A 144,179-nucleotide genomic window follows, 5' to 3' on the forward strand; every position below is an offset into this window, starting at 1 on the left:
TGACTCACAGCTATATCTCACATATGTACACGGCCTTCTGACCCTACTTCGAGGTTGGCATTGCACCCAATGACAGCCATGTTCACAAATGATGTTCCTGTATATATATTGAATAAATATCTTTTGATGCTACCATTTCCTAATCGTTGCATTCATATAGATTAAAATTAGATATAGCATGCAAAGTATTGAAGGACTTCTTCGCTACACGCTATATAAATTTACAAATTATTATTCCTTCCCTACATAATACAATTATTGACAAATTGTGTACCTATACTATTTTTTCAAATAAATCTAATCATATGAGTTCCTTATATTACTTTGATTATATTAAATTTAGCTCAAACATATTCTTCCATCCTTTCTTTCAGCTTTCAAAGAGAAATAATATATTATATATTTTATTTCATTATAAATGCATGTGGTATTATTTGCTTAGTTTTAGGTTAACTTGAACCATTAAAAACCCATTAAGCATTTCAATAAATCTTCATTTCTTGATAAAAAATGACTTTATACTCCCTGGAAATGCATTAAGTGACATCAACACCATCATCATTTTCTTGTCTTAGTTTGGGTAATAAGGAGTGTTCTCATTGCACCACACAACTTTTTCTACATAAAGAGAAAGAAAAACAATTCAAAAGTAATTCGTAGTTATACAATTATGTAGTTTTCTCTAACTGTTGCTCTAATGGGTGGGGGTTTTGGTGATTTTTCAGAATTGTTGAACCCTAAAAATCAAATTTTATTTGATTAGTAATCCTTTTTTAATCAGATTTACCAAAATGTTAAACTAATGTCTTGAATTCGGTTGTTTACAAATAAAGGGACTTAAACCTTTATTATCAATCAAAATTTTATATCTCTAACGTCTACTATATTATATATCAAACTCTAATTCGATTAGATATTAAAACTACGTTATTACTTTAATATACATTCTTACTTACATACTTTAGCCAATAGATTAACTCTCATATTTGCAAGGAAAAGTTATTTTTCTTTAATTATCCTACTTTTGTCGTCCCTAATCAATTTAAAACAAAGTTAATTTTAAAATCTAACAATTTTCAATGCTTTTCTATAGCATCAAGGAGTATTTAAATAAGGTGCCACGTTTTTTTTTCATTTTAAAAGTCATTTTATGAAGTACCAACAAGGTTTTAAAAAAATTAAAATTTATTTCATAAACTTATCAACATTAGGGACCCAATGGCTAGTGCTAGCGGTGTGAAGCTACCCAAGGAAGTTCAAAATAGTAGCCTTTATAGCAAAGATTCAATTATTCAAGTTTATTCATATTAATAGATCAACAAGATTTAATTTCCATTCAATATGTTCACGTTCTAAACCATGGGCGCAGATAGAGTTTTAAAAAGTAATTTTTTGGTTTTCATTACAACTGAGGTGGAGACTTATTCGCCTTATTCCTTTTCCATGCTCAGAACATGAATAAGAAGCTGAAGCAGACAAATTAACAGGTGAAAAAAAAGAAGGTAAGAGTTGTGTCAGGATACTTTAATGTGTGGCATATTAAATTTGTCATTTTCCGAGAATATGTATATGTAATTTTTTATATATTCATCCATCTTTAAATAAAAAATTTGTAAAACCAATCAAAATTTTGATCGGTTTGTTTTACATTATTTTTTACAGATATTGAAGTAATTATCTGAAAAATAAGAGGAGTCTACTTTAATCTACTTTTAAAGGGTTTCTTAGCATGTATAATGATAATAATTTGAACAAATCAATAATACTTAGTAGTCTAGCTATATACCACTAATAATGGAGCCTTAACTATTCATACAGATCTTTAATAAATTATAATGTACTAAAACCCCATAGATTAAAATTTTAAAAACATACATAAATTCATTGGAATTAAGTTTATGACGGGATATATGTGGTATTACTCAGTCCTTGTGCATCCCTCAGATCATTTATCTTTTTATAGGATTAGATCTCGAGAGAGTTTATTTATTCAGTCATTTACATTAGGCTTTCTATTCCCATAAATTATATATTTTTGTATATATATTGTATTGCATTATTTATAAATTAAAGTATTTCTTGTATCGGGCACAATGGTGTGTGTACTGGATAAACTGATTTTTAATTCCACAGGGTTGTATTCTTAGTAAATCACTTTTTTGAAAAAAAAAAAACTTTCAAAAATCTATAGTTATACAAAAAAAAAAAAATTGAAAAAAAAAAAAATTCATAGACTAAATTTTAAAAAAAAAATATTGGAGAAATTCACTCTCACGACCTTTTTCACCGCCCTATCCTTTCTCATAAACATGAATTCTGTGAAGAGTACATATATTTAAGAAGAACAAATAATACGAGGAAATTTGCTGCATTTGATGCAAACTGACCCATTTCTACTGAATGTTATATATATCTCAAAGAAAAGTTAATTTTTTTGATTTTTTCCCACAGTAGTTCACATTATTTAATACAAGTTATGTGAAGTAAATTTTGTGTCTATATTTAGCGGTTTGGATGTTAGAAAAAAAATGATATATTTATAATGTTTTTAATCATATTTATAGAACAACTTCATATACAAAGAGACATAATTATATAATAATTTGATTGTACATGCTGCAACTTGTACAATATACGTATAAAAATATATCCTAATTAAGACATGTGTCTTAGGATGAATAAATATCCTTTTGAAGAATAAAAAAAAAATAGTATAAGCTTCAAATTATATTAACCCAACCCTTTATAAGGATTCATTTGAAAGATAATTATCTGATTTTTTCTTAATAATTATATTATTAATGCTTGTAAGTAATAGAACAGGTATCTGGTTAGCTCCATTATTATTAGTAACTAACAACAGGAAGAAGCAATTTGTCGATGAAAATTTATTAACACAAATCTTTGGACAATGGATTTGATAGTATCCCATGTAGTGAGTGCGTCCCTCGTAAATAATTATATTTATAAATCATTTATATTTCATTCAAAGACACAACAAATGATATTTTTTCACTTTCATTATTTCCCTTTTGAAGGAACGCGTGGTTGAATATCGTAGATACATATGTATTCATTTGAAGGATGATGATAATAATAGCACGGCCTTTAAAAATTATACACATATATGTGTAGAAATGTATGTTCTTGTACATATTGTAAAAAGTTTCTAAAAAAATATACATTATAGTATGCAAGAATACAAATATATATATCAATTAGGGTAATAAATTTTAAACAACAATTTCTTTTTGAACACATTGACAACTCATTCGCTTTGAACATTTTTTTCTTAAGCTGTGTAGCGCGAAGCATCATTTTCTAAAACAATTTACATCATAGGCTGTCTCGTTTTTGGCTAATATTTTTTCCCTTGCAGAAATGACTTTTTTCCGGGCGAAGTAAAATTACTCACTTTGGCAAAGTTTGACGCTTCTCAGTCCATTTTTTAGCGTAGTATATATAGGTAATTTTTATTTATTTAAAAAATATGTGATTTTTTTGTTCAAAATTTACCCATTTCATGGCCTCTTGTACCGTCGCAAATATCATAATTCAAAAACTTAAAGAATGTTAACATTAAATCGGCACATTTTTCAAAAATCTTTCAATTGTCACTGAAGCCACATTTTTCGCCAATTAGAATTAGAATTAGCTTGAATTGTACATAGGGATATTCAAAAAGAGTTAATATGATTTATACGCCTTTAAAATAAATCACGTCTGGGATCCGAGCCTGGAAGGAGGGGCGGGTGTTGACAACGTAGTTCCTTGGCTAGTTGGTCATTATCTCCTTGATGGAGGTAATAAGTGAGTCCTTGATAGCATAATAAGTTCGATTTGTTTTAGATTCAACGTAGTCCTAGACAAAATAATCAATCGAATTAAGATCCCAATGAAGTCATAGCAGTGGACACCCAGCCACTTCAACGACCTGTCTGAGACATAATAAGCTTTACAAATCTTTTACACTGTCTCGATTAAAACCCTGGCACATTTGAGACTTCGTAATTTAACCTATCCATGTTTCTATGGACAAAGATCATCCATCCTCGGGGTGCAAAACCATTCCTCCTCTGTAAATTCAATATTACTTATACCAGCAAAAAAAAAATCAGACAGCTTTATCATAACAAAATCGCCAGCGCCGATTTGATCATAACGTCCTGTACTTTTTAATATTTGGTTTATATGTGAAAAACATTGCAAACTTTGAATAGTCTAAGATGAACTTTTTGATTTACAGGCTTATCAAATAAAAAGTATAATTTTTTACTTTTTCCAAGTTAAAATAGACTGACTGTGCTTCGCCAAAAACTGTCTGAGAAGCCAGAAAATTTGCTAAAGTATGTTATTTTATTGTCTCCAGTAGAAAAAGTGTTTGTGCAGAGAGCAAACATATTAACAACGAGACTTATGTATACTAAAATACATTTGCCCAACATCTCTTGCTATCTCGGGAATCAATTAATTACTTATATTAATGGTTCGTGAAGGAAGTTGTGTTATATTCTATTGATAACACAAGTCAACAAAACTTAGCTTTTTTCAAAAAATGTAAGTTTCATAGCTATGCAATTATAGTATTACTTGCCGTGCTAATCTAGAGTGATTTCTGCAAGAAAAAGAAAAACAAATCCATAATGTTGCTGAATTAGACCTCTTTAGGTTACAAAAAATTGTAAATTATGGAGCTGTTAAAAATTTTTCTAATGTAGTTTTGATATCTAGATATAAATATGAAATAAGAAACCTTGATAACAGAATGTAAACTCTTATCATAAGAACCCCAACTTAGTTGATAAAATCTTTATTGGATTAACTCAAAGATTTTTATTTACAAATAATAATGCGTTAGAGCAATTATGGGTCGTATCAGTTTTTGATATTAGACTTAAAATCGGTTCCGTCCCTGTCCTTAAAATACTTCCAACTTTTTAAAACACCCCCCAGAAGGTATAATTTTAACTAATACCAAGTGCGATAAAAAAACTTCATTTTTTTACTGCGTCGTAATCAGGCGGTAGAAGTAGTAGAGGGGGGGGGGTTAATTTTAGAGGCAATATTATAAAAGCAAGGTTATGCCCTAATCAATTTAGAGTTTTTAGCAGTTGAAGCGGTTCCAGTTCTTGAACCACTAGAACCGACAAAGTCGAACCGAGACCGCAATATATTGCGTATAGGTATCGGTTCTCGTGGTTTTGTTCCTATATAGATATATAAAAAGATACAAAATATATTATAAAAATAGATGAGCTTTAATCAATAACTCAATTTTCTGAGTATGTTTTCTGTAATTCCAGTGTTTTTAATGATTTTTTTTTACGTTGCCAGGGTGATACAGTTGTATCTGAGTTCCAAATAGCATAAGGAAACTTGTGGATCTCGAAAAGTGGTTTTAGGCAACAGAAAATGTAAGTAAAAAAGGGAAGGTGCGGGATAGACTATGGATCCATGTCCTCTACTAAGTTGTCAGGGCTCTATAACTGTAATGTTTCTTATATCAGGGTTTCCCAAACTTCATAATGCCAAGACCCCTCTACACTAATCAATTTATACAAACATGTGTAATATGTATGTGTAGACTGAAAGCAATTCTCAAATCTCCATATTTCTGCATGCCTCCCCCTCTCTAGCCTCGCCTCACCGCCCCCTTTAAAAACCATTGTCTTAAGCAACTTTAGTTTTCGAAACCATTGCTGGAACTTTGGACACTGTGCACTCTGCGTATGAGGTAGCTCCGACCCTATTTGTATCTGATATCATTTCCTGGGTCCGAATTTTCTTGCGAAGAACCCCGTCTTAAGTGCCTGTTACCAAACTGAGCCTGTAAATAAAAGATCTGAGACCAAACCCTTTGAAATAAAATAACCGAGACCAGGAATGATTAAACCTGAACTGGACACAACTTTGTCTAAAAGTAATAAAAGTAGTAGGAAACCTAAAGAAGTAAGAAGTCTAAAAAAAATACAGCCAAAAAAATGGTTTGACAGAACATTTTATCAAAAAAAAAATTTGCACTTCAGCACCCCAGTGTTTATTTGCGCTAGTTATAAAAAATAAGTTAGTAGCTTCAATAACTACTCGAATGACTGACACCACCAAATGTGGTATCATGCAAGGATTCTAAATTCCTGGATTTGTTGCAATTGGATAATTGAACTCAGATTTATTCCTGAAAAACAAACACTTTATGACCTTTTCGAAATCGCCAATTAATAATTACCTAATTTACTAATTATCTACATTTATGAAATAAAAGGTTACATCTTTTTGTAGTAAATAACTATCCCTCTAAAACAGTGGTCGGAGAACAGGGGTAAATTACCCCAAATAGAGTTTGCAGGAGGTGGGCTGGAGAGGCTGGAATGTTTGATTTCACAAAAGCTCATTATAGCAAATTATAAAAAACAAAACTTTCGATGTGTAAAATCATTATGGAAGAAAAAAAGGATCCATACTTTTTTTTTTGTGAAGGGAGTTTTGTTATACGACCCTATATGATAGTATAATACCTATCTTCTATATATAATGATTAACATTATGTTTAATTTTTTAGCTAGACTAAGGAGTACGTTATTTATAAATAGAGTTCTCCTTGGCTAGACCTACTAACGTATTTAAGAGCAATATAATATTTTTCATGCGATATAGGTAAATTAATTAATATAGTGTATCATTTTTTATTAAGCATGTTCATAATATATAACGCAATAACATATATGTACTTCGATTCCTATATTGCTATCCCAGTAAATTTACTGTTGTAGGATTTGGAATTTATAAAATCATTAATAAACAAATACGGAAGAGAAAAATTCCATAAATTGCGAAAATTGGATCATGATTGAAATTGTAGTTCACTATAGTCTCAGGAGTAAATAAGACATTATAGTTTGATAACTAAAAATGATCAAAACCTAGAGAAAAATATCAATCTTAAGATTCAAAAAGAAAAAATAGTATGTGCAACCTTTTTTATCCTTATTCTTTAATAAATCGTCGTGGTGTTCATATATCTCTCGGAAAGAAGAATTATCGCTTACCTTTATTATATTTTAATATATATATTTATTTAGATATAATTATAGTACATTCCCTACTCTAATGCTAATTCAAATGTGAAAGGTTTGAGTCAGTAGTTTATTTTCTACTCCCTACCAATCATACATATAACAAGCAGCTGACGCTAAGAAGGTTGTTAATTGAGATGTATCAGATGTCTCTCTCCTCGTGCTCTCCGAATTGCCAACAATTTGTGATAACCAATTTCAAATACGTGTTTTTGATTAATGAAGTTATTATTTTAATGAATCAAACCATTACTCCTCATTTCATGACTTTAACATTCTACATTAAAAAAAAGATTATGAAATTTTTTCCCAAAAAAAATAATTTTCAGAATTTTTCATAAAAACTCCAAAAACAAGCCCCCCTCAAATATATATATATATATATATATCTGGCAGACGCCCCTGTAAATAAAGAGTAAACTCTGCCCATGGACTGTAGGCTAATCAAAAATTTACTTAACCTTGTATTATGTTAACTTAATAGTATAGGATGTATGTATTTAAGAGGCAACTAACACAAAAGGGAATATGTGTAAAGGATCCTTACATCCTATTTATTTGTGGTTTGATTCAGCACTTATTCAACATTCTTGATGAGTTTACAGATCCTTTTCGTGACACAAAATAGTATCCCTAATTAAAAAGATCAAAATTATGTGCATATGTAGGTATGTACAACACAAAACAAAAAACAATGATTAGAATCATAGCAGCGAATGGATCGCAAAGGAAGTGAGAGCACACCTGCCACTCTTAATTGAAAAATGACACCTATATGTATAAATAAATATAACCTACCAACATATGATATTTTTTGGGATCTGCAGGGGGCTCTCACCTCCTGAAGAATTCATCACTATTTATGTGTTTATATCTAAATATATTACATATACATACATATGCATGTAACACTCGTGACTCGACTTGGATTCAAAAGCTACTTTATACTAAACTCAACAAAAGCCATCATACTATGATCAGAGGCGGTTCTATAAAACTACTAAAAAGAATTTAGCTCAGGCCATTCAAAAATTTAAATTTTTAAAAATAAAATATATTTTAAAAGAGGTGGGAAGAAAAAGCTTTCAACATATATTTTATTGTCCAGTCCTTGCTCACAATAAAAAAAACACTTTTTAGATTGTCAACTATACATTTATTATACACATTTTATTTCATATTTTCTACAACTCTAACTATTGTCATCATAGTCCTAAATATGTAAAGGACTTTCATGTTATGAAAGGATTTAATATTTCTTCGAATCTTACATCATTCAATAAATAAAAAGAGAAGTACTAGATCTGAATGTTATGACATGTATTGATTGCATTCAATTTTATTATATTGTTTCCTAATTCAAATTGGGAAATGTATTTGATATTATACATACATTCATATGAAAAATATTACTCAAATTTTTATAATTAAACTTACTTTACCAATTTTAATAAGGAATTAGTATTGGAAAAAAAGTATTTCTTATATATTAGTTTTAGTAAAAATAAAAATCTGAACGTTATTCAGGAAAACGTTGCCAGGGAAATTAAATAAATAAATATGGCAACATACATAATATATATTTTGTAAGTCATATAGCTATAAAGTCATTGATATACAATAAACATATTTACAATAAGAACATAAAAGCTTTAGGGAACATATGTATATTTGAATAATAAAAAATGGTCTTTTGATAATTTTTGTGTTGACACAGTTCAGAATAAGGTATATTAAAAATCTTCCATAAACAAATTCAAAATTAGTTGTCTAAAGGGCGTCATAATCAGAAGACCCTTCATTGGAAATATGTCTAAAATTTATTTTCTCAAAAGCATAATACAATATTCAAAATTCCCGAATCAAAGAGATTAACATTTTTTTTTAAATAAAATTTTTTTAATGATCTTTAGCGTTGGGGCACTAAAACTTATACCTGACCTCTAATGGGAAAGTTGTACCACTCTGAGACTGCCCCCAACTCGGAAATGGGATGTATATGTCTGGATATAGGGAAGCAACTATGACTACTTAGAAAAGTCAGTAGATTGTTTAAATTATAGACGGAAAATCCCAGTGTGAGAAAACAGGGGAACCCCTCCTGTTGCTCTTTTCCAGCCTTGACCTCAACTCCATGAAATTAGCAGTTTCAGCTGTCTTGAAGAAAAATGTCTACTGGACATCTCATCCAAATTTGGACTCGCTATGAGATGCCATCATGCCTGCATGGTATTCCATTAACACGTCCTTCCTCGTCAACAACTGTCAATTTGTTTCCCGGCGTGTCAAGGAGGTTATTGCTTGTGAAGGAGGATATATTGGATAAAAAATAAAACAGCTAAATATAGTATTTAAATGGTGCTCGGTGATTTCATTCCTATTTTCGGTAAGTGCATTCCCTGCAAACTTCATCCCGCATATTTCATTCCCACTTTGAAGAGGGATATTTAGTCGTCATACGGTTTCTAAACTATTTAGTAGTTTTTATGTAGGCCTGCAGAGGGAGGGCTCACCAGTCGGTACTGGAGATGAGTGGTGAGTCATTGATGACTATTGATGGATGGGAGATGGATATGCATAATTTATAGTGTTTATACCATGGGAAATAGAAGAATGCCGGGATTTATTTGTATTTGCCAAGGTATAAATATTATCCACAGATTGGGATTCCATTCGTAGTTACTATTAAGATTGATCATGACGTCATTTCTAATCCATAAACACCATATCACTAGTCACCACTAATCTCCAGTGACGAATGACCAGGCATCCCTCTACACCTCGACACAAAAACTAATAAGTAGTTTAAAAACAAAAACCGTATGACTTCCCTAAATATCCCTCTTCAAAGTGGAAATAAAATTTCCGGGGATGAATTTTATAGGGAATGAAATTACCGGTCACGATTTAAACATATGAAAATTTGGTTTTGAGTTGTCTTTTCTTGATTAAATAATAATCATATTTTTTTTTATAATTTAGTCATGCTACTGCAAGTAATGGACATTATTTTGTTCTTTTTATACAAATAAAGTAAGGGCGTAGACCCTTGAGCACTGGGCCCACAATACCATCCTTAGAGCCTTTTTTATACTATAAACTATTATTATTTCTCCAATTTAAATAAAATTTGGTAAGTTTTTGGCAAGAAAAATAAAGTCTGATGAAATTACTCATATATTTATGTATATGAAAACATATTAAAACCTTATTTGGGAGTCATACATGTAGTAAACTATTTCGGTTCTGCCAACTTCATGGAACATTAATATGGAAATCCACAAAAAAATTTACCAACTTATATTTACTTTACTTATGCATGTATTTCTGATAATCTAGTAATGATCTACTATTGAAATTGAAAAGAAGAAGATACAGTTTATCAAAATCTTGTCAATAGTTTCTACTCTAAATAATCATATACAAATGCATATTAGGTAGAATTTAACTAACCCCTCTTAGATTTAAGGTGAACGACACCCTTCATTGAGCTCTGATCAAATTAAATTAAATTACTCATTACATTGTTAATTAATAATAACAAAATATAATAATATGTTGATACAATTAAAATTTAAAAAAATAATTTGAGTACTTACTTTTATAAAAAGAGGCAATTAATCTTAACGAGTGTCAGAGGCCTTATGTTGTAGTTTTAATTCATGCATATATATATGTTCACGATAATATTGTACTCGATTGGTTATATTTATGATTGAATAGGAAGAGAAGTTCCGTTAGAGAAAAGCAAGAGATAACATGTATGAGGGATAACTCTTAATTGGTCAACAACATTAATAATGCCTTACGTGTCGGTACTCTTTTGTCACTTATATCTAGATCAGAGCCTTCTAAGGCTTCCATCAAGTCTATCCTCCATTCATTCCTTATCGAGTGTAAGAACAAGAAGGTAGATTTGCTTTTCAAATCTCTCGCTGGAAAGAGCATTGAACAAATAATCTAAGAAGGTAAGAAGAAGGTTGCTTCTGTAGCCGTTGGTGGTGCTGCTCCTTCTGGCACACATGCCGCAGCTAAGGAAGATACCAATAAAGAAGAACCAAAAGTGTAATCTGATGACGACATAAGATTTGGACTTTTTTATTAAATATTCTTTATTTTGTTCCTTTCTTATATATTTACATATATAAAATCAAATACACTTTAATTATTGTATATTTTTCCCATGAACTTATAATTTGAAAAACAAATAATGCAGCTTGTTCCAAAAATAATAAAAATAAAATAGTCAAATTTTAAGGGTCATTAAAAAAAAATGTAAAACTGACCACCATGGCCAAAATATTTCACCTTCAAAAAATTACTTTTATCCCTCAAAATAAGTTTTCATACGCAGATATTGTACAATTATTATGCAAATTGTGAATACATAGGCTGTTCTTGAAAAATATTCATTTAAGGGAATAACTAAGTTATAACTTTTAAAAGATTGTTTATCCATAATTGATTTAAAAATTGCTCGCTTTGATTTATATTTCTAGGTAAGACAGCTATTTTTTCAAAAAAAAAAAAAAATTGCAAAGTTGAAACTTTAAGAATTAAGAAACTTCAAAGGCTATGCACATTTTTCACAATATTTAAAAAATGAAATAATATTGCTCAAACTTTATATTTCTTCATTTTTTTATCAAAAGGAACATTTTGAACAATGTCCTCTTTTAACATTTTGATATAACAACACAGAAGAAAGTTAAAAGGATTTTCCTCAAAATTGAGTCTGAGATATTACATTTGTATTCTTCAAGGACGAATTATTGTCCATTTCTATCAAGAAATAATTATTTGTAGTGGCGATCAAAATCTTGTGTAAAATAAGGGATTTTTTTTGGTGGGGGGGAAGGGGGTAAAGGGTGGGCATAAAAACATTATTCTACCCTAAAAAATATATTAATTAAGTTTTTCTACAACTACTATTCTGTAGAGCAAAAATTGAGAATAACGTCAGAAAATATTGATCTTTCAGAAAAAAAAAATCATATTACACGATCTATAAAATATTAAGGCCCACACTTGTACAATTTACATTGATAAATATTCAGCAATAGATTCAATTTTTCTTTTCTTCACACTTTGAGATTTCAAGTTATTACTCATTTAATTAAATATATGGTTTTATGCGATCTAGAAACTTATTTAAAGTACATTCCTTTCACCTAATGCAGAATGTTTAATATGTGAAAAAAGTTTTCATAATGAATTGTCGTTTTCAAACTCCACAATGTTTTATCTCTTCAGGAATACATGCATAGATAGTTTATTAACTACACAGGACTCTCACTAAAAATCCATACGCTCAAAATCAACTTAAATTATGCCATGTTTGTTTATTGATGACTTAAATAATAAATTTTATAGAATATATATTTCAAATTATATAAATCCATTGAAATAAGGGATAGTGTAGATCCATATATCCTAATGTTTTATTGAAAAGATGCATCAAATCATCGATAAACTACAAAACCATTTAATCAAAACCGTTCACTAGCATAGTCATTAGGTATTTTACTATACGAGGTTTCGTGGTGATTCACATTCTTAGTTGCTGAGATATTATTGGTTAAAAAAATTTCCTTATAGAAAAATAATAGAGATAAAAAATCCCTCTATTTGTATTTGCGTATATTTTCCTTCAATTATATAATTTATTTCTAGAACAGATTTAATTCCCTACGAGAGGTAACACTGGACTCTTTTACCTCCTAAGTAAGTCTTACAACATTTTTAAAAGTGGAAATAACCGTTCCAATATATAATATTTAAAATATCAATCCAAACTCCCCGTCTCCCTGATTGAAAATCTCAGGTTGATCTTATTTACTATCTATCGAACCCTTTCTTAAATAACTAAATCTGATTAAGATTCTAAAGTATTAACTAGCCTTTTTAATTAGAAAGAAAGGAATGATAGGGGTCCCTCCTACATGTCAAATGAGTGACATTACACGTTCTGATTAAATAAATTAATCGTAGAAAAAGAATTCTAACCAAAGACACAATATACATACCTATAAAACTCAGAAGAAGGGAAAGGTTTAGTTGGCTGATTTTAGTTATCTAAGTACTTAGTAAGGGTAGACAAGGTAAATCCAGAATAACTTTAACGACGAATTTTGGGACTTGTAGAGGTTATGGATACAAATTATAACAGCCTGCGATAATCTAAGTGAGTTAGCTGTCGAATTTCCCCCCGTTTTTATAGTATCCTGTCGTTCAAGCATGGAAAATGACAAACGAACTTAGACCATCGAAGCTTGCCGTACGGGACACTCTACACAGGAGATAATTTATTTCTTCAAATACCCAAAATAAACAGTTTATGACGCGATTAAGGCCTTTGATGAGGAGGAAAAGACTGAGAGATCAGCTTATTTATCAAGATTTAATACAATTCTGACAATAAGATTCATAGCTGGCTAGAAACGATCAATTGACACTCATCCAGACACGCCAATTGTCGAGCTGGCCAAGGCCGCCATGTGAACAAAGGGAACATAAAAATGGCATCAGGATTTATTTGGGTTACTTGTCTAGGTTCAGAGCCTCAAAGCATCTGCAAAAAGACCAGAATATAGCAGACATAATGAAGAGAGCCAAGTTTATTATTAACCAAATGAAGAGCAAAGTTGGTTACGTGTTTGTTTCTGAGACGAGAAAATCTTTACGATTGACGCCAAGCATAACCGTAGAAACGATAAACGGATCTGTTTGGACCCTGATGAGGTCCAATCAGTCATGAAAACAAATAATCCGACTTGAGTTATGGTCGTGGTAGTCATCAGCTAAAGGGACATGTTATGCCCCCCCACTTCTTCCAAAAGAACCAGAAGGTAAAAAAAGAGAAAATATCCGTGCTCATGACAATTATGAATAAGGTCATTGATGGGAAGCCATATATATCCCAGCAAGACTCAGCACCTGCTTGTAGGTCCAAAATTGTTCAAGAGTTCTTAGAACAAAATCTGCCAGATTTTCGGGCCCCATTCTATTGGCCAACCGACAACCTGTACCTCAATCTCTCTGATTTTTACCTGTAGGGTAATGTGGAGAAAATCGCCTGCAAGAAATCATGGATCCTCACAGGCATACAGGCACCGTGTCGAGATCGTGATCGAATAGTAAGGCTTTCATTATAAATAATTATTTTAAATTTAATATGGCTTTCAAATGAATAAAAAAATAAGCTTCCTATATATTATATAAGTCTCAGCCGTTAAAGTAATTCCAGATTTACCTTGTCCACTCTGTACATATACCACAGCTTTACCTCAATAGCAGATAAGTTTAGTTGTTGTTTTTACCACCTATAAATTTTCTACTCCTCCTCCCCAAATTAGTATTCTTAATGTTGATTTGTTGAAAAATTATTAGTTTATCAGCCTCCAACAATATCATCTATTAAACGAGGAATAGTCATGCCCATAACTACAAGAGAAAAGGCAGTTCATCATAATTAAAAATTTTATCTCAAAGGATTATAATTAGGGTATAAGGCAGAGGTTGTGGTCAAAAACGGAATTATGTTGTCAAACTGTTTAAAATGGAACGACAGATAGAATTTTCCCCCGAAATTTAAGTACATAAAGTCAATTAGTATTGTTCTTTTTTTTTTCTACCAAAATTATTAAAAAAAAGAAAATATATTGTAGAAAGGTTCCCAGTTACAATACAAATAAGATTATGATACATAAGTATGCATGTACAATGTACATACAATCATTTATTGGTTTGTATGAAATTTTATTCACTAATTCGGCTTGTGGTTGCAGGAAATGATAATTTCATAACCACAACATTAATTGAATCTTCATTATCAATACCTACATATTATTACTGGATGGTATTTATATCATCAATTTATGTTTAATATTTTCAAAAGGGAAATAAAATGAAGGAGCAAGTAGACTTGAATTTTTACACATTAAGTTCACCAAATTCGTAATATTCTCTAATACTCATACAAAATTGTTACATATAATTAATCATTTGATAAATATGTACATACAAGCTGGTAAATGAATATAGGAGGGAGTGGGGCTAACTGGTACACGGTGTAAGTAGGTGTTCTTTTACTTATAGCAAGTTTATAAGATAAAAAGAAATTTCCAGAAATTTCGTAGAATAAACACACCTTAGCTTTGTATGAGAATTCTAATTGGTAGCTAATTTTCTGACCTTACGACCTTGGAGTAATGTTTTTCTCATTCATTAACTTCCTTCACAAAGTCAAAAAGTAGCTTATACTCTTAACCCTTTTAATTTAAAAAATATATAAATTATTTGTATTAACTTTAAAAGTTAAATAGTTATGTATTGAGTGATTTATAATTTTTGGAAATCAAAGAATAGCTGAGGGACAAGATGGCTCACCCTAATTGAAAGCACAAAGAAAATGAAGAATACATATGGTGTTGCGGATGTCCATGCTCAACAATTTAATACCCTTTATTGCTAGAATTTGATTCCCAAAATATTAAGCACACAATTCTTATTTGTCATTAACTGTAGCAATACGCATATTTTTACTGAATTAATAGCAAGGTAGACCCTTCGAAAGTGGTGTTAATACAGCACTACAAATAATATTAATGTAATTAATAATAAATATAATCATTAAAAGTTGATGAAAAAAAAAACAAATTCAGGAAATAATTATTGATGACCTTAAGGCAGATGATAAATTGTTTAATTAAAGTAAAATTTGGCTAATAAAGTTGAAAATTGGCCAATTTTACAACAATGTGTTATTGTAATACATTTTAACTTCTTATGAAATAATATTTTGCTAACCATTAATAAATACTTATTATACTGATATGTATCTACATATTCAAAACACATTTAAAAAAAATATTAACACTATTTTATTATATTATTATATATTTAAACAATTTATGATTAAAATGTACGTACATTTAAATTACTAACACACTCTATCTATGGAACTAGGCAATGTTACAATTACTTAACAATAATTTATATAAATTTCTAGATCATAAATAAATATGAAAATGAAATATAATTTCGTAAGTTTTACTTTTTAAAATACATGAACCCGCATATTATCCGAAAAAATGGATATCCTACGAGTAGTGTTGGATAAGTCGAAGGACTGATTGTCTAATGAGTCTCAACTCCACCTCCCTTAATAAGAGTCTTTTTTTTTTATCAGTCCAAACTTTTTTACCATTCAAAGATCCTCAAGACCTCTACATCGTTCCTTTGATCCGAGCTATCTTTTTATTTCCTTATTAAAAAATATAATGATAGTTAGAACGTATAATAATAATTTCTAGCCACACACTTCCTACTTTAAACTTCGGGCGTCTTGTCTCTTTAAAAGAAGTTATGTTGAACAGCTGAAATGACTTAGTAGCTACGTCATTTCAGCTGTTGTAGAAACATAAAAGACTAATAAGGACTGATCCTAGGACTGACAAATTTATTAGGACTAGACTGATAGGATTTCAGTCCTTATAGTTTTTTGACCGATCCAACACTACCTGCGAGTAATTACTTGTCATTATTTATTTATTTACGTTTTTACCTGGGCATTAATCATATATCTATCATTATTTATAGTTAATTTCGAGCCTTTCTTTTTTGCACGAGTACGTATCTACTTATCTAATGTAATGACTATGCAAAAAAAAAGTAGCTTTTTGTAACGACATCATCTGTCCTAAAAAAAATGGCAAGAAATGCTTACAACTACGTCACATAGAATAATATTTGTTTGGTTTCCCGCGTATTAGCATTACTTAATGTTAATGTATTAGTGCATTATGATATAATTAGGTAGGGTTTTTTTTTTCCTTTCTATAAATGAATTATGTGTGTAAATATATCCGGATAAATACTCGATTCCAGTGGAGTCTGAAGTTAATTAAGCCATTTAAGTACACTGAAGCTGGAAAAAATTATTCTTGAAAGCTATGTATAACAGGCTGCAGCTTTTTTTCAACTTATATATCAATTTCAGCGGGGGGGGTAGGCACATTGCATTTCATTTCCTGAATCTAAAATTTCTTTAAATTTACCCCCCAAAATGGATTTATTTAATTTAAAAAATATATTTATCCTTTACTGTAGGCCTTACCCCCATCTATAGAATGTAATTTTAATTCTGAGTCCCTTTTCACTTAAAAAAGACTAAAATTTAGAGAAAAAAAACTGGGTCCCCAAATTTTAATTAAAATTTAGAGAAAAAATACTTGGTCTCCAAATTTTAATTAAAATTTAGAGAAAAAATACTTGGTCCCCAAATTTTAATTAAATTTTCTTGAAATAAGGTCAAAAATGAATGAATAAATATATAGTTAATTAGATATTATATTGGTGTTATATTTCTTGATCATGAGTCTGTAGTACAAATGAATGACTGAAGCTCATTTTTAGGAAACATTAATTATATTTATCATCCTGGTTCTTTTATTGGAAAATAAGTGTAAAATGTTTCTAATTAATAACTGACAAGTATCATGTTGCTTAGGAATATTTTCGAGAAAAAATGTGGTAAAAAATCTCACATTTGGAATAAGTAGATGGAAATACAGTCGTACTTCTGGCTAAGAGTTATTTTTTCTGAATACAGGAACTATTAAGCTATAATTAAGTTATTCTTATCAAATCTGTTTTTTAAGAATTTCCGATTTTATTTTTTTTTTGAATATTTTTACGGGTTTGGAACAACTTTTAATAATAAAAAAAATCAGTAATCCAAATAAAATTAATTCCATTCTCTACAAAAATGTATGTAAATTTTAAATATGGGTTTGTTTTTGTTAGGTTTCCAATCCTTGGATGTTATTATATTTACAGATATATAATCGGTCGAAGGTAATAAACTCCATTTATTTTTTAAATACAATATAACTTTTTTAAAGTTACAGTTTTGCGTTGATTTGTGTAAATTTCAAAAACGAAAAAACTATTTTGGGTCCCTCTAAAATATCCTTGTTACGGTTTTACTCTTAGGATTAAAATGATTTATTTCCAATATCTCATAATAAACTTTGCTCGTTATCTGGAGTTTAACTGTGAGTATAAATAATATACATAGATTTTTGGTTGAAACTTGAAAAAAATGAATGTCCTTGAATATATGGGATGAAATGTCACGGATTTATGACGAGGAGAGGGGGGAACTAAAAAAAGTTTTACAAAAAAAGAAAAATAATCACACTAATAACCCCTAAGGCATAATAGTCTTCAAAAAATGTGTAAAAAGTGTCAATGCATATTTAAGAGAAATTCATAGACCGTCTATATATATATGTTTAAAAAATCTTCTTCAGTCACTTATTTCATTCTTAAAAATCTTTTTTTTTTTTTTTTTTTTTTTCAAGAATAAAAATAAAACAAATCTGTGTTAAAGGGGTCAAAACAGCGTATTATAATATAAAATAATTTTCAAACCAGCAATATAATTATGATTTAACTAATTTATTATTAAATTGTATCATTTAGACTAAATACATGAATTCCGACAAAAATGTAATTTATAATAGTTGAGTACAGTCAAACTAGGCCCAGAAAAGAAATATATTGTAAAAAGTCATATTTTTTCTAAGAGTTTTGTTCGAGAATGAAAAAAATTTAAGTTTTCATATAATTTTCAAATTTAGAAATAATACCTATATCGATCTTTGTCACTTAAAATAGAAATGAAATCAATACTGCTACTAAACTTGATCCTCTAGAACAGTTTTTCCCAAACTTTATTCGACTCATAAACATTTTTGACACATTCCCGAAGGAGTTCCACAAGATACTGTACTTGGACCCACGGTCTTCGACATTTACATTAATGACTTAGTAGATATTTTCTCAGAAAATATATCCTTATAAGCGGATGATACGAAAATCATATGTTCTGATTTAAACTCTGTCGACGATGTCAATAACAAATTTATTAACTGGAGTGTAACTTGGAGGATTCCTATAGATATTAATAAATGTGTCCTGCTTCCTTTCTCTAAAAAAAGAGTTCATCCACATAAGTCTTAAAGTGGACTTAGGAATCTACATATCTCGTGATTTGAAATTTAAGAGGCATTTACAATATAGTATACTGAAAGCCAATCGAAACTTGGGAATGATTAAAATAAGCTTCAAAACTCGTTACCCATTGTTTATGGTAAAACTATATAAACTTTATGTCCTCCAAATTTTAATGCGCGGATCTGAGCACTAGAGTCCTTCAAGAACTACCTATTTTGCTAGAATGCAAATAAAAGATATGATTACACTACACCAAATTTTAAACAAAAAGACTAACCTATTTCCACCCAACCTAGATACTAAATAAAGGCTATCTGGTCCACAATACAAGACTCTCCACTCAAAACATCATCTACCTACCAAAACCAAAGATTAGCATTTTTGAGCATAGTTTCTATAACAGATCTATTATTCTTTGGAATGCAAAACCTATTTGCTTTGGCCAGGGAAGTGAGGCTGACCTCAAGCAAATATTTTTTTGTAAATTTTTCGGCTAGCATCCAATTTGGCCAACTCTAATTATTCATGGAGGTCCCCCTCCCCTGCCACACACATACACGCAAATTATAAGCCAAGATTATAGTAATATTAACGTTTATCAAATAGACTTCGTTATGAAATTTTTTTTGCGAAGTTTCTTCATATGTCTATTAATGAACAGAACCTAATTGAGTTTTATTAAAAAAAAAAAATAATCCTTTGAAAATGAACGATCAAATTAGTATATGTATAAATGGGATATTTCTTTCTGTTTATTAGAAAGCAAGGCATTGATTAATTCTATAATAAAAAAAGAGGAATTTACGATCTTAACAATGCTTTTTACCCATTTCAAAAGATCTCAACTCAACTTATATTGAATATAAACCTATTTTTATTATAATTATTAAATTTTCTATGAAATAAGTCAATTTTCATGCGTTTTTCTGATTTTTGTTTCCCTCTTACCTTTTCTCAAAGATGAAGTGAATATAAAATATTCAACAAAACTATAATTATAATCGAAATTGCTTAAAAACTAATATGAGGGGGGAAATTGTAGGATTTGCAATCAGAGAGACAAGTAGTATGAGAAATTTTTGAAAAGGGTAACATTTTGAGGATTTGAGTAATTACTTCCTAGTTATAATTAAACCGTTCTTCGAAAATACGATATTTACACCTTAATTCATTTAAAGAACATTTAGTTTTGTCGATATATTTTGGTACCGGTTTCAGTTGTTTTTTTTTATTTGAAAAATAAACAAAGTAATAAGTTTTAATATACTGCTTCTTAAGCTTCTTCGCCAAGTCCGTCATCGCCATCCTCGGATTTTTCAAAAAAGCTTTTTTGCCATTTCAGGCTTTCATTTGATCAGCCTTCTGCTTGTATGACGATCATGGATGTCTTCACCATTGTTGACCTTACCCTTCAAACAGCGGTTCTGGAAACAATAAGGGTCTTTACACTATCAGAATTGCTAAATCCAGCACGGACTAACGAGCCACTTTTTGCTTTTTTGCTCCATTTTCGTTAATATTTATATTAGAAACTTAATAAAAACGGTGTGTTAAAAGTAAACACTCAGCTGTTATTTTTTGTTGACGCAACTTTTGCGTAAAATTAACCCAAATCTCACAAAATGCAATTAAATTCATGTTCCAAAACTTTTTGACAGTGCGGTATAGGTATATATTGGTGATCTTATTATTTTTATGAATACATTTTTGCTATCATATAGAAATACATATGCTATACTAAGTAATATTATAATACAGTGTCGAATAAAAGGACTTAAGAGAGATAAATAACAGTTAGTATGATCTTTTAAAGGAAAGATTGAGTGATAAAATAAAGGTAACGACGTGATATATTGCTAAAAGTTATGACTTTTTCACAAAAGGCCGGCGAACACGTCGTCAGTTCTTGACGATGAACAACGTGTCCATGGTGTACCAGATTGTCATGATGGCAGCTCGGAGTGAATCTAAATTTAGACGCAATGTGCAGTAGAAATTCTTCCCGAAGACATTTCAAACTGAAAAATTGGGGGGATTGAGGTCAGGACTGGAGGATGGCTACAAGGAGGCAGGCTAGAAGGAAGCTAATTTTTTAGTTATTCTTGGCTATATGGGGCTTAAATTGACTTTTTGTTGTTGTAGGCAGTCCGGATGGACATGTCAACGGCCTTCTTGGCACTAACACCAGAGCAAAGGAGATTCCACACGCATTGCCTTTTTTGTTTTGGTACTCGTACATTTTTACACTTGGAGATATGTAATCATTTTTAGAGTGGCTGTACCGAATAAAACAGCAACATTGTATTATACATAAGTTGTGTTATATTCAAATGTTAATTGACTTAACTCCGGGATTTCACTTCCATATTTTAACACATAAAGATTTATTTCTTCTGATTTTTATTTATTATTCATTTATTTCATGGCTTGTTGTTTATAGATAGTTAAACCTACATATTATGTACATACATTTGTATTAAACAAGTATACACATGCATACATACATACATTATATGTATTCATATTGCCTCAAGGCCTCATAGAAAGTTAAGTTCCTTATTCTCTAACGATTTCTGCTTTTATAAAGAGAGAAATAAGAGGGCTAGAATCACGCATGCACTTCAAGTAGTGGTATTTGCGTACGTGGTTAAGGGGATAAATGTGCGGAAAATATACCAGGTTAATAAATATGCTATGACATTTAATCATTCAAAATACCGACATGTAAAAGTGTACAAGATGTATGGAGCAACGTAGCTCAATGGACCAGCGGAAAAAACTATTCTCTTAAACTCAATGTGCGTAGGTTCGATACTCGGTACTTCTTTTGAGAAGACATTAGACAGATGGAGTAATTTTAATACTGTAACGCTTACTTATACTAAATCAGTGCAACTCCATCTGATTAATTAAAGGAACCCAAAAAAACTGTACAAGTGGCGTTTTCTTACAAGTTGTAATTTGTATATGCAGATTGTGCAAGTAACAATTTTTACACGTTTCATTAAACGAGTATTTATAAATAATATAACTTTGAACATTACAATGTGCCATAGGCAGTGGCGTAGGAAATATAAGGGCTTATTAGACTAGGTCAAATAGTTAATTATAAAGTTATATGACTATTATTTCACCAGGATATAAATTGCCCCTACTACTTGCAAAATATATTGCGTTTCCGCAAGCCAGGGCAATGACTATTATTTTTTATTGAAATGGGAGGGGATTTTTTTTTTTTTACAAATATGTCAAAATTTAGACTAAATATTTTTCGTTATATGGGAAATATGACAATTAAAGTTTTAGAAAGTGAAAATGACAAAAAACTTGATTTTCACGAAAAATAAGTTTGACAAAAAAACTATTTTGAAAAAATTTTACATACAACTTTTTTGTAGGAAATGCTATGCATTTTTAAAGAAAGATAAAATTTTGTATGCCGAATATTATAAACTGTCAACAACAAAAAAGGTATGCCTAACAAAAACCTTTTCTTTTTGACAAAATTTGACAACAAGTTTTATGAGAGTGGGGTACACCCCCAAAACCACAGAATACTTATGAATGAGCAATTTTTATCATCATATGTATCTACAGTAAATTCTTATTTAATCTATTATTAATCTAATTTTTGGGTTGCAATTAATGCAATTTGCTTATATAACTTGTACAGTGCACAATAAATATATATTTTTCGATTTTGCAAATATTGTGTACAAGTTGTAATTTTTGATAGTCAATTATACAAGTAACAGCTTGAACACAACATATTTTTTTCGATTCAGTTATATTTGTTATATACAAGTTACAACTTGTAATAGCCTATTGTAAAAATGAAAACTAAAAAAAATGTGAAAAATTGATGGTTCCAGACACCTCTGGATCTGAATCGAAATATGGAGGCAATATTATTAGATGTTACCCCTCGATATCTGCAAATGTTTAAACTCTTTAATGTGGATTGTAAGATTTTACATAGCTTTTAAAAATAAATTGTTTTACTATGGGGACTGTTTGTACTATTAATGGTGTATTGCTTCTTATATTAAAAAACCTGACTATTCAAAAAAAAAAAAAAGCATTTATCTAATAAAATTATGATATATATTTCGCATATTAGAACAATGGGTACATTATATAAGTCACGTATATTTTATCTTTATATCTCTAAAGCGATAACGCATAGTTGAAATTCAATTATCGCAACCTATTCATAAAAATAAATAATTTGAGAGCGAAAAATATATTATTGTATTAGGAAGTCGAGGGCTCTCGACTTTTTTTAAATATTCAGACAATTATCCCTTTACAGGATCATGAAAATAAATAGGAGGTCTCATTATGTGGGGAACATTGTGAGTTTGTTATCACTTACTAAGTATTAGGGGGAGATTTGGAGTCGATGAGATCACATTTAATTAAGTAAAGCTCTACAACTTTTTCTTGTATCTACCATGAACCATTAATGAATAATTTCAGGATATACGTTATAGGTATCATAGAAAGGAACTTCTATCTCATTTAATCCGTTAACTCATGATGAAACAGAAAATTAATACAAAAATACCTAGATAGAAAATACAGTAAAAACAACAATGATTGTCGAATCTTACAAGGAAAGTTATTCGAGAAATTGTAATGAGTTGAGTAGAGATCCCTTTTCTCTTATTCTTTGTTTTGCTTAACTGAGCCAAATTATTTTTTTGTTATTAAAAGGTTGTGATAATTGAATTTCAACTATTGATTTCTCCAATTTCAAGATAAAAAGAGAAAGTATGATGTATGGGCAAACTTATATACTCTACCCCGAACCTTTTGTATTTAAAGTAGATAAAATTACAATAATGAGGTAAATGCTCAAATTGCAAAATACACAAATTATGACTACTGAACCTATTCAGAAATATGTTATGAATATTTATTGGCGCGGTAGAGGAGGAAGTATAATGAGCCCTGGGCCTGAAAAGATTTTTAAGGCCCTACTAAGAGATAAATTGTAGAAAAAAGAAATTTGCAGCTCATCCATGGGTCCTAGAACTTAGTATACCCCAGGATAAACCCTATGAAGGCGGCCATGGTCTCCAAAATATTTTTCCAAAATAGTAAACATTGAAAAGGATTACATCACCATCGTCGACATGATATAAAATTACTATTTAACATAGAAACGTGCCTCCCTCCCCCTCCCTTAATCTAAAAATGCTTTCCCTGCAGTTTAAATGTAGCTTAACAATAGAAAAATGTATTTGTGGTTTTTTGTTGAATATTTTAAATAAAATGTATAAAATATGTTTATGCTTCGTAGATTTTTGCCCAATCATTCTTTATTGAAAGATAGAGCTCAATTTCACCTTAAACAAATAACTTTAACAGAAGTGCACTACAAATTATAGTGAGTATGAAATAGATTGGAAGGAGGGACCGGGGACAGTTGCTTTCTTGAACATACAAAAAGTGATACCCACAAAATTTACATTATAATTGTATAATATGTTTAAAATTATTGTTAACAAAACTTTATAATATTTGACCACTTTCCAATTGCTTTATTGGATAGAAACTCATTTTGATAAAAAAATACATTAATGTTTGATTATAACAGTATATGATACACTGACAGTAGAATTAGAATGATATTTGAAATGCCATACTTTAATGCTTTAGGGTTTTTTAATTATTTTAATTTTTTTGTTTGTGAATAATTTATCAATTTATAAAATTTTTTGCATTTTTGATATTTTAATGTTCAAACTAATGTTGATATTTGAGTGCCAGAATAAATTAATATTGATTAAAATGTCTTAATAGAAAGATGAAGAGCTAAGATATGTGAACAATACTACTCTGAATAATGTAAAATAGGTAGAAGGATATTTACAAGTAAATATAAAAATATGCTCAACAAATGTATCCAAAAATGTAAATATAATTTAGGAACTCTATTGACATTGACTTTTAGACAAAAATAATTTATATTTCTTTTTCAATTTAACCCATTCAAAAATAAAATCCCTCCGGGCGACTTTTTAGAGTAGAATGGTTATAAATGAATGAGGCAATTGAATGTAATGATCGTGTAATCAGTGTCTGAAGGAGTTATAAATTTTTTGGGTTGATCAATTTATTTTACGGTATAAAAATATTAATTATAAAATAAAATGACATTAATTATTTAAGAATTTCATTATATGAGTGCTTTCATTCAATTTTCTCTTTTATTTTTAAATATTCCACTAATGGGAAAAAAATGAAGAAAAAATCTCCATAACTTGCTCAAATAAAGAAGATATATTTTATTCTTCTTTTTTACTAGCGGGAGTACCCGGGATTTGTCAAAGTTATTATCCGTCGACAAACATACAACTGACATATAAACTTTGCTTTAATATCCTCTTTAATGTCCTCTTTTATAGTGTGACACGTTGAACTTTTGCATACAACGCTCATTTCTACATTATTATTCTGTTATCCAATAGTCATGCAGTTCTAAGATATTAAGCACACACAAAAAAGAAGCGTCGACAGACAGAAAAACAAACTTTTCTTTATTTTATATAGGAAATATATCTATGTCTCATTAGAGTACTTGTCTGAATTAGGAATCATTATTGATATGATCTCAATATTGAATAAAGAATATTAGTATTGATACGGAAGAGGCAATATTGATAGTGAAGTGAGCAGCTGAAGATATTTGTACAAATTATAAATTTACTTTTATTATTAGCAGTTGAGCCTTTTTAGCACCAAATAACCTTTTGTAAAAAAAAAATCAATTCTTTAAACTTCAAATGAACATTTTTGGCATATAAAAAGCTACAAACTTGAGATGTTTTGTTTTTGAAAGAAAAAAAATTGTGGATTTTTAACCTTCTGTAAAATTTGGTTGACTTGGGTAATTTATATATTTTTAATAACATAATTACATACTTGAATAAATTAATCAAATATAAAATAGTTGATAAATTTATTTTATCAAATTAAATACACATTTCTATGTATAATTTTAGTTGATAGATCTGTTTTTGCCAAACACCAAAAAGAGGTCAATTGTTCGATCCACGAGTCGGTAGAGGTCCAGGGTGATCTTGCATCTGTTTAAGCAGGCAACATATATCTTTAGCTGCACTTTACTTTTGATATAATCTAGCCACTCTGCCATTAGGATGGGTCATACTTTTCACTTCTTTTTTTTTGTTTTTGTTTTTTGGAAAATTAAAAACAAGGGATGATTTTTTAATGTATTTTTGCATGGGTGACTCAAAAATTTAGTTTTTAGAACAACATTTTGTGGGATATTTTGAATTACAGACTACTTAGAGGAAATTTACATAGTAAAACAATAAATTTGATAAGATGATCAGAAGTTCTGGAGGCTACAAATCAGCAGTTTACCGTGTCACACAAAGTATATAGAACCTACATAGTTTAAAAAAAAATTAAGCTCTTTATTAACGGGTTCTTTCTTAAATTTATATTATTTCGAGTGAACCAGAATAAAAAAAGGAGAATGTTAAGATAAGGGACATATCTACTTTCCATTTGGGTATGTTTGTCGGCAATGTCTGAGAGCTGCTGGGGCCTGAAAGGCAGCCAAGCAGGATGGTTTTTGGTATATGTATATGAGAATGATCAGGAAGTGGATAAAAGTGGTGTTGAAGATATGTTTGATCCCGAAACTGACCCTGAACCTGTTAAGATACGTAAAAAACTATGAAAAGATTCAAAACATTGCTCTTGCTAGTGTAAGATATGACAAAGACTTGAGGCAAATCGTGTCCATAGGAACTGCAGCCCTAATTGATGAAGGAATCATCACTTAAGACGAGACAAGAAAAGATATTGACAATAACTAGGTCAGAAGGGCACTGGGTAAGTACATGAGAGAGCTGGGAAAAGTGTTTGAGAATAAGTGTAGACAGGAAGGTTGGATCTCAGGAATCCTCTTTGATGGGAGACATTACTCGACCAATGTAATGGGGGAGGCTGAAGGTACTGTCAAGTTTTTACGTGAAAATATCAAGGAAGAACATTATAGTGTCATTGGTGAATCATGCAGCAATTATCTATTCAACTTACCCTAGAAAAATTAAGTAAAGAGGAATCACATCCAAAAAAGGATTGCAAAAGTTATATTTTGTTGATTGAATAGCGGGGTTTCAATAAGAATTTGAGTGTAATTGGATTACACTTAACAAATGTCGGAACTGGAGTGAAAAATGGAGTTATGTGCAAACTAGAACTACTCTTTGGATTAAAGTTGGTGTAGATGGTCTTCAACTTAAACACTAATGAACTTCCTCTACGCCGTCTTATTATATTCCTTGAAGCATGTACTATGTCATACAATAAATGATATTGGACGATAGGAAAACTTCTTGATTTTTGTAGAGAATTGGATAACAATCTATAGTTTTCCCAGCTATCTGTTGACCCACCTTTAATGAAGTTGTCAGGCAAGATCATTCAAGATCTCTCAACTGATCAATACCATGGTTATCATTTTTTTTTTCTTCTTCAGGATATGTAAACCACAGGTGTTTGCTCATGACAGACAAAATATCTCTTATCCGTTGGGTGTCATACACGGACTAAAAAAATGAACTGGGATGCTTACAGTTCAGTGACTTGAACTACCGGTAAGAGAATGTATCAGAACTACCCTTGATTTGTATTCTAAGCACCTCAGAGGTGAGAAAGTTTAAAGATATGTAGGTACTCAACTGACCTTGCCACACACAGAACGTTGAAAGGGTAATGGAAATGCTAACTGAAGCCTTTCCCAACTACTTCTCGCACAAAAAGAGGGATGGAGAGGTTAGGACTCAAGAAACCTACAGGAAGCTAATGTTAAAAATGAATTAAAGTAGGAAAGTGGGATATTGGTAGAGAAAAAAATACATTTTATAGATTAAAAAAGAAAAATGGTTGCTGAATGTGTTCTTTATATTTTTTTGTTTATTTGGACAAAAATAGACCTCGGGGTTTCGACATCTATGTTGAAAGTACAAATTTCTGCTTAGCTTTGGTTTGTTTTTAAAAAAATGCTTTATAATATAATATATATACAGTGTGGGACCTAAAACTTGTAATAGCATGACTAAGTTACTAAAAACGTAATTGTTCTGGAATCAAGAAAAGACCAATCAAAAGCAATGGTTATATGTTTCGATAATATACTTTCATATTTCATATGTCCCCCTTCACAAGCAATAGCAGCCTTGATACGCCGGCGAACAGATTGGCAGCTCTGGAAGATAAAGTTCATGTCTATGGTATATCACGTTGTCATGATGGGAGGACAGAAGTCAGGCATTCAGTTGCTGCAGAAGTTTTTGTTCTTCTCGGTTGTATGGGGATGTAATTGACTACTTCAGATTGTATCAAATCAAATGGCCTTCTTGGCACTGACACGGGCGCAGAGGAGATTGCACACAGGTTGGGTTTTTTGTTATTGCTCCAACATTTTTATACTTACCGACATGGGATAAAAACAAGGGTAGTTTTTATTTTCTTTCAGCTGACGCTTGGTGCGTAATAAAACATCATAATTAAATATAACGATGACCCACTCTGTACAGGGTGAGGACTCAAAAATTAGAAAATTTTAAAAACCGTTTTCACTTCTATATGTATATTTTTATTTTGCCATTTTTAAGGCAAACTTTTGAAGCAAAAGTCAGTAATTCAACGATTTTCTAGACTTTTTTTCTCAATATGTCCCTCCATTCTGAATGATGGCTTCAATATGGGGACGAACATAAGCACAGCTGCCCTTGACGAAGGCTGAGGACAAGCTGCTCTACTCCTTTGTGATCACAGCTTTCATCTTTTGGGTAAGAAGTCTTATTCCTTTTGCCCTCTGAGGCACGCCAAACAGCGAAATCTAGAGGGTTCACGTCGTGTGAGGACAGAGGACAGAATTCTGCCGCCCAAAAGTCAGCCTTGTTCTCCCTGCCGAAATGTTGGACCTTCTTCTTAGTTAAACACATAATTGTCCCTGGAGACCGTCTCTTCAACCATGACAAGACATGGTACCTGAGGACCTCGTAGTAGACGTCCGTGTTGAATTTCTCGTTGGCCTTGAAGAAGTAGGGAGGCATCTTGCTCCCGTCAGACGCAAAAACACGTAGGATCATGGCCTGAGCTGGAAGTTTGGTCCAGCTCGGTTCTCTTCTACTGAGCTCTTGATTCAGTTAAGAAGTTGTCATTTCTCCTGTTCAGAACATCGTCCACAGTGAAAATCTTATGGTCAAAGATCGACTAGTGGGCTGACGATATCACTCACCCTCTTCCGTTTTGCTTGTTGCTTGGACATTTTTGATCCCACAAAAACAACAAAAATATCAAATTATAGCTTGTTATCAGTTCTTTCGAATGACACCTAAAAGTTGTCATACTTTTAGAACTGAGACTAGACGCCTACGTAGATTATTCAAATTTTTGAGTCCTATAATTATATTTAAATATGATTGTAATATTTTCCATACACAAATTTTATTATGTATAAATGTAGAAGATTAAAAGGCATCTCCTTCACAATCATATCACAGGCAACGAATAAGTAAGGATCTTATTTCAGTAATACAATAAGTCTTTCTCTCCCAAAATCCCATTCCTATTTCATCACAACTATTAATCCATTCAAGCCAACAGGCCCGTTTTGCAACTTTATTTTAAAGCTTTAGCCAGATCATTGAGTCAAAAATAAAATGCGTTGCAGCTGTACCCTGTCCAACCTACATGGCATTTACTTATTTTTTGGGGGTATTTTGCATACATCAAATACTTCAAAATAAACACACGGATCAAACAATGTCTCTGATATCATATTTATATAATATGTAGAATGCACATACCTATGTTCACACTAAAATCGTGATAGGTAATGAATAATGTTCAAACATTAGTTGTTGTTTTTTATTGTTTTAATTATCAAAAATATATAAATTGTCACATTTTACACTTTATTTTTTCACGATTGTTAAAAACTTGATCATTATAAATGACCCATGTAGAAAAATAGCTTTAAACACGCACTCTTTTTCCCCTTCTTTTTATAGATCAATTAAAGGTTATTTATTCAATTTTTTAATTAGTAGAATAGTAATAAAATAAAATATATTTTGACTTCCAAAAACTATGTAATGATTGTCTTAAATATTTTAAAGTACTTTACATACTTATTAATTACTCTTTGATAACAAACAAAATATATATTAATCAACGCATAATAATATCATCAATTCCTTAATTATATTCATTAAAATATTTTTTAAATTTCATTCCTTCTTTCATTTAATAACTAGTTTCAAAGAGTTACCTGCCGTTGCTTGGGACTAGTGGGGGGGGGGAATCAATATTTTTGATAAAAATATTGAATACTCCCCAAAGAGGGAATAGGAAAAAAAGAGTGTGAGCTCCAAGTATAGAGTATTCCTTGGATATGGTTAACAGTGATGTCATAGTCTTTTAAATTAATTTTTATGGACATCGTTGAGGATTGAAAACGGTAAAATGAAATTCATCTGTCTTGATGACCTCTTAAAAGAATGAAAGAAGGGAAAGTAACTAGATTTATGGTCTCATTATCTTGGTTAGAGGGCTCTGGAGTTATTCAATTGCCGTGAAACTCATATATCTCACTCTACTCATTGAATATCAAAAGCATATAAATTATGTGCCTGTTAATAATTTATTATCTAAACTATTCAGTGTCATTTAATCAAAAAAAAGGTAATTTACGACAAAATTATCAGGCATTCTCAAGAGGCTACTAACTTGTACCAACAATAACAACTTTAAATTAAAGTAGATATTCTTTTTGATATTTGTATTATAAAAATATCAACTTGGACATCTGCTTTGCGGAAAAATAAAATATATGGATTTCAGAGATATACTTACGTCACAAATTATTTTTGATTTACAAATCTCACGGATAACCAAATTCAATAGCTTATGAATTTTCCTCCTATGTAATATCAGAAAAATTCGGTGACGATTCGTGGAGTGAAGATGAACCCACAGAAGTGTCACCACTCATTCAATTGTAGGTAGTATTAGGAATATAATTTTTGTAGAGCTAATATCCTTGTTAATATCATCTAATGATTGTAGGTAAGAAAGTGAATTACTACTATAAAGAGAAGAGCTTTGTTTAAGATATCATTGAGTGAAGGGAATATAGTATTAAACACTAAAATAAATGTAGAAAAGGGTCGTGATGAGATGCTATTACGTCGTGGCAGTGGTCTTGTAACTTTTTAAGTTGTTGCTCCTATTCTGTCACCTTCTTCATCACCACTGCAGGTCAAGCAGAGCCTCTTTATTGTTCTCTTTGAGTAGATGTTTGATCGTCCTGAACAGGAAACGGTCATTCAAGTTTATATCGAGACTGTAGGTTTTTTTTTAATCCTATGGATTCCCCTATTAGTTAGGAAATCTTGTGTATTACGTTGTCTGGCTTGTTCTTCCCCAAAAATTTGTTGGGTATCCAGATACTTCAGAGCTATGTATATCCTAAATCATCTGTGAATGATTATTTGCGGTTCTAAATCGCTTCTTGCAACTTGTGGAGTGCTCATCCGAGAGTTTGAGTTAATCATGTTACGAAGACGGGTGATGTTGTCGAGCCTATGTGGCTCCCGAGGACGTCCTGGACCACCCTTCTTATCAAGAGTGAAAAATTCATGCTCCATGGCTTTAGTTTTGTTGAGAACAATCTGCCGAGTACGGAAGTGTTCCCTCTTGGTATTGAATAGTTCGGTGTTGATCTCCGTGATGGATTTTTCCATCTTAGAGTGGAGATAGACAAAGCTGTGAAAACAAAGATTATCCATCGTGTAACGGTGAAGTGACTATCTAATAAATATGAAGCACGTGTTCAATTGTAGGTATTATTAGGAATATAATTTTTGTAGAGCTAATATCCTTGTTAATATGATCTAATGATTGTATGATTGTAGGTAAGAAAGTGAATTACTACTATCAAGAGGAGAGCTTTGTTTAAGATATGATTGAGTGAAGGGAATATAGTATTAAACATAAAATGGAATAAAAATCTTATCATACACTTGATAGCGTGAGAAAAACGATGATGAAATAATTTTTTATATAGAGTTAAAGGAAAAAAAGTTATGGTACTTGCAAATTATTTATGACTCAAGCTATTATTAATATTCTTTAAATTTAAATATACATAAAATTATCATAAATTGGTACAAATTAACAAACTAATGAAAACATTGATGACTTGATCTTATTATATCCCGATTGGAATTACCTTTACTCAAAATAAATAGTTATATATTAAAAGATTTATTAATTCAATAAAATTAATAGTCGTAAATAACTAATAACAACAATCCATGTTGGTATATAAGTACAGAGTCTTGATATATAGTTCAAGGAAAACATTGAATATTTTGATTAGATTTTGGAAATTATGCCTCGTGGAATTGATAAAACTATAGTTTGGTAATCTATATTGTATTAATTTATTCACTTAAACACGATAATGAACTGAAATAAAATTAATTTTGATCACATGGAAAAGGGATATAGTAAACAAAAGTACTTTGAAAAGAAATTAAAATGAAACACTGCTTCAAAAAGAGCCATCCTAAAAAGCACCATTCGAAAATGATTACCGAAAATGAAAGACACGGTATAGCTTTCTTTGACAATGTATATTTTTAATTAATTTTTTCCTTTTATACATGTACATATTCTTAATTTTGACAACTAAATTTTCCAATAATGGCTGTGCTCCCCTCTCCCTCCTTAGTTTATGAATATGTTTTGTTAATAGATTATAATTAATTGATTATGGTGATTAAATAACTCCAACTCAGGATCCAATTTTATTTTGTAACATAGAATACAAAATCCATACTAATAATGAGATTACTTTAACCATAGATTACTTGAAGGCGATGTTAACGTATGTTTTAATGACAGCGGTTGCAGAGAGAGCTTTATAGTGTATATAGAGATGGGATAAATGTAGTTCAAAATTACAGCTTTGAGATTAGAAAAGGAAAAAGTTACGCGCTAGCGTTCCTTTTGTTCTTTGTTGAATAGAACTCCCGCCTACTTTTGATGTTATTTTAAAAAAATATCTTGTAAAATACTAATATATGTATATTTTAAAATATATTTGTACAATATTTTCCCTCTACTATTTTATATTTTAAACGATGGATCTATAACAGTAATAGATTTACTCTCTCCAAAATCATATAACAGGCAGCTGATGTTATCAAATGTCTTAATTCAGAAGTATCATAAGTTTTGTTCTTTCCTTTTCCTCGCCTTCTTCGAAATGCCCATCCATAGACATTTATAGATAAATTTGAAAAAGTATAAAAAATTAACTAAGCCCTTTCAGCAACCTCTGATATAGAATCATGTTAGAATAGACCCCTCTAGTAAAACTTTGGGACTCTTTATAATATATGTATATGACTTCAACCATTATTTCAAATCTACGTTGGGATTTCAACACCGATATACATATGATTGATTTGACATTTGAATTAAGCCTGTACCTATGTAATATGTATACTAGACAGTGCAACGAAGTTCTCATTATTCATAAACATGTTTTGTAATTTTATGGTATGAAAATGTTAACATCTCACTTTTATGAAAAGGATTCATAACATTTAGATTTTTCATAATAACATTTCAAATTGGTTCCTAATTTCCTTAAAGCACAAATATAAATATCTTACTATTTAGATTAAAATTTATTTTTTCATAAAAAAAAATGTTTGGTTTATCTCTTAATGAGGCTTGAATTAATACATGATTAATTAACTATCTATATATATATAAGGAGAAAATGGATCATACTCGCAAGGAATTATATAAACATACACATAACTTTAAATTATTTATAGTTGAGTAAAAAGAAATACATTATTTTCAATTATATTTAAAAAAACATCTTATCCATTAAGGTTCACCTTCTTGATAATCAAAACTTGACGGTTGGACTCGATGATTTCTATTATTTTATCCATATTTTCAACAATTGGGCATCCAGAGCTTGTTGTATCTTAGTCAATAAAAATTACCAGACAAGAATCGACAAAACCACGTGATTGGTTGGTACAGTATCTGAACTAACAGCATTATTCAGATTTTTACCGACTTGGCTTACGTTTTCCCCTTTTTCAAAGAAAATATGTAAAATATGACGTATTTTTTCTTCATTTGTGTCCATTTTTGACGTAATGAGTCAAACAATCAAAAAACTGTTAAATATTTTTTTTAGTTGAAAACTTTATCTTTCCAGTACCATCTAGTGTAAATCTATTGCACTTATATAAGGCGAAATACACATTATTAAATCATCTATTTGCAGAATAATTAATTTCTTTTTATGCAGAGAAAATGAAGAACCTAAAAAAATTTCCTTAGTTATGGAATGCCGCAAGACTTTGCAATTTTTTCTTCATCACTCTAGGGAATCCTCTTAAAGTACATTCACAGAAAAGTATTATAACCCCTAATAATTTTAAATGACAAAATAAGTCCTTAGTTTCATTCTCTAATCCATTATTGTAATTTGTAAGTATACATCGTAAATTTGAAACTTCAATTTTCTTTGATATACAGGGGTGGTCCATTGAAATCTGCAACCTTACTAATTAAATAATTAATGCAGGTTGAGTGCTTGAAATTAATTAATATTTCGAAATATAAAAGAAAAAATAATTTGTTATAAAAAAAAATGCACCTGATCTCTCTATCTTACGTACAAGTCGAGAAAATGACACTTGAAGGTTATCAAAGAATTTCCTTTGCGCACTCCAAGGAATTGGGCGTCTCCAGGACCACTGTCTACTTCGTCAGCAAGTCCAAACATTGGAGAGAAAGAAGTGTTGTGTCAAAAATGCCAAACTGGACTCGGAAAAGTTAAAGAAAGCAGCCCAGGCCAATTTTATGAAGTCCATGAGGACCTATACAAGAGATCTCAGGATTTCACACCTTATATATAAAGAGACCTATCAAAAAAGTGGGTCGAAAGAGCTCTGTGTGGGCGGAGAGGTCACTTCTGACACCAGCAATGACAAAAACCCATCTCCTCCGTTGCAAGAATCTTTGGAGTTGTTTGGAACTCTTTTTTGACACTTTTTACAGCCTTCAGCCCTAATACCAACCCCTTGGACTACACAAGATTTTTCCTTTATCCGTCAAGCTGTTCTAACGGTTCAATCTGTTCCGGTTCTTGAACCACTACAACCGGACACAAGACTGCAATATATTACTTATCATTCTCAGTTCTTGTGCTTATTTTTGTTTGTTGTATTTTTTAGTATATTGATAACCCTTAAATATTCCATCTGCATAATTAAAATAAATGAAACATATCGTTATCTTTATTGAATCACGCAACCTTTCGCCCAATAAGAAAATGAAAAAAGGCCCAAAATAAGCTACACCCCCCCCCCCAGCCTCCAATCATGTCCCCACTTTGAAAACCGTTGTATTAAGAAACCTTCGTTTTTGGGGGCCCTGCTGGAGCTTGGGGCATTACACACTCTGGGTACAATGTAGCTGCAGCCCTCTTTGTATCTTATATCACTTCCTGGGTCTGAATTTTCTAGGGACGCCTCTTGTTTCAAGTGCCTGTTACCAAACTGAGCCGGTAAAAAAAAACACCGAGACGGAAGATCGGAACCGAGACTGATAAATCTGAAATGATAACAAAACTGTCGAAATGAAAGAAGCGGGACCGATAGAGCCCCTCAATCTGAAGCGGGCACAACCCTGGGACGATACTTTTTGGTTGCATGTCGAGGGGAGGCCTGTAGTGTCTGTCATCCAAATACAGAGGCCCTCAAAGCCACTGTCTACCAGCACTGGGCGCTATGACAGAGGACTACATCTGCAGAGGGTACCAGGCCTTCCACCACCACCTGGAAGCCATCATTGCAGGTACCTCAATTATTAATAAAGCTTAGACAAAAATCTATTTATATTATTATTATTTTTTCAAATTATATTGTTCATTAATAAATTATACCTTGTTAATTTTAAAATTCAAAGTGTTCAGATTTTACTGTACCACTTTTTATTGGACTTTACATCATCAAAATTTTTATTTATAAAGGATTTCACATCTGGGGAATTGATCATCTGATTGAAAACCAAAAAAAAGTTATACTTTTATTTTACAAATAAAAATTTATATGTATACTACTAAATTTCAATTTTGAGTTGTTACGGTAAAATCCTTTGATGTAGAATGTATTTAAATGAATAAAAACGTATCATGAATGAAACCTTCGAGAAGATTATTTGTAAAAATAAACTTAATTAATTAAATATATATTATTATTTTTTTAAATGAGATAAAAAATGGGGGTGTTTTTAAGATATGGATCGATTAAAAGGGTGATGCCCAAGAAAAATGGATTGTAATATATATGGAGCATTTCCCGTAGATTCTGCAAGTTTTTTATGTCTCTTTCAAAATGCTGCTACAAATTTTACATCTAAAATTTATCTTCCGACGTAAAATATATGACCCCTAAGAACGGAAAAAGAGACAGAACAATATCCAAGCAATACCAATTAGAATCAGTCCAAATGGCTTCCTTATTTTCATTAGATCTCAAATATATATATGAATGACTTTATCCTATATAGTTTTTCCCTACCAAAAATAGAACGTTTACAACTAACTCAAGTCTATAATTGTGAGGTCATCAAATAGAAAGATTAAAACTGTATGTATATTTTATTAGAATGTACCTTTGCATATAATATATTTGTACTAGTATCAATAGAAGTGTCTATCAATAGAAACTTCGTGAGTTGATAACTCACGATGGCACAACCAACAATTGAATTCCAACAAATAAAATTAGGTGAATGTAACTCGCCAAGTTACTGCATTTAAGAACTACATATTTGGAGGGATGGAGTCCTTAACAACAGAGGAAAAAAAATGAGAAAGTTCAATTCATCATGTCCAAAGTCAAGGATACCTTACAAAAAATGGAGACAATATTCAACTCTGAGTTAGAATGAGAAGAAGAAGAGGTCAAGACTGAGGAGATTATTTTCGAAATTGAGGTAACAATCCTAAAACTTCCCACAAATTTCTAAAACCTAAAAGAAAGTAAGCTCCCTCCCGTCCAATAAGTCAAAACTACAAAAATAAATAACGGATTGAAGCTTGAGAAACTCACAAAAGACTCGACATTGTCGGAGTTCAAATCATGGTGGACAAGTTGCAAGCTCTACTATTCTATAAACAGGATGGCACAAATGAGCAGCGGAGCAACAGGGATATTTAGAAAGTTGTCTAGTTTTAAAATTACAAATTAATTCCTAACAACTCCACACTCTCCAATAATGGGCATGGAAGATATTTAGATGAAATACACAAAAAAATTCTTCAGATAATTACACTCCTAACGTGACGGTATGGCTTCTTTAAATGTCATCATAAGCAAGGAGAAAAATTCTCAAACTGGCATCTCCGTCTTAGACTACAAGGACAAGAAGCAAAGCTCAGCATTATAGATGAAGAGTATTTGTACACCCTATGCTTGATCACAGGTACAAGTAATATATGTCTGAGCAAGGAGTTTCTCCTTCAAAGTGAGCCAAACCATGAAAAGCTTATCCAATTAGTCATTGCCTGGGAGTTGGCTTCATCTATGGAAGAAAAAATAAAAGAAGAAAAACAAGCAAATGTTGCAGCTCTGTCTACTTACAAAGATCGACAACGACGACAACAAACAAGAAGCTTCATCATCCAACGGAACTTATACGTAAATGTATAGATTTGAAGAGTCAAGTACATCTTATCGACCTTTTAAATATTCGAATAAATATGAGACGTCTAAAAATGCAAAAAGAAGGGCCATTTAGAGAAAATATACTTACATGAAGCAAACTCTCCAGTGCAGAGCAAGGCCAAGACAATCAAAACATCAAAGGATCCGAGTGAAAACATTATCCATTGATCACGTCACTCCAGATCTCGAGGCTGAAGTTTATCCAAGGTCAGCCCAAGCTTTTACCATGAAAGCTCTGCCTGATACAAGAGCTACTGATTCACTTATTTCACATGTCTTGTGGCATGGTCTAAAAAAACTAAGAATTATACTGAATCTTTTCCTCAAGTAATTAAAGGCTCTCCAAATGAATCTATCATCCGTAAGATAGTAACGACGACAGGGGATGATACATCTTTCCAAAATATAAAGGGGAAGTACCTGTAATGTCAAATTAAATTAAACAGTTGATATCAAGCTGTAATTAATACCAAGAGCTAGGTCCTTCATTACCTTTTGAATCAATCCAACAATCTTCAGTGTCAAGACCAGTTGAATCCGTTTCTTCCGACCTTGTGGTGGTCAATGGGAAAACATATCTCGTCGTCGTGTACTGCTATTCAGGGAACACTATCATAAGTAATCTACGAAAGACTTCAACTAAGTCTGTCACTAATATAATGTTGTCGTGGTTTGAAGATCGGGGGTTTCCAATCCATATTCGAACAGACGGTGGACCACAATTCCAGACAGACCTCGGGGACTTCTGCAAATATTTAGATATTAAACATGAGCTCACCCAATCCAACGGGTATACAGAGGCTCCTTTCAAATCCATGAAGATGATCCTCAAAAAACTTAGTAACTGGGCTTCATTTCGTTCATCCCTCCTGGAATGGAGAAATACACCCAAATCTGACAAACTCAGTCCAGCCAGGTATTTGCCTACTCACAAAGAACTCGGATCTCAGCATTACCCATTGTCTGTCGCCCTCCGATTTTGAGAGGGCAGGAGATAAGAAGTAAGAAAAATACCTCTTATCCAAAAATAACTATGATTGCACCCCTACAAATTGAAACCATTTGATTCTTGGAGATCACGTTAGGATTCAAAATACAAAAAAAAAAAAAAAAGATGTGGGACACATGTAAAGTATTTATAAATACTCGGGAAGATGGAAGATCCTACTTTCCTGATGTAGAAGGAAAGAAAATCATACTCAATAGACTCTTCCTAAAAACGTATTAACAGTGCTGTATATTAATGTTTTGTGAAGTGTATTAATATTATTTTTTAATAATGTTAATATATTAGGGTATTTGTTGTCTTGGGCGAGATGTGAAAGACTAAACCTTCATGTATATAATGAACCTTTGTATAGAACGGTGGTTCTTAACCTGGGTTCGATCGAATCCCAGGGATTCAGTGAGACACTCTCAGGGGTTCGGCAACCCCTCTCCATCTACTGACGTCACTGTCAACCGGCAAACCACCTTTCGGTGCGAGTGTGTTGCAACAGCGTTTCATCACTCAGTGTGGGGGATACCAACATAAAAAACAACGGCGGTTCCCTGCTGTGAGATTATAAAAAATATCTTCTCCATGACAGATTACAAATATTTAGTTACTCAGTAAAAATATGTTACACAAAATAAATATAGCTCATTCCCGTTATTTTTTACCTTACGCACCGCTTGTGAATCATTGGCTGGAGGTGATCTAGCCACATTACTAAGCTTTGATATCTGTGGTGCAGGGAACTTGGTGAGCTCATTATTCAACGGCAAACTGAAGGAACACTTCCTAAAGCTGTAGGGAGATGGGAAATGGGGAAATACAACACAAACAATTGCTGAATTCAAGGTGAAGAGAACTCAATTTGATGAAAAGGCTACTCTCCCTGTTCTCGGCTTTGTACCCATCGACAAACCAATCCTCACAGTATACTGGAATTCTTCTTTAGGTTTTTGAAAATTTATCATTGAAAAAAAAAAACTTTTTTTAAATTACTAGAACATTACAAATTTTGGGGATTATTAGAGTTCGAGTGGTTAAATAAACGGACTTGAACGTGACTCCCTCTAAGACAAGGTACTTAGAAATAAAAGTCATTATTAATATAGTATGGTATATATAAGTTGTTGATTATTAATTGGAGCTATAATGTTGCGTATATAAAGATAATAATCAGTCATCATGATTATTGTTTTACTGTTCTACACATACATAGAGTGGTCGGTAGGATTTTGTAGATCGAGTAGGCGAAAGATTCAAAAACGCCTAGGAAGGGTAAATAGAAAAAAGAAAATCGAATTTTGATGAAGAAAGTCAAGATGTTAGAAGGAAATCAACCATTGGTTGACGAAAGTCGGAAGGATAATCTGACTTAAAACATATAAAAAAATCGGAAGATAAAAGAAACTCGAAGATGTTTTTATTGTAGATGAGAATATCATAGAAATGAAGAAAAATGTCCTGCATATAGGGAAAAATGCAATAAATTTCAAAAAAGAGGTCCCTTAATGTTAATGTGTAAATCAATATGAGTATTTTTCAAATGCATTAAAATAAAATTAAGTGGTGTAAAGAAAAATGTCGAGGAAAAAATGGGTGCTAAGACACTTTGCCTATAACCTTTTTGTAGAAAGCCACTTTGCAATTAGAACTCAATGCCAAATGGACACTTTGCCGAACAGATAATTTGTCGAAATAATAATATATATATATATATTATCTGATTATTCAAGCTGCATTAAAATGGCATTTGTCACTTTGGCTTTGTAGAAAAAGTACGGACGAATAAAAATTAAAAGGAATTTTATAAGCTCTCTTCACTATAAACTCAATGTAAAATGGACAACAATTATTATTTAATATTATGTACTGAGATGTAGCTATATACACTAATTGCTAAGATGTTATTTCTCAGATCAATTAGTCACATAGTTCTAAGATAATAGGTGTAGTAAAAATAAATCCATTATTTTTGTAATAGATGGCTTTATTATTGGGTATCCCATGTTGTATAAATGCAAGCGATTTAAATTAGATGGCGCTAGAAAGATAAAATTTCGATTTAAAAAACTTTTGGGAAGGTTTTGAGATTGTTTTGAGTCCATATTTTCTTGGACGGTCGTCAAAAATGGAGACTAAGAAAGAGAGAATACGCAATATTTTACAGTTTTTTTCGATAAAGGCGAAAACTCGAGACAACAGCTGAAAATGTTAATGGTGTTATTAGTACTGATACTGTAACAGCCAATCAAGCGCAATTTTGTTTTTGTCCATTCTGTTCTGGTAATTTAGATGTCAAATATGCATCACGCTCTAGAAGCCCAATTGTCGGAAATGTGAATGAAATCCATGGACGTGTGTTTATCCTTAATAAAAAGCGTTGTCATCTCCACATTGATTTATTATAATGTATGTACGTACATAATTAATTTACAACGACCAATCTCCAAAAGATTGTTTGTATACTCATACACCTATATAAATGTTATTTTATGTATATATACTCTATAGGCGTGTTTATAAATAAAAAATGCACAATTTTTATGACCCCGGAGATGGATGTTGTTTTACAATCAGTCAAGTCACAGATCAGTTATTATTTATGACTATGAGAAAATAATTGTTACGATAGAGATATGTGTATTTGTCTCAAATATGCAATTTTTGAATAAAGTTGGTTTTTCAATACATCATACACATAAATCATGATTTAACTCCTTAAAACAGCTCATTTTTAGAGAATAAATGTATTAGACTCTCCTGATTTCAGTAAAAAAAAAAATTACCCCTAAAAAAATATCTTTCATGCTAGAAACAATAAAAAAAATGACATATGCAAAATTTGAGGCTTCTAAGGCTGTTTTTGACGTGATACAGGCTATTTTAGTTAGGAAAGAAAAATGGTATTATGGGTCAAAATTGTATATACTGTGTTTTATTCAGTATTACATTGCACAGTATTTGTATATGTCAAATACTGTGGAACTCTCAGTCCTCATTAAGGAGCTTGGTAGCACCAAGATATTGGATAGGCGTCTACTAATTGAAAACTTCTTCAACGTTAAGGTGTTTATTCAGCAAATGCCGGACACGAGAGCAGGCCCATTGAGGAGTCCAAAAAGTTTTTAATAATGCATCTCTTGCCCAAAACCTCGCCTTAATAAAGTCATACTATAAGGTCCTATAGGAGACCATCACTCATCTCGAGGAAAGATTGTCTCTTATCAAATTGTGTTCATCATTAAGAAGGTACGTGAGAGCCTGGCCATACCCAAGTTTTGCCCTCAAGCTGAAAGATATTTTCAAGAAGAACCCATCATTTGAGAATATGATTAATATTGGCTCAGTCGTCTCTTCTGAAGGTAGAATACTCAAAAGCTAAGATTTGATACTCGAATGGATTTAAGGTCATCTCGTACAACACATTTTTTCAAAAACGTTTCAATTTATTCAATAAGGTATATATACTCTACTCTACAATCTTAATGGAACCCTAAACATTGTAAATAATCATAATATATTTACAGCAGGAAAATTTCTTAGTCAATTGAATTTTTTCATTGAATATAACTTAAAAATTTGAGCTTGAATAAATGAAATTATTCATGGACTTGAGACTCAGCTTGGAATTGTGAGCAAAGATTTAGGGTTATATCTCCAAGAGTACGAGCTTCCTATGGAATTATGTGAGCAGAGTAGTGTTTATAGGTTATTTCTGAATTTATGTATACTCTCTAGTGAGTTGAATGAAATGAATAAATTTAGTATATAAGAGCGTATTTGTGTTTGACGGAATGTATGACAAGTGGGTAAGAAGCTACAAAACTCAACTTGGACTTTAATCATGATAGGGTTTTTTCTCATTTCAGGTATTTTTTTTAAACACTAAAAGGGTCATTGAAACATAGATGTTCCATTTCAAACAAATGTGGATATAAGCAGAAATAACATTTTGAACGAAAATTTTACAAGGGAAGTAGTAACGTACTATTCCTTATTTTATCCATCACTGAATTATTTATAAGAAAACTGGCCTATATAGCGTCTTGCACCATTGTTGACATTGCAAGGAATGGCGGTAGACCTCAGGTGCATCTACCGCCATAAATTGGTCTATTTACTCTACCTCTAAGTAAGCTATGGACAAGAAAAAAAATAATATGTCATAGCATTTAACTTTTTTAGGCTGATCTTTTAATTAGTAAGTATATATATGTGCCAATTGGAAGGAATTATTTCATCGTCTATTCACATATTGGTACTCATATGTTCCATTTCAATAAAAAGTGAATTAATTTGGTTTTCTTTTTATTTTCTCCCAGTTATAAATTAAATAATGCATATTAATGCTAAACACAGTTACTCAAACAAGACTAATAGAAAATTAATTTGACTTTTTTAAAGGTAAATAGCCATTTATAAATTATTTCAGTTCTTTTTCTTTTTACCCTGGAATTGTCGTTGCAAATAATTATGTCAAAACCAAAGGCCTACTCTATTAAATCATGATTTGAAACCTTTTTTCTAATTAATTCACCAATTGAAGGGGGAAACCCAATTAATTCAAATATCAAATCCTTAAAAATGAGCCTAAATGTTGTTAGAATTTATTTTAACTTATACGTCGTTCTCTTAAAAGATGACGGACATAAGTATGTTAGTATCAAAGGTAATCTTCACAACAGGTTCCTTTTTTATAGAAAATGTTTGTAGAATTTGGCAACGAAGTATTGAATTACACTAGTCAATGATACTATCAAGGTCAAAAATAGTTATAATGTTTGATTTTATGGCAAAATACTGCTAACTTTACTCAATCCGATTAACTTACTGAAATATTAGACTGATTTATTAATAAATAGCTTACAAAATATTTTGAACTGGTATAAAGAACAGTGTAATGAACTAAGGAAGCTACTCATATATGAATGATCTTTTGGGGGACTTTTATTTGAGAAACATAAATATAAGAACTTAGTAGCTGGAAAAACTCCTTCGAAAGGTTCTGGTTATGTGCCAAGACATGTAGTAAGACTTGGTTCAAAGGCACTGGCAGTTCATTTTCTTCTGGACTGAGTAGATTATGAATGCGTTTTACATGACGATGATCAGGCGAAATTATTTTAGCAAATGTTTCTTTATTTTTTCTCTCTTCATAAAGAATACAGAAGAAAGAAGAAATGTAACACAGCAAAACTCAACTGCCCTGCACAGCCCGAAGGCTTGGACTATTTTTTATGTATTAGATGGATTCCTTGGATGTATTGGTGGTGGTTTTTAGTAAAAATAATATTAGACGAATTTATAATGTGTTATTATTTATCATAAGTTTGAACAAAATATGAGCAACTTTCTTCAGGGCAATCCTCCACGTGCAATTTTCCCTAAGGGGAGTTTTCCTAGTACCGTCACAATGTTACATAATAACACTATTTACTCATGCAACTGGTGCAATACCGGGTTGTCCATGAAACTACAAACACTTACTAATTTAATAGTTACGGAAGGTTGAGGGATTGAAAGGAATTCATATTTTATATGTTAAAGTATAAGTAATTAATTACAAAACAAAACTAACTTGAGCTCTCTAGCTTACGTACACATCGAAAAAATGACTCTTGAATGTGATTGACGAAATTTCATTAGCTCACTCCCAGATCACTGTCTAACCAGTCAGCAAGTTCGAAACTTTGGAGAGGAAGAAAGGCTCTATCAAAAAGGCTAAACTGGACCCGGAGGAGTAAAAGAAAACAGACGAGGACAATCATCTCAAGTCCATGAGGTTCCATGGAAGAGATATGGGCGTTTTACCCCAGACTGTTCACACAATAAAAGAAACCCATCTTCTCTGTTGCAAGACTCTTTTGAATGAGTCTTTTGAACCCTTTTTTGACACCTTTGGGTCCCTACAGCCAAGCCCTTTTTGGTGCATGTGATAGTGACTGTTAAATACGATACATAGGTATATTGTTTTTTTACTTGCCAACATATTATGTAGATAGTTAGATTCCCTATCAATTAAGTTCGTCACGAAAAATCAAGTATATTATTATATTATTTTGCAGCCTGTAAACGACGACATAAATTGTTGGTATACAAATAACATTGGATTTTTAAAAAATGATATAAATAGTGAAATAATTTGCAGGCTAATTAAGTACAAATTTTTTGTTGGAATGAATGAACGCCCTTAGGAAGAAGTAACTATCACAAATATGTTATCCACTCAAATATTCTTATATGTATTTTAAGAGCATACTCCTTTTTGAATATAAATATATATATAATTAATAAAAACATAATTATCTTCCCCTTTAAAATCATAAAATAATGAAGCGACGACCATCTGTGCTCTTTTATACTATTAATTAATATACATTTATTTATGTTAAGCATTAGCATACAACTGTTAAATTCTATTAAAATCATTCATTTAAGCAAGATTAACAACAAATTTTTTTATTAAAACGTTTCTATTTCATATTCTTCAAATTTTTTTAGGCTCATCATATTATTTTAAATCATCTAAAAAATTGAATATTGTCCAATTTTTATGCATTGTCCAAAAATAACCAAATAATTTCAAATCTTTTTATTTTTTTAGAAAAAAAAACGGGCCTATTTTTTAGCTCACGTTTTTTTTTAACAAAACAATTAAGTACATCATTTTTATTTTATTAATTTAGGATATTTAAATCATTGCAAAAAATTCTAATTAATTATTTTTTAAAAAAAAAACACACATTTTTTTCCAATATCAAATTTCATCGCGGCAAATCAATTAAGAAAGGCAACTCTTTCAATATTCTTTATTTGATTCCCATTTCTAATCATATCAAGTTACGCACTTCAACTATTTCCAAATTTTTTTGAATCGGCTTAAATTCAGTCCTTCAGGATCGAACTGAGTCGATAAACTTGAAAAGGAAAAAAGAAAGAGAAAAACTGAAGTAGCTAATCACGTTCACTGAATATAGAATATATATAAGTTTTATATGAGGGCACTGTTGTGATAAAGGTAACGCCATCTGGTGTTGAAAGATTTATGCTATATTTTCAATTTTTCTCATTTGCCTTTCAATATATGTACTAGTGGTAGTAAATGGCATTGCTTGGATTTATTAGCGGTTGACAAACAGCCAAATTTTGCTTCAATATTATGGATTTGATTTATTAACATAGAAGATAATTCGCACAGAAATCCTCAGTGTTGCTCTCTGTATTTCATGAGGGGACACAATCGTAGTAGATACACTTTATACTTAAATGTCTTAATATCAAAATAATACTGAAAATAGATTACAGCTTTAAAAAATAGAAAAGGTTGCCAACAACCTTTGTTGTCATATTAAAAAAAAGACTGAGTATAGAATTATATATAAAGGCTTTGTAAAACTGAATAAAATCTTGTAAGCGTTAAGGAGTACTTCAGTCTCTAGTACCGCTTTGCTCATCACATCAAAAATGTTAAAAAGATTTATCAAGCTGTTATTATTATTATTTTATTCTTGAGTAGAGAACATCTAAGTATTGAGTATCGAAGTATCAGTAAAACGGAAAATGACCCTCAGGATTTCTTAGGAAGTGATCTTCTATATTATTTTTCGTCGACGCCTAATAACTACGGAAATATCGAGTACTATTGTAAAGTATAAATGAAAAACGGGTTATTCCAAAAATATTCCTTTCATAAAAAAAGTACTTCAAAATGTTTTTAAGAATCAATCAAAAATGTTTCAAGGATTTAAAAGTTTTCTCAAAGAGTAAGATTGATTTTCGGTTAATTTATTTTTTAATATTTATTACGAAATTTTCATAAAATAAGCTAGTTAGGTTGTGTTAAATATAGATTACAATAATATTCCGGGGGGGGTTGAATTTTTTATTAGTTTTAACTAATAATATATACTAATATGATGAACAATTTACATGTGAGGGAATTAAAACAAGTTTATAGCTGCTTTATATCCAAAAAAATTGATAGATATGAACGCATAAGCGATTCAATTTTTTCCCATTATATTTTTGTAATCTATAGTCAACCCAACCTAACCAGCCAAATGTATGAAAATTCCTTAATAAATGTTATAAAACTAAATTGACCACAAATCAAATCAAAATTAACCTTTTTAAAAGGAAATTTTTCAATAATTCAAATGTAAGGTCTATCCCATAACTAGACGGGGTCAACTGTAAAGTTGTACATGTACATCATTCAAAGGCTTTGAATCTAAGTAATTCAGAAATAATCGGAACTTTAACATTTAATCAATATCACCTATTTAAAACTGTATTTTTAGATGGTCTCATTACTTTGTTTCACCACCTATACTTATTACGAAAAAAAAATTAGCGTGCTTTCAATGAAATTTGTATGAACACAGTATCTCTGATCTTGTCACTATGAATCTTGATTTAAATATAATTAATAAAGGTCTTGTTTACATCTCTATCTATCAGTATACAGGGTATACATTTATTATTTATGGATACTGATTCACACACACCCCTTTTTCTTTTCCTTCTTCCGCTATCCAGGATGTTGTGATCTTTAAATATGTATCTATGTGTACATTTATTGATCAAGGGCGGTTCTGCTTCCGTTCATTAATAAATGAACATATTTGTGTCTGTAAAATATATTTTAGCAATGTTTTAATATACGAGAGTGGTCTGAAAAGTTTCCGACGTCTATGTGAAGATAGTAACACTAGTAGATAAAAGTGAATCACATCTGTAGACAGTTACTCAGCGAAGTTTCTTCATTTTGTAGAGGTAGTTGTTATGTAACTGTCATTTAAGTGAGATGATATTTTTTTAAATTTATTGTGACATTGAACAAAATCGAGTATTGAGCGGTCATTAAATAATCTTTTTCGAACACGTAACCTTAAAATAGATTCAAACTATAACAGACATATAAAGGCTGATTTTCTTAAAATTTGGCGCGTCTAAGTCAATCCACCTCAGAGTAACTTATTAAGCAAAAAAAAAAAAGTGCCTGATGAACAATTGACTTGCAGAGAAAAACGCTGAGTACTATTTTGACGGGTTACAGAGAAGAGCGTAGAGTTACAAGGAGACATTGTTGAAAATCAAATAAGAAAAAATGTCCTTTATTTTTGTAAGGTGGGAAACTTTTCAGACCACCCCTATACATACAATCATTATGATTAAATGTACCATCCCAAACAAATAATTATTTATTTATATAAAATTAATTCAACTAATTAATATTAGAGAGAGAGGGGGGTTAATTCATGAAAATGAGCAAATTAACTCTACGTGGATGCCAAATGATCTTCTAAGGACTCTGGAAAACAAATCCAGCCAAACCCACCCCCTTACCCCTTAAATTACTTTTTCAACCACGAATGCGTATTTTTTAATCTATTTTCAAAGTAACAAGAATAAACTGGGAAATGTCATGATCATTCAAGCCTTTTTATGGTTGAAGCAATAGTTATATAATATTTTCAGTTGATAAAGTACAATTTTAAGGTCATATAAAAGGTCAAAGGTTACAAAAAGATCAAATTATTCTAAATTTTTATTTTTGCGTGTGTACTAGGGTGTCTAATTTTTAGGATGATATGTTTATTTGGTTTTCTGTTGTATTTTAATGAAAAATTAATATTTTGTAAAGTTTCAGTCTTCAAATAGCCTTTTTTGACCTCTATAGCGCTTTGAGAATGACTTTATTTAACTACATTCTATATTTGTAAAGGGATTCAGGAGTTTCAATTTATGTTGCTGAATATCAGAAGTTTGAATTTTAAAGTTATGTTGTCGAATTTCAAAAGCTTCATAAAAGTTCATTTTCTCATGTGGTACATAAGAATATAATCCTCATTTTTCATTTTGATAAAAACAAACAAATAGTAGCCCAACAAAATACTTTGGATACTTTATCGACCTTCAAATCGAATCAAATAAGTATCAGAGCTCAAAAATAGAAAATAAAAATTACTCTTAAGTCGAGTGCCAAAAACATGTGTATACATAGTTGATAACAGATAATAGGAGAAACTGTTTATGAAGTAAGAGAAGAAATAAAAAATGAATGTCGTAGAAAAATAATTCAAAATTGCTGAAGTATGTCAAACTTCCATGCAAATACCATAACGAGTATTTTTAATATTCTTAATGTATATTTTTAGATTGATGTAGCTATATATAAATTCTTTTTCTAGATTGCATCCAGATTAATTACGTGTGAAGATGTATTATATGTACGGTCAGAAACACCATTTCATAGCACAATACAATGAATTCCGACTTATTTAGATTATACTTTTCATTTACGATTGGAAATATCTTAATCTTAATATTAACAGTTTTATAAAATATAACACTTGAAGCATGTTTCAGAATGATTAATTGTTTCCAGTTTATTTTTATTCAGCTTTCATTTTCCAGGAGAACTATAATAACATCAAACATAAGTTGCCATTGCATAATAATTTGAACTTCATATGGAGATTGCCATCATGGACAATTGAAATTGTATTTATTGATGCTTTCATTGTTTTGTCTAAGAAATCATTTAATACATTAATGAACTTTTTTTTGGTTGGATATGATAAATCTTATCAAACCCTTCAAATACAAAGGCATAAGTTCTCGGTCGATGGAATCAATCGGTTAGTTTAAGAAGAGCAATTACTTTTAAAATTATGTTTGAATTAATTAAAAGACTGGCTGGCTAAAAAATATCTAGAATATCTCAAGGATTTATTATTTTCAAATCAAAATAAAGTTCCTTCACTTTAAGTACTATTTTTTTAAATCAAATATTTGTGGATGTACAGTAGTTCTGATGGTTTGAGTATCCAAAGTATTTCTTTGGGCTACAATTTGCTTTTCTTCAAATGAAAAATAAAGATTATATACTTATTTATCACTTGAGAAAATCAACTTTAATGAAGCTTTTGAAATTCAACAACATAAATTTATAATTCAGACTTCCGAAGTTCAGCAACATAAATTGATACTTCTGAATCCATTTACAAATAGAGAATGTTGTTAAAAAGTCATTTTTAAATGGCTATAGAGGTAAAAAAATTCATTGAAGACTGAAACTTTACAAACATAATTTTTTCCTCATAATACAACAAAAGATCGAATTTTACAGGTCACCCTAAAATTTGTACACTCTAGTACACACACTAAAATAAAAATTTATAATTACTTGACCTTTTTGTGACATTTGGTCTTTTATATGACCCTTAAACTGTATTTTATTAACTTAAAATGTTATAAAACTATTGTTTTAAGCATAAAAAGGCTTTAAGGGTCACAACATTCGCAAGTTTCTTCATATTACTATGAAAATAGATTTAAAAAAACGCATGAAAAAGTTATTTTGGGAAAGAATGGGCAGATTTCTTTTTCCAGAGTGCTTAAAAGATCCTTTTGAATCCGAAAAGTTGGACTAAACTGTAATTTGATTTTAACACCCCCACTCCCTATTAATAGATGTATAATTCAAAATTAAATAAAAAACTAACTATCTTTGATGAAGAAAAAAAAAATGATTTAACCCCATAATGTCTATAAATAGATTGAAATATTCCTGAGAAAAATCGTATTTTTCAATTTAAAAAAATACTTTTGTTAAGTAGCTAGTGTTAAACTGCAAGACCAAGTTAAGAACGAATATTCTAGAGCTACATATTTGTACCTCCATTATAATTTATCAAAATAATGTAAAAATTAGTATTGGATTTTGGTCTGGAACTATTATAATTTTTATTGGACCATATTAGTTCAGTTCTTTAAAGAAGATCAGTTCCACAAAAAAAATTGTCCCTTGATCATACTTAATTAAAATTAAAGTTTGGACCGATTTTATAGATGAACTGTTAATGACGTCATGTGTGACTTATATGGCTGAGTTCTGGTGTATTACTCAATTTATATGCATGTAGAAGTAAGTACTTTTTATATTTTCAATGTGTTTCAGATGTCTCTGTACTCTATCAAATAAAAGCAATGAAAACATCATCTAAAATTGATCCAAGAAATATGAATTGTGCTCCCTCACACGAGACCATAAAAAAAGTAGATCTATAGAATTAGACCCAAAAAAATGATACATTATTTGAAAACGATTAAATTTTTCTTCACGACTTGAATAACCTTTGCCGAAATATTGGAAGAAAATCAGGCAAGGAAATTTTTGTGCAAAGGATGCGTAAACACTCGTTACAAAATTTTAAAGAGTATATTTTTTCTACTTTTATTAGTTGTAACGGATGAAGAAGTACCTCTAAGTAAAGCTGTAAGCGTCTTCTTTTCATTTACAACAATATATTAGTTTCTATTGTGAAGGATGGAAGAGCAAGAAAAAAAACTAAGAAGAATCTGACCTCCTTCGTGTAGTAACGGTAAAAAAAAGTGCTAAGATTGTGGACGCCTGTTTATAATGTTGATAAGGGCTTCAACACTTTTGGCTGTTTTCCGAGTCGAGTTGTTGGGAAAAAAAGAAAGGGAAATACCGACTTCCTGCCTGTTAGAAGGCTGAAATAAAGTCTGACCAAACCATCAATGTGAATCCATATATGTATTACAAAATTATGAAGTACAAGGTTCATAGTTGATATAAATATTGGATCAATACAAGTTAAAAATATATATTGATCCAAGAGTTGACATTAATCTTGCAACGGGAATATATTTTGTTTGGAAGAAAACAAACAAACTAATGAACCCTTTAAGGACTGTATTTAAAAGATATCGACAACAATAAGTCTAAAAAAATAAATAGCAAAGATTCGGATTCTATATAATTTTCATCTTTGTTAAGTTTATTTGAATTAGCTTATTCAGGGATGAAAATATATTATTATTAGATATTCTAAGTACTTGTACAGTTTTCTTGGAAATTGTTAAAACAATTGATTCATATTAAAAGATCAAAACGAGAGAAATGGGGATGATTTTAGCTGCTTACTTATACTGTGTACAGGTCATTTAAATCATCATTTACTTTTCTTTGGAACGGTCATTTTATAGTTTGAGAAAACTCTTCGAAAACATCGAAATCCAATCAAAAGGAGGATCAACACTTTCTTTTAAAATAAATCGATGTCAATATAGCCATCATATAGTCTTAAGGTGAATGTGGAGATCTACCAGTAGTTCCTCGGGCTGATAAAAAGGTGCAAAAGTAACGTTTGATATTTTCTATTTAAAATATATTAAAATTGAATTAAATTTCACGGTAATGAGTGCAAAAATGCGTAACAAATGACTTCAAGTGGAATCTTTTAAACCTTCAATTGAGAAAATATATGTCAGCCATAATTCTAGGTTTCCAGGGCAAAATATCCTAGAACCAAATATAACGTCATTATTAAGCAATAAGCGAAAATGGTAGCACACTTCTGGTCCGATATAGTTTTCATTCCGATTCGGTATTACAGGATGCGTAATCTTTTGTTAAAAAATATATTCTTTTGAGTTCGAATCAAAATGTAATTACTAATTAGGAGACGCAAAAATGATCAATAAATATTTTCATGTAAAGGTGACATTATTCATTTGAAGGTCTGGGATACCCCTTTTCTTAGAGAAACATAGACAAAATAAATAAAGGGACTTGAATCCTTGAGTCTTGGAGGATAGTTTTTCTATTTGGTTATATGAAAAGATAAGTAGAGGGCATTTCTAATTAATTAAATCTCGAGGTTTAGGGGACCAATCAAATCTTCACTCCCTCTTTACTGCTTATTTATAAGAAATGATATACTGTTAGAACTTTACCTAAATATTTGGGTAGCTCTCAGGATAGACTATACTTTGTCTTTGACAGTTGCTTCCAAAGAGACAAGCTTTTCCATCTTTAAATAGATTACAACAGGAAGAAAAAATGATTTTTGAAAAATGAAACGAACAATGATGTATTGAATTAAGAATTAATTAGATTGTACATATGGTCTAAGAACCTCCCATTTTATTTTTGTTATAAAATGTTACCTATGAGGGTCCACGATTAGTATTATGTTTAAAGAGTGTTGAGGACTAGGGAAACTTCCTTGACTCTTCGTAGCATAAATTGGACAGAAGGTTTATCAGATCCGAAATGAAATAATAAATTATGTTTATTATTAATAGTAGAGTTTAACTAAATAGCAGTGACAAGTGATGACGTCAAGAGAAGTCCGATACATCACTCATACCCACGTTGTAAAGTTAAATAAAATTATTAAGTTTGAATAATTGTCAAAAAACGAAATGTTTGGTTGTATGGTTACGTTTGATTGTAATAGGGGGTAGAAGGACGGGGTTACTCACTCGATGATAGTCACCCAAGTGGTAGGGTTGACAACAGTCCCTAAAAAACAAAATTGTCTCATATTTAGAAAAAGAGCACCCGTCCCATATTGAGGAGAAACGGAATGCACTTTGTCCCGTAATACTGTAACTTTTTAGAAATGGTCAGTCAAATGCCACTGGAAAATGAAAAACAGTTATCTTTATATTAAATTTTACGGTAAACCATGGCCAGCTCTGTGACCAATGAACTAACAGCATATTCTCACACGTGTACGATGACACAAAAGAAGCTCATCCCATTGACCGAGGAGGTATTGTTGTGCATGCATAAGATATTAAACAAAAAACCGAAGAAGCATAGCTGGGAGTGACTCTGACACTGTTCTACGTTGGGGTCCAGTCTTCAAGCACCCATTCAACTCGCACTCCTCCAAAAAAATAAATGAAAAGGATGCAAAAATACCAGGAGGAATGGGATAAGATCTGGGTAGAAAATGTGCGTGAATACATCTATAGAGCACATTGCACGGTAAGACGTCGAAATTTTTCAGTAGCCCAATTTGCCGGCTGTCCCTGCCAATGAGGTGTGCCTTATTTATTTTTCAGAGACTTGGGGAAACCCAACCAAGGGGTAAGAGCCCTAAGACCAAAAAAGATTATACGTTATTCGACAAAATTTATGGGGTGCCAGCCTCACCCTAACCATCATATATAAATCATAATATATCAATAATTAGGTACTTATGATAGATAATAACATTTGATAGGAAGTGGGGTTTGACACGTTGGTATCATGTGCATTGACCATGATTTCTTCATATTCATTGAATTGCTCGAATTACCATCAAATTTCCTAGAATTAATTCGTGTTATTTGTTTTATAATTTCAAATTTCTTACAAAATATTCATACATATTATGTACTACTACCTATGGAACTATGTAATTCTATATGATGTTCGTCTACGGGTAATTATCCACGTGAGTGACTCCACATTTCAAAATATATATATATTATAAAACACTTCTTTCTCAATGTTTTGATAAAATAAGTATATATCACTATTGTTAAATTATTTGTATCATTATTAAACTAATGATTAGTCATTAGTGATGGAAGAACATAGACCTCCTTTGAGGCAGATCAGTCTATTTCTTTCTGTTTTGCATTCTTTTGAATCGAGGAATCCGCCCGGAAAGATTATAAAGACGGTCTTTTGGATTCGCAAAGAATAATCCTCATCAACTTTCTGGAAAATGATGAAACTATTACAGGTTCATATTATTCATCTTTATTGAACCGTTTGAAAACCTAGCTACAAGACAAAAGCCCACGATTTGCCCACAAAAAAGTAATTTTCTATCAAGACAATGCACCAGCTCACATCTCAGCCGTTGTGGTCGCAAAATTAATACAAATAGGGTTCCAACGTGAGAAGCCCACAGCACTAGCAATCTCACTCACCTTCACTCTTCTGTCATTTATCACCATAACATGGATTTTATCAATGATTTCTGGAGTATATACCTAAACAGGGCATCCAGAACGTTCAGCGTCACTTGTGCCCATATGACCACTCTGAAAATTTTGAAGAACTTATAAACTGTTCTAATCGTTTTCAAGTTTTCTTTTTATTCTCCTGATGCGTTTTGCATTTCATAAAGTAATGTTTAATGAACACACAAAATTAGTTTTCGTCCATTTTTTTAAAAATTCACTCCACTTCCTAGATTCAAACGAATGACAAACAGAAAGAAATAGACTGATTCTGGCTTAAAATTGGTGTGTATTCCTCCAAAAAGATGCTACTAACTAAGCATAACCTCAATACGCCCCAGTAGAGCCATCCCTTGGACTTGTCAAACGACCCTCGTATATTTATGAACCATTCCACGAGAAAACTGGTTTTACTGAAAAATGTTATGTAATATCATTGAATATCAAATGAAATATTGGATCAGTAGTACAATCCAACTTTGAGTTCTGAAGTCTTACAGATTAAAAAATAAACATTTTGATATTAGTTATGATATATACAGAAACAAAGCAATAATAGGCAGGCATCATCAAAAAGTGATCAGTTAACTTAAAAAAAAGTTATGTCCTTATCTATTTAATTATTTTATTTTTTTAATGAAAAAAAAAGTAAACAATGACCTTAATTTCTTTGAGGATTATACATGTATTTTTTTTAAACTGTCTAGAGATAAGACACTCATAAATCTTTCTAAAAAAGTGTAGTCATGGAATTAGGACTCATGGTGTGTTTTATAAGTATAATAACTCCATTAAAAGAGTAAGAAAAGATAATAAGGCTGAACCCCCACTTGGTTACGTCACAATTATACAACCCTTTCATACAAGACAAAGGTTGCGTGAATTCCAACATTTTGTAAACTTCCGCTTTGCCTAGCTTTCTACTTTGCTGATATAAATATCACTACATTTAGCTATATAAACTTGCACAAAAACTTTCTCCCTCTTTAGTTATATTGTATATCTATATTATTATGTGTGTCTCCAACTAAATAAGGATTATGTCATACTATTATATACAGCATTCCTATGAAGTAAGTTAGGGGCTCTTCTTCTCCTTTGCCTTACTTCAATTATAGAAGGAGTAATATGCTGATTTTTTATTCGTGGAAGTGAAGTAACACATTTAAGGTATTATAAGAAAACAAAAGCAACAACAACTATGACATTTGACTGCAGGAGTAAAGTGTTTCAACATGAAGAGGGACTTCAATTTGTGGACTAGGATTCATTCTTCAATTACTTATAGAAATAAGGAGGAAACATGAGTAAAGATACGGAAAATCATAAGGTAATCAGTATTCAAGCAAGTTTAGGCATTCAATAATTTTAAGAGAGGGCGCTTTGTGTTTAGTTATAAATAATATACTATAGTGTTACATTCCCTAAACGTACTTACAATAGCTAGATGATAGTACTACGTATTTAAATAATTTGTCAAAATGTCGTCATTTTTTAAAGAATATGCACAACTTTTTAGTGAAATGCTCCTATTATAACAGTAAATTGGGACTAACTTTCGAAGTCTCATGATTCTTTTTCTGTAGTACATTCAAATACATGCTAATTAGATTTATATGTTCTGCAAATCCATGGCATGTGTTTAAGACGACTAATATATTCATGCATAACATATTATACTCATTCGTGTCAATCAGTGTTCTGTCAATCGATGTTATCCATATTTGTTTACTAAAAATACAAATGACACACTTATTAAAACTAAGTTATACACGCCTTAGAGATGATGTCAACTTCTCTTTCAAATCAAAAACAAGAAGTTGAAAGAGGGTGCGGTTAAGATTCAGAGTATATTCTGTTTAGTAAGATTTGTGTTTTATTTGCCTTTAAATATAATTTAAAATCAATCAAAATATTTTAAGTATATCTCTGTGCATAAATAGAGGATCTTTGATGATATTTTGTCCTTACTTAAATACTTTGAATTAATACTCAAAGCAACAAATAAGTAATTATTCACTTGACTTGAGACTAGTTACCAAAGACTTAGGGCATATAATATATGGACTATCTCCACCCTCTGCTTCATATAATTGCAATGTAGATTTAACAAGCATTACTTATTAACACAGTCCTAATTCTATGTATATTAAACATATACATACATGTACAAATGAATATCTATATATGTAGTTACTTAGTCGGTATTATGACACAAAATTGATTTCATACTCTATGTATTTTTATTATGTTGCTTATTGATCCAACTTTTTCTTTTTTCTAAAAACTTCAAGTAACATGCAGAAGATTACACATGTGTATGTTTTTTTTTAAATGTTTATAGAGCTCTTTCCTAGACACACTTATATAAAATCCAAAATAGATTATATAGTATACAGTGGTTCTCAAGCTTGTTAATTTACGTACAAATTGAGAATATATCCAGAGCTTCAAGTCAATTATTATTTGAATTTCACAATTTTTGATATCATGTTATGGAACAAAATTTGGACGACCTATATCTTAAATATATTTTTTTTAATAAAAGACGAAGGACTTAATGACCTTTTTTCTATATAAAAAACATAGTCAGGGCCGGTATTAACATGAATGGAGTCTGGTTCAAAGATAAATGATCCTTTTTTTCATCTTTTTCAAAAACTAATTTAATTTTCCTTTTCACAAATAACCTTTTTTTAAGTATTATCGACCTTTTATAATTTTTTTTATTACTGTTTTTTTTAGAAAAGGTCGATAGGGCATGGACAAACTAAAAAGTATATATTATCCACAAGGTGGCGTGATAGCCTGTTGTTTGTTCTTTTTAAAAAAATGCATTCTGAAAAGTGTTTTTAGAGTGCACTCCTTGTAAAAAACATACACCTATATTTATATTCAATAATATTTAATTATTTAAAATTCCAAATATGATATATTTTGAAGAAAAAAAATATTTTGAAAGTAATAAAAGTAGCTTCAGACTTAGCAGGAACGTCTGCATGATTATATTGGGGAGAGAGGGGGGAGAAGGTGCTTGTTTTTTGGATGAAAAATTCAAAAATCCCTGGCTGTTTAAAAAAAAATAATCCAGAATCTTAAGCTGTAACAGAAAATTTAATTTTTGGGGAAAAAAATGACAAATTAATTTTGTTGGATTTTTTTTTTTTTAAATTATATATATATATTTTTTTTTTTAATTTCAAAAATCCATAGTTTTTTAGAATAAAGAAATTTTCAGCCCATATTTGATAAGTAAGTTCAATATTAAAAAAAAAAATGTCTGGAACTGTATATAATATGAATATTAAATTAATATTGCGATCTCTTATTTGAATATTCTTTACATATAATTAATAGATACAATTTTATGTATTCAAAATATTTACATAATCTATAGAAGTAAAAAAACCATTTGAATCGCATGAATTGAATATTTAAAAGTATATGGCATATAATTTAATAGGTTACTATATTATTTGAACAAGCATTGGATTACATATTTACTTGATTAAAAAACACATTGCTCAAGTATTTATGAATTTGTGAAAATTGATTACTGTTGTCACGAAACCCATATTTTCGTACTGGTTCTGATACCAAAATAGAGACTTGGTACTTTTTGACTGAAAATAGAAAACTAAAATGAAGTTTAGAGCAAAAGTTTTTTTATATTACTATTTTAATTGTGTCACCAGTATACCGAACAATACTTGTTTGGATTTTAAACTTTGAAAATTACCACCAAGCTAAAACTTAAAAGAAGGCAATTAATTCCTAAGAATACATCAACTTAATATTTTTTTATGACTTGTTTATTTTTGGTAGAACAGGCGTGGAAATACTATGGCCAACATTTAAACCATCAAAAAGCTTATATGAAGTCAAGGTTAATAGAAATACAAGGTTAGATCATCATGTATTGGGCTTGCAAGAATTTTCAATTTCCTGTACCATACCGACAACTATGCAAGACAGGCAGATTTTGGCGTCATAAAGTATAACAACAATACTCTAACAGTAACGGTCAAGGGAGGCGATACATATAGCTACTCTTGGTAACAGTTATACTCTTTGATGTCATTATTAAATAGCCTGGTGGATATAAGTCGGAAAAGCGCTATGATAAAAAAAAAATTATTAACCTTGTTATGAAGTGTTATAAATGTGTTCAGTTACTGTTCATTAACTAATTTTTATTTTTAATTTCTTTGGGAAATCTCAAAATGTCCTCGACAAAAACTGGAAGACAAAATCCCTAAAGTTAGATGATAATAGGGCATGATCACACTAAAAACAGATACTATCCGCTAGGTGAGTTGATAGTCTGTAGTTGAGTTAAAAACAATGACACATGCTCAGCAAAGATTTGAACAGAACTCTCTAAGTGAGTAACATATGATATGTTATTTTTTATTAAATAATGTATTTTTTTCCCACGAGACATTTTTGACACTCTCTGTTTCTTTGTTTATAGGGGTGTCCGCAGTTTTATATTTTTTGAGGGGGGAGGCTTGGTTTTTGGCAAACTTTTTGGAAAAAAGATTCGAAAAATTAAATCTTTTTGAAAAAAAAATTCAAAAATCAACAACTTTCACAAAAAAATACATTTTTTCGAAAATCATTTCAAAAATCCATTCATTCTGAAAAAATTATTACTATTTTTTTTTAAATATTCCAAAAATCCACAGCTGTTCACAAAAAATTTCATTTCAAATATAAATTTTAAAAAACAATCAAATATAAACTTAAAAAAAGAAATCAAATATTACATTTTTTGCACAAAGGTATATTTTAAATCTATTGCTATTTACAAAAAAAATTATTTTTTTTTTTTTGAAATAAATTTCAAATATTAAATTTTTAGTAAAAAACCTAAATTTCTTAATTTGGGATGGGTCTTTAGCCCCACCAATCCACATCCGTCCGGACGCCCCTGGCTTACAAATTAATGAAATTAAACAGAGCGCATTCCCCATTGGTAGTAAATATCCAATTATTACCAAATGTAGGGATGTTCTTCATTTAATAGTTTTAATGAACCGTTGACAGCTTAACGAGAAATTCATGTTCAACGATTAAACGTTCAGATCATTAGCAATTAGTAAAGAAAAGTTTAAAATCGACAGCCAACAAAATAACATAGGAGTAGTTGATGCTTCGGGGATACACCATTGTGAGAAATCAAGTGTGTTTTAGCTAAAAATATTTTATTTTGAATATTTAATTATTATAGGTTTTTAAAAAATGCGTTTCTGAATGTTCCCTTTCACTCTAAAGTTTGCTCATTATTTAGTTAAAAAGAAATAACTCTAATTCCCTTTGTGAATAATCTACTTTGATTTATTTAGGGTTACTTCTTATATATTCATACAAACCATCTATTAATTACGAATTATATTTTTACTTGTTTGTAACCTATTCATGATTTTAGATAATTTTTCCTCCATGAGGAAAATGGATTATTTTACATAATTCTATGAAACAGAAAAAAGAGTATTCCTTTCTTATTGAGATTTTCCTTCAAGCCTTCATGAATAAAGAAGTGGATTATGTTTGGATACGCACTTATAAACGGTTAAACATTGAATAAAACTTCAATTATCTTTGATTATAATTTGCATTATTTATGATAATTCAAAATTTCATACGTTCATAGGATTATGTATAATCCAAGCTATGATATGTACTTATACATTAGTATATACAATCCATTTGATATTGAATATTTTGTATCAACTCCAACACATTTTGATTTCGAAATACATACTTCATTTTTTCTTGAGTTCTTTAGAAATGATACGAATAAGAATTAAATAAATATGTATTCCATTTAGTTTCTGAAAACGTTTTCTAAGCAAAATGCAAAATATTTATTCGTTTTGGGTTTCCAGCTACCTAAAACTGGCGTTCCGTTTTATCTAAAACCATATTTTTTGAAAACGGCTTGAAGAGGGAAATAATCTAAAAACACGTAAAATAACTTGTACAAGTAAATTGTACAAATTAAGAGGAGTTAATTTTGTATGCTCTCATTTCCCACTTCATTAATAAGTAGACTTAGGATTTGTGGGTGATCGCCCAATCGCTCAAAAAGTTGATCATTTTGACCTTTTCTAGGAAAATTGCTCATTTTGACATTTTTTTGTGTGAAAGTTGCTCATTTTGACATTTTTTTGTGTAAAAGTTGCTCATTTTTCTTTAGTGGTATGAAATAAATAGAGAAAATTTGGATTCAAGTTAGATTACACAATAGCTTTCATGATTTTTTAATAATATGTTTGAAGGGAAAATCCACCTGCAAAAACTCTCCTTCATTAGGTGGAAAAACAATAGAAAAAAATGATTTTGTCTGATCAGAAAATAAAATACTATATTATATCGAATTTTCTCCTAAATTGGCTCCTCTGTGACGTCACCAGTACTATTTTAAACAAAAGCAAAGAAATCACTTATCGACACGCCTGAACCCTCTGTTTCTTTTCTTCTTCCTTCATTCTTTGTTTCTGTTCCTCTCTATTCAGCCCTGCAGCGCGGGTACCCTCTGCTAGTATCCTCTACAGCAATGTTTCTCAAATGGAGGTATGCGTATTCTTTGGGGGTAGTTGGAGGTACTCCAGGGTGTACCTGAGGTTTTAAAGAACATTTTACATGTGGTAGATCACAGAAGCTAAAAATGATTTGTACTGGTAAGGGGGTACTTGGGTTAAATATATATTTTACAAGGTACATCACCAAAAAAAAAAGGTTGAGAATCCCTGGTCTATATTATAATAGAAATTGTGGAATTTTTAGTAGATACGAGCTCTTGGCAAAATGGAGAAAGATACAGACTTTCGAATTAAAATAAAAGTTTTAAAGACACACAATAACTATTTTTTTAATCCTACAACAGATATACAGATTATAGTTGTATGTCAGCTGATAAAAACGCGCAGGGTATTAATATCAAAAACAGAGATTGATACATAATTTAATTATAAAATAAAAGTTGTTCGGAATTGTGAGTTACGTACCTAATGCCATGTTTAATTCTGAACAGACCAGATTCCTGGTCTCTGGAGAGCAAGTATTTTGGGTTTTTTTGCTAATAAATTAATTTTTTTCATAAGACAAGATCTATTCCCCGAGAATCAACTTCATTTGAGGTAGGGGTTGTCGCTTCAAAAATGAACCAAAAAACTAATTATTGTTCTACTTCGCAATCACAATAATACCCTATGTATTTTTTTTGTCAACCGTCGAGTCCTTCTTCTCTCTTGATACGTCATGCCTATTTCATAATTTATTCTTATCATAATTATACAAAGTAATAAGTTATTCCATACTTATGTTTTTTTTTTTCCAAAAGAACAGAAATACAATTTCTTGTTGATCCCTCGTCGCTTATTTAATATATTTATTGGCTATTTTAATAAAAAAAACCAATAAAGACATTATGGCTATTTTTTCATAGAAATAATATTGTAATTATATAATTAATCATAACTGCTCTTGTAATGAAATATTACTAAGCAATAGTATAATACACTTTCGAATAAAGTACTATGTAGATTTTAGTAATATTTAACTCATTTTAAAAAAGGAGAAGAAATAATATAACGGTGATAGTCTTAGCGTAGGTAAGAGATAAATAGCAGGTGGTAGGATTGACTTATTTGGCTAACTACCAAATGAATTCGGGCCTTTTTTTCTGTTTCTTTTTGGAGGAAAGTCTGCGTGAAACAGTAAAGTTAACGACGTGTCAAAAGAAAAATCGAGAACCTTTATTGAATCTTTGATTGAATACAAAGGAAATTGACTACGACAACAACAACAACAAAAAAAAAAAGATTAAGATATTGAGGTAGAAAGATAAACTATCTTTTTGCTCCAGCTTTGTTATTTTTGCATATATTGTAAAAATTTATTTACTCGACAGTTTTTAATTGTATATAGAATATTTATTATGTAATAAAATATTTTTTTCATCAAAAATTATCCCAAGATTTTTTATTTTATGGCTGAGATTTTTGTAAAATTCAGGGGTTTTTTCTCGTGTTTTTATAAAAAAAACTCAATAACTATTATTTTATAAATCAAACAGAATTGTTTAATAAGGGATTATTTGATGTCTTCAAAAAGCCTGTACTATCTAAAGCAACCAAGTTATGAATGGTTTTTGGTTTGTGCTTCAAATAATCAAATTTTATTATGTTTGCCTTAAACTTGTGGAAGTAAAGTATAAGTGCACTCCCCTCAGGGCCTACCTGACTGAGTCCACCTAGCAGTACTGGGGTTCTGTAGTGAAAACCTAGACCTGTTTGATACCGTTATGATTTTTGCTAGATCGGACTGATTTGGTCCTTTAAAAAGTTTTAATCTAGAATCATAGAAAAATTATTTATTATAGATCGGTCCAAAGCAAACAATCATTTTTGTATCATTTGGCAAAGATAAGTATAAGGTCACCGCCACAGGGACTATCTGGCGGAGCCCGCCTAGTTATTTGTTAATATAACTAAGTAAGAAATATTACTATGTATTTTGTATGACATATATTTATTAAAGCTTCTATAGATGCACAAAATACTTTTATTGACCTAACTATGTTAAAAAATCTAGGAAGTAATTGTCTAAAGTGGAGTTTTAAAATATAATCCCATTTCATTAGTTTTAGTACTGCAATAGTACAACGCGGATTTCCAATAACACGGATTTGTCTTGCTCCCAAAAACTGAGATATGCATGTATACTTCAAAAAGAAAGCTCATATTATGTTTAAGGTGTTTTATATCCAGAAATATCTACAAAGTGCCTTGTCATAAGAGAAAAATTATTTCGATTTCCTCTTTTTATTTTATGTAATATTCAATTAAATTTGGAAATAACACTATTTTTTTTTCAATATTACATGATATTATGTACTATTCTTCTATGGAATTCCTACATGTCGTTACCTTTGTTGTATCTTGCAACCTTTCCATCAAAAAGAAACCAAAAAAAAAAAAAAGCCAAAAAACGATTGGTAGTTAGGGAATTTTTCCCAAGTGTGGAATTATTATTCAAAAATTGTTAGGAATTGTTGACAGATTAATAACAGATAATTTAAATTCAACCAATGAACGTTCATAACACTGATAAAGGGAAAAGAAGCAGAAAATCGACGTCCGATTGTAAAATATTTTGTAAACTTATATGTTAGTGAGCCGTGTCTATTATATTTTATATCAATTATAGAGGCCCAATCTTTCTTTATTGTAAAGTGGGTTTTTTCTATAAGGAAAAATAGTCACTGCTTGTATCAATATATCGACCATATATATATATTTAAAGCCCACTAGGCATACCTTTATTTACAATTCTGACAAACATAAACAAACAAACATTCTCACTGAATATAACACACTCCTTACATCCTAACTGATATGAGTTTATGACAAAACAATAATAAGGAAAATGACAATAAAAATCACAGCTTTTTTCATTCTTTTTTCTTCCACACTAGTACCACTACCCAACCAGTTTCTGACGTCGATACTTGTAGTTTTTCTTTAAATTTTACTTGACATATACTTACCAAAGGATTCACTCTATTACACTCGTAGAAAATTTGTGCTGACGTTTCTATTTTCTCACTACAGAATGTGCAGTTCATAATATATCGACTATAATTAAATTTATGTAGTATATGATACTATAATGGCTAATTAGAGGATTTATATGTTCAGAACTTAATTATACAAGGGAAACTATTCCTTGTCATTCATGTTCTAAACTATCTATTTTCAATAATTTAATCTACTTTTAAGCATGCATGTATAAGTATTTATTTAAAGAAGTTTTTGCTATAAGCCAATATTCATTATAATTATATATACTTGGTGTACATATATCTTTCGTTACTAAGTAACACTGTACATCATTCAAATTAAAACTTTCTTAGTGAAGGTATTTTTAGCTCTGTTGTAATTACTAAAACCCATATTACTGCTACCTAAATGCATTCATTAAACTTGATTTTCAGATTCAAGGTTGTAAGTTTTCTAATTATAATTACTTAACCTTAACCTTATAAATTGATAAAATAACGTTATATGAATCATTTTTGTGCGAAATAAAATTGTATATCAATAAATAGTAGCCAATTTCAGTTTCTAAACTTTAATTAGTCATTGAAGTAAGGACTGCAAATATGAGGATAGTGTTGTGACGATACCAATATTTTCTTACTGGTTACGGTACTAATTTAGATATCGGTATTTCAGTACTATTCGATAATTTTTCGACTAAAAATATTGTTATTATTATTTTTTTTTTTTTTTTTTTGGGGGGGTTCTTGGTTAGAAATTTGAGTGGTTGGATCATCGGTGTACCCATTTTTTTATGATGTCATGGAGCCAGTTCCAATATCAGTTTATTAAAGTATCGTTTTATATGAGTCAGTACCCGGTGCCAGTATTGTATCGGTATACCAAACAACAACACTATATGAGTACTATATTAAATCTCTAGCAGTAGTTCCCAGTATTCTCCGTAGTAATTAAGCGTTAGCTCAAATACAAGTTTTGCTTTAATAATATAGAAGATCACTCCTCAATAAATCCTTAGTATTACTCTCCGTTTTTTATGAGCACACTCACACATAATTACTCAACACTTATATCAATTTATAGGGCGTGATCTCTCCTCAAGAATGAAAAAATAATAATAAGACTTGGAGAAAAAAAAAAATAATATGATGGGATGAGTAGAGTTGACATGTTTGTAACGAAAAAAAAAGCACAAAGAGAATACAGGAGCGAGGTATATGGTACTACTTAATTAAAAAACTTGATAGTATCAACTGTCTGTTATGCGATTTTGTGGGAGAGAAAATGAATAGTCCAGAAAACATATTTTAATTTTATATATATTCATTTTATTATGCATTTTTAAAACAATTTATAGGCTATATGCATACGCCAGCAATATTTCATAATACATATACATTTTTATTTCTCAGATCAGACAATATTTATGATATAAATCAGGGAGCATTCTATACAGAGCACCCTGTTACTGTTTTTCATACACACAGACAAACAGATAAACTTTGCTTCATTAATAAGAAGATATCCATCTTAAAATGCCCTCCTATGTAGAATTAAAGAAATCATGCAATTTCGAATGATAAATTATTTTAAGTTATAAATGTTTTGGTACTAAATACGTCATTTAAATAATATACAATATTTTATCACTTTGTCGTAGGATTCCGAGAATGTCAAAGTTATTGTACGAGTGCGTCCACTTAGTGAAAAGGAGTTGGAGTCTGGATTTCAATGCATCATTGATGTCGACCCCATTCAAGGTGCAATCACACTCCATAATCCATCCAATAACATCAATACCCGAGAAACCCCACCTAAACAATTTAATTTCAACACTGTATTCCCTCCAGATGTTCGTCAAATGGATGTGTATAATCGAGTTGCACGTCCAATTGTGGATAATGTACTCAAAGGTGAGTCTCGTTATGAATAATTTAGTATAACTAAGAATAGAAAATACTTTAGTCATTGATTATAGATACTTATATAATTAAAACCCATCCACATCATTTAAGGTTACAATGGTACTATATTTGCATACGGGCAAACGGGAACAGGAAAAACTTTCACGATGGAAGGAGATCGGTCGGTTTCCGAACTCAAGGGAATCATTCCAAATAGTTTTGCTCATATATTTGGTCATATCGCAAAACAAGAGGATGACATTAAATTCTTAGTTCGAGTATCTTATTTGGAGATTTATAATGAAGAAGTACGAGATCTCCTTGGTAAAGATCAAAAGATGAGGCTAGAAGTGAAGGAAAGGCCTGATATTGGAGTGTATGTCAAAGATTTAAGTGCATTTGCAGTGAATAATGCTGACGATATGGACCGTATTATGACAATGGGTAATAAAAATCGCTCTGTTGGAGCCACAAACATGAACGCTCATTCCTCAAGGTAGGATCGCTGTGAATAATAATTACACTTTTTGTACATGCTTGAATCTTTCAGATCACACGCAATATTCAGCATCACCATTGAATGTTCTGAAAAAGGTCCTGATGGTCAGCAGCATGTTCGTGTTGGTAAGCTCCATTTAGTAGATCTTGCAGGATCCGAAAGACAATCCAAAACAGGAGCCACTGGGGTTCGCCTTCGAGAGGCAACTAAAATTAATTTAAGTCTTTCAACACTTGGAAATGTTATATCTGCACTTGTTGATGGAAAAAGCTCTCACATTCCATATAGAAATTCCAAATTAACACGCCTACTACAAGACTCTTTGGGAGGCAATTCTAAAACGCTCATGTTTGCTAATGTAGGCCCAGCAGAGTATAACTATGACGAAACTTTAAGTACGCTAAGATATGCTTGCCGAGCCAAGAACATTAGAAATTATGCTAAAGTAAATGAAGACCCCAAAGATGCTCTTATGAAGCAATATCAAAAAGAAATTGGGGAACTTAAACGAATGTTGAGGGAAGAAGAGAGTTCTCCTGAGGATGAAGAGGGCTCAGACGAAATATCGGATATCGAGGAGGATCCTATGAATAACAATTTAAAGAAATGTAAAATCGAAGAAAAAAGACAATTGATAGAAGATGAAAGAAAGAAGCTAAAAGAGGCTAAGAACATGGCTGAAGAGGAAAGGGATCGACTTCAAACAGCACTTTTGAATCATGAACGTGAATTGCAACTTGCTGAGAAGGAAAAGGAAGAGATACGAAGTGCGTAAATGTACCTATTTAATTTAAACTAATCTTAACATGGGCTAGTAATACTATGCGACAAAAATTTTGTTCATTGTGTGAAACCCACATTCAATACTTATTTAAGCCATAGAATACAAAAATGAGCAGTAAAATATTCAACATTTTATAAATTTGGCCTTTAGAGCTTTTTTTCAAAAAGTTTAAATAGAATAATTACGATTTTCAGTCATATTCCGACGTGAAATAACTACGAGTATATAGATGAAAATTAAACTTTATACATCATAAAAAATATTGGAAGATTAATGATTTTACTTTATCTTGATAGCAATTCCTAAAAAATGTATCTAATAAAAGAAATATATTAATTCAAAGGATCTGTTTAAAAATTATATTTTTTCATTATTTTTCAACTGTTTTATATGATAGCTAAAATTAAAGAATACACCTTATATTACAACTTTAAAAAATATTAATAAGAACTCATTCAAGTTTAACTAATTAATCATCAACACACAAATAAGAGGAAGATAAGTAGAACAATAGACAGCTGACAAAAAATAAAACGTTAATTTGCATGTCTCTGGGTTAACAGCATGTCCAGATAATGATTTTTTAATATGTGGTAATATGTAAAAAAACGAGAGGTCTAACATATATTTATGTAAATAAATAAATTTATTCTATTCTATGTTATTTCAGATAAACTAAGTACCTTAGAAAAGAAGATAATCGTTGGTGGTGAGAATCTTCTCGAGAAAGCTGAAGCTCAAGAAAGACTCCTTGCCGAAAATGCTAATCAACTTGCAGAAACGATTGCCAAAGAAAATAATCTAAGAAACAAGTTGAAAGAAAAGGAGGCTGAGCGATTAGACATAGAAGAAAAATACTCTTCTCTCCAGGATGAAGCTGCTGGAAAAACGAGAAAATTGAAGAAGGTATTAATTACTAATTACATTCTTATCAAACAATGATAAATATTTACATATAAAATTGAATCTTTAGGTGTGGACCATGCTTCAGTCAGCTAAATCCGAGCTGGTAGACCTTCAACAAGAGCAGCAACGCGAAATGGAGGGTCTTCTCGATAACGTACGACAACTAACTAGAGAGCTCCGACTCCAAATGCTTGTGATAGACTCTTACATTCCATCTGAATATCAAGCTCTCATAGAGAGACATGTACAATGGAATGAAGATATCGGAGAATGGCAGCTTCGTTGTGTAGCATATACTGGAAATAATATGAGAAAAAGATCCATGCCTACTGAGAAGAAAAAAAAACGAAAACAAAGAGGTACTGGAGGAGGGCACAATGCTGCAGGGGATTGGCAAAATATGATTAATCTTGAACTCTCAAAACTTTACAAAGAATATGAGGACGCAGTCTTTGATAGACCAAAAACGGCTGGAGGGAATCGACGACCCAAAAGCTCAAGATCTCATCGTAGGATGAATAATAATTGAGGTTATCTACTACGGATAATATTGCATATGTATTTAATTGTTAAATGAGCACTTTATTTATTAAGTTATTTCAAAATTTTGATCCTACATTCCATTCATATTATTATAAATAAAATAAGTATTATTTTTGGACCCTTGAATAAATCACGGGATGATAAAATACGGCAAAAATATTTCGATAATTTACATACAAAATAATAATTTTAACCGATACAATACATATTAATCCCAGTCATAAATTTCTATTAACCTTGTTATATTCTAGAATTTATGTTATACTTTTTCACATCGACTTTGTGTATTTCTTATACATTCCAATTAAATTTATTTTTCATTAATAAATTTTTGGTTTGAAAAGTTTAAATAAACAGGATATGACTTGCAACGATAATCATCAGAATCCAAGTGACTTATAACTCGTTAGTAGTATTCCATTCCATATATTTTACAGCTAATTCAAGGTATATATTTTGAGTATTTTAGTCATCACATCTCAAAACGGATGAATATCAGGACTGACCGTTGTTCTAAGCTCTCAAAAGCCAGTGGATACATTGGATAATACAATATAGACTTTTTGGAGTATGCTACTACGGAATATATATATTTAATTTGGTCTTGTTAGGAGCTATGTCCAGCTTATCTATCCAAGATGATGCCAAAAAATAAGACGTTCTATTTTAAAACTAGAAAGATTCATCGAAGGTATGAGTGTGATTCAATCATCAACTTCTTAGCATTTCCATAATCAACAAAATAGTTATACTTTCTTTAAATATATTGAAAAGCATGAAGAAATAGTTTCTAGCTCTTAACTTTATAATTACTAATCATCAGAATTTAAATGTATTAGAAATTACTATGGACAACTGTCAATCCATATTTTGTTATATTATATAAACTGTTTTTTAAAGCTTTACCAGACCATCATCAATAAAATATATATATTTTTACTTATAATTATACAAATACCATATGATCAATGAAATTTTATTATTCTCAATTAAATTCTTAGGCGAAATGAAGTAAAAAAATATCGCTTGGACACCTTCCTTCTTTCTTTGCTACATTTTTGCGAAGAAGAACCCAATCGTTATGCAAGAATTTGATCGTGATGAGCTTTAGACGTCATATGTTGTTACTCAAATTGTTTGTGTACACTTTTTTCATATACAGTTAAATCTGGATAAAAGAAATCACTATTTTTCAGATGAAAAGTTGACTATATCGGGATTTTTCTTATACTCAAAGTAAAAACCCTCAATTTTTGGATACTTATGTAAATAAGTAATTTTGAAACTCCCCATTTTGAGGCAACGAGTGTTTGATTAGACTTTTTTATAAGGATTTTTAGCCATCATTTTAGGTTTTTTCAGGGGCACTCATAAGTATCCGTATTGATTGAAACGCAATGTGAAAAGAATTTAAAAATAATCATACACAAAAAAGTGTTAGCGCCATTTTTACCCATAAAAAGGAAAATTCTTCGTTCTCATAAATTCTTATAAAGTTGATAGCAAGAAAGGGAAGAAAAAGTTGACAATGTAAATTTTTTACTTCGTGGTTCTTGAATGAGAAGTATTTTTCGTAGTAAAGAAATATGTATCTGATCCACAATCCTAGACAATATGCGTATTTATATCATATCCGGATTTGACTGTATTTGGTATTCAAATCTGTTCAATCAATACAATTTAAGACCTCAATTCTGATGTAAACTTTTCTTGAATAAAGTCTAAGTCTAAGCAAAATTTTACTATATCGCATTGATGATTGAAGTTAAATGATTCGTTGTTCTCACTTGCTATTACTTAAAACATTGTTTCATATTATGACAGAATGAATTTGGCTTTTCATATAGGAACATACATTTTTAACAAACAAATTTAAAATTTTAAGAGATTGTAAGCAAACAGTTGTTAATTTAATGGTTATTTTTGAATTTTGTTGTCTTGAGTACTAAAATGTACATAGTCTGTTTCTTTTTACATTAGCTTCAAAGACGTTCAGTAATACTCTAAACAATAATTATTATCAAATAGTACAGTATATTTGGCTGCATTATGACTAATTTTTCTACATTACTTTTAATCATAACTATTAAAAACTTCAATTGTCTAATCAGGGAACAATTTGACTGATGAACAAATTTTATATCAATAAATTTGATTCAATCTTGTGATATTTTTAGTATAACGCGTACTATATCTCCGAAGTGCTCCTTGGTGTATCCATGGTTCTCGGTAAAGTTCATATTTTTACAGAGCTAACCAACTTGCAACCTTACCCATGGATACCATCCATGCCCTACCCCAACTTACACATGGTGGTAACCATTCAGTAGCAGATATGCCTTAGAGACCACTTCAGACTCGAACAAGGCTACATTTAATGAGATACAAATGTGGCATTGATGATGATTGGTTTATTTCTTTCCTTTTTTTTAAAAAAAGTGCTACAACAGTAAATAAAAACTGTTGTATGTTAACTACAAAAATAATAGTAAGTATTCCTGATCCGTTGATGGAAGTGATCAGTTTAAAGATACTGCAGGAACTTAATGAAGACCATCTTCTTCACTCCTTTTCTGAGTTTGGAGACTCTGGGCGGACGTTTGATCATCATAACATATATGAAAACTGTGTAGAGTTCGAACTTTCTTGCCCGCACTGTTTTACAACTAATTAGTATAGTACAATGTGACGTCACTTCCTTTAATTTGCTGTCGTGTATCCGGTCGCTCCTTTTCCCCGAAGTTGATATTGTGGGGTATTGAGAAGATAAGATGTCTCGTTTCTTCGCTGCTCCCGACACGGGAAGTTCGTCCTCCTCGTCATCAGAATCGGACGATGAAAATAATTTCAAGAATTCGAATCAAGCCACCGTTGCTTTTCTCGTAAGTAAATGAATCCGTTAGAAGAGAAGGTTCCTATTCCTTGCATGATGTGATTAGGGCGGCTTCTTTTAGGGTGATGCATTCTCTAGGGAAAGGAGCTTGAAACATAGCTGAACCCACCTTTTCTTGAATGCGTCATGTGCCTTGACTCTTGTGGCCCATGTCTGATTCGTTGAATGTGACTTGTGGGTTAAGCCGCCGGTGAAGTAAAGCATTGACTGACTGTTGTGTATGTTTTCAGCTGAGTGATGGAGAAGAGGACGGAAAGAAGCGGGTCCTTCGCTCCGTCAAGGATAAACGCTATGAAAAGCTCCTCAATATAATGAAGGACATCCGCAATTCCAAGAAGATAAAGGATTTTAACAAGATGGAGACCTCATTTCAAGAGATGACGAAGGCCCGTGCGAATCTCAAGGACTCCGAGGAGGGTTCCATGCGGTTTTATGTTCGTATCTTAGTGGAGATGGAAGATTTCATCAATGAAACGTGGGAAAATCGCGAAGAGCGTAAGAAAATGAGTAAAACCAACTCCAAGTCTCATAGCGCTCTGCGACAACAATTTCGTAAATACATTCGGGATTATGAAGAGTTAATGAAGGAATTCCGTAAGGATCCTGATGCACCGGATGGTGAATATGAAGTGGAAACGAAGGTGGAGTCTGATAAGGAGTTATCTGGAGAAGAAGATGAAGATGATGTTGCCAATCGCAAGATCAAAGAAAGTTTTATTCGACAAACGGGTGCAATGGACGATGATTCCGGCTCTGATAGCTATTGGGATTCATCTGAAGCGGAATCTTCGTCTGATTCGTGTGATCCTGGTATGAGTATCAGAGATCAATTTCGTATCAAAGAACCTGCTACTCAAGAGAAAAAAGTTGGCCGCAAGAAGAAAGACAAAATCAAGGCTTCTAAAGCTGCACATGATTCGGAAGGGGATCAAAAATGGATCACTGTGGATCGTGGTGTAGCTGATAAACCTAAGATGTTCCCAAAGGATGCTGAAATCACAATTCCCTTAGTGGTTAAGAAATTGCACGAAATCATGGCAGCTCGAGGCAAAAAGCGTACAAATAGAAAGGAGCAAATTGAACTCCTGACGGAACTGCTTAATGTCTCTGCTGAGCATGATCTTGGAATGGGTGTATTGGTTAAAGTCAAGTTCGCCATTGTATCTGCTATTTTCGATTATAATCCTAAAGTATCTGAGGCCATGAAACCCGAGTATTGGGTAATGTGCTTGCCCGCTGTTGAGGATTTGGTTGATGTATTGATCGAACACGTTGAAGACGTTGTAACTGGAGAAAATATTAGTGAAGAGGCTGAAAATCTCGATTCTAAGCCTTACAAGGTATGCAACTATTTTTTGAAACTTCCATTGGCTGTAAAAGTTATCAGGTACACATTTATTTCCACGTTTTTACTAATTATTTAATTGCACGCTTCCGTATGTCCTTCTGACGTTTACTCTATTTTTTTCTTCTTGTTCAAGTTTTAACACTTTGGCCTGATATAATTATATAAATTATATTATGTTCATAGTTCGTAATACTTGATTATATATATTCATTTATAAAATTCAATAATATCTTTATTACCAGTTATTTTTATTAGTTCTATATTTTTATCTAGGTTCGTGGCTGTTCTTTGACAACAGTCGAAAGGATGTGTGAAGATTTTGTCAAAGTCCTTAAAAGTTGTGATGCACATAGTAACGAGTATGTTAATCGTCTCAAAGACGAACCTCAAATCATTCGTATATTAGAGAAAGTTCAAATTATGATTGATAAGGTTGGGTCTCCTAATGAAATGTGTAGAATTTATCTTAAACGCATTGAACATTTGTACTTCAAATTCGATCCTCGTGTCATACAACAAAAGAATGTAAGTATCAAAAATGTCTTGGGTTTATTTTATATGATGAATTCAGAGATTCATTTTTATCAAATTCTTTATTACCGGGTGAGGAGCTTGAAATACAGCTGAACCCACCTTACCTGTGAGGATTTTATGCTAAAATATATCTCTATGTCTGACTATTCTTATATTTTAAATTGTTATTTTTTTTTTGGTTTTTCACTTTCCTTAATGTATATTTTATGAATCTTCATCATAGGGAGAAATCGATGCTAAAGAGGCCACGTCCTTGCAAACTATGGACAAACTTTGTAAATATATTTACTCCCATGATTCGACCGACAGACTTAGAACACACGCTATTCTCTGCCATATCTATCATAATTCCATCCATGATAACTGGTATGAAGCCCGTGATTTAATGTTTATGTCTCATCTTCAAGATACTGTCACACATGCTGATCCACCTACTCAAATATTGTACAATAGAACTATGGTTCAACTGGGACTTTGTGGATTTAGACATGCTGAAATAAAGGATGCTCATAACGCTCTATTAGATATTCAAATGGGAGGTCGATCGAAAGAATTATTGGCTCAGGGTTTACTTCCACAGGTAAAAATGTATATCAATAGAGTTGAATCGTCATTTTAACTTTCTTTCTCTTAATAGAGACATCACGAGCGATCTAGTGATCAAGAGAAAATTGAAAAACAAAGGCAAATTCCTTTTCATATGCACATTAATTTGGAGATGTTAGAATGTGTCTACTTAGTGAGTGCCATGCTTATTGAAATTCCGTACATGGCTGCTCACGAATATGACGCTAGGCGTCGCATGATATCCAAATATTACTACCATCAGCTTCGTTCTTCCGAAAGGCAATCATTGGTTGGCCCACCCGAATCTATGAGAGAACATATCGTAGCTGCTTCAAAAGCAATGCGTAATGGCGATTGGAGAAAATGTAGAAACCTGATTATCAACGATAAAATGAATATGAAAGTACGTTTAAAGACTATTTGTCTTTTAATAGTCGGATATTTTATTCACCAATTCTTTTTTTAAAGGTTTGGGATTTATTTCATGAAGCAGATAAAGTGCGCGCCATGTTGGGAAGAAAAATTCAAGAAGAGTCGCTGCGGACATATCTGTTTACATTTTCTAAAGTTTATGATTCCATCTCAGTGGTAAGTGCTTTTTTTATACGAAAGTTATGAAGAATTAGCAGCATATGTATATATGATTTAATTTAAGATTAATTATTCTTAGTAAATACCTTCATCTACAAAAAAGGAGCTTGAAATATAGCTGAATCCACCTTTTTTGGAAGACGTTTGTGTTAGTCATTTTGATCCATGTATGATAAATATCCCTCTTCTATTATTATTATTGGTTATTTTTTATCTTCATTGAGCATTTTTTACTTTTTCAATTTTTACAGGAAACTTTGGCTCAGATGTTTGAGTTGGAAAAGTCGAAGGTACATGCAATTGTATCAAAAATGATAATTGGTGAAGAGCTGATGGCTAGTCTCGATGAACCCACTGGCTGTATGATAATGCATCGTACAGAACCAACTAGGCTGCAATCACTTTCTCTTCAACTGGCTGATAAAATATCTCAGCTTGTGGATAGCAACGAAAGGCTATTAGATCCTCGTCCTGGAGGTGGATGGAACTCTAATTGGAGGAAAGATGATTTTAGGAATATGAACGATCGCGGAGGTATGAATGATAGAGATGGTAGATACAAGAATGATGGGGACAGAAATGGTCGGTTTAAAAATGATGGAGACAGAAATGATCGTAATAGAGATGGTCGCAATCGTGACAATCGAAACAAAGATAGAAAATTTAACCCTAATCGTAACTGGAAAAACAAGAATCGGGAGTAATTTTTCTCTGCTGCATACTAAAATCAAAAAAACATAAATTTATATATAGTGAAAATGCTTCTTAATCATCGTCAACTCTATATTAAACGGTATTGGGCGCTTTCCTGTCGTTAGTTATGTATTTTTTTACAGTGTATGATTCGATAGGAAAGCGCCTCTCTAAATCATTTGAACAATTTAACATGTACGATACTTATTACCTTCAGTTAAGTTATTGTCAGTAACGTTACACTAAATACAAGTTATCCCCATACTTAATAGCTGGTATAAATTTTTATTGACTTCTAAATAAATGTTTCAACTTTTTTCGGGATATATAAGTAGGGGAGACCGGATACAGTTGCAACATTCACATTTCTCGAATTCAGAAAAATAAATAATCTATGACCACATTATTTATTTCATAATTGTATAATATGATGATCATTATTGTGAATAAAAATAAATAACTTTTGTCAACTTTTCTTCGAAATATTGGTTATAAATTAATTTTGAGAGGATATAAGTAATTCTTTTGGGATATATTTTGTTATAATGTAGCCTATTACCTACCCTAAAAGTTTAACGGATGTTATGTTTTTGCCTCTGTTAGTCATCAGAATTACAAAAAAGGCGAAAGTAATTGATTGGTTTTTGTCAAATATAGCACAAAGATTGTATATAGTCAAAGTAAGAGGTCAGGATCAACGTAACAAAAAGCGTTTAAAATGGATCAACGACCTTCACTTAAGAACAAATTGAGATACATATTTTAAGCAGAGGTTTTGTGCTTACAGAGTGCCCATTCTAGTAACTGATTTTATGTGCTATAACTTGATATTATTTATCGATACCTTAAACCCTGAATTACTTGAGTAATTCATACTTAAACTAACTCATTAGGGATAAATTTGAGATTTTTTAGCGCTGCAGTGTCTTCTTTTAGTTCATTTTTCTATATTATTTTCAGGTCGCATGTAGGATATTAGGCTAGCCATGTTAGAGCCCTAAAGAGGACTATGACTCTTGAGTGCATTGAACTGAAGCAAACTTATCCAATACCTATGATAATTATCAGTGATATAATCTAAGGGTGCTGAACCATCAGGTTTCAAAGAACCTTTGAATTTTCATTTTTTTTCAAAATTCAGTCGACAAATGCTCTATTTTTATATGACTATAATGTAATACACTGAAATTTAATAGTAGTATATCATTTCTACCAAATAATATTCAATACATAAAGTTAAGTCTTATTTTATTCGAAGTTTCATTAAGATTTATCGGAACTTTGAACATTTTATGTAGTAAAAATATCAACTTTGAGCCCCCAAAGTGTCTTGTTCTACAATTATGGTAAAATTTATGACGTTAGTGAAAATGTTCTATAGCATTTATAATAAAATAATTATTTAAGATGATAATTTGATGGGAAAAATGACCTAACTAAATACACTTAAATCAACGACGAGCATAGATATTGCGGGGTTCTATGCGAAACAGATTACGCGAGATCTAAATTCTAATATTGGTAGTGCTTATAAAAATTAATAATTGAGATCTCGCTTAAGCGTGAGCTGTGTACAGAGTAAATAATATGTGGAATTCATTTCTTTCTTTTATTTTTAATGACCATTTATGGGAAAAGACAAGCCTTCTAATGGACTTTTTTAATAAATTGTGTCCTTATTTCATTTAATGTTGTTTTTTTATTGAAAATATTATTCCTTTCTATTTTGATTAAACTATTGCCTTTAAAAAAAAAAATCTCATTTTTCTCAATTTAACTTTTTGGAAAATGTCTAATAGAGCGTTTTCACATGACGTTACAGTTTTGATGTAGTCCATTTTGGACCCTAAACAACCAAATTTTATAATAATGAAACCCTTATTTCATTAATATTAAGGAAAATAGTGAACTATTGGATGTCAAAATGAGACAAACTAATAAAAAGGCTTAATCCTTACTGTCGATCAAAATTTTATTTCTCTATTCCCTAGTTTTATATATTACCCTAAAATGTATTAAAAATATGTTTTTACATCGTTATACCATCTTATTTCCATATTTTAGATAAAAATTAACTACTACAATGTAAGGAATAAGATATTTTTCTCTAACTGTCCCACTTTTCTCGTTCCTAATGGATAAAAAAAACTTTACTTTAATATAATTCAAATGTCAGTGTTAATCATTACCATCAAGTAGTATTCAATGCAGATGTTAAGTCTTTTTATTCTTAAATTATTTGATGAAGTTTCATCAGAATTGATAAGAAATTTGTGGTAGCAAAAATATCAGCTCTGCAAGCCCCCAAGATAGCTTCTCCTTCAATTATGATGCAATGTATGATGTCTGTGAAAATAACATGACATTGACATTTTTGCGTACTACACATAGCCGTTTTATTAAGTGGCAATTTCCTTGAGTTTTAAAATTTTTGGCTTAGAATGTCAATTAAATCATTAGGGATAAGCCTTGTGAGTTAAGGCTGAAAAACTAAAATAGATTTACTTCCACACTTTCATATATAAGGATTTTTTGTGTACTTTGTCTAAAATAATTAAACTTTTAGGTACATGACACTATGCAGTAATTCGGCTGCCTTTCTAATACAACGAACAAATAAGGAAAACCATTGATCAAACATTTATATTTTCTCTCACTCAAACAAGCTACGTTTTGAAGTTGTTTATGGTGTTTAATCTGCAAGGAAGGGCCTAGCAGTTGACATTTACCATGTAAAATATCAATACAAGATGTCAGTTAAATTATCAGAGGAAGAGCTTCAAAAGAAACGCGAGGAGGCTGAGCGTAAAGCTCGAAGAGGAGAAATCGACCCTACTCATGATTTTACTTTTCAAGTGAGGTGTATTCGTAACTCAAAAAATATATATTTCAATGGTGGCACATTACAAAAAATATTTAAAGTAGTGATGTAGAGATTGAGTGAATGAGGCCTCTTTTGTTAGGTGCTACAATCATCATCAAGTTTAAAAGTATGTAATTGAATTTGCAGATTGTGGGGCAATTATGTGGTCTTCGAAGGCACGAGATTATGGACTTTATATTTTCCAATCCTACAATGCTCGACGATGTGGATTTTCTCTACAAATCCGATATTGCAAGGAAACTCATGTTTTATTATCAAGTAAAAAAACCCCATTTAATATAGAAAGCAAGCAGATACTAGCTATTTGACAAATCTTATGATTCTTAGGAAGAAGAGAAGCTAGCAGATGATTTGGAAAAATCTAGATCCAAGCGTAATCGAAAAATAGGTGGACCAGGAGGATCCTCGTAAGATTAATTAGGAGTTTAGTAGGACTTAATTTTTCTTTTCAAATCCTAAAATATGTATTCATTAAGCTCCCTCAACGAAAAGAAATGTCTCACCGTACAAGATGGGACTCAAGTAGCACTCACAGGAATTAGCTCATATTTTCTACGAACTTCGACAAAAAGAACCTTAGGGTAATAATAACTAATAAGTAATCTAATAACATTATAAAATATAATTTATTAATTATTCGTAGAGAAGAAACATTTCAAAGGGAAATTCTAACTGGAATTTTAAATGCTATTGAGCCAGATATTCTATTATGGAGTATAGAAAGAACAGTTTCTAAAATATTTATCCCAGTTCTCTTGGATGCGTGCGCTTTAGATAAAGGGACTAAGGATTTATTGACAAAGGTTCTGAATTTATCGCACTTGTCAATTAAAGTATTCAGATAATTCAATTAAGAACATTTTAGGTTAAAAAAGAACTATTACCATGCCTTCGATCCTTTACGAGTTCACTTCGTGTGGCAGAGTTAGTTTGGAAGGAAGGAATGCTTATTACAGATTATCCTCCAGAGGCATATGATATTAAAAATATCGATGACTGTTGGGAGTATCTTAAAACAGAGAATGCTGTTGTAAAATTTGAATCATACCTAAGAACATGGATGAAAAAAATTCAAGAGCTTCTTTTAGAGAGCGAGCAACTTCGATTAGAAACGGATGATGCTGGACCACAGGTTATACATATAATAAGTTATCTACTCTAAGTATGGTAATTTTTACAAAAATAAGTTATATATTTTTACAAATTTCTTCTATAATTTGAGAAATTTCATAAGAAGAGAGAATAAGCTATCATATTTAATTGTCATAGGATGAACTAGAGTACTGGAAGGCCCGTGGAGCAAAATTGACACTTTTAGTGAATCAAATCTCCACCCAACCTGCCCGAATGACTTTAGTCACACTTCGTGCAGCACAATCCAAGATACTCAAAGTATGGACAAATATAGATAAAAGAATAACAAAGTATCACGTTGAAGCTGCAGATAACGCAAAGTTTCTTGGTGCCATCGAGAAATCAAGCCATGCTATTTACTTGGAAGATCCAGCACATATGAAAGAATCTCTCATGAGACTGATTCATATTGTGAAAATGATATATAATGTATCACATCACTACAATACTCCTGAGAGAGTGGCATCTCTTCTCGTCAAAATAACAAATCAAGTTAGGGATAATTTTTAAAAAATATGACTCAAAATATGAGTCCTCCTTTTTCTAGGTTATTCGTACTTGCAAACGATACATTACTCAGTCTGGTCATAAGACGATTTGGAACCAGGACCAAGAAATGGTTGAATTGAAATTATCAGAGTGCATTACGCTCAATCAGGGATACAAGGATGCTTATACCCGTGTGAAGAATCGAAAAGTCGGAAAGGAAATTAGGGAGTTTTCATTTAGTGAGAAGTATATTTTTGGTCGCTTTGATTCCTTTTGCAATCGGCTCAAAAATCTGTTATCCATGTTTAAAAAGATGAACCTGTACACACGACTCTTTGAAGGACGAATGGAGGCACTATTACCGGAGGATTCCTTAGATGAAGATAATAAAAGGTATATATGTTTTTTTTAAATTGATATATACATTATAATTTTTATTAATACTCCTATGGCATAAGTTTTGATTCAGCCGTGCGTGTTCTCACCATGAGGGAATATGATTATTTGGATTTCCGTAACGAAGCTTTTGATAAAGACTACTTGGACTTTCTTACACGAATGGACACTTTGACGGAAAAGTTACAGAGCAAACTTGAAAATATGTACGATGGGGTTTGGGATACTCCACATGCGTTTCAATATTTACCCAGATTTGAGAAACTCTCTGAAGTACTACCTCTTGGGGGACTCAACGAAAAATATGCTAGAATGATAGCAACATTTAGGTACTATTTCAACAAATTAAGCAGGTTTATTTACTTATAAGCTTAAATTATTTCCTTTTCTAGTCATGAAATGGAAAGAATTTCAAAGTTTTTCAAAAAGCAAACTAATCAACCTCCTGTTCCACGAAATTTCCCGGATTCTTCTGGTCGTATTGGATGGGCTCGAAGCTTACTTCTTCATTTGAAATTTTTTATGGAACATTTTCAATCCCAAAAAAGTCTTCGGCTTCGACCAGAATATAAAAACTTAGTCAAACAAGTTAGTGAAAATATGAATACATTATAACAACATTAATTAAAATTCTGTGTTTATAATCTACATTTATATAATTTAGTATAACGAAACTGGAGTAATGCTCATGAAATTTGAATTGAAAATCCAAGAAAGTTGGAAAAATCTTCGTATACGACAGATTGAAACAATGATATCGCAACCTGTTTTTGATACAGATGAAATAGGGAAATTGGCTTGCAATTTTAATCCCGAACTTTTGACTTTTCTTAAAGAAAATGAAAGACTTGCAAAAATGGACATCAGTATACCCAGTGTTAATCAATTTCTCATTTGGAAGCAGGATTATTTCATGCTTTTCAAAGACACAATTGATATGATTCTTGAAAAGTACAATACTGCCATTTCATGCATCACCGTTGATCTTAGACGCCTATTTACACCCCATGTCAATAGACTCAGAACAAACATGGATCCGGGTCTGACACAAATTACTTGGACAGATAATTCTTGGAACGACTTTACCTCTGAATGCTTAGAGGATATTGAAGACTTTCATGATTTGATGGGTAGAGCGAATGATATTTATCAAAATCGAATTGAAAAACTTCTTATATCGATGGATTCAGTTCCTCTTCATGCCTTACCATTTGAAGAAGATTGGACATTAGATCGATTTATTGAAGAAATTAAAGTTACCTGTCGAAGAGGGGCACATGGTTTACATCGTAAATCAATGATGATCGAAGATGCTGTGGAAGATCTTATTTCATTAGCACTTCAAAGTTCCAATATAGTGGATTCAACCTTCGACGAATCGGCTGAAAATAGAATACTTGATGCGACTTCTCTACATACTCCTGATAGTTTCTCAGGATCGAATCCCCAAAGTATAGAAGTATCAGATAATGAGCATGAAAAGTCCTCGGATGTTGAAAGAAGGCCAGTAAGAAACATTGTTATGAAAATAAGGAACAGGAATCCAAAGTATTATGCTTATAAACTAATAGAATATAAATATTATTATAACTTTATTAATGAAGGGATGGTAATTTACTTCAAGTCTTCGATAAAAATTCCCAAAATGCTATTAATAGTGCTTCACGGGAGTTGAGACGGAACTATTCTAAACGAGTTGCTGACAAATTAGCCTATTTGACGAAAAATTCTCTTAAAAATTTGGCCAAACATTTTGCTTCAGCAACTCCGGATAAAAATGATCCTCTAGATATAGCTAATAATGACAGCGATTCCAATAAAAAAAGAGCAATATCATTTGTATTAACGGCTTATTTGAGTATTCCAGATGTAGAGGTTCGTCCCTCCATTGATGAAGTTCAAAATGTTTTAATTCAAGCAGGTAAAAATTTCATGATTTAAGCTGGCATTTGATTTCTTAGTCTTAATGCACTTTTATATAAAATAGGAAAAATCATTATGAGTGTATCCAAAGGCGTTGGAACATGGAAAAAAGCAACGAGAGGTAAAGAGGTAGGTGGAGGTAAGCAGAATGTGAACGTGGCAACAATTAATATTGATTCAGCCAAAGAGATCCGTTTATATTCTGCTGTAAAGGAAGAGAAACCCGTCATAATCGAAAAGCCATCCAATTTCTACAAAACTGTTTCTGAGTCAAAAGAAGTAACCAAAGTTAATACAATGCTAGCTAATTGTATGCAGGTAAATTGTTACTTTTGTAATCTTTGAATTAAAAAAAATATTCATTCAATCTTCTTAAGGGAATTAAATTGGAGTTTTCAGGCTTTGTTAAGGTTTGGGAATCTTATAAGCATATTTGGGAAATAGATAGAGAGGACATTATCACTGCCTTCATTAAGGGAAAACCTATTTTGAAACATTTTGAAGCTGAACTCCACAAATACAGTATGGCAAAGTCACAACTAACAAGTGAAGCATCTACTTATCAATTTGGATCAATTCTTATTGACTGTGCTTGTTTGAAGGAGACAATTGATATGGAAATCAAGCAGTGGATCAGTGTTTATGGAAAAGCCATGAGAAATAAATATAGGCGGGAAATGGATTTCATTGTTGCTCAAGGTATCTTCTGTTGAATAATCCAAAATATGAAATTATTATTATTCCTTTTTGTTGTTAGTCATGGATTTGGATCGCAAGTTAGATCGACCCATTAACGATTTAGATGACATTCGCATTATTATGGAAACTCAAAAAAAGATTCGTGATCAAGAAATAGATACTGATATGAAAATAGATGTAGTAGAAGATGCATTTGCTCTTCTCGCTCGTTACGAAATCCAGTTAACGAAAGAAGAAATTGAAAGGGTAGAGAGTTTGCAGTATAACTGGCTCCAATTACAGGGCAAGGCCATGGATGTTCAACTTCTTCTTCTCACTGTTCAAGAGCACTTTCAAAAAGAACTCATAAGCAATTTGGAAATATTTCAGAAGGATTGTGACGGTTTTGTACTGGAATATAATGACAATGGACCTATGCAACCAGGGCTAAGTCCCAGAGAGGCCTCTGATCGTTTGCTCATGTTTCAAAATCATTTTGATACACTTTGGCGTAAGCATTCTTCATATTCCATTGGAGAAGACTTATTTGGACTGCCTCATTCAGATCAAAATGAGTTAACTAAAATAAAAAAAGAACTTAATCTTTTACAGAGGTTGTATAAGCTTTATAATGATGTTATTGATAGTGTAAATGGCTACCACTCCATTGCATGGCAAGATGTAAATATTGAAGAAATCAATAATGAGTTAATGGAATTTCAAAATCGCTGTCGAAAATTACCCAAGGCTCTCAAGGAATGGCCTGCCTTCCATGCCCTTAAAAAGACAATTGATGACTTTAATGACATTTGCCCACTCTTAGAGTTAATGAGTAATAAAGCTATGAAGTTTCGACATTGGCAAAAAATTCAAACCATTACAAATTTTACTTTTGATTTGGACAGAGCTGGGTTTTGCTTACATGATATCCTTGAAGCACCTCTTCTCCCCAATAAGGAAGATATCGAGGATGTTTGTATATCTGCCTTGAAGGAGAAGGATATTGAAGCAAAACTACGTCAAGTTACATCCGAATGGTCAACTCAAGAGCTTTCATTCATGATTTTCAAAAATCGTGGGGAATTGCTACTCAGAGGAGATACAACTGCTGAGATAGTTGGACAAGTCGAAGATTCTCTCATGGTCCTTGGATCTCTTTTATCCAATAGATATAATGCTCCCTTTCGAAAACAAATTCAAAAATGGGTTGCAGATCTTTCAAACACTAATGAAATTCTTGAAAGATGGCTTCTTGTTCAGAATATGTGGGTATATTTAGAAGCTGTTTTCGTGGGTGGAGATATAGCAAAGCAATTGCCAAAAGAAGCTAAAAGATTTTATAAAATTGACAAATCCTGGTTGAAAATAATGATGAGAGCTCATGAAACTCCGGGTGTTGTCAATTGCTGCGTTGGAGATGACTTTTTTGAGACATACATTGCCACATCTACAAGAACAACTTGAACTTTGCCAAAAGTCCTTGACTGGCTACTTAGAGAAAAAGAGGTAAAAAAAAAAATTATAACAGTTTTTACCAAAAATACTTCATTATTTTTTTTTTTAGACTCATGTTTCCTCGATTCTTTTTTTGTGTCCGATCCAGCCTTATTGGAGATACTGGGACAAGCTTCCGATTCACATACTATTCAATCACATCTCTTGTCAATATTTGATAACACAGCCTCTGTTCGCTTTCACGATACAGACTATAATAAAATCCTCTCTATAGTATCAGGAGAAGGTGAGGTAGTTCACTTGGAAAGACCTGTAAGAGCTGAAGGGTCCGTAGAAATTTGGCTTATGTCTTTGCTCACAGCCGTTCAGGAATCTGTACATTGCATAATTAGACAGGCCTTTCATTTCATTAATGATAATTCATTTGATTTCTTAGAATTTCTAGGTATTTTCGTACGAAAGAAATTAAATTTTAGATCTAATTTATAATATTTTTTATCCAGGTAGATTTCAAGCACAGGTAGGAATCCTTGGTATTCAAATGGTTTGGACTCGAGACTCTGAATCTGCACTCCTTCAGAGTAGATCAGATAGAAAAATCATGCAGGAAACTAATAACAAATTCTTGGATCTATTGAATACTTTGATCAGTCAAACTACCAAAAATTTAGATAAAATGCAAAGAACGAAATTCGAAACTCTTATTACTGTTCATATGCATCAAAGAGACATATTTGATGTTCTAGTCCGTCTCAATACTCGCTCAATTTTAGACTTTGAATGGTTAAAACAGTCACGGTTCTATTTTAAACAAGATATGGAAAAAACAATGATAAGTATTACTGACGTAAACTTTTATTATCAAAATGAGTATCTTGGATGTCAAGAGCGGCTTGTCATTACTCCTTTGACGGACCGTTGTTACATTACATTAGCTCAAGCACTAGGAATGTGTATGGGTGGCTGTCCGGCAGGGCCAGCAGGGACTGGGAAAACGGAGACGGTTAAAGATATGGGGAAATCTCTTGGAAAATATGTTGTTGTTTTCAATTGTTCAGATCAAATGGACTACAGGTATTTCTTACTTATTATTCATAATACATAGATGCTAATCTGTAATTAATTCATTTCAATTTAGGGGCCTTGGTCGAATATTTAAAGGCCTTGCACAATCAGGCTCGTGGGGATGCTTTGATGAATTTAATCGTATTACCCTACCTGTTCTCTCGGTGGCTGCTCAACAAATTGCTGTGGTCTTAAATTGTAAGAAAGAAAAAAGAAAGCAATTTATATTCACTGATGGTGACTCTGTAGACATGAATCCAGAGTTTGGGATATTCCTCACCATGAATCCTACTTATCAGGGACGTCAAGAATTACCGGAAAATTTAAAAATTCAATTCCGAAACGTAGCTATGATGGTTCCCGATAGGCAAATCATTATTCGAGTAAAGCTGGCATCATGTGGATTCCTTGAAAATATTACTCTTGCCAGGAAATTCTTCACACTGTACAAGCTATGTGAGGAGCAGCTCACAAAACAGGTAAGACTTCAATTTGATAAGGAATGTTAAGAATCCGAATGATTAATATTTGTAATAATACATCTTTCTACTTGACCAAAGGTACATTATGACTTTGGTTTACGTAATATACTCTCAGTTTTACGAACACTGGGTTCGACAAAAAGAGCAAATCCAAAGGACTCAGAATCTACTATTGTCATGAGAGTTCTCCGGGATATGAACCTTTCCAAATTAGTTGATGAGGATGAACCTTTGTTCTTATCACTTGTGAATGATTTATTCCCTAACTTGCCTCTTGACAAACTCGCCTATGCAGACCTTGAGGGAGCAATAGGAGATCAAGTTGAAAAGTCTGAACTTATTTATCATCCAGCTTGGGCAACAAAATTAATTCAATTATATGAAACTCAACGAGTTAGACATGGTATGATGGTTCTTGGACCAAGCGGTGCAGGAAAAACTACCTGCATACAAATTTTAATGAAGGCACTCACACAAATTGGATTTCCTCATCGTGAAATGAGATTGAATCCGAAGGTAAATTATCTTAACTTTATGTAGGAATTCCATTTTGATCATTTCCCTACCTGTATAGGCCATCACAGCAGGTCAAATGTTCGGAAGATTGGATGTTGCTACTAATGATTGGACGGATGGAATTTTTTCTGCCCTTTGGAGAAAGACTCTCAAAGCTAAAAAGACGGATCATATATGGCTTGTACTCGATGGTCCTGTTGACCCTCTTTGGATTGAAAATTTAAATTCTGTTTTAGATGACAATCGAACTCTTACTCTTGCTAATGGGGATCGAATGCCCATGATGCAAAATTGTAAAATTATTTTTGAGCCTCAGGTTACTATTTAAAATACATTAATAGCTAATAATGGTGTGTTAAATTGAACTTATATTATAGAACATTGATAATGCATCCCCAGCCACAGTATCTCGAAATGGAATGGTGTACATGTCCTCATCTGGCTTAGATTGGAATCCTCTACTAAATTCCTGGTTTAAAAAGAAAAAAATTGAGACGGATGAAGCCAATGCAATAAGAAAGTTATTTGAAAACAATTTCAAGGAGGTCTTCAAGTGGTGCTCAGTAAACTTGAAATTTGCCATCAGCGTATTACAAGTCAACATTGTTCAACAAATCCTAGCACTCTTTGAAGGACTTCTTCCATCGCAACAGGCACAAGAGGAAGAGGAGAGACCCACAAGAGAAAAGGTTTTTTTCAATTCATTTAAATCTACTAGTAGCTTATACCGATCTTTTTTGGGAGTATAGGAAAAACGAAGAGACGATGTCAATGAGGATGAAGAACCTCAAACAAGCAGTTCCAAGAAAAGGAAGAAAAAGAAATCTGCTCAAGTGGAGGATCAAAAAAAGTTTTACACAAATCGACACAACTAAAACAAATTACGAGCAAGTATTTATATTTTGCCTTCTCTGGTCTATTGGAGCTATGCTTGAGAATGAGGATCGCAAAAAAAATGGAAATGTTTATGAAGAAAACGTCCAAATTGAACATGCCGAAATTACCCAGCGATGATTCCTTCATCTTCAATTACAACGTCTGTGTTCACTCAGGTAATTTTACATTTTATTTATAAGTTTGAAGATACATACGTGTCGGTGTTACCTAACTAAAAACAATTTTGTTGTCAGCTGTAGAGTTTTCTGCTTCTTTTCCCCATATAAGTGTTCTGAACGTTGATTGATTTAAGTTGTTAAGTTGTGATCAATTTCTCGAAAATTATTTAATCATTAATAATTTCATAGCAGAGAAGAATTGGCCAATGAGCTCTAATACTATCTGGAGGAGCACAAGCTCCAACCACACAGCCCGTTGTGGTAAAAGACATCCTTTTAAGACATTACATTAAGTCAATCTATGTTTTTTTGCTCAAAAACAATTTCTTAATACTTTAAATATTATCCCAAAATGTTGCACGTGATGTTGATATCAAGTTACAACTACGACAAATGTTATAGCCTTATAATTGTACAAAGTTAATATGAGTTCACCAAGTGTAATTTATCATAAAAAATGATATTTTTCACCACAGCAGGTTGCCTAATTGGAGCTTGTGCTCCCTCAAATAGTATATTGAACTAATTGAATTGGCTTACTACTACTAAAGGACTCTAGGGAAAGAGCAGTCAAGGGAAAAATAAACAATTAAATCTAAAACACTGGGAAGAATATATGTTTTTCCGAACGTAATTGCACTTATTCTTCTCTTTTAACTAGAAGGGAGACACATTTCTTCACTCCTCCCCCCACTGGCTGTGTGCCTTGCTGGAGGAACATGTAGCAGCTTCTAATTTTAAGTCAATCTGAATTGAGAAGTACTCAACCCTACCTTCCTTGCCTTGGGTGTCCACTCTTTGCATTGAGCCTTTAATTACTTCCAACTGATTTTGGAGCTTCCCCCTGGTTCTTTTTGAAGGAAAGGTTGCGAGATAAAATAAAAATGATGTAGCAACGTATTAATATTATATTATTTAAATTGCTTCTTTGTGAAAAATTTAAAAATATTAAACTTTTCTTGAAGAGGCACAATTAGGAAATGGTAGAAGATAGAGGAGAAAAACATTGCATACATTGAGATAATCATCATTAAACAAAAAGTGTAGATATGGTAGTTACAATATGATGTCTCTTGATCATAATTAAAGTAAATTTTTTCGGATTCATATTTGAATGGAATATTCCAAATCGTCCAGAACCAGTAATTAGCGAATACAAACCTAGAATCATTGTTCATGAAATAATATTATTTTTAGGAAATAGTTAAGTTTTACCAAATCAATAAAAATATCCTTGCACACATGATGATATTGATAAACCAATCTGGATCGTTTGTAGACTCCAGTAAATGATGCACTGACATGAGCATGATAATGACGGAAAAATATTCGTGATAATTTAAATATCCACCAAATAGGACCATGCTTGTTCGTAGGATCATAACCATAAGTCCTATTCAGAAGAAGTACATACATATATCAATTATTGTATTAGTATATGCATAACTTAGTCATATTTATCGAAATATTTCTGGATGCATTCTCGTAGTATTTTCAGAGGCTTCCACAGGATTACATACGGAAGGGGGACGGCTTAGTTTTTGGGGAAAAAATTGAAAAATTATATTTTTCTGAAAAAAAAAAAAAAAAAAAATTGAAAAATCCACAGCTATTTACAAAAAGCTAAATTTTTTGGGAAAAAATTTCAAAAATTTATAGCTATTCTGAAAAAAATTTCAAAAATATAGAGTTCTTCAAAATAATTCTAAAATTAAATTGCAAATATTAAATTTTTGGGAGATAAATTTCAAAAATCCAGAGTTATGTACACAAAAAAAATTCTAAAATTAATCTTCAAATATACAACTTTAAAAAAAAAAATTTTAAATACAATTTTTTTCTCAAAAAGCCATAGCTATTCTCAAAAATTAAACTTTTTGGAAAAATAATAGAAAAATTAAATTAAGTTAAATTTTAAATCTTAACTTTTTTAGTAATAATAAAAAATTCCTTAATTTTGGAGGGGAGAGGCTACAGCCCTTCAGCCCTCCCCCTGCGGATGCCCCTGATTTTAGAGCAGTTGTTCCCAAACCTTTTACACTACATTTACATTTTTTAGCGACTGAGAAAATATCAAGAGCGCCTACAGGTACCGCCATCATTTATAACTTTTAAAATTTGACAATTTTGACAGAAATTTATTCAAAATTTTATGTTACAAAGTTACTAATTTACAAGTATGAATCATGTCTCATCCCAAGTAAGTTCCATATTTTTTAAGTATTTTAAATCATGTCTTTTTGTACGTAATTATAATACTTCAATCTAAATTATTTTTTGAGAGCAATGCGAGTTCCTCAGGTAAGTTTGAGTAATAATGTTTTCTGTGATAACTCTGGCGACAATAACAATATAATGTGTTGAATTAACCAGGAACAAATTTTCTACTTTTAAATTGATTGTTTTACTTACAGATTGACAATGATTTGAGAAAACTTTAATTGATAAAAAGTTATTGATGAGTTCAAATAGATACCCTTATTTATAGTTAAATATAAATGTGATATACTAGGTATGCGCCTATAAAATGAGACTTTTTTTTTTTAATTTGAACATTCATTACAAAAAAATGGTTACAAATTTAATTTTCAATGTATGCGCCTTCGTTAGCCACACATTTCCCCCATCTTTCAGGCAATTTATGGAGGCCTTTCCAAAAAAAATTGTTCGTCTTTGGCTACAAACCAGCCATCGATTCATTTTTTTCCTTTAGCGTGAGAATCGAAGCGTATATCATTGAGTGCGTGGCCCATCGATGCAAACAAGTAAGCTGCATGAGCTAAGGCTCCCAGTTGTACGATTCAACAAGCTGGCGGGTGAATACATAGCGATGTGTTGTGCCATGTGATTAAGGAAAATTATCATGTGTTACCTGGCTTCATATTTTGGACGTTTTTGGCGTATAGGATGGTTCAAATTTGCCATGGTTGTGCATAGCGATCACCATTAACATTAACGCAGATGTAGTTTTGTAGGCACAAAATTAGACATTTTTACAAGCGAAAAAAGTGTGTTGTTGAATGAAACTATACAAACAACGAATTAAATATTGTTGACACATGTCGAAATAAGCATTTAGATTTTTAGGACCGGTTTATAATGTCTAACTGGTGAGACCTAGGGACCAATAGCCGAAAGTCTCATTTCATAGGTGCACACCTAGTAAACAAACATCTTAAGTAGTTTTCAAACTTGCAAATTCTCAAAAATTGATTCCCTTTTATGACTATTTCGTGGCTTAAATTACTTTTCTTGCAAATCTTCTCAAGTGATCAAATTTGTCATATGACTCGAGTGTACACCTAAAACAATTATACGTGAATGCATCCATTAAGAATTAGGTGATCGGACTTTTTTGATTTTCAAAAAAAGATGACATGTGGTACGATTAGTCTACGTTGTATAACGTGTTGGATCATTCTCAAAAAACTAAACAAACTACAGTCTTATCAGTCCTGTCCTTATGAAATTTGACAGTCTTAATCCCGGTCCTTATCGGTCTTTTATGGTAACTAAAACAGCTGAAATGAATTAGTAACTATTTCCTTCCAACTGTTCAACACAACCTCTTTCGAGAGACATTAAAGCTTAAGTTTAAAGTAGGAAGTGTGTGACTAGAACTTAGTATTATACGTTCAAGTTATCATTTATTATTTTCTTCGTTAATATGAAGGTTAATAGAAATACAAGGTTATGCCATCATGTAATCGGGCTTGCTATAACTTTCAATTTCATGTACCGTATCGACTGCTGAGTAATACAGACAAATTTTGACGTCATAGAGTATAACAGCGGTACTTTAACAGTAAGAGTCAAGGAAGGCAATATATAGCTTCTGTTTAACAGTTATACTCTTTGACGTCACTATTAAAAAGCGTGGTGGAAATCAAAAATTATTCTGAAAAGCGTTATGTTATAACCTTGAATTTCTATTAACCTTGGTTAATAATATATTATTCAATCATATCTAAGAGTAAATAATAGCTATAAAGATAGATAGGACTGAAGGACAGAGGTATTGGTATTTTGATTCTTTGTTTTTGGAGAATCTATTTAGGATCTCCTTCTTTTTTTGTATTTATACCTTTTTTTATTTCTAATTTGAAGTCACTTATATATTTGTTATACAATACATTTTATGATTTTATAAAAAAATCCCTGGAACCCGAACAGAATGTAACCCTAATTTATAATGACGCACTCACCAATAATCCCTGTAACAAAAGGATAATACGGAAGCAAGGGCTGGACGGGACATTCATTTCGAAAAAGTGCTCCTGCTATGATCATACTCACTAAATATAGTGTTGATGTGAAGCACACAAGATAAGATAGCCGTACATTCATTTTATCAGAATTTTGCTCATTGTTACTTAATACTTCATCCGGCTCTACATTGTCCTCCTAAAATAGAACATTGATATTGTGTAAAAAATTAAGGATTAATGTACCACTGAATTTTCTTGTATACTGATCTCTTCCGATGCTTTGACTTCATTTTGACTATCATTTTTAGCAAATATACCGGGTGTCCGGAAAGTCCTGACTTATTTCTAACTTCCAACTCCATTAAGATCTACAAGGACTAAAAGTAGAGATACAGAGAAATATTTTTAATAAAAAAAACTTCGCTTGGTTATAATCTATAATATGTTTTTAAAAAATTGGCCTTTAACTTCCATAACAGCCACAACACGGGGACGGAAGGAGGAGCAGGTGTTCTTGATGTAGGTGGGGTCCATCTTGGCCCAGGCCTTGGTGATACTGGCTTGAGAGCTTTGGTACTGCTGTGGCGTTTTTGCAAGCCTGCCTCTCAATGTGCGCCCAGATGCTGAAATCTAAGGGGTTCAGGTCGGGGGAGGAGGGGGCCAGAAGTCCTTAGGCCAGAATTCCACATTCTCCTTCAACCACTTCTGGGTGTTCTTGGCTGTGTGTGCGGGTGCCCCATCCTGCTGGAAACACACCCTCTTGCCAGGATACTCCTTCCTGATCCACCTTGGTCTTGAGCACCTTGATGTAGTCCTCCGAGGTGAGCCTGTAGCCCTCTCGGAAAAAGACTGGAGGCATGGCTTTACCATCTGAGCCAACAACTCCAAGCATCATGATGCTGGCTGGGTGCTTGGTCATGGACACATATTTCTCAGATCCCACATAACCATTAAGGCTAATGTATTGATCATTTTTGCGGTTGAAGACTGGATCCACTGTAAAAGTTTTCTCATCGGAAAAAATGAGAATTCTGTCCCCATTGCTTTTCATGTTGTTCAAAATCTTCTTGCATCGGATGTATCTGGCCTCCATATTGGCCATGGACAACATGGGACGGGTGGTGCGGACCAAGGACTTGACAATGTTGGCAGCAGTAGTCTTACCCATGTTGTTCTTCTTGGCAATTGTTCTGATGCTCAGAAGAGGGTTTATCTTGATCTGGGCCCTGATCTTCTTCTTAGTGACCTTGGTGGCCTTTAAGACAGGTATCCTACTTCGAGGCTTGTCTTCAAGGCCTTCCTCCTTTTCCAACCTCCTCTTGATACTGCCAATGGTGCTTGCGAATATGCTGGTGGCCTCAGAGATCTCCTTGTGGCTGATTCCTGCACGAAGCAGAGCAGCTACTTCATGTCTTTTAGCCTCCATGTCAAAAACAATTATGAATTTCGAAATGTTATTGAAACAAAACTTGTTAATCTGAAAACGGTCTTTAGCTTTTATTTACGCAACACTTACGTAAAAAGTCTCTGAAACCTCAAAAAAAAGCCATCGGATTACCAGTCAAGACTTTCGGGACACATCAAATTTTCCTAACTTTTCTCTCTTTTTTTCTGCTTAATAAAACAATTTAAAAAACAAGCAAACACGTTTTTTAAAACTTTTTATAGGTTAGAAAAATATTTATCAAAACTATTTTGTGCAAAATACCAAAAAATAATTCTCAGTATCTATATTCACAAAATAAAGAGTTTTTGCCTTTTTTCATAATTTGATCGCAATGTGCGAAGTAAATCACACCCGGTATGACAATACAATTTTGTATAGGTAACTTTCACACTATATTTTCCACAATACCCGTAATCGAAATTGCACAAAAGTTGTACATCGAACCGCTCTAATACCCAGTCTGTCTCTTCAGATATTAGTAGAGCTTTATTAGAAATCGACTTGGATTTTTTCAAATGTGAAAGTCGAATCACCATAGGAGTCGAGTCGATAAAAGTAGTCATAGTTACTTTCAATTGATTAATTGATATAAAAAAGAATCCTGATGATTATTTTACATTTTCAAAAAGAATGCATTGATAAGAAGGATCCGGATCTGCTATCATTTTGTAGGAAATTGTTTTATTTTCCTTGTTTCTTGGTTCGTCTTTCTGTATATGATATAGACATATGTAGAAATATGCACGTAAAATAGATAATCAAAATAAATAAGTTATGTTAATAAAACTTACTTCCTCAAACTTTATAACTTTTTCCAACATTCGACATTTTGACATTGAGTAGATGATTTTTGAAGAAAGAACGTCATTACGATGTTTAGACTAAATGAATCCGAAATAATAGTTTTTTTTTACCTATCACTTGGTTAACTATACTTAATTTACTTTACCTCATCTGTATCTTCAGACTTATCATCCAGGAGCATACAAGGTAGTGACGAATTAATTATCTCCGAGCCTTTGAATATAAAATAGGGTGGCAAATTAAACTGTTCTGTTTGTGTAACAGATTCTTCTTGCTTCGCAGTCATTTTCCTGACTTTCGTCAAGTATATCAATACTTCAAATGACGACGTAAAGGAAAACCCTTCAATAAAAATTAATTATTCATATATGATAAATCCTATTAAATGATTTTTGAATCGTCTTTAGTTAATCATATTAGAAATATGTATTTATTTATATGATCCCCAATCATATACAATACCAATATATGTAATAATCTTTTATCTTTTTTATTACTAGGTCAATGGACACATTGGAACACATTCATTAAAGATTATATTCCACCAGAGATCTCTCCAGCCACCTATTCCTCTTTATTAATCCCTAATGTTTCCAGTTATAGAACGGATTTTCTTATTGATCTCGTTGTTAAACAAAATCGTCATGTTCTTCTTGTGGGGGAACAAGGTTCTGCTAAGACTTCCATGCTGAACTGTCATGTTCGCAAATACAATCCAGAAAATCATGTTGTAATGGCCTCTAATTTCTCATCTACTACAACTCCCCAACTCTTTCAAAAGTCTGTTGAGTCTAATGTTGATAAAAGAATGGGAAGTACTTATGGCCCCCCGACAGGAAAGAAAATGGCGATATTTCTTGATGATGTTAATCTTCCATCTTACAATGATTGGGGGGATCAAGTAACGAATGAACTTTTGAGGTTAGCTTTTTTTATGAATTCGATATCAACTTATAGGTACTTTACTTTTCCCATTCTATAGACAACTAATTGAGATGCAAGGGTTTTATAGTTTAGAAAAACCAGGAGATTTTTTTAACATTGTGGATGTCCATTATCTTGCAGCTATGATTCAACCTGGAGGAGGCCGGAACGATATACCTCAAAGACTAAAGAGACATTTTATTATGATAAATTGTACTTTACCCACAGATGAAGCCATTGATAAAATTTTCGGAACCGTTGTCAATGGCCATTACAATGAAAATAAGCAATTCCCAGTCGAGGTATGTGATTTAGCCCAAAAATTGGTCCCTGTTACAAGAGAACTTTGGTATCGAACTAAGATCAAAATGCTACCCACCCCTGCTAAATTTCATTATAACTTTAACTTGAGGGATTTGAGTCGTATTTGGTTAGGAATGATTGGAACTCTTCCCACAGTGGTCAATACTATACCTATCTTGATGAATCTTTGGAGACATGAAATGACTCGAGTTCTTGCAGATCGTTTTATTGCTGATGAAGATAAAAATTGGTTTGATATTGAACTTCTCAACGTAGTGAAGAATGATTTTAGTGAAGAATATGCTGAGTTCATCAAAGAACCCAAATATTTTGTGGATTTTATGAGAGATGCACCTGAACCAACAGGAGAAGAGGTCGAAGATGCAGATATGGAACTTCCAAAAATCTATGAACCCATTGAATCCTTTAAAGTAATACTTACCTTTTTTCGTTTAATAAAATCTAATTATATTTTTTATCTATCAAGTCATTAGAGGACCGACTCAAATACTTTTTGGATCAATACAATGAATTTATCCGTGGGTCTGATATGGACTTAGTATTCTTCCCCGATGCTATTGTTCATCTAATCAAAATTTCTCGTGTTATACGTAATCCTGGAGGTAATTTAATGTTGGTAGGTGTCGGTGGATCGGGAAAACAGTCCTTGACCAAACTTGCCACATTTATTGCTGGATATAAGACGTTTCAAATTACTATGACTCGTTCATACAACGTTGGAAATTTCCTCGAGGATTTAAAAGTTCTTTATAGGTAAATTATATTTTGTATATATTTATATTTCGAGATGAAAAATTATTTAACTTTTAAACATAGAACTTGTGGGATTCAGGGGAAAGGAACAACTTTCTTATTCACGGATAATGATATCAAAGAAGAAGGCTTTTTAGAGTATGTCAACAATATTCTCGCCTCTGGTCTAGTTTCAAATCTCTTTACAAGAGATGAACAAACGGAAATTGTAACAGAATTAATTCCAATAATGAAAAGAGAATGCCCAAAAGTTCCTCCAACTCCGGAAAATGTAATGCAATTATTTGTTGATAGGGTCAAAGTTAATCTTCATGTCATCTTATGTTTTTCACCTGTTGGAGAAAAATTCCGTAATAGAGCTTTAAAATTTCCTGGATTGATATCTGGTTCGGTTATTCATTTCTAAATATCTTTTTTTTAATGATAATATTATTTTGAATTTAGGTTGTACTATTGATTGGTTTCAGCCTTGGCCAAAGGATGCCCTGGTTTCTGTTGCAACTCATTTTCTTGGAGATTGTAACTTTGAATGCTCATCTGAAACAAAAAGACAGTTATTTAAAGCTATGGCACAAGTCCAGGACTCTGTATCCCTTGCATGTACTAATTACTTTACAAAATTTAGGAGATCCACACACGTGACTCCCAAATCCTTCCTTTCATTCATCAACTCATACAAGTATATATAGTGTCATAAATATAATACCTATAATCATTCCATATTTTTGTTAATTTTTAGAGAAGTTTATTTGAAAAAAGAAGAGGACATAGGTGACATGTCAAGAAGAATGAATTCTGGACTTGAAAAACTCCATGAGGCCTCAAACGCAGTGGAGTTATTGAAAGAAGAGCTCAATGTAATGGAAAAACATTTGAGGGATGCGAATAAAAAGGCTGAGGAAGTTTTAGCAGAAGTGACGACAAGAGCACAAGAATCCGAAAAAATTAAGGAGTCTGTGAAAAAAGTAAAGGATAGAGCTGAAAGAATTGTTACTGATATTGCCTATGAAAAAGGTCTAGCCGAAGAGAAGCTAGAGGCAGCCAAACCTGCATTAGAAGAGGCTGAAGAAGCCCTCAACACTATTAAACCTGCAAATATAGCTACAGTGCGAAAACTTGGCCGTCCTCCTCATCTCATCATGAGAGTAATGGACTGCGTTATTATCTTATTTCGTAAAGGACTATCACATATGACTCCAGATCCTACAGTACCATCACCAAAACCTTCATGGAGTGAAGCTCTCAAGATGATGGCATCAACTTCATTCCTGAATCAACTTTTGAACTTTCCAAAGGATACAATAAATGATGAGATGGTGGAGCTCTTGGAGCCTTATTTAACAATGGAAGACTATAATATGACAACAGCAAAACGGGTTTGTGGAGATGTTGCAGGTCTACTTTGCTGGACCAAGGCAATGGCTTTTTTCTTCGGTGTTAATAAGGAGGTTCTTCCTTTAAAAATAAATTTAGCCTTTCAGGAGGCTCGTTTAAGATCAGCTAACAGAGATTTAACTCGTGCTGAGTTAACACTCTTCCAAAAAGAGAGCGCATTGGCTCATGTAAAGAAACTATACTGTTCCGCTGTCAAAGAAAAACAAAAAATTACAACCGAGGCCGAAATTTGTCGTAAAAAGATGTCGGCAGCCTCTACATTGATAAACGGGCTCTCAGGAGAAAAACAAAGATGGACTCTTCAGTCAAAAGCCTTTAAGGAACAAATTGTTCGTCTTGTCGGCGATGTTCTACTCTCCTGTGGATTTCTCTCCTATTCTGGTTCCTTCAATCAAGAATTTCGCAATTCTTTACTCCAAAATTGGAAAGGTCTTTTAAAAAATAGAAATATTCCCTATACGAGTAATCTCAATGTCGTAATAATGCTTGTTGATGCAATTGAAACCTCAGAATGGGCTCTTCAAGGACTTCCAAATGATGAACTCTCATTACAGAATGCTGCAATTGTTACAAAATCAAGGTCCTACCCATTACTCATAGATCCACAAGGTCAAGGAAAAATTTGGATTAAAACTAAGGAACAGTATAATGATCTACAAGTCACTTCACTCAATCACAAATATTTTAGAACTCACCTGGAAGACTCTTTATCTCTTGGACGACCTCTTTTAATTGAGGATGTTGGAGAAGAGCTGGATCCCATTTTGGATAACCTATTGGATAAAAATTTCATAAAATCTGGTTCAATTGCTAAAGTCATGCTAGGAGATAAGGAAATGGATGTTCTTGATGGTTTTATTCTGTTTGTTACAACTAAACTCTCAAATCCATCATATTCTCCGGAGATTAGTGCAAGATGTGCTATTATTGATTTTACAGTGACGATTAAAGGCTTAGAAGATCAACTTTTGGGTAGAGTTATTCGAATGGAAAAGTCAGATTTAGAGATGGAGAGACTCAGACTTGTAGAAGAAATCTTAGAAAATCGAACTACTATGAAGGAATTGGAGGATAATTTACTCGAGAAATTAACTTCAGTCGAGGGATCCCTTGTTGATGATGTTGAATTAATTCATGTACTCCAGGTGTGTATACTATGTATTTGTCATTGTAAAAAAATGATGTTTCATTTCTCATACAACAATATACATCTTTCAAGCCTACTATTGAGCAATTATGTAATTATATCTATAGATTGTAGGCCATGTCTATTGCAATTTTATTAAATAAGTCTCAAAATAGTATATAAAGTATGGTATTACTGTTTTAATTTATAGGAAACGAAAGCTACAGCGGAGGAAGTCTCCAATAAGTTAGAAGTTTCATCCGAAACTGAAATTAAAATAAACTTAGCCCGAGAAGAATATCGACCTGTAGCCACACGAGGATCAATACTTTACTTTTTGATTGTAGAATTAAGTAAGGTCAACGTCATGTATCAGACTTCTCTGAGACAATTTCTTGTTTTATTCGATAATGCTATTTATAAAAGTAAACCCACTCATTTAATTGAGAAAAGAATTCATAATGTCTTGGAATATCTCACGAAGAATGTGTGGAGGTATACACTCCGTGGTCTTTATGAAAAGCACAAGTTTCTCTTTACTCTTTTATTGGCTCTTAAGATAGACTTAAACTCAAATAAGTTGACGCATCAAGAGTTTATGCTCCTGCTCAAAGGTGGTGCATCCCTGGATATGAATGCTGTTAAGCCGAAACCCTTTCGATGGATGTTGGATGTTATTTGGTTGAACCTGGTTGAGCTCTCAAAACTAGACGTTTTCAATACCCTTCTTGAAAAAGTAACAACTACAGAGAAGGAATGGAAATACTGGTGTGATACGGAGGCTCCCGAAGAAGAGGAAATACCCTGCAGCTACCAAAATAATTTAGATGTGTTTAGAAAGTTGTTACTTATTCGAGCTTGGTGTCCAGATCGTACTCTAAGTCAGGCTCGGAAATATATTTTTGAATCCCTCGGACCTGAATATCTAGAATCAAGTGTTTTAGATTTAGAATCTATGGCAGACGAAGTAGATTCCCGTGTGCCTTTGGTATGTCTCCTTTCTACAGGATCAGATCCTTCTTCTCAAATTGAAGCCCTTGCAAAGACAAAATGCCAGGATATTCATCAACTATCAATGGGGCAAGGTCAAGAAGAGGCTGCTCGAAAATTATTACAGGTTCCAATTAACATTATATATGTATATATTTTTGTGTAGACATCTAATTGGTTATTTATTTTCCATCTATACATATAAGGATTCTATTCTCAATGGCCATTGGCTTCTTTTGCAAAATTGTCATTTATCATTGAACTTTTGTGAGGAAATCATGCAAACCATGATCGATTTGGACGACTTACATGTTAATTTTCGTCTTTGGATGACAACAGAACCTCATAAGGATTTCCCTATTGGACTTCTTCAAATGGCTGTCAAATTTACGAATGAGCCACCTCAAGGAATTAGAGCATCTCTCAAAAGAACTTATGCTGATATTACTCAAGATACTTTGGATTATAGCAATCATCCTACTTGGCCTAGTCTTTTATATTCTATTGCATTTTTGCACACAGTTGTACAGGTCAGTGTTAATGTTTTTATAATTAAAATTATTTATTTTTGATTAATGAAACAAGTAAAGACCATATGATCTATAGGAAAGAAGAAAATTTGGATCTCTCGGATGGAACATTCCATATGAGTTCAATCAAGCTGATTTTTCAGCTTCTACACAATTTATCATGAATCATTTGGATGATTTAGATCCAAAGCGGGGTATTTCGTGGTCCACAATTTGTTTTATGCTGGGCGAGGTAATTTAAAACATAACTAAGTATTGAAGTTGCATTGCATGGCAAAGTACATATACTTATTAACAGGTACAATATGGAGGTAGAGTTACAGATGATTTTGATAAACGGTTGCTTTGTACATTTACAAATGTATGGTTTTCGGATTCCCTTCTCATCCCCGGATTTAAATTCTATGAGGGTTATCCTTTACCTGACTATAAATTAGTTGAAGAATACACGGATCATATCATAAATATGCCTCTTCAGGATATACCTGAGGTTTTTGGCCTTCATTCAAATGCAGATATATCATATCAAGTAAAACCTTCAAATTTTACAAAGCTACTTAATATATTTATTAATCTTACTTAATAGATTAATACAGCAAAAGGGATATTGGATACAATACTAAGTGTTCAACCCAAAGAGGGTGGCAGTGGAAAGCCTGGAGAGACGCGCGAAGCGGTAGTTTATAAAATAGCAGATGATATGCTTCGTAAACTACCGAAGGATTATTTACCTCACGAAGTAAAGGAAGCTCTGGTTCGACTCGGTGGAATTATACCAATGAATATATTTTTGAGACAAGAAATTGATAGAATGCAGAAAATCATAACCATGGGTATAGAAACAAAACTCATTTTATTATTTATACTACAAATTATAATTTAATGTTTAGTACGAATTGCTCTAACGGACATGAAATTGGCTATCGAGGGAACGATCGTCATGAGTGAGTACTTAAGAGACATCATGGATTCAATGTACGATGCAAGGGTTCCATCAAATTGGGGAAAAATTTCTTGGTATTCTACTACTCTTGGATTTTGGTACACAGAATTGCTTGAACGAGACAGTCAATATAAACGATGGTGTTATCATGGGAGACCCAAGGTATTTTGGGTCACTGGGTTCTTTAATCCTCAAGGATTCTTGACAGCAATGAGGCAAGAGGTGACACGGTCGCACAAAGGATGGGCACTAGACAGTGTGATTTGTCAAAATTTAGTGACACGATTTGCAAAGGAAGACATACATGATTCACCTCCAGAGGGAGTTTATATTCATGGTATGTTTTTATCTAACTACCGTTCACTAATTATTTCCGTATAATCCATGAAATTTGATTTCAGGGTTGTTTTTGGAAGGAGCCAGTCTAGATCGTAAGACAGGGAAATTGGTTGAGTCTAGGCCTAAAGTCCTTTATGAACAAATGCCAGTTATATACATCTACGCGATTAATACCACTGCAGGAAAGGATTCCAAGTTGTATGAATGTCCAATATATAGGAAACCTGGAAGAACAGATTTAAATTACATTGGTTCAATTGATTTTGAGAGTGATATTGGACCAAGGCATTGGACAATGAGAGGTGTTGCTTTGCTATGCGACATCAAATAAATAAATATTAATTAGGTGTATTTATTTTCCTATATTTTAGTTAAATATTAATTATTATTGATTTTAGTTAAATAAATGAATTTGGTACTAGAATGTTAAGTAGATACATTAAATGAATTTAGCACCTGTTTACCAAACAATAACCTGTGGGGAGGCAATCACAACAGCAGCTGTTAGAAGAATTGTAAGAAGTGTGAAAGTGATGAGGCAAAACCGGTCTAAAACCATTGCTGCCAATTTCCATTCGTTTTTCTTCTCAGAATGAAAATCCTTAAATGTAAAATGAGTAATATCAATTGATTCAAACAATTATAAGCGTTTTTGTTCAAAATAAATATATGTATATATATCAACAACCTATATTCTTCGTAATGGATGCTAAATGCCTATAGCCTCATACCATTTTTGAAATTTAAAATAATTATTTTTGATAGACATAATTTTGTTATAATTAACTATCAAAAGCCATGATTCAAGAACGCAGTTGTATTATCAAATTACCTGTTCTTCTATTTTGTTTGTAATAACTTGAATTTCAATTAAAATATCATGGAGGGTTGCATCCAAACCTATCAAAGAGAGAAAGAGAAGAAAAAGGTTATTCTACATAAGGACCAGTTTAAGTATGAGCACGGTAGAATGTGAAGATTAATGCGTGGGGAATTTTTTTTCTTCTTATAAAATTTAAAGTTAATTATGAATCTAGTTAAAAAAAAAGAATTGCATTTCTGTTCGCAACTTTTTTTTTACAATCAAGCGTGGGGCCTAAGAAAAGCCATATCCTCCCATTTAAAAAATTAGCACTGACTGTCACACAAATTTATTTTGACGTTTTACATTCAGTATCAAAAATTTGCAGCATCTTAAGGGGACTGTTATTAGGGAGAATGGAGTTCAAGGATCTGCCTAGTTCTAAAAATGTTTAAAAAAACTTGGCAAACTTCTTACAAGAAACTTCTGTTATTTGTGGCGAGTTTTCATCCTCTTCTATTTCCTGAATATTGTATTTATGTACAGGACAATGATCTGGTACAGGACTGTATAAGTCCTCCATTTTTAATGACGATGACTCAAAGGCATCCGAATGAAGATCTTCCAATTCCATTTCCATACTCTAAATAGCAAACATTTAATTGATGTATATTAAATTCTAGGGTTGTATCAGTCCTTAATATGGGAATTAAAATTGTTCCTGTTAAGTCTAGTCCCGTCATTGGTCATTTTAAAACGCCTTCTATTAGGCAATTTTTTACTAATATTATAATAATGTATCTCAGTTTACTATTTGAGTAAGTTTAATCAAACTTTAAGTATCTTAACAATTCATGAATATTTTGCCATTATTATTTATTTAGGCCTAATTAAAGTCTAAAATAGCCCTCTTAAAAATTACAGAAGATTGATTTATGATGATGTCACTTGTATATATCTAGGATAACGTCATTTATTGAAGATTGTTCTATGGGATGACTTTTGTGTCCGATTCAGACGCATCCTTAAAATTTAGGACTGGATCTCAAAACTTTGTGACTGATACAGTAATACAACCCTATTTAATTAATTTGACTGACCTTTTTTGAGGCTGTTCCAGAGGCAAGATTCTCTTGGTTTGGAAAGGACATGAGAAGGATTTTAGGCAAAACTTTAAAAAATATAAATCGAAACCATTTCGGCATGTCTCCATACTCTGTTAATCTATGATGATAATTAATAACCAATATTGAGCAAATCTAAAATATGAAAAACATTCAGGTAATGAAGATATTATGCACAAAAATTATGTAATTAAGTTACTTACAACAGACGAGGCTATCATAATCATAATACAGGAAAAGTAAATTCCAACAAGAGGTGTTTTAGACGAAGGAGGTTGCATGTCCGTCACCATATTCATGAAGAACGTCAAGGACATTAAAATTGTTATTTCCAATGTAATTTTTTCACCAGACTCAGGTGGGAAATAAAAACCTAATATCGCCATGGAAGCAATCAGTACACAAGGTAGAGTCCAGTTTCCGAGATAATAGAGTGTTCGACGTCGTAGTTGAATAGTGTAAGTAATGTCTTGAAAGATTTTATCCTTACAGCAGTCATAAATATCCTCTGTTCGAATTGCAGGCATTCCAAGGACTTCCCATTCCTACCAAAAAACATGTTAGTATACAGGGGCGTCGGTAGGATTATATATGTATATTTTTTATACAGCTCTGTACTATTGAATATGAGTAGAGGATTTGTTTTTAGCGGCGTGCATGTGTAGCTGAAGCTCAGATTTAAAAAAAAGGTAAGTAAATTATATGAAATAAAAAATATTAATGTGACTTTAGATCAAGGTTAATACAAGTACAAAGTTAGACCATTATGTAATCGAGCTTGCTAGGATTTTCAATTTGATGTATCGTACCGACTGCTGGGCAAGATAAGCAGATTTTGACAAAAAGACACAGCCACTCATAGTCTATGATGCCACTATTGCTAGAATGTTCAATTTAATGTATCGTACCGACTGTTAAGCATGAAAAACAGATTTTGACAGAACACGCAACTACTCATCTACTATGACGTCAATATTAAAACCGTTGTGCAAGTCCAACATGAGTAGTACACGCGTTATGGTATAACCTTGTATTTCTATTTACCTTGACTTTATATGAGTTTTAGCAATGAGTGTGTGCAGGTAAAGCTCAGCCAACTAGGAACTAAAGTATATGCTGCCTGGCTCATTATGTCATTCCCCCCCCCCCAAAGGCTGTCATTATTCTTCTTTCATTCTTGAAGAGAGAACACCTAAGTATTGTGTAACTACATATTAATGTGCTCATAAAAAATGGAGAATAACAGTGAGGTTTTTTGGGGGAATGCCAACTACTACCGCTGGTTAAATTATATGCTTTTTTATTCTTCTTCATATAACTACAATTATAGGAGTTGATTAAAATTTGATATGAGTTTAATTTAATTCTCTCCAAAGTAAAAATATATTTTATTCCAGGACATGTTTGTACAGATAAATTCACTAATTTTATTAATAAAACAACGTTGTGTTTACTAAATAGATAATTTGCACTCATTTTTAGAAGCACCTTTCCTCTATAAATACAAAAATTCATCGGATGCTTTGTCCCGATGTCTATTTAAAAATATCGAATCTATCTCACATAATGGACACTAGACTCACGCATTTAAAATGATGGGAAACATAATGTTAATGCCTTTATCATCCAATTGGGACAGAACCGGACATCAAAACTTTGGGACGGATACATCCCTGAAACCTATATCTAAATGCTACTTATACTAGATTTCTCAGTCACACCGCATTTAAAAAATATCTCACATGTAAGAAATGTACTATGTACACTAGCAAAATATTAACACAAGTTTCTTCTATTTAATTCCTTGTTCCAAGTTATAATATTTTGAATCTTATCAAGTATCATAAATTATAGGAGAAAAATAAAATAACATTCCTTTTTACTTGAAAAATAGTTTTAGAAAACGAATGCATTTTTAAAACTATGATCTTATACATGTATAATATACAATTAGCCATAATTGATAATTGTATAAGTTTAAAAAAACAAACAAATAATGTCTTTTCATATTATGGTGTTACAAGTAGGTAACTAAGGAAAAAGGGGTTTTAATTACATTTGTAGTTATATATAGAATAATTTAAGTATTAGTTCAGAATTTACAGATAATGGTTATATTTTTTGTATACAAATTCTTAATCTCTAAAGGTATGTACAAATGTAACTTTCATGGTTGACCATAAATTTTAACCCTCTTTAATTTAATTAATTAAGTGATAGGTTGATCCTAGAGTAAAAGTAAATATTTCAGAAAAATTATCGAATTTTAATCTTTATTTAATAATTTATTCGATATATTTGCCTAGTTTATCAACTACTACTCAAAGACGAGATTGAAATGTCTCGCAAACTGCATGTATCATATCTTTGGAAATTTGTACGGGTTCCTGTAAATGTTTGTTTGAGCTTTCCGCACGTTTTCAGGATTACTTGTTGACCTTGAGAGTCCACTTCCTGGGTTGCTATCCATATTTCCAGTCTCTTTTTTGATGTTATATTTTATAGATCTGAGACTAATTGAAAGTCTTAAAATCTGAAATATTTGGTGCAGTGATTTAGCAACACGATAAAGATTTTCTACTGTTTTTCTTAGAAAATACGTCTCGAATAAAAAATTAACTTCCATCGCATTCATTTTTTAATAGAAGAGAAGGATTGAACCCAAATTGCGTTCCAACCAATCAGATTGCAGATGGGATACTTTTTGCCAAAATATTACAAATCAAATCTTAGAGTTTTAAACTTTTAGGCAACCCTGTAACTATTTACCTACAAGGGGGTCATAAATGAAAATTTTCAGTACAGCAGTTTACCCTAAAGAGACTAAAGGTGGATCTAAATTTATTTCCATGGAATACATTCAACAAGGAATGGAACAGAAATAATAAACAAAGACATTAGTCCTCAAAACAAACATAGCTACGCACAATATATAAATCATATAATTTTTTTTCAAAATTAGAATATTTTGAAAACTGTAAGAGAAATGAGATCAATAATAAGATCGTTGATGATTTGTAACATATAAAACAAATAAATAACTGAAGAAAAAAAAACTGCTAAAACAATATTAATAGAAAATATTTTATTTAATAATGTTAGACTTATATCTTTAATACAAAACCTAAAAAAAGTTTTTTTTTACATTATACCATTCAATTTTGATATATTTCTTTGATCAATAGTTCAATCTCTCTTTTCAAAGTTTTTCCACCGATTATGATCCTTTTTTCGGTAACAAAATTTCATATGACAGACATAATTTTTCCGGCAATGACGTTTGTTTTGTTATGTCAAACTTTGACCAAATCTGTAAACTTCTTTAATATTATATTTATTAAGTCTTCCATGGCAGGAGTAAATAAAGATTTATTGCTTTCCAAATTGATAATTAATTTTCCAAGTATTGGGTTTTTAGAAACTGCATACAAATATAACTTATATCATTTCTGATATTGCAAAAAAACACCCACCTCCATTACGTATTTTAAGGAATTCAACATTCGAGTTTTCTTGTATTTGAAAGATAAGTCTAATCGGTTCTAACTATTTCTATGAAATTTTCTCTATTGTTAATATTCTATTCGAAATTATGTAACATAATACTTTCTCCGTTTTTTCACAAGACGGATGACCTGTTTTGTATACTTAAAACATCTTAAAAATAATATGATATCAACTTATTCATTCATCATACATATATTCAAAGAAATTAAATATATATCTACTATAATATAATATTATAGTTCGTGTATGTTTATTTGTATTTCCGCTGATTAGCAAGTTTGTCTTACTATTGTTTGTTTGTGCATTATAAAATAATTTGTAATAAAGGGAACAAAGATGATTAGCGAGTTTGTTTTAGTATTCTTAGTATGTGCATATTAAAATAACTCGTAATAAAATATAAAATACACGTACATCCCAGTATATTTAAATATACAAGAAAAAGGGAATGTTATGACGTCTAATGTATTGTATGTAGAAAAATATTTTCTCTGGTTCCTATCCTTCTTTTTATCTACAAATTTAATCCATGATTATTTTTATTAAATTTGCATATTACAATATTTTCGAATCTCAATAGGTCTCCCTTACTAAATAAAAAGGTTCTGTGATTCTCGTTTGGGTGAAAAAAAAATGTCATGTTAGTAATTTTCGTGATCTAAAATGGAATTTATCATGAAATTTTCACTTAAACAAACAAAATACATTTACAATCACATAAACTCTTTATTTTAAAAGAGATAATTTTTTAGGCTTAAAGATGAAAAACTCTTAGAAATAAATTGTTAGGGGTGTCCGCAGGGGGTGGGTTGGAGGGGCTGTATCCATCCCAAATTAAGATTTGTTTCTCTTAAAGATTTTTTTTGGGGTCAGGATGAAAAGAATTTACGCAAAAATAGGGGTATTTTTTTTTTTCAAAGATTCCTTTTCTGAAAAAAAAATTCATACGGGCAAATTATGCAACAGAGCAAAATATTAAAAAATTAAATAAAAAAAAATCTATTTTTGTGAATAGCTATGGATTTTTTAAATTTATTCGAAAAAATTTAATATTTGAATTTTTTTATTTTATATTTATTTTTACATGAAGAACTGTAGATTTCTGAAATTTTTTTGTAGAAAAAAACTGATACTTGAATTTTTTTTTCCAAAAATCTAATTTTCTGTAAATAGTCATAGATAATTGAAATTTGTCTCCAAAAAATTTAATATTTAAAACTTAATTTTTGGAATTTGTTTTCAAATAATTCCTTGTATACTTTTTATGCAGATAATAACAAAGAAATTTCGCGCATTTCATAAAAAGGGATAAATAAAAAAAAATAAAACGGCGTATCCTTAAGGAGGATTTGGGTCACAAGTCTAGGGAGGTCATATAAATTCAGTGTTTGACAGCTTTACACAGTCAAAAGAGGCTGGAACGATCGAAGATCCTCCATATGAAATTGAAGAACCCCAATATGAAAATCCTCATTTTTTTTAATGAATTTTTTTTCACTGTTCACACATTCATCAACTCCCAGAGCCTTTGGTACATCGCCAAGAACCCCAAAAACACCTCTTCCGAGGAAAAATTCACCAGGCATTCGAACATCCAGCCAATGCCAGTATGCTCGGTGTCATTGGTAATGACGGTAAGGCGTTTCCACAGGCGTGGATAAAAAGGACTTTGAAGGCCAATGAATGTATAATTACCTTGGTCAAGAAGGGTTTCCCCACCCTCAACACAACCTACAGCATTTGAAATTGGGTGTGGAAACAGGATGAAACAGCGTGCCACACTTCTAAGATCACCCAAAAGTATATGATCAACAAATTAGGGGTGGATGGATTTTGGTCCAATGAGATGTGGCCGACCAACTCCCCCGACCTGAGCCCACTGGACAACTACGTGCGTAGCTCAGTAGAGAGGAAGGCCAACACCCACTAACACAACAGCGTGGAGGTCATAAAGGTCAAGGTGGAGGAAGAATGGGAAAACATTCCGGGAGTCACCCTCAGGAAAGTCTGTCGCAATTTTGAACCCGATAGGAGCTCTTTATTACGGCATAGGGCGGAATTTTGGGAAAAGAATAGAAATTAAAATATCCTGCGTCTCCTTTTTAATAATCTTTTTTTGTATCATTAATATTAAGCCTAGTTTTCTCTTTCTTTCTAATAAAGTAAAAAGTTTACAAGGACTTATGACCCAAACAGTATTTTCGTGAACAGCTGCAGATTTTTGAATTTTTTTCAAAAATATATATAATCCTGTGGACTGTGATTGTATAATGGTACGTTCTAAAATTATACACGTTTAAATTTAGTAAACCACATAAGAGTGGAGTGAATAACCATTCTCTTTTCCCTGAGCATGCCCTCTCTTACATGCTTACCTGGAACGTTTTTTTATAAATTCATGAAATGTTCATTTTTATAAAAGACGAATTGTACATGTAAAAAGTCCAAAATATTTTAAAATTTTATAAAGTCAAAAACCAATATATATAATCCTACGGACGCCCTTGATAAAGATGTATTATGTTTATACAATAAAATGAACATTGGAAGTTAGACTTACAACACTGGTCTCAAAATTAGTCAAATCTCCCTTTGAATCCATCATAGACAAGTTCAAGCGATTCCCATCATGAGTCCAACTTCCAAATTTGAAAGTGCAATTTTGTTCATCAAATGGAAACCAAGTTATGTCAATCTGTCAAAAAAAAAAAAAAAAGATTATGAATAGGTACACCAATTACAACATATACTGGTTGTTTTTTTTCCCTTTTTTTCCCCAACTCATTGCCATTGTAAAAATGGTATCATATGATATCCAACATTGATCAAGGAAAATTATTATCGAGATATAGATGCTTGGGAGTAATGTGACAAAATTGTTTGACCTCACTCATGCCCAGATCGTAATTCGGTAGAATAAATTTAAAAAAAGTGTAATCGAGAGGAAGACTTGTTCATCTCACTCATGTATAACCAGTGATGGGCAATTTAACCTATCTTTTTAACTAGTTATGTTAAAGTTAATTATTATTTTATTTCTTTATAACTAGGTGAATTAAAGTTAATTTCGATTTCCATGAAAATTAACTAGTTAAGTGAAAGTTAATTTTGAGTTTTATTTTTTTTAGCTAGTTATTTTTGAAATTTTTTTAACTAGTTAAGTTTAAGTTAATTAACTTTAGAGTAATTTAAGTTAAATTAACTCACCCCACCTTGATTAAGTTAACATTTATTTCGCTACTAAAAAATAAATATTTAAGTTAGTCTGTTGATAGATTTATCAAGGCTTTATAATAAAGATTATTCTGTCGGTCTCTCTAGCTGAAATTTTCTACACTTCCAATTGAAGGATAACAAAAAAATACAAACTCCAGTTACTACTAAAATGGAAGTCAAAAACAGCTAAAATTTCAGACTTTTTTGAGTTTCTATTTAATTTTAAACTATATGTAAAATTATCAAAATATAGGAGATAATATAAAAACGACATTTTCTACTACACTGAGAAAAAAATCCTTTTTATCAATTCGATGTGGAATGCCCCAGTTAAAAAGTGTTAACAAAACAAATAGTGTCGACTCAGTGTTTAACTAAATCATCGGAGAATTAACAGTTACTTAAAGACCATTTTTTAGTATTTCAACTTAGAATAAGAAAATAAATTTAACTGTAACTAATTAACTGAATCAAGTTAAGTTAAAATGAAGATAATCCAGTTTAAAATATAACAAGTTAAGTTAAAAGTTTATTTTGATAAATTAAAAATTAACGAGTTAAGTTAAAAGTTAATTAACGAAAAAGCTGAGATAGCTGCATTAACTTGCCCAACTCTGCTTATAACTCCTGACTATTTCGTTTCTTCAATATTAATAAAAAAAAAATTTTTTTTCTACTTTTTCGTTAAAAATGGATATGTGAAAATTGCAATGCGTAATCCTGTATGTATTAAAAATAAATGTTGAATCACCTCACATGTTGATTGTATGATCCCGGGTGGCATATATCGAATCTCCCCTTCATTAGATAATAAAAGATTCACATGGTAAAAATTATTAAAAGCAGTAGACGCCGAGTTATACAATAAAATATCGGGGGTCCAAACATGTTCTGTAGGAATTTGAAGTCTTTCAATTTTGGGATACTCTGAGCGATTCCAGTGTAAGTTATGGTCCTTCCAAATGAGTGTAATCCAAAGATTAGCGGTGAGAATTTGATTTTTTTCATCCAAACCAATGATTCGTCGAAGGGATACACCCATTGATAATTGAACAGGCTCTTTTGGATCTCTTACTGGACGTTCCAAAATGTTGTAGTTATTGAAAACAAAGTTCAAAACTTTTTTTTCGGTTTGACCTCCGAATACGGTAGGGCTGAAGTATACCATTACGATGATGATCATTATCACATTCATTCTGATAGACCGTTGCACTTGAGTATTAATAATATAGTTTATCCTTAAGTTATTTTCCCTCTCAGTTCTCATATATATATATATATAAGATTTTGTAGATATACTCATATAGATAAATACAAATACATAGAGATATGTTAAGAATATACACATCTGAATGTATTTTTGAAAAGTTCAATATTGTCGGAGAACAACTCTCTATAATAATTTAAATGCCAAAATTACGTTGACACTCAATATGGACACGAAACATATTTCCTTTAATGTAGATTGTAGAATAGGGTGGGTCTTTTTGTGGGAAGCTTGATCGACTTTTCGAATTTTGAAAACAGTGAACATAACATTTGTATATTGATATACAAATAATTTGTGTAGAATGAGCTTAAGGGAGTGGGCTTAAAAGATTCCCCAATACCTTTTTAAAACTGGTGTTTTTTCATAACAATTATTTATTTTGTGAGCATGACTAATCCCCTTCACTCTTTTGTAAAGAAAAGATCATTGTATTTATTTTTATGACGATTATTTATTTATCAGGTATTGGTGATGACTGATAACTAGTATCTTAAAAAAATGAAATAATATTTTTTCGGTCTTAATGATTAAAGATGAAAATTGCAAAATATTTTACAGAAAATAAAAATTCAATTTGTAGGACACAAAGTTAATAGAAATACAAGGCTATGCCATAACGCTTTTCCGATTCATGGGTGACTAACACCATGCGTTTTAATGGTGACGTCAAAGATTATAGCTTTTACCAAGAGGAGCTAAATATCACCTTCCTTTACTGATACTATTAGAGTATAGATGTTATACTCTATGATGTCAAAATCTGTCTGCCTTTCCTAGCAGTCGGTCGGTACATCAGATTGAAAATTCTAGCAAGCCCAATTACCTGATGGTCTAACCCTATATTTCTATTAAGCTTGGTAGGACCTATAAATTTTATTCAATAAGAACGATACTCTAATCATTTGATTATATTGTAGGTTAACAATACAAGTCAAGTTTCTCCAGGAATCTAATTAATTACCATAATTAGTACTAATGAAAATAATACTTTAAAATCTCTAAAAGATGTCTAAATAAAGTTTAACCTGAATAAGGAAACCTTTAAAATTCGTTAATTGTCTGAAAATTTGGTATGGAAGTTTTTTACAGTACTAAAAATTTCCAAATACCACCATCAACGATTCTTATAATTTTTGATTTTCGACTCACTCTAATGTAGAGTAAGTACTTCATATAAAATACATACTATTGGTTAAAATAACTTTGTATAAATGTTAGTGTTGGATTAATCCTAGGACTGATTTTCTAATCTGTCTCCCAACTCCCTAAACTTTTAAGTCTTATTTTTCAATCGGTTCTATTTTTTTTAACCATACAACGGTCCTAAGAACCGATACACCAGTCTCTCAATCCTACAGTCCTATTTATGTAAGAACTAAAAAAATAATGCAGGAAAACTAGAACTTATAAAAATAGGTTATAGTCACATACGTCATACTTTTAACTTCGGGTGTCTTGTCTCTTTGAAAGTGGTTATAAATTATGATGAAACTTCAGAGAATCAAATTGTGCAAAGCAGTAACTACGTGGTTTCAGCTGTTATAATTTCCATAAAAGACCGATAAGGACCGGTTCTAGAACTTACATATTTTATTAGGACTGGACTGATATTACTGCGGTATTTTTCGTTTTTTAGACGACTGATATAACATTACTAAATGTATAACTTTGAAGTTTTCCTATATGGCCTTATTTTTTTAACTACAAAGCTTATCAATAAAAGGCATGACAAAGAGATACTTTTAATTGGTGCAAATGTCAAAAAAGCCAACATTAATGTTAATATTTAATATTCCTTTTGCCTACATATGTAAATATTTGTGTTTTGAATACATTATTATACTTTTTTGGCTTTCTAGATTTTAATATTTGTGCTTATGTTTTTATTTATTAGTTTTTACTGCTTGTTTTTATTTTTGATTTAACTCATTTTTCTCTAAATAACCAGCGTCTATTTCTATGTATCTAGGAACACTTAAAAATATCTTTATTATCCTATTAGTAAATTATATTTCTGAATGCTGATTGGTTGACTTTGAATGAGCTTAAGTTGCGAACAATGACTAACAATTATTGAATAATAATTTGAGAGATTGGAAAAATGGGCTAATTACCAATTTTTGCATTTTTATATTTCTTTTTGGAGATAAGGTTGTAATATTAAGATAATTAGGCTCTAAGGCGCCCAACTTAAGCCACCGGTACTTTTTTCATTCCAATTTTTAGGATTAATTTTTAATCATGGCCTCATGGTTAAAATTGAGCAAGTTGCCACTGACGAACAAATATATTCTTTCGGAGTAAATATTATTATCAAGGGAATCAACGAAACAATGTATACTTGAAGTTGACATTTGAGAGGAATTATTATAATTTCCACATGTTGTTGTATAACGTACACAAAATACTTCTTTCGAGGCAAAACTAAATCAAAGTTGGGCAAATCTTTTTAGAAAAGAACCACATTGATAAAGTTGTAATTTTTGAAGAGCCTTTAAAAAAAACATTCTTCAAAGGTATATTAATTTATATACTTAATGTGTAAAAATGACAAAATAGAATAATTATAAGTAAAACAATTGATCTAGCACAACGATATCCTCAAATCATCGATAACTCTTATATATTTTTTTTATTCAACTGAAAAATAGTGTTCTGATTTTTCTGAGCATTAATTGTTTGAGCTTGAATTAGCTGTAGTTAAGCTAACAATTATTATTTTTGATAAAAAAAATCAGTCCCACAGTTTAGGATAATTGTCTAACAACCAATTAATTTTGGACCTTATTTATTTCCTTTTTTAGAGTAAAAGTTGGGAGATAAAATAAAGATTGTTATGTGTTTTATAAATCTATATATAACTAAGTGTTTTGATATAAAAAATTTACATGAAATCAGATTTATTACGGTTCATAAAAGTTTTTCGGGGGGCCACAAAAAGGATTTGGCTGTCCCCATATGGTCTGTTGACCTTATTTAACACACTCTTGAAATAGATCATTAAATATCTATTTGTTTGTCAGTTATGATAACTCAAAATGCTCTAAAATAGTTAAAAAAGCTTTGTTTTTGACTAATGTTTATTGAAATATAAATATTCTTGCATTATCTCTTCCCCATAGATAGGGGGGGTGGGGAGTCAATTTTATCCCAACTTTTGGGATGCAAAATAATTCTTTAAGCACTCTCGAAAAGAAAATTAATTTCCTACCCCTAAAATTAGTTTTTCACTCATGAATACGTATTTTTTTAATTTATTTTCCAAGTAATAAGAAGAAAATAGCAAATGTTGTTATCATTGAAACCTTTTTATGCTTACAGCAATAGTTTTATAACATTTCCAGTTACTAAAATACAGTTTTGAGGTCATATAAAAGATCAAAAGTAACAAAAAAGGTAAATTTCTTCTAATTTATTTCATTTTAACGTGTGTACTAGGGTGTCCAATTCCGGATACTCGAACGAAAGATTGTCTAAATATTTTAAGGCCGGCCTTTAAATTAAAAACTATGGATTCATTTCAATCTTGTAAATATCCGGACGAAATTCTTTCTGCAATTAGTAGTGTTGTAAATTAACATTAGGATAGAATTGAAAAAGTCATTGCTATTACTCTTCCAAAATTAGCCAAGGGATTCCATCCACAGAGAGCAGATATCTTTGGATTTGGAGATTTTAATTTCACAGTCATGTACGTGAAGATGGTGAGCTATTGGTGTGTTGGTATGTTATTTGAAGTTTATAAAACTTTTTTTTTTAAATTAATAATAATAGTACTACTGAGGTTACAAGAGCCAATATTAAGAGAATTTGGGGGTTGCTACGATGAGACTTTGTGTTCTACCTTACTTAACCGGATTGATATAGTAGTATATTTAGTTCAAGGTATAGTCCATTTCCCGCTCCATTCGTTATTATCATAGTAAGAGAATTACAATTATCAGGATCTTTCTCGACAATAACGAACCATTCATATTATAATTATTAGTATATGGAGTATATAGAAGTATTTTCTGAATAATTAAAAAAAAAAAAAAAAAAAAAAATGAACATTGTCAATGTGATTTTCCGCTCCTTCTTTGCCCGAGCAACGCCATGTAATATTTTGCTAGCATTATGTATACTTCAAAACGATGAGAGGAAAAGTAGGTATCAACCACTAATAAATTGAGTGACGTCAATCCAGTCCTCATTAGATAAATTATATGTATTTGATTTTATCAGTACAAAATGACATCATACACTTTAGTGAAATTAATACTGAAAACCAAACCAACCAATATCAATTGACCAAATCAACACAAATAAATAGCAATTGAAAAAAAGTGTTTCTTTACTTTTTTTCTTAAGAAACCTGTATTCTTCTAATTCCTTTCTTGTTGCCAACAGATATAATTTTCAAATAAGGCGTTCATATTCCGCGTTGAGGTCCTGATTCCCCCTTTTCTAACTAACCCATCTTCTCCAGGATGTGATTTTGAGTCAATGTTTACTTTTTAGACACTTTTAGGCATGATTCCAACGGGGTTCAGACTTTTTCCAATCGCATAATCACCTTTGTTAACATTTTAGCTCATTTTGTACCATTTTGTCCTAGACATTAATTATCCATAATTTTTCTTTTAATATTTTGGAACCCTTTACAAAGATAAGTAGATTAAGTTCCATATAGTTGGTCCACTATAATTCATTACCCTCACAAAAGACTGTTTGGCGTATTAAATTATGCTTCGTCCAATGGGTTGGCTGAATTAATAGGAAATAACGGCATCGAATTTGCCATAGAATATATATATTTATTATTTCGTAGAATATTTTAGACAATTCAACTAGAGTTAATACGAAGTTTTATTTAATCCATAATTCCGTTTAAAGTTTTTTTCTCACTGTTGATTAAACTTTCTACCGCTCCCCTCATGTGGCTAGTGCGAGGACAGTTCTACTTCGACTCCAAATCCTTGGTTCCCATTATTTCATTTTTTATCAACTCACTCCAACAATCCCATTTTTTAAAAACTCCTTTTTGAGCTACAATCAACTTCTTTCCCTTATCGAAATACAGTACTCCTGTTCGTACCCCTTCTGAAAGTCACAAATTTCCAGAACGCAGAAAGCAACATTTCAGAACACAATCCTTTTCCTCCACCATATAAAACATAAGCCAATTCTAAATGAATTGTCCTAGAGGTGAGACAAGATAAATTGACTACCTGTCCCTCTATACTTTTATTTATAGGGACATTCACCAACACAGGTCCAAAAAGATCAACATATACACATTCAATCCAGGCATCAGAATTGGTAAGATAGTAAAATGTTTCTATATTCTATACTGCAACGTTTCCCAAAGCTGGCGATACCGACCTCTTGGGGTGGGGCAAAAAAGAGCGATTGGGGAGACGGTGGAGAAAACTAAACTGCCCCAAATTTCTCCTTCTTGAATTACCTCCCCCAGGGGGCGGTATCACTCACTTTGGGAAACACTGCAGTGTATAATATAGAAATGTTTTACTATCTTACGCAAATTCTGCCCCCTAAAACTTTAAGAAAGTACATGAAGGACGTCTAGTAATTATAAAAATCTATGAAGTTTTTTTTGCATAAAGATATTTTATTTCTACAACTATTTAAACCAAAAGTCCTTAAGAGTCATGAAGCCCATTTGTCTGCAGATTTTTAGAAAAGTTCAAGGTACTAAAAAATAAAATATGGCGTTGATCACTTCAAAACAATCTAATAATGATTTGCGAGCTTCCTACAATATATCTTTGCTGATTGTTAGATGTGATAAGGCTTGCACGATTGGGCAGTAAGAAAGGCTTTATATACAGTTATACATTAATCTCCTAACCAAATGATGAAATCTATACCCCTTAAAAATAACTCAGTTTAAGGAAGAATATATGAAACGCCTGAAAACATCGAACATAAATTGTGAAACGTTCTTACTGCAACATAATTTAGCTTGCAATTAGATGAGTTAATCCTACTAGGAAATAAATATGCCCTTCTCGTTTATGTTTGTATTTGTCGAAAATAAAAAGTTGGTTCGAGAAATTTGTAAGAAATGTTATAACAAATACTAAAGGAGTGGTACTATTTCATATCATTGATTTTTTTTTTCCAAGAGAAAAGCATCCCACTTGCTAACATTCGTTCGGTGCAATAGATGGTGCCCCATCCATGATATATAGTCATCGTTGCTTCATCCGTTTCTTGAAAATCCCTTCTAGGTCTACTTGCAGTGGTTTATGTAATCTAAAGGCAGCGTTAGCAAACAAATCTTAGTGGTTGACTTCACAAGTCAATTAATACTGTTATCACAGCAGTAAATAAGATACCGGCACATTTCCTCAATACTAGACTGTTTCGACAGCTTAGCATTGATAATTATGAAGATTTTTAAAGTTTATTGCTACACACAGGGGTTTCATAGATATCAAATGGAAACTTCTTGAAACTTTTTTATTCTTTGATAAACTCTAAGCCCAACTTTTATTCAAAAAATATCTAAGAGTTATTTTAAAATTGAATCTTGTATCAAAATAAACAGTTCATATGAATAATATTATTTCTAGATTCCTCTTTGATTAGAAACAAAAAGAATTTCAGATCCTATAAACACTCGAACCCATTTATAAATGTACTATATATTATGTACATTTATTAGTTTTAAGATAGCCAAGTATATTTTCGGGTATGAGTGTTGTTACTATTAAATTTTGTATTATGATTTAAACAGTTGTATTTGAAACCATAAAGATTTCTTCCTCTCTTATTATTAGATTGAAACTCAAATACAAAAGAAAAGATAACCCTTCTTGAGCCCGAATGGCATTTATGTTTTATCGTACAATGGTGGACAAATCAAGTTGTGAGCTCAAACACAACGGTTTACATATTTTAACTTTGTTAGGGATTCACTATGAAAAAGCTGTTTCATTCTCCAGATCTAAATCCAGAAACGGAAGAGCAAAGTTAAAAAAAAAAAAAAGTTCAGAAAATAAACCAAACTAACCAAAAATTAATTATAGCGGTTAATTAGAGCTCAGCGGTAAATTTTATCTATTAATTATTCAAATGAGAGATATATAATTTTTAAATCTAAAAAGACCTAAGGAACCCCAAAAGTGGCTGGTTATAAAGGTATAAAATATGTGAACGTTATTGTTATTATAACATGAAAAAATAAATTAACATATTTAGATAAGGTAAACTTTGTATTTACGCAAATAAAATTTCATTAAATAAGACAAATTAAAATATTCTTATTCTTATTTCAGACAATTATAGAAGCAATGTAGATGTAGCCTAATATTGTACCAAAGCCACTCAAATTTTACATTTTCCTTAAACACTGGACATTTACAATGTCTTACCTAAAAGCAGAAAATATGATTGCCTTTTGTCAACTTTTGCTAGCTATTCTTCTCAAAAATAGATAAGCTTTTCATTTGATTACCAAAAAAAAAAAAAAAACAAGACTGAAGATCTGTTCTACAAAATATGATGTTTTAAAAGCAAATAATTATCTATAGAAGTCAGATACTTTTTTCTGTTGGAGCGAACATCAAATTCACCCATCCTATTATGTTCATGTTGGATCAAAAAAATATGTTTAGAAGGTTCTGGAAGTTTATTTTATAGGCTAAGGGGCACCAGCCGGAAAAAGTTTGGGAACCCCTATTTTTTAGTTTTTTCATTTTTTGGGGGATCAATATCTTGGTTGGTTTCAATTTTACTCTTGTCTACGTATTTTTCTTTAGAAACTTTCTGGGTCGTGTCATCTTTATTTAGCTGGAATTATATCAAATTTAATGTAATTAAACTAATAATTCTGTATTTAAAATAAGGAAAGTAAAAAATTATTGTGATTATACTTTAATAAGATAAAAACTTTAGCTATATTAGATGGCAATTATAAAGCAACCCTCTAGATTTACTTAAAGAAGAGGAACTTGACCTTCGTTGCGAGTGCGTTCATAATGCCGTAAATCTTCTTTTGTCTTTGTTTTTTGTGAGAAGTTTAGAATATAGTGATAAAAAATTTACCGGAAATTAACATGGTAACCCTAACAGTTTCAGGAGAGAGTAGCTTAACCTGTCGTTACCTTTATTGCATCAAGCAAAAAGAAACGGAAAAAAGGCTCGAAATCATAAGATGGTTAGCCAAATAAGTCAATCATACCAATTCCTATTTATCTTTTAAGTAATCCCAGATGATCAATGCCATAATATTTCCCTTCAATTTTTAAAATGTACATATACTGCATAATATTTTATTGGATACTGTTTTATAATATTGTCTAGTAATACAAGGTCCTCTTCAGGGTGTGGACTGGAGGGGCTGTATATTTCCAAAATATCCAATTTTCCAAAAAAGATTATTTTGTTAATTTTGTTTTTCCAGAAAAATTAATTTTTGAATTTGTTTTTGAAAAATTCTGTGGATTTTTGAATTTATTGTAAATAGTTGGGAATTTTTGAAATTTTTTTGAAAAAATTTAACTTTTAAAATTATTTCCAAAAAATAAAATATTTTGTAAAAAGCTGTGGATTTTTTATTTTTTGAATAGCTATGGATTAATTTTTTTGTAAATAGCTATGGATTTTAGAATTTTTTTGCAAAAAATTTAATATTTAAATTTTTTTAACCAATTTTTTATTTTTTGAAATATTTTCTCAAAAAATTCCAAGTCCAAGCCCATCCCCTTCTCCCCCAAATATAATCTTGTGGACGCCCACAGTAATACATATTTTATTAAAAGCGTAACTATACATTTTTATATGATAGTCAAAATTTTTTGGTATGGATAACAAAATGACCAATATATATACGACGTTGGAAACGGAGCATAATTATTGTTTAACTTAATATTTCGTTTATTTTTCAAAAATAATAAATTATGAACTAGCCATGATGTTTCATGTGAGACGAGGGAATTGGCAGCTGACTATAAAATAAATAGGGCATTTTTGTGTTAAGGTAACGTGGTAATCATAAACATATATAAAGAATGGGACCCTACTCATAAATTAGTATATCAAATATTCATGGCAATATAATGACAAAATGCCTTTCAGTTATGAATAAGCATTTATCGACAGGGAAAGATAAATAAATAAGTAATGCCCAATATTATTATTGATAACGGAGAAATCTTTTATTTGGGACAATTAATTATGCATTATGGAATTTGTTAGATATTTAGAAGCTTGCCTTATTATTTACTACGCCAAGTTCATATTTTGTCTCGCATCATATTTATTCTATTTTGATCGAGACGTCGTAAATTGTTGAACTTAATTTAATTACGTATTTTTTGATTCAATATTATTTCAAGTTATTGTCCCCAATACGGCTTACTTTTTGTGGTATACATAAATTAAATGCATTATCTCCTCTGCTGTTATTATCAGTTTTAAAAACAGCTCATTCGAAGTATTAATTAAATGAAAAGAGTAATAATATATCTCTGCTTCACCGAAACCTACCACAAAGTTTTGTCAATTTTTTTTTTAAGTCGAGGTTACGAGTGGTCAGAAAGCTTGCCGTGCACTAAGATTTTTCTTCGGAGGGGTGTTGGGCTTGTTGACAATTTTAACAGAATGTTTTTTTTTATAAATGCCAAATCTAATTTTAGTGCCTGTCCTCATTTGACTCCTTTATAAATGGTTATAATAAAAACGACATTAATTATGTAAATATATTTTATTAAGTTTGTTAAAGCTTTTAATGGAGTCACTTCTACGATATTACAAAGTACACTTAATCTCTATATACTTTTTAGAAAATAACTTTTTCGATTTGTTTGGTAGCCCCCGTAGTCACGTTTCTCCTCTTTCTGTTGATACTTTTTTTTTTTTAGAAACTTAATAAATATTAGGAGGAAATGAAGTCATGTAAAAAAATGCAACAACTCTAAATTTCTATAAATGTCTTTACTAATGACTAAAGTCTGAAAAAATATAAAAAATGATTAGTCGGTCGATTTTTTTTCTTAAAATTAGTATTTGAGATTTCAGTTGAAATAGTTAAATAAAAGTTTTGTCATTTGGACAAATTTATAATTTTTTTCATCTCCATAGCCAGCCAAATAATTAATTGAATTACATCATTAAATTTTCTTTGGTAAAATAAAACTGTTTATTTTACTGTTGACTCACGTGGCTAGATATATGATTTCATACAAGTGCATCATAGTTTTTGAATGTATCAATTAGCTAAAATATTAAATTTTATTGATTTTCGGTATCCAAAATTTTTATAAAGGTTTTTTTTAAAAATAGATAAATCAATAATCCTGGGGTTTTAATGGCTAAGAAGTTAAATATCTCATTTTTTTTTGGTTATTCTTGTTTTGAATTCTTTATTTCAAAAATTGAATTTCGTTTTTGATAGAAATTAAATATCTCTAATAATCGGCAACTTGGGTAAGTTGCCGATTATTCTAAAACTGTCTAGAATTGGTCCATTTAATTGTTTCATCAATAAATAAAGGGTTCCTACTTCTAATTTTTGCATTACCAACCAAATCCCAAAAACTATCATATTTCGGCAAAAAATCAATATATTTCCATTATTCAAAAACTTGCAACAATTTTAGATAGTGCAAATTACAATTCATTCCATGTAGTTCCCTTCAACCTTCACTGTGCCTCCTAAAAGAGAAGTGGCGGCCTTTCCATTGGGGGTCCATCCTGCTGTAGTCCTCTTTGATGGTGTTGATTAGGGAGGTCTTTGTGTTTAAGGCCACATCTATTGGGGGGGATATATCTTTAGAGATTAAGTATTTTCCTTGTTCTCTCTGACAGCAACTGGGCAGTCTGAAGGGTAAATCCTCGTGGATACATCTTTCCATTGTGTTCCAGTTAATCCCAAATTACCAAGCTGGCAATTAATCTGCTGGGATCATCCAAATGACAGCCTCCCCCATCATGATGAAACTGTCGTCCCTGGACTTCCTCCTGTCCTCCTTTGCCTTCAACTTCTTCTTGATGATTGACTCAGGGAGCTCCTTATCCTCCTCTAACCTATTTCTGACCCTTTGGAGGAATTGTATTTGTTGTCCAAGTGCACTAGCAAACCCCCTGTTTTTTATTTTGCCCTTTGATTTCACCAAAGCCATCAGAACGGCACAACGTCTCTGCTCTTCATTAAGTTCAAAATTATCTAACTGTCCGTTTGCTGGCTCCATCGTAATTTACAAGCTACTACATAATTTGTCATTGTTTTAGAAAGAACAAGATCAAACATGAAAATAAATCTCAATTGCATCATCTTTTTACGACTACACTTAGAAGTAGGAACCCTGTAGATGGGGTCCCAATTAAGAAACGTCATAGATGTTCATAATTTGAACTTTGAAAGAAATTCAAAAATATGAGACAAATATGCAGGATTTTTTCAGGATTTACTCAAGGAGTATTCAGTTGTTAGAGATGTGAAAATTGTCAATATTTTCGTGAGCATACATTTGAAAAAGGGTATAATATGTCGGTAACTTATAAGATGCACTCTTATTAATGTTAAAATTTTGATTATTCAACCGTATCATGGGAAAAGGAGCACTATAGTTAATATAGTGGTCTCTATGGTAGCAAATCGTTTGCATTTTCGGTCTTTAAAAAAAAATACAGAAATTAACATGGTAACCATGACAGTTTCAGGAGAGAGTAGCTTAGCTGTCAGTGTCATGCCCTTTCATTAGATTAGCTGGAAGTGGTTATGGAAGAAAGAAAATGAACGAAATCCCGCTTCATAATATATTGATAGAAATTACAATAAATTCGATTTTCACAATCTTATATTATTTAATTATACATGTATCATCAATGATTTGTGAGGTTGAATGACAAAGTATTTTTTTAAAAATGATTCCCTATTTTGTTACTGTTTTAACAAAATATATTTATTTAATTTTTTTCTCTGGAATGATTTAGTTTCACATCTCACATTTAGTTGTCTCTCATTATACATATATGTATATAAAACATGACCAATAACAGTAGAGTACATTTTTACCGTCTTTATTACACACCTTTTCTTGTTTGTACCCGCCGTCCCTCTTTCTCTCTTTACCAAGAATGATTAGTTCATTACTCATACTTATAAAAAAATAGAAAGCAACCATGGAAAAAGAAATAGAAAATGTAAATCCCTGCTTGAAAATGTTGATATTTAATAACTTGAGATCTAACAAACTGATAGTCCATGTGATTCTAGATTTTTTTTTCTCAGTAGTTGTATATAACTCAGATAGAAAGGTCTAAACATAACACTTCCTGCTTCATCACAAAAAAATATAGCCCTACAGAAAAAAGATCAACATTACAAGAGAGTACAATATGAGAATTTGGTACTTACTTCTTTATTTCTTTCGACCCACTCTATCCACGATTGAATGTGAGTTAAAAACGGATACAACCAACAAATTTGGTTTTTCAGAGTCCCTGCTTAAAAATCTTAAATATGATCGAAATAACTCTATGGAAAATATGAAGAATTTGGAATGTTTTTGCCAACAAGAAAAGAACGAAACTTCTGTGAGTTTTAAAAATAATATTTAAAGATAGATTAATTCTAATTTACTTTAAAAAACTTATATATACCAACTTAGAGGTATTCATAAAAGTTATCCTATAGTAATCAGTAACTTTATCGTTTGAGCCATAAAAGTTGTCATGATTTGTTGATATGTATCTTGAATATATGTATAATATGACTGAGCTGTTTTAGAGGACGAATTCTTGTAGTTTTTTTATTAGTGACTCATAGTTAAGCACAATGTCAAATACCCGCTCAAAAGAACCCCTATAAGGATTTTCCTTCCCATGAGGCACAAAAAAATAGTAGGAATTAGACCAAACTATTCACAATTTTTGATAAAAAATTTTAAAGAAAATTTTTCTAGACGGATCTGGGTTGATATTTGAGTCATACCGAGGTCAGTAAACATGGATCCAATATTAAATTAAAGACCAATTTTATATTTTTATTTTGGCGGAACCGTTCAAGACTGAATTTTAGGGGTTAACAAAATTTTTACTACGAGACTGGTTTTTACCGAACTTGGAAATAATTAGTTTGGTCTTCCACAAATTGTAACGGTGTTGTACATGAAGCATTGTGTTTAACATGATAATTTCCAGTTGATGAATAAACATTCTTTATTGTGTTTCGTCCTTTAAGCACTTTTTTTTTAATCAAACGAATTTCAGTTTCATAATTACAAAATATAATGGGAAACATTTTACTTCAAAATTAAGTATACTTCTACCAAATGATTTTTTTTTACAAATGAAGTTATTTAATTTTACAGAATTATTGTATACATAAGATATTTATTGTATTGGACGGGGAAAAAAATCATGATTCCTATGTCTATTGTCTAATTATCCAGTCATTTGTACACCAACGAATCAAAATTACTATTTCTTTACTCATATCTTGATTTATTATTTTTCATGAATATTTAAAAGGTTTATTTGGTATCTTAGTTACAATAACAATACACAAATTATTTAGTTTTATGCATACTTGACTTAAATATTCTTTTACTTTTCAAATCTGGATAAAAACAATTCATAATATTTTACATAAGGGAACATATAATAATAAGTTATCCGACTAAGAGCTTCTTCTAATGTTCTCATACATCATAATATTTAAATTTAAGGATAATCATGATCGAGGTCAAAAAATAAATAAATAAGATTATAAATGGTATGGTAATTAGATTTTTTTTTATAAATATCGTATATTCTACATAATGGTGAAATTAACACAAATATGTATTTATCCAAAATAAAACGATAGATGTGAAAATTGTTGAAATTATCGCGAGGGTAAATGAAAAATAATTGTAATTTGTTAACTTTGAGAAACAACATATCTGTTGATCTCCTTGCTCCCTAATCCATTGAATTAAAACTATAATTCAAGTTGCAAAACTCTCCTGTCAGCAACGTGAAATCATTTCCTCCCAACAGACGTTGCTATATATAACACTACAAATGAGATCCCTCAAAGGGAACAACATTTTCTTGCCGTTCTAAGAATTCATCTTGTTAGTTCAATCGAAATGTCTAATTTATGGACATTACATATTTTCATAATATGTAATTTAATTAAAAAAAGTTATCGTCCAGCCAACTATATTTGAATAAATATTGCAAGCTTGTCTTTATTTCAGAAGGTTGTTTATAGATGTGGCTCTCATTCTTAAATAGGGAACACTCATGAATATATTTGCATTAATATCTTGTAAGTTATTACAATATACTATTTCTTTCATGGTACGCTCACTAGGATTTGGACATTTTTCACAACTCTAAATCTTCCTTATATTTCCTTTCTGTACAACCGGTAATAATTGTCCAGCTCACTTAAGAGCAAACACTCTACAAATCCAAAATATAAGATATTTTTAAATGTTTTATCAAGCTTCGTTAGCAAAGAAACTAACAAATATAGATTTTCATTTTGTGGAATAAGTTGCCTCTAAAGTTATCTAAACGAAAGTAACTAATTAATCACACGTACTTTTTGAAATAAAATTTAAAAATAATTTTAGACTTACATTGGATACAAATAATTTTTTTTTTTGAGTCCAGGTGTTGTTTTTATCCAAGTTTAGCTTTCTAAGTAATCTAGATCAAAGGAGGTGACTTGTACTCAAGACTTGTTCTTGATTTTGACACAAATCCATATTTTGAAGAAATGCGACTTGGCTTGACATCATGATTTGGACTCGAAAGTAATGTCAACTTTTTTTCAATGGATATTCAAAGGATTTAAACTTGAAAACAAAACAATTTCGCACCTTTGTCAAAAACATCAAAACATGCTTCGTGATAGGAAATATTAAAAGGGTTACAATTCACAAAAAAATAAAGAGCAATTAAAACTTTAGATTTAAGCATTTCATTCGTAACATGTCAGCTTGACCCTTTAACTCTCACGTTATATTCATTCTTGAAAAAAAGGGGAGTAAACAATTAAAAATGAATATAAATCTATTTATATGTACAATGTTAATAATTTATAGACATAAATATTACTTCTAAATGTGTTATTAATGTTTCAATTTTCCAAATTTTAATTGTAATACTGAATTAATACACAAGTTTTTTATGGGGAGCGTATATATTTACTTCAAGTCGTTAGCTTTATTGTATTCAGGATACAGAAAAAAACAAACAAAAAAAAAACTAAAAACCCTTTTTTAGAGACCTAACAACTATGGAATTATCCTTTGATAATTCCTTAGAACTAGTACCAGTTTAACAAGATATAATTCGAATTCTTCTAAAGAAAATCAAAACACTGATATAAGGGAAATAGGCGCAAAATCGATAGCTGACAAAAAAATACAGTGTATATTTTTATGTAAGTGGGGTAATATCGTGACATAGTTGAAAGTATTTGAAGGTGAAGAATAAAATAAAAAAATTAAAGGGCTTTCTCTTAATTTTAATTGCATACTTTCAGAAGTTATATATTTATGTAGACGTGTATTTTAAGAGTATTTCGATTTTGAGATTAAACCTAAATCTGCTTGGGATTCACTTGTATTTTCTATTATTTCATAATTATGATTTATCAGTTGATAAAAGAATTAGTTATTGATAATTTAACAAAGATATTAAAATGTTAGTTTTCCTGAATGAATCCAGTTCAAATTATCCAATTAAAAAAACTGCAATATTTATGAATTTTTGAATGACACCAGATCTAATGTTTTTTATTTTGAACATTGTTTTATTTGCGTTCAAAGAATTTTGCAAATTTCAATTTATGAAAATTAATTGAAAAAATTGATTTTCGTATATTAGAAATGGAAGTAAATTAACTGATTTTTGGAGATTGCAACAATAAAAATCAGAAGCTACATTGCAATTAGTTGAACCTAAAAAAAATATTACATACAATTTTTGCAATATTTATTTTTGAAGGCAAACGCACGTTCCTCACTACTACAACGTATCATAGCACTGGACTGTATTTCCAAGAAAACTTTAGAATCTTACATCTAGAATGAAATAATACTCACCCTACTAACACTTCTGCAGCCAGATCGTCCCCATTATAAAAAAGGAAGTTACGTGCGGCACTCTGTTTATTCAAGTTTGTTGCGAAGTGAAAAAGAGCAATGTACGTAGTTAATATGCAGTAGGTCTATAAAATATGTTATATGTACTTCAATATATAAAGAGTTTGATACAAATCTTGAATAAAAATAAACTAAGTATTATTTTTACTTCTGAGAGGTACACCACCAAACACAGTTGAACCATTGACCTACATTTTATGCTAATAAATGCTATTCTTTCATCCATAATTTCTAAAAAAGGAAATTCGGACTAATTCAACCTCTTCCAATTCTTAAGTCGAAATAGTACATGCTTAATATCCGCATAAATAGAAAGTAAATTCAAATGAAATGAAAACAAAAGTCTCAAATATTTTGAAAAAATCCACCAACTTAAAATATTTTTTGTTAGAAAATACAAACAAGAATTATTAATATATTCAGGGGCGTCGTTTCTTTTTTTTTGGGGGGGGGAGCTACAGCCCCCTAACCCACCCTCTGCAGACGTCTTTGACTTTATTCTTAGATTTATGAATATCAAAATTTCCCTTCCTCCCAGAAACCGATATTGACCTATCCCAGGGGTCGGCAACCTATGGCACTCCATGTCTCAAAAGTTGCCTACCCCTGATCTATCCAATTGGCTTTTTAAAAAAAAATTTGTTAGGGAAATCGTAAATACAGCATAAATTTCTTTAAAAATTAGTGGAATTTCGGTACATGGTCAAAAACTAGTCTTAAGGTGAATTTTTATACAAAAATAAAGGACAATAGAATATCAAAACTAAGGTTTTTAACATAAATACAATTAATTACGAATTATTATATAGTCAAAACTAAATCATTTATCATTTTCCATGTTCTAACTGTCAATGAATGATCAATTATTAAATGGCTAATAATAGTTCTGAAAGCCTTTTTTCTATAATAAATAGTATGAATAGTTAAAATTATTTGAACTAGCTGTTTCTATGGTAATACATGTATGAAACTATAAAGAAGACATGCTCAGGTTATTCCAACAAAGGGGAATAAAACCCACAAATATAAAGTATTCAACATTTGTATTATTACATACCCTATGAATGGGTTTGAGGTTTTTTTTATAAACTATATATATTTATTATTAATGGAATATACAAGGTGCTTTCTATCTGTTTCCAAAAGTTAATACAAAGGTTTTTACTTGGAAAACACATAATTAATTACCCAATAAATAATCTCTATTTATGTACTCAAAAAGAACAAACAGATTAACTTTTTAATTGATATAGCGGTAAACATACAACTGATTTAATATTTAAAAAAATGTTCTATTGAAGAATTCACACTTAGTGTAAATTGTAGACTATTTGAAAAGACATAGAGATTCTGCATTACTACCCTTGCATGCTTATCCACTCTAAAGTCTGAATATCTTGTTTTTGTTCCATCTTATACAGTCAATTCTTAATTTATCATATACTTCCTTTATCCAATTGTTTTTGGATGGTACTTTATTCGTTTCTGAGTTATTAAAATTTCTGAAATTAATTGATATGCTTCAAGTAGTGTTATGTCGGTCATTAATTAGGACTGAAAACTGCAGTCCTGTCCAGTTTAGTCTCGGTCCAGTCCATCTCAGATCTGCATATCAGTCCTAAAACTCATAAAGGTCGGTCCTTGATGACGACACTAAACTTTATCTCTACTTTTTTAAATCAGTTTTAGTTCTGACTGAAGAAAGAACCGAAAGTATTAAGGATCAGCTCCAAGTACTGATAGGACTCTTCCTAAGACTGGATTGGACCGAACTGGTATTATAAATTATGATCTCGCAGCTATAAAATATAATTGTAATAAAGTAAGTATTCAATTTTTGTCGGCGATGCCTATATTAGGCATAATATGTAACAACTACTAAGGACAAACAAAGTTTAATTTTGCTAAAATATCCATTCTAATGTTGGAGGGACTAAACATCCAAGGAAGTACTTCCGTTAGGATTTGTAGGGATGTAAGGGAAGGTTAAGTTTCAGTACTTTATTTTCGGCAAATTGTTGTTTAACCGTTTTTCAGTACGTACACATGTATGTATAGTCCGTATATGTAACCTAGTGCTATTTTAGTCCGTATTTTTTCGGTCCAGTGCATTACAGTTTTAGATCCAGTTCTATCAGTCCTTGAGACCGGTCCTTAAGATCGTCAGTCCTTTGGACTAAGGACCGAGACAACACTATCTGTATCTATTTCTTAAATATATAAACAAACTCAATTGATGTTTTTAGCATAAACCGGTTGGTTATATAAAAGTTTTAAATGGCTAAAACCAAGGTTGTGCTGGTTGAGGTTTAGCGGTTCTATCGGTCCTGGTCCTCAGTTAATGTTATTCTAAATTGATTTATTATATTAAGGAAGTACTTTGTAAAGGGGAAGAATGAACTGCATTCTTTCATTTGCCGCTTCACTTGAATTTGGGAATGTGAGGTGTCTTTTCAGATTTTGTTCTATGATGTAATTCAAACTGTATTATTACACCAATAAAAATTGGATATCATATAGAAATACAAATCTATAGCTACGTTTTTAATATAATATTACTAAACAATATTATAATAGAATATCGAATGAAATATTATGTATGCTTTTAATATTAGAGTCAATTAATTGAGTAATTATTCTGAATTCATTTTAAAGATTGTGAAAAAATAATATGACAATAATAGTCTCGTAGTATTTAAGAAAAAAAGAGCAGTTGGTTAGGTTGATTTATTTGGCTAACTACCAAATGATCTCGGGCCTTTTTTTTTTTTTTGGAGTAAAGTTTGTCTGATACAACAAAAGTAACGATGTGTTTCATTTACATAAAATTACGTTAATTAACTATTAAATATTGGTATATAAATATACCAAAAAATACAACAAGCGTAAATAAGCACAAGAACCGAGATCGATAATCAATATATTGAAGGTTCGTTATACTTTGTCTGTTAAGTTCTAGCGTTTCAAGAGCTGGAACCGCTTGAACCGCTAGACTGATAAGGGCACAACCTTGGCTAAAACTCTAGGTGTGTCAATGTCGACTACTTTTATTTTATGATCCATTTTGATTTATCCCCCAATTCGAGTGTACGTACATATGAGACATGCATACGATTAGAAACATTAAAGTGTTTATATTTATATAAACAAACATGTAACTGCATAGATTTACATAATTAATTACAGGAACTTTTTGAGGATAATTTGATAAATGAAATTCAAAAAATAGAAAAGAAATGGTACAATGCACAAAATTTGATTTTGAGAGACTGCAATTACGTAAGACTGGTTTTAGGCAATGGGCGAACGGATTTTGCAAGGTATAGTTAATATAGTTCTTCAAATATTTTCCAACTAAATATTTTTTTTAGCTATCTTTCAGGTGGTATTCTTCATTTTATGAATATTAAAAATCTTATTATTGAGGATTTGAATGTGGGAGTCAATGGGAAAACTGTGAGTTTTATAGAGATTTTGTATATGTTCATGAATTATATTAACTGACATTTTTCGTATATTAATAGTTTTTGGGAGTTATTTTCAAAAACGTTGGTTTTGAAAAATCTATTCAGAAACTCATATTCCAAGACTTTTTAGAAGTTCGTCTTAACAACGTCTCTGTATCTAAGAATATAAGAAATGTGGAAATAGAAATGAGTAATAAGGATACCTCCCAGGACATTGAGTCTAAATTAATCGTAGAGAACAGCGATTTTCGAACGGGAAGTCTTACAACCCGAGATACTCCTTTTTATTTTACTGTCACCAATGAACAAGCCCAAAAAGTACATCCTCTTTCCCGATTTAAATGTGATTCCTCTAAAATTGTTTTTTTTTTTTAAAGAATCGTTGTATGAGACAGTTGGGAGTATTTCGTATCACGAATAATTTCTTTGATAATTTTGCAGAGGATACGATCATGATGACTCGTGGGAGTGAATTTGAATTCAATCGAAATAAAATAGAACTTATTCAGGAAAAGTCAATTCAGATTAAGAATGTTAAAAAAGTTTTATTTATTAATAATTTCCTGGGTGTTCCACAATTAAATGCTATAAAAATCATGGCTCTGAAACAGCCAAATGCTTGCCCTGCTGAAAAGGAGCCCATCGATGAGATTGATACAATTACTTTCAATAATAACAAGATGTCTAGGTCATCAATTGATTTTATTCTTGTTAATGCCGAGGTAAATCATGTTTATTATATATAACGACATAATTTTAACCTTTACTTTCTCATAGGGCAATCCGAAACCAATAGACTTATTTGAAAAATTTCAAATTACAAATAATGATATCCTTGTTCCATGCAATTGTCTGGCTTTAAAGGAAGAAGATGCCAATTCTAAAATAAATGAATTGATAGCGAATAAATTTACAAAAACTTCTAATTGCTTTTCGAATGAAGGACTTGTTGGCAAGCGGTATTTTTTTACAATCCGTCCATGAAACTTTATTAAAATTTTTTATTTTATTAAAAATATGTAGGTCTTCTATTTGTTTAGGAAAAGAGCCCACTAAACCTGAAGAGATCATATTACAAAAAGAATCCGATATCAAAAGTCAATACGTCACTTATATTGTTATAGGAACAATTTTTGGATTTACACTTGGGGCCATTATTGGAGCTGGATTATTTTATTTCTGTATGGGGGATAAAGGTTCCATAACGCCAAGAGACACATCAATGAGATAAATTATACTCACAAAAATATATTTTATTTTTTATTTTTTTATGTCAATTAATTATCTAATAATATTTTTATTATTACATACATATATTTATAAATTATAATATATTATTTATATCTAGAGTTGTATTTAATATTACCTTGAACGTGTGCTAGATTTTTCCTTGTTGGCAATTTGAATAATGTTCTTTATTCCCAAAGCTGTTGTCAAAGTTCTTGAAGAGAAAACATATCAATATAAAATAATCACGAGTGCATGTCACCATTAAAGAAGGAGAGTAACAATGAGGATTTGCTGAGGAGTTATAAGTAGAAGAAATCATTGGACTCCAAGTAGAATTGAGGACCAACAACGAAATTCCTGCCTACGTCCTTGATGGATACAGAGTTGGATTTGTGATAATTCCCTTGCTCTTATAGTTCCTTGCAGCTAATCCGATGGACGATCATGGCAGCTAAGCTGCTTTCCTCCATAATATTCTTCAAATTGTCAGGGTTAACATGTCATTTTTCAATTTCTTTCTTTTTAGTATATGACTGGCAGTTCATATTTTATACAACTCTATGTATATATATTTTCTTCTATACATTATATTCTTAGGGATGTGAAATTAGTCGTTTAAATTATCGTAAGCGTAAATTATAAAGAAAAGTATAGGTGGGCAATTTTGATAGACGACATATTTGTTGACAGAAATCAATACAAACTATAGTGTTACTTCCTCGCTAATAAATTCGAATTTTCAAAATAGTGAGAAATAATTAATAAGCGCACTTATATCTTGCAGGTTAATAAATTATTCATGTTTCTAAATCTATAATCATAAATATTTCGACAATTTTCACATCTCTATATTGTGAACACAAAATATCTTTTGACTTTTCTAGGTTTAGTGATTTAAAGTTTCAAAAGTATCGTTTTCTCTTAGTGTTTCAAATATTTTTTAACATTTCATATCAATGTTCTTTCAATAAATACTGTTTGATTGGTATATTATTTTCGTTATTAATAGGCCTAATTAAGTTGATCCAGGAAGCATATATCCACTAAGATATTTAATAACAAAAGATTTACGCTAATGACTATGTATAAAAAAAGTTATTTAACTTTTAAATCGTAATAATAAGCTTATAAATAAATAACTAGCAGTCCTCAAAGTGCTTAAGTATCATGGTTTTAAAAATATTAATTAATTTTTATCGTAAAAACATGTTTCATAATTATTATCCATCACTTTTTTAAAATCTCATGATCACTTGAATGATGTGTCGTCCAATAAATGATTTTATTTCAAAAGTATTTATGGGTCTATTGTAAATCCTATATCCTATTTTGGAAAGAATAGTGTTGGGAAAGTGTTCTAAGATTGAATTATGAAAATTTTTCCTAAAATTGACTCCCCTTTTTTGCTTATAAAATACATATTTTTTGGAGGACATCTTTTAATTCAATAAAAGACATATTATTGATAAATTTCAATTTCAATTGCCAGATTAAACAGAATGGCTACATTAATGTATATGTCATCATTTTAATTAATTAATTTTTTTAAATCGTCTAATTTTGTTATTAAATAACAGAAAATTTTACATCGTGATACTGTTTCTGAAAACAGTTGTTGTATTTTAAACAACGTATTACAAATTTGACAAAAACAAAATCTTACTGATGTCAAATTTTTCCCCAGTTGAAAAGTAATTAACTTTTTTGTCATTTTCTCTCTTCCAAACAAGAAACATTTTAAATCACGGAACCTCTTCATTTAAAAAAGAGTATTTATGTCGAGTCACCTAAAAATGGCCCTTGAGTAAAATCAAGTTCAATTTCTATTTATTTACTTAATAAACCGCCAAATAGTTTATAGACACATTTTTTCCATTAAGGGATTTATGTTCAAATTTGAGGGATTGGATGAGATACTCTAGAATATTAGCTATAATTTAAAGCCTTTCATTAATTAATGTGACTCTAATTGGCCCGTTATGACCTTTTGAATATAATTGGTCATATTCATAGCCTCCGATATTTGTTAATATATATTAAAACGGAGTTGTCCCGATCTAGCTTTACTCGACGAAGAGCAATATTATCTCTTAAGATATAGGATTAAGTATAAGAATATTATACACTATTATACGATTAGACACCATTATTATTAATTTTCCAAAAATCTATAAATCATGTCCGACATTTTTTTCCGCCTCTTATGTTAATATTCGACCTTTGCATCATGACGTGACACTTTGTTGTGAGGATGAGGAAAAGAACGAAATGGTTCGTAACTTTTGCGAAATGGGATGCAATTGTAAAATAGGGCTTTGAGAATCCTGTGGAAAGAGAGGTCCATGCTCTAAGTTGTTTTCTCCGCAAGAAGTTACATATCCTAAGGATCAGACTTTGGAAATTGCAACAATTTTCAAAGATTCTCTCGAAATGTATGTTCTTGGACATTTTTCTTCAATGGATGAAAAAGACAACAAGATGAAGCTTTATATAAAAGCACTTTTTCTTTTTTGATGGGAATATCCAAAAGTACCCTTGGTCGTTTACATCCTCACTATCTGGAAAAGGGTCTTACTTTGAGGACACATAGATCTATTGATAATCCATCAAACATCCCTTAGTATAGATCTACTGATGAGCGGCAGGAGGTTTCAAGATATTTTCAATCAATTGTGAAAACAAGAGGAAAAAATTTCTGAAGGGACTATTGAAGGGCTTTTCAAGCCCTCTTCCTTCATCAATCTCATCTACCTTGAATCCGTTTCCTCACTCGTGCATTAATCCTACCTTAAATCAATTGCTTACCTCAAACTCTCCTACCTTATATCCGTTTTCTACATCTATCCCTCTTTCTATTCCAAGCTCTACTCCCACTTTTAATGTGCTTCCTATCTCAAATCCTCTTTCTATTCAAAGCTCCCCTGCTACTATAAATCCGTTTTTTACCTCGAGCCCTCTTTCAACCTTAATTCAATTTCCTAAATCAAACTCTCCTCTTACGTTAAATCCTTTTTCTACAGCAAGCCTTCTTTTTAATCCAAGCTCTCCATCCACCTTTAATATGTTTGCTCCTCAAGTCCTCTTCCTACTCCAAGTTGATCACTTACTTCAAGTATGTTTCCTCCCTGAAGTTCCCCTCCTACCATAAATCCATTTCTTACCTCGAGCCCTCTTTCAACCTTAAACCTGTTTCTTACCTCAAGCCCCCTTATATTAAATCAGCTTCCTTTAAGTCCTCGTCCTACTTCATCATCGTCAAGAGTTAAAGAAAGGTGCTTTAATTGTATTGGGCAATCCTTATATAAAAGATATTTAAATAAAAAAGAGCAAAAAGTAGATGGTGTAAATTTTGCAAGAGTCAATACAAGAGTTAATACAGTCATGTAAAAAATTTATATGCAAAAACATAAATAAATAGTTTTATATGTTTAAAAATTAAAGCCTGTGTTAGCACATTCAAATGAAAGTTATGGACACAAAATCAAAATTTCCGAATAATTTATACAATTGCACAGGTATATTGAATCAATTTGAACACTTTGCATAAATAGGGAAATCTGAAGGCTCAATAATCATAAACTATATTTCATATTATTTTTCTTCTTTGATTAAGTAATTAAATATACTTAACGATTATTGAGCATTTAGATTTCCCTATTATTTCCATAATTAATATAAGTTTAATTGAGTGTATAGTAAAGAACTCATCACATCAAAGGTTAAGAAGAGGTATTCCCCAATTAGATCTTAAGTATTGGCATTCGTTTCTTCAAATTACTGAAATAAAGGAACTCAAAAGTCAATTTCTGGACGTCCCATCTATTTTCTTCCTCTCCGTATTTTCACTCCATTCCATCCTTAATGTTGACAGTATTGTGTAATTCATATTGCACAGGAGTGAAAAAAACAACCTTCCGTCGAAGCTCGAGACCTCTAAAAAGAAAAAAAGTATAGACTTGATATATCAAATTACAGGCATATCACTGTTCAAATACTTTATTTAAAATTTTAACAGGAATACTTAAAAATGTAATGATTGGAGTTCTTCCACTCATAATTTCAGATTCACAAAAAAGTCTCATGAAGAAAAAAGAGCAGCAGATATGCATCACTCAATACAAGGAGCAATGGATCTAGCAAGCAGCAACAACGAAAAGTTTGATAGCGTCCTCATAGATTTTGAAAAAAAAACAAAAAAACTTCGATTCCATTAACCACAAATTTATAAAGCAACTATGACCATTTTTTGGATTTTATCAACATGATTGCCACTTTTCTTAGAAATTCATCCTCTAAAATAGCCTCCACATTCGTTCATAATAGATATGACATCTCACAGGGTTGCAAACAGGGAAACCCTCCTTCTCCAACCTTAAGCAATATACCAAAGAAACTCAGGGCTAGAAGTTAATGAGAGAACAACTGTTCTTGTTACCTTTATCAAAGGTCTATTTAAAGGGTATTTCACATACTTTAGATATCAGAAAAACCGTATGCTTCTTGGGTTTATGATCTTATCTCAAGGCTCAAACTGTGGAATCGCTAAAACCGATCAGGAATTCATAGATTTGGTTTTAAAGGCTGTTATACAGTACGGCAATTGAGTATATAACACTTTTAACATTCTAATATGGAATATTTTTGTTATTCACGGGGTATTGGATCTTCTAAAGTTTACTTTGTACTCAAAGTACGTTAAAGATAAACTCCAGTGAAGTCCCTCTACGCCGCTATCGAACATGTGGCTGCAAATTTTCACTCTTTGGACATCATAAAATCCTGTTGAGCATTCTGTGGGAGAATTGAGGCAGTGATTGATACCAATGGAGGTCATATTGAAAATTAATACCCTTTTACCAGCTATGCCATTAAATAAAACCAAAAAAATTGTCATAGTGCATTTGTTCTGGTTGAGATCAAAGTTTGTTCAAATAATTCAAATAATTGTACTGCACTACTCTGTGGAATGCAAAATTGCAGCTTTATAGTATTTTTTCATTCTCTATTTTCACTTATTCAGTTGAAAGATTTAATGTTCTGTTTTATTTGAAAGTAGATAATTTATTTAAATACAATATATTATTTATGAACGAAGGTATGAAAAGACATGACATTGAATGAGTTTAAATTTTTTTAACCTTTACAACATGAAGCTATGTACAAATCAATATGATTTTTCACATTAAGAAATCAAAAAGATCAATGGCCATGTGTCTTATGACATTGAAACAGGAAGAATAAAGGCAAGTCACTTAAATACAATGAAAGACCAAAACAAACGATTACAAACAACCCTAAAAAAACAATGAGTTGTGGTATATTTAAAAAAAACAACAACAAAAAAAAAACGACCTTTAAAAACTCACAGACATAATCAATTAATGTGAAATTTACAATTTATTTTATGACCTTGATGAGTGTCCTTAATAATATATTAAAGGTATGTAAATTCACATTTCAAATTGATGAAGACGGATAAAGTTTCAACATTTATGGATCATAATTGATTGTTTTGAAATGATAAAATGAAGCATTATTGTTTTTCAACTCTTTATTTGAAGTATAACAAGTTAATTTTTAATACTTTTTCAGCTAGGACTCAATTAGAAATATAGAGGGATTTTTCATCAATGATTTTTCAAAACACGTAATGTTTATTATTTTCAAAGCCATTAAATGGTTGGAAAAAGGATGGAGTTATATCTCAAAAATTAAATGCAAACATACTATCGAAATCTCCGTATGTAATAAGTTCAAACCAGAGACAATATAGTTAATAAAATTATTTTAATATTAAAATTAAAATAAACAAACAAGACAACGATTCAAATGAAGAAGTACAAATCACTTATTCGTTATCTCTAGTCATTATACATAATGGATTGTTAAATCGAAAAGACTCATTGATTTACAAACAAGCATAGTAAGAGACAAGAGCATAATCCCATCCTTTTTTATTCCAACAGAAAACAACCATAAAATGGGGTTTATAGCAATAAAAAATATATATATTTTGGTTAAGAAATTCAAATGGAACATCAATTTCAACCAAAAATAAACAATAGCGACCTATGAATCTTATATCTTTATATATATATATTAAGGCAAAATATCCTTGAGGCAAAATACCTTTAAGTTAAAATGGTTTAAGTTACAAAAATTCTTAGGCAAAATAATTTATGCCAAATTTCCGAACAATTTATCTTATTTTAGAAACATCCTTATTCAGTTGAAACTTTACTTATAAAGAGTAGTAGATTTTTAGTATTTTTTCCATGTTTATACATAACTTCTATTCAGTTTTTTTAATTTAGAAAATCATATTTTTTTAGATTTTTTTTTCACGGGGTCTTTTTTATTATCAAGATGACATTTATATGTGTTATTTTTTAAATTAGTCTCATTTTATTAAAAATATAGAAATTTTTTTATAATCAAGGGGAGGATCTATTGGAAGTGCCCCAAATTCCCCCATATAACCCACACTATCACTAGCATAGTGGTATTGAAAACAACTCGTAAATAGAGAGACCAAAAAATATATATAAATGACGTCAGATTTTGATAGAACTGTACTTGCGCAACTTTTTGTTGCTATTCTTCGGGAAAAGTGGGGAATGAGAAACGAATAGACAGGGACCCCCAGAACCAGTTTAATAAAAATATTATTTACGCTTCTTGGCCTCCTAGTTATGGAGCCCATGCCAATGTCTTCTTACTTATCTTTTCTGACACCACTGGCATATTATTTATGTTCAATCCAATAAATGTTCATGTACTTACTCATCCATTCTACTTGTCAATTACTATCAATTTGTGTTTCTTTATTGCCTCAAGGTATTTACAGATAATTATACTTAATTGTAACATTTACTTTGATACGAATGCAAAATTTAATCCTGCATGGAATAGTTAAAGGAACCGTTCTACGGCAACAAAATTAATATTTTTTTATTAGAATTAAAGAAATACTTATTGAAACATGAATGATCTTCACAAACGTTCTCATTTTATTGTTCGGCAAACATTTATTCCTATAATTATTATGAGCATTTTTTATATGGAAATACAAAACGTAGAGGGAGCAATTGACTCTATGGTTAAAGGAGGAAATAAAAGAATTAAACAAAGATCGTAAAAGTGAAAGTAAATACCTAGAATATGATTTAAGATTAATTAGTTATTTTTTTCTTCAACGCAAAGAAGAATTTTTTTTTGTTAACTTCTTAAAATACCTACCTCTATAGTTATGTAAATATGAACAAATAATGTATTTTTTATTACTTTTACTGAATTTATTCAATCTATTATCTACAGAACAACTCAATTGAGTCATTAACTAATACTAGAATTAATTATCACTGTTTCAAAGAACTTTTTTATGGTTTCTTAGTATTTATTATTAAGATGGAAGGGCTAAAACAAACAAATATATTAATCTTCATAACAAACATAGCTATAGCAAATTATCTACAGGTTTGGACAGCAAAACATGGGCTGTTAATTAATATTAATTTTTCATTAATATAACAAAGTTTAGTTTATTATTTTTTGACATTCTGGTTTAGTCATCTTTTGTTCATGCACAAACTATAATAAACACTTAGTCATTATGAGTGAGCAAAAGGCCAAAAGGTAGCTACATCTCAGACCTAGTAGATGCTGAAGTTGAGGTGGCGAGGATTATGGACATTGTTAAGTATTCAAGAAGCCAGGCTTTCAAGATGGCCAAGATTAACAATGATAGAGAAGACCTCTCTAGGAAATCAGGAAATAGAGGGGGCAATTTAAAAAGGGATCTGGAGTTCCTGTCCAGCTTGGAGAAGAACATAAAGGAATGCCCACAAAATCAACGTCTCCTCCTTGGCTGCTAGGACCATCAGGAGGGCAGTGCATAATGACTTGGGATTTTCCTCATACACGGTGACACCACGTCACCTTCTGACAAAGGTCATGAAGGCTCGAGAGGCAAAGATATGTGGTCCCCTTCCTTACTAGATTGGAACTCACTTGACTTTGCTAACTAAGGTACTTTAGAGAGAGAAATCATCAAAGCACTCATTGAATGCCGCCATCGTGGTTGCGTGGGACAGTTTGTCTGGTGAGTTTGTCATCAACTCCTGCAAAGCCTTCTAGCGACGTGGAAAGACTGTGATTGATGATGAAGGTAGCCATATTGAGTGACCAAGTTTGCGGAGGCCTTGTGTACATTTTTTGTTAAAACTATTTTTTTTTCTTATTTTTTAAATAAATAAATATTGAAGTATTTCTGAAGCTATCTCTCGAGGCCACGTATTGCTGCCCAACACTGTACATTTTCTAAATTTGGATATTTTGAAAAATATTCAAGAAATAAGATCATTAATAAGGATGCAAATGATTTGTAACAAATAAACAAATATAAATGACGAAAAAAACAAAACACAGTGAAACCAACGTTAATACAAAACATTTATTAAATAATATTAGACTTATACACTAAAAAATATATAAATATTACATAATTTAATTTTGATTTTTTTTTCTTTTATCAAACTACTCATAGTCAGTCAAATTCAAAAATGTTTAGCTATTAATGGGATTAATCAGATTACTGTTTGATCAAGTTTAATTTGTCTTAGCAGATTGGAGAGCTCACAACTTCAATATGGATGAATTGGTAGACAATTATTTAAACTATGAACACAACCATGTCCGCCTATTCTGAAATGTTTACCGGAATTTTATTCTAAATAATGTTATCAGATGGCAATAGTCTAAAGTAGAAATAATTTTTGGTAAAGGTTAAATATAATCCTATTTATTTTTTGAATGCAGCAACATCAAGAGACAGTGAAGAAGCCTCAGACTGTTTGACTTAATAATGAACCATGACTTTGATCACAAGTCTCTTCAACTTGATATTTACATTTCACCAAAATTAAATAGGTTAGTCAATCTCAAGAATGAACAATTCAATCGTTTGATAATGACATGTCCTATTGCTCTGTGCCATGTAGAAGATGTTGCATCTTTTCTTCTTAAGTATGAAGATGTCACTAATCAGCGAGCTTGTATATTAAGAAGCTATATCGACTTAGAATTCTTGAATCCTATGTTTTGTGCAGGCGCCCTCATAGGAATACATCTGATTGAGTCTTTCCTATCTCTGACCACATCGTCTAAAACAACCCTCAACAAAAATATTTCAGGGTTCCAAAACTTAGACAGGGAATTACTGTATATAGATCCTTCACTGTTGCTACAAGCAGAGGAACCAGCTTTCAAGTTTGTTTCCTAGGAGAGGTTCCATAACTGAAAGTATTAAGAAGAAGGTTGCAATACTATATTGGATGTAGCAAGTACTTTTAAGCCTGAACTTTTATAGATGATACTTCCTGAATTGGCAAAAGGATTTTAAAAGAGGAAAGGTGATATTTTTGGCTTTTGTGAAATTGATGAGTCTACTTAGCACTCATTCATTCATATAAAATCCCAAAAGTTAGAAAAGTACCCATACACAGTTTGAGTGCAGAACACATCGTATCAACTATGAACATTACAGAAAAGAAGCTAAGCAACTGAGATGTGTATTATCGTCTCAAGTGAATGCCAGATCAACAGATTTAAACTTGATAAAATATCGTGAGAGTCTTTTAAGAACTATGGAAAGCTGCCTAAGAAAGGCGGGAGAATAATCAAAAGTATCCTACCATGGGATTTGAAAGAAAACAATCATAGAAAAGAAAGAATGTTAGACAAACAAATTGCCAATGTTACAGTGGAATATAGGATAAAAAAAAACTTTGAATAGCTGAAAAAATCGGTGGTCTATTTACTTTGGTACAATAGACGAATGTCTCCGAGCTGACATAGCGGGCAATTTTCCTAAATGGAAAGCTTCATCCAAACACCAAAGTATAAATTTTTCACGGAGCATCATGGAGGCCTAAGAAGAAATTGGAACTATTAACCTCCTCTTTCTATTTACTACTAGGACTAATGAAGCTTTTTATTGCTCATTTTAATGTTGGGGGGGGCTTGTTACTCCAGAAAAGTACTTATTTTAGGACTTGAAAAATTTGAAAATCCCAGCTCTAGGAGAATGACGACAGAAAAAGGAATTTATTAGTGTCATGGTTATAGAGTATTTTAGTCATTTCTTGTTGTGCAAGTTTTTTTTTTTTTTTTTTTTTTTTTTTCAAAGAATAAGTCTATTAAATACTTTGCGTCCATGAAACACATCAAAAATTGAAATGCCATCTCCATGTTCACGAATCTAACTATATTATATTATATAAATTAAAAACCTGATTTAATGATTTAACAAGAACGAAAACCTTAGTATATAAATTCCATATTGCTATGAATCACATATACATCCATAATATCATTTCCTGACCAACGCCCTAATCCTTACATTGTTATGGCGAGCAAACTTGAATAACAGTTTATATTTACATAGTAATAATTTTTTTAATGTGCCTTTAATTGGTTGGATGGAGTTGCACTGATTAAGTATAGGTAAACATTATAGTATTACATTTACTCCATCTGACCTAGGAATCTTTTGGTGAAATCCATACACATATGTAGAGTATTTTTCATTCTCTAGGAATCACCGGGGCACGAACGTACACACATCAAGTTCAAGTGAATAACTCCCGAGCGTGCTGTCCATGAACTATGGCGATTCCACAGTAATAAATTATACTTTTGTTTATGAATGTACCAATCGAGGAATTTGAGTTGATTACTGTTAGACATTACATAGTTACAATCAAGGTATATATTATCAGGCATGTTCTTCTGAACTTTTCAAGCGTGCCCACCCGAAATACGGCCCGGCACAGATTGTGACGTCATTGGATTTAAATATCAATTATAGCATACTACTAGTAGGTTGACGTTTTGTAAGAATTATGGGATGTAAGGGCCTACATATCCATCTGTAGATGTAATGATTATCATAATTTACGGTAATGGGGACAAGGGTTTCTATACCTTTAACGAGTCAGACCGTTGCTTAGCAGAAGGAGTAATTTTTTCATAGGAAGATAATTTAGAGTTCTGAGGATCTCCAAGACTAGATTATCTTAGTTTATATGGGTAATTGGTCAATTTGTGAGTTTTTATATCCGTAATAAATTTATACTTAGTTGTTCGTGAGAAAAAGTTTTCGAGACAATCTCGATTTAACCTAGAAGTAAGTATGTATTTGATTCTATATACTTTCTTCCGGGCATTGAATAAGTTTTCCATAGAGACAATGGAAATCAAAATTCCACGCCGGAAAGGAAAAACTTTATTTCCTTTACCAATTCCCCGGATACATTTAATTGCCTCTTTCATCTTTTTAAGAGCCCTTTCCTGTTCCTTCATATTATTACCAAATCCACACAAGTTTGTTTGGAGTCAAAAGGCTTCCTACTATTGAAGACGTCGAACCATGAATCTACTGTTAATAAAATCCGCTTGAGGCTTCTTTTTAGGAAATAGATATTGCAGCGCAGAAGCAGTTGTATGGCTCAATAGTTGTGTTGCTAGATAAACACGTTGTCTTTGACTATTTTGTCATATTCTAATTGAATATCTTTAATCTTATAAGCCATTTTTAGTTTGTTAGAATCTTTCGCCATCAATGGTAGAAAATCATTTTTTTGCGATTGTAGATCCGTCTCGCAAGATAAATCCTTTATCCAAGAGATGGTTCCTCAATAGTTTGATGAGGTGAGGTGTATCATACAAGAAGTAAATATTTTTGGATGTCTTGAAAGGATTCCATAAGTAAGGAGATTCTTCGGATAATCCCAATGTCTTTTGCAATCCCACATTTGAGGGACCCATATCAGATACCATGGCCACTACAGATATTCCACTTTCTTCTATTTTTTTAATAATAATACCGAATAGATTTTCAATAGTCATTGCTTTGTCAAAATCAAAATAAACAAGCTTCTTCCAAGAATCACAAAGACAACGAATCATTGGCACCTGAATCTTCTTGTTCGGACCAAAGACTTGATCAAAAGATCGATAATAGTCATAACTTCGTTTCAAATCCATTTCATCGAAAGACAACACTCCAA

General features: G+C 31.3%; 7 protein-coding genes across 8 annotated transcripts; 5 read left to right on the forward strand and 2 right to left on the reverse strand.

Annotated features, from left to right (window-relative positions):
• Positions 1-55,616: 55,616 nt before the first annotated feature.
• Klp64D (kinesin-like protein 64D) lies at positions 55,617-69,271 on the forward strand. 2 transcript variants are annotated; one of them, XM_040710029.2, is made up of 7 exons: positions 55,617-55,859; positions 55,908-56,019; positions 65,919-66,171; positions 66,274-66,658; positions 66,713-67,428; positions 68,116-68,351; positions 68,419-69,271. In XM_040710029.2, the coding sequence occupies exons 2-7, from the start codon at positions 55,993-55,995 to the stop codon at positions 68,878-68,880; spliced, it is 2,079 nt and encodes a 692-aa protein (XP_040565963.1). In that variant the 5' UTR covers positions 55,617-55,859; positions 55,908-55,992; the 3' UTR covers positions 68,881-69,271. The 2 variants fall into 2 exon arrangements, with proteins under 2 accessions (XP_040565963.1, XP_071743978.1); XM_071887877.1 differs by having other exon boundaries at positions 55,632-56,019.
• A 2,275-nt stretch (positions 69,272-71,546) lies between these two features.
• Positions 71,547-76,003, forward strand: eIF3c (eukaryotic translation initiation factor 3 subunit c). Its single transcript, XM_040710030.2, has 7 exons — positions 71,547-71,776; positions 72,018-73,127; positions 73,409-73,660; positions 73,893-74,249; positions 74,307-74,639; positions 74,705-74,824; positions 75,079-76,003. The coding sequence occupies exons 1-7, from the start codon at positions 71,666-71,668 to the stop codon at positions 75,529-75,531; spliced, it is 2,736 nt and encodes a 911-aa protein (XP_040565964.1). The 5' UTR covers positions 71,547-71,665; the 3' UTR covers positions 75,532-76,003.
• A 2,187-nt stretch (positions 76,004-78,190) lies between these two features.
• LOC121116601 (dynein axonemal heavy chain 5-like) lies at positions 78,191-101,804 on the forward strand. The gene is given in 39 exon segments (XM_071887878.1): positions 78,191-78,375; positions 78,531-78,662; positions 78,732-78,811; positions 78,881-78,985; positions 79,048-79,207; positions 79,270-79,536; positions 79,674-80,030; positions 80,086-80,420; positions 80,486-80,752; positions 80,816-81,011; positions 81,088-81,971; positions 82,028-82,344; positions 82,411-82,664; positions 82,724-83,045; positions 83,104-84,458; positions 84,460-84,530; positions 84,589-84,607; positions 84,609-84,924; positions 84,983-85,553; positions 85,618-86,023; positions 86,105-86,542; positions 86,601-86,858; positions 86,920-87,184; positions 87,405-87,495; positions 87,497-87,584; positions 91,606-91,612; positions 94,557-94,977; positions 95,039-95,714; positions 95,771-96,057; positions 96,121-96,443; positions 96,502-96,736; positions 96,797-98,597; positions 98,790-99,695; positions 99,775-100,098; positions 100,175-100,330; positions 100,397-100,627; positions 100,685-100,931; positions 100,989-101,378; positions 101,443-101,804. Coding segments are annotated over 39 exon segments (13,932 nt in total). The 5' UTR covers positions 78,191-78,270; the 3' UTR covers positions 101,712-101,804.
• On the reverse strand, positions 91,780-94,431 carry LOC139905090 (uncharacterized). Its single transcript, XM_071887484.1, has 4 exons — positions 94,202-94,431; positions 94,044-94,133; positions 93,870-93,962; positions 91,780-92,001 (listed from the first exon to the last, which is right to left on the reverse strand). The coding sequence occupies exons 1-4, from the start codon at positions 94,340-94,342 to the stop codon at positions 91,780-91,782; spliced, it is 546 nt and encodes a 181-aa protein (XP_071743585.1). The 5' UTR covers positions 94,343-94,431.
• Positions 100,935-111,373, reverse strand: LOC121115866 (neuronal acetylcholine receptor subunit alpha-7). The gene is made up of 7 exons (XM_040710031.2): positions 110,781-111,373; positions 109,374-109,508; positions 103,510-103,851; positions 103,283-103,441; positions 102,660-102,825; positions 102,213-102,280; positions 100,935-101,981 (listed from the first exon to the last, which is right to left on the reverse strand). Exons 1-7 carry the CDS (start codon positions 111,330-111,332, stop codon positions 101,841-101,843), a joined length of 1,563 nt encoding a protein of 520 aa, XP_040565965.2. The 5' UTR covers positions 111,333-111,373; the 3' UTR covers positions 100,935-101,840.
• Positions 111,374-123,504: 12,131 nt separating this feature from the next.
• On the forward strand, positions 123,505-131,266 carry LOC121116602 (uncharacterized). The gene is made up of 4 exons (XM_040710867.2): positions 123,505-123,845; positions 130,601-130,734; positions 130,786-130,870; positions 130,939-131,266. The coding sequence occupies exons 1-4, from the start codon at positions 123,648-123,650 to the stop codon at positions 131,254-131,256; spliced, it is 735 nt and encodes a 244-aa protein (XP_040566801.1). The 5' UTR covers positions 123,505-123,647; the 3' UTR covers positions 131,257-131,266.
• Positions 131,261-132,228, forward strand: LOC121115867 (uncharacterized). Its single transcript, XM_040710034.2, has 3 exons — positions 131,261-131,603; positions 131,659-131,840; positions 131,905-132,228. Exons 1-3 carry the CDS (start codon positions 131,268-131,270, stop codon positions 132,110-132,112), a joined length of 726 nt encoding a protein of 241 aa, XP_040565968.1. The 5' UTR covers positions 131,261-131,267; the 3' UTR covers positions 132,113-132,228.
• Positions 132,229-144,179: the final 11,951 nt, after the last annotated feature.

The sequence above is a fragment of the Lepeophtheirus salmonis genome, chromosome 4 (assembly GCF_016086655.4).
Source record: "Lepeophtheirus salmonis chromosome 4, UVic_Lsal_1.4, whole genome shotgun sequence".
In the NCBI taxonomy this organism is placed as follows: Eukaryota; Metazoa; Arthropoda; class Copepoda; order Siphonostomatoida; family Caligidae; genus Lepeophtheirus; species Lepeophtheirus salmonis.

Excerpts from the sequence above, each read along its gene's own strand:
- eIF3c (XM_040710030.2), top strand. The coding sequence starts at position 71,666 with ATGTCTCGTTTCTTCGCTGCTCCCGACACGGGAAGTTCGTCCTCCTCG. Across the intron at positions 74,250-74,306 it reads CTCAGGGTTTACTTCCACAG|AGACATCACGAGCGATCTAG; the intron begins GTAAAAATGTAT and ends TTCTCTTAATAG. Across the intron at positions 74,640-74,704 it reads ACGATAAAATGAATATGAAA|GTTTGGGATTTATTTCATGA; the intron begins GTACGTTTAAAG and ends CTTTTTTTAAAG.
- LOC121116602 (XM_040710867.2), top strand. The coding sequence starts at position 123,648 with ATGAGAATTTGGTACTTACTTCTTTATTTCTTTCGACCCACTCTATCC. Across the intron at positions 123,846-130,600 it reads AAGAAAAGAACGAAACTTCT|GAACTTTTTGAGGATAATTT; the intron begins GTGAGTTTTAAA and ends AATTAATTACAG. Across the intron at positions 130,735-130,785 it reads GGGCGAACGGATTTTGCAAG|CTATCTTTCAGGTGGTATTC; the intron begins GTATAGTTAATA and ends TATTTTTTTTAG.
- LOC121115867 (XM_040710034.2), top strand. The coding sequence starts at position 131,268 with ATGAGACAGTTGGGAGTATTTCGTATCACGAATAATTTCTTTGATAAT. Across the intron at positions 131,604-131,658 it reads TTATTCTTGTTAATGCCGAG|GGCAATCCGAAACCAATAGA; the intron begins GTAAATCATGTT and ends ACTTTCTCATAG. Across the intron at positions 131,841-131,904 it reads GAAGGACTTGTTGGCAAGCG|GTCTTCTATTTGTTTAGGAA; the intron begins GTATTTTTTTAC and ends AAAAATATGTAG.
- LOC139905090 (XM_071887484.1), bottom strand. The coding sequence starts at position 94,342 with ATGACTGCGAAGCAAGAAGAATCTGTTACACAAACAGAACAGTTTAAT. Across the intron at positions 94,134-94,201 it reads AGTCTGAAGATACAGATGAG|TCTAAACATCGTAATGACGT; the intron begins GTAAAGTAAATT and ends GGATTCATTTAG. Across the intron at positions 92,002-93,869 it reads AATGCATTCTTTTTGAAAAT|GAGGACAATGTAGAGCCGGA; the intron begins GTAAAATAATCA and ends GTTCTATTTTAG.
- LOC121115866 (XM_040710031.2), bottom strand. The coding sequence starts at position 111,332 with ATGAGTATATCTACAAAATCTTATATATATATATATATGAGAACTGAG. Across the intron at positions 103,852-109,373 it reads CTAATTTTGAGACCAGTGTT|GAATGGGAAGTCCTTGGAAT; the intron begins GTAAGTCTAACT and ends GTTTTTTGGTAG. Across the intron at positions 103,442-103,509 it reads TTATGATAGCCTCGTCTGTT|ATTTGCTCAATATTGGTTAT; the intron begins GTAAGTAACTTA and ends TTCATATTTTAG.
- Klp64D (XM_040710029.2), top strand. The coding sequence starts at position 55,993 with ATGAGTAAAGATACGGAAAATCATAAG. Across the intron at positions 66,172-66,273 it reads TGTGGATAATGTACTCAAAG|GTTACAATGGTACTATATTT; the intron begins GTGAGTCTCGTT and ends ACATCATTTAAG. Across the intron at positions 67,429-68,115 it reads GGAAAAGGAAGAGATACGAA|ATAAACTAAGTACCTTAGAA; the intron begins GTGCGTAAATGT and ends ATGTTATTTCAG.